The 101,767-nt window shown below is 34.8% G+C and overlaps 4 protein-coding genes and 2 long non-coding RNA genes across 7 annotated transcripts; 2 read left to right on the top strand and 4 right to left on the bottom strand.

Moving 5' to 3' along the window:
• Positions 1–2,901: 2,901 nt before the first annotated feature.
• On the bottom strand, positions 2,902–10,880 carry LOC129003870 (uncharacterized). The gene is made up of 2 exons (XR_008491652.1): positions 10,633–10,880; positions 2,902–3,174 (listed from the first exon to the last, which is right to left on the bottom strand). It is a non-coding gene; the product is annotated as an uncharacterized LOC129003870 (long non-coding RNA).
• A 5,962-nt stretch (positions 10,881–16,842) lies between these two features.
• On the bottom strand, positions 16,843–23,676 carry LOC129002888 (proline-rich protein 2-like). Its single transcript, XM_054430999.1, has 2 exons — positions 23,593–23,676; positions 16,843–18,154 (listed from the first exon to the last, which is right to left on the bottom strand). The coding sequence occupies exons 1-2, from the start codon at positions 23,621–23,623 to the stop codon at positions 16,911–16,913; spliced, it is 1,275 nt and encodes a 424-aa protein (XP_054286974.1). The 5' UTR covers positions 23,624–23,676; the 3' UTR covers positions 16,843–16,910.
• A 784-nt stretch (positions 23,677–24,460) lies between these two features.
• LOC129002632 (uncharacterized) lies at positions 24,461–26,863 on the top strand. The gene is made up of 2 exons (XR_008491590.1): positions 24,461–24,557; positions 26,541–26,863. It is a non-coding gene; the product is annotated as an uncharacterized LOC129002632 (long non-coding RNA).
• Positions 26,864–27,205: 342 nt separating this feature from the next.
• On the bottom strand, positions 27,206–41,901 carry LOC129002631 (coiled-coil domain-containing protein 34-like). 2 transcript variants are annotated; one of them, XM_054430581.1, is made up of 5 exons: positions 41,491–41,901; positions 34,763–34,984; positions 30,610–30,901; positions 27,766–27,918; positions 27,206–27,312 (listed from the first exon to the last, which is right to left on the bottom strand). In XM_054430581.1, the coding sequence occupies exons 1-5, from the start codon at positions 41,581–41,583 to the stop codon at positions 27,245–27,247; spliced, it is 828 nt and encodes a 275-aa protein (XP_054286556.1). In that variant the 5' UTR covers positions 41,584–41,901; the 3' UTR covers positions 27,206–27,244. The 2 variants fall into 2 exon arrangements, with proteins under 2 accessions (XP_054286556.1, XP_054286557.1); XM_054430582.1 differs by lacking the exons at positions 34,763–34,984; positions 41,491–41,901 and adding an exon at positions 31,445–31,624.
• A 2,723-nt stretch (positions 41,902–44,624) lies between these two features.
• LOC129002630 (S-adenosylmethionine-dependent nucleotide dehydratase RSAD2-like) lies at positions 44,625–55,847 on the top strand. The gene is made up of 7 exons (XM_054430580.1): positions 44,625–45,044; positions 46,467–46,628; positions 47,580–47,713; positions 49,125–49,217; positions 50,971–51,120; positions 54,142–54,174; positions 55,321–55,847. Exons 1-7 carry the CDS (start codon positions 44,792–44,794, stop codon positions 55,495–55,497), a joined length of 1,002 nt encoding a protein of 333 aa, XP_054286555.1. The 5' UTR covers positions 44,625–44,791; the 3' UTR covers positions 55,498–55,847.
• Positions 55,848–57,989: 2,142 nt separating this feature from the next.
• LOC129003258 (uncharacterized) lies at positions 57,990–82,190 on the bottom strand. Its single transcript, XM_054431551.1, has 13 exons — positions 81,968–82,190; positions 75,129–75,226; positions 74,233–74,391; positions 73,488–73,613; positions 72,404–72,637; positions 71,547–71,675; positions 70,626–70,755; positions 70,228–70,350; positions 62,860–62,949; positions 61,475–61,598; positions 60,545–60,763; positions 59,980–60,071; positions 57,990–58,572 (listed from the first exon to the last, which is right to left on the bottom strand). Exons 1-13 carry the CDS (start codon positions 82,184–82,186, stop codon positions 58,471–58,473), a joined length of 1,845 nt encoding a protein of 614 aa, XP_054287526.1. The 5' UTR covers positions 82,187–82,190; the 3' UTR covers positions 57,990–58,470.
• Positions 82,191–101,767: the final 19,577 nt, after the last annotated feature.

Here is a 101,767-nt window from a genome sequence, read left to right as displayed (position 1 = left end):
CCTCGTACGTGAAAATAGCTCTCACATACTCGGCTTGGCCTCGCATGTGAAATTGGGGTTCCCTGTGTTCGGCTTCGCCTCACACAAAAACTCGAGCGCGCGACGGAAAATGCCACTTTCGGTCCTAGTAATGAAATATACTATTTATAAATTGATGCCCCAACTTAACCTCAACTCTGAACAATTGAACTTTGAACAAGTGATCCTTCCAATTTGACACCCAACCAATCACCCGACAAAGTGGGCTTCCTTACACTGATTATAGTACAGAAAGCTATGACGAAATTTCGGGTTGAGAGACAAAATTATATTTTTAAGTACGTAATTGTCGTCTCACCTGAAATTCTGTCACACCTTAAATTTGTCCAGATAGCTTAGCCTACAATGAGATAGTCCAGGGCTCTAACGTATTCGTTATTTAATTATCGTTTTGAGTTTATATGAACCAGAATATTAATTACAACAATAATGCTTACAACGTTAAGCTTACCTTTAACAAGTGCTCATCATAGCCACTCAAAAAATATGTGAAGCTAAATTTAGAATTTTGAATAAACTATCATGAATGCGGATAACCTAATTAATTGGGAACTTGACCTAAACGTGATTCGTTCGTTATACTTGGTAATCACCAAAGTAAACGTGTCGGGAAAATTAGACTCGGTTGATCACCAGAGTCAATACGGGGTTTCTTAAATCTAATTTACGTAGGACGGTTCGGAGTAACGGAATAAGTTGTACGTAAACCGTTCTGGCAACTTAAATGATTTCCTAAGCTGGTTTAAGACAAAAGGTAGTGTGCTCGTACGTGAAAAAGCGTGCGGGGTGCGCGCAACTGCGGCACAATAAAATAAAAAAAATAATAAAATTTCTCTAAAAATGAGATTAAACAAAATAAATTCGGTAGCACACTAACCTGATGCCTTATGACTCTACCAGGAACGGGGGAAATCTTTAACTGACCAGAATGATAAAGTTAGATGTTACGTTAGACCGTTGGTTTTATCTCCAAACAACAAGTGTATTGACTGTTCGGTGGCGGGTGGACAACTCACCATGAGGTCTGCTCTTCTGGCCCTTCTTCACCATCGCCCCTGGTGGCGGGGTAGGTAACTAGCGTCCTCCCCTCTACGATGACGTAGGAACCCTACCCCTATGATGCCGCTGACAACGCGGGCGCGGCTTACCCCAAACGGTAAAGATTATAATATCTTAAAATGAAACTTTAAAAATCTGGTTTTTACCCCTTGGTGACCATGCGCGCGCAGTCGGTCCCACAAGCACGCGCAGCGAGCCATGAGAGCAGTAGTAGTGTGGTGTCGACCGCCTGGAGCTGTACATCTAGTCCGGATAAGTACCTAAGTTAGAATATGTCTAGATAGCTTCGTAGGGGTTGGGGAAGGGTGTAGGTTAGGGTAGATAGTAATTCAATTATGTAATTTATTAGGTTCTCCAATGGTCGTGGTCTGGCAATTAATATCACAAATTTAGAATTCACATTTGCTAAATCTAGTTACCTTTTTCACAAATTAGAATAAGTCCATATATATATATATTTCTCTGTTCATTATATTATAATTAGATACATTAAGAACATAAAAGCTGGCTGTGATAGGCAGCTAAGGTAATATTGTGCACTTTGACGAGTTAGATCAATTCCTTGCTATAGAGTTGGGTTAGGACAGGAAATGTGCGTGATTTGGCAGTGGTTAGAGGAAGATATATAGGGCCCAGGTATCTTCATTTACACTCAAACTACACCACATCATCACAATACGTTTGTGCTTGAAAATGAATAGGCTGTGGCAACACTTTAAGAGAGTTAAGGTTTAAGAAAGTTTGTTCTGAAAATAATGAAAAATTTTAGTTGTTTTACGTCTACAAAAGACCAAATACATAAACTGGAATGATTAATCAATCCTGCTGCAATTGTTTAACATTCCTAGCCCAAGGTCAAATTTGAAAAAAAAAGATTTTTTACGGATCGTAAAATACTGAACAAAAAAATCTATAACAAATAGTTTAGTTGTAGAAATTTGGTCACAAGTGCAGTAGCTACAGATTAATAAATAAACTGTATCAGCAATCTGACACATACTTCATCCCAGTAGCTGGTCAACAACCTTTATCATGGGTAAGCGATGAGAGTACCTATGATATTTAATAGGTAAAATCACTAAAGTTGCATATAACTTTTGAACCATAACTTTTCAAGGAATGGGGAGGTTGGACTATTTTGTTTGGAATTAATTAAAAGTACCATAACAGATGAATTTCAATAAAAAAATTATTTTTTTATCTTTTTTATGGGTTTTTATGGAAAAATAACATAAGTTATGATAACATTGGAATCGTAATTTTTACAGAAATGGGATTTCTACCAGTTTGTTCAGAATTTAAAGGGCTACAACATACTAAATTTTTATCAAACTGGTTCAAGCCATTTTCAAGAAAATTTGATTTTTCCGTTATTTTATGGGTTTTTTAGGAAAATTACCACTAAAAATCTAAATTTAAAAAAAGTGAAAAAAGCGCCTGGAGATATATCAACTCAAAATTCAGACTCAAAAACAATACTTTCTCCATATACTGTATAGAAGGAGAGTGTATAGTCTGGTACGGTATATCGAAAAAAAGAGAAAAAATTACACCAGAGTGCTTACATAGAAACAGATTATTCAACAAACTAGGAATAGCTACAAGGAAATGATTATTCGAACGTCAGAAAAAACTAAGATATGATTGTTGGTAATTTTTTTCTTATTTTCCTACTCTAACAACGTTTACACTTACATTTAAAAAACATTATATCTATGCCCTTAACCGTTAATTCCATTATTGACATTTTACTTGTTTCTCTATTTATAAACGAACCAACTTCGGTCAAATCAAAGCTTGCACTATTTAATAAAATTTTATTTTTGAACCATCACAGTTTGTACAAAAGTTTCCATGTTGACTTTTTGAGACTACAAATAAATAAATGAATTCAAACCAAAGAGTAAGAGAGTCAGTAAAAAGTGTCAGGCACAGGGTTTCGAGGGCCGGTGATACTGATGGGGCCTGGGTTAGGACCAGGGTTGAACATGCCGAAGTTGAAAGACGTGGGGTTGGGCCATGCCATGGCCCTCGGCAGAGGAACCCCTAGAGAGCTGCTCACCAGCAGGAAGACTCCTGCAATAGACAGTATTTCATGTTAACATAACATGTTCGTGGAGAACAGGAAAACTGGTCAAGAAGATATCTTCCGTGGACCTTTCAAAGAACAAAAATACTGACCATAGTAACATTCCACAGCTTTCAAAGCATTATTCATACAATAACTTAGCTACCAGCCACAGGGACCTGCACCATCACAACACCAGACTTCCAATCAAGCGAACACGAACGGGAAGAAAACCATCCTATATAAGGAGCTGTATACTTTTCCAGAGACCAATTCGACCCGCTTCAAAAACCAACTTTTAGACAGGCTGATGGAAAACCCCTTCTTAACAGAATAAGAGATTACAAAAATATGACGTGCTGGTTCTCTCAAACTGACAATTTCATTGTACTCTTTCCTTTTATACTGCATTTTACTGAATTTCTTGTGTTGTTTGACATTGTCTATAGCAATGTAATGTTGACAAAATGGCAATAAAGAGATTTTGGTTGATTCTGTGAAATGTAACAAACAAAAATGACTTGTGACGCTTGTCTATGTGAATCCTCTTATGACGTTTGTACTGTTCTCAACGTTGCAATAAAGAATATTGTCTATTCCCTGTCATCTATCACTACAGTCACAAACATTTACACGTTAGATGGGTACTTTTTTTAACTAATGAAAATTAATACAGTTTTATTGTAAAGTTATGTTCTGGTAAACTCTATATAGCCAATTTAGTGTATGAAGGCCATCAGTTAGCCTGGAAGCGGATTGGGTTGGTTTCTTACTTTAGGTGTTCTAAAAGGAAAAGATGCAGTTTCAGTTTCATAGTAGGACAGTTTTCCTTTTGTTGGTGTTCACTTTTGTGAATTGGAAGGGTTAAGTCAGATGCTTGTCTAGTGTTGTGTCGTTGTAGGTCTTATGTTGGGTTTGTTGTGAGGCTTTTGCTTGGAGAATGGTTTGGCGAATGTGATGTTTTTTGTTCTTTGAAAGGCCCACTTAAGCTCAATATGATAAATAGGTTACATACCTTATAAATCCAACAAACAGCTAATTTTTTATTGAAATTCGTCTACATGTTTTGGCTTGTATCAACCATTGTCAAAACATCGAAGTTCGATGGTGAAATCCTTGTCATTGTTTCCTACTAAAAGTACATACACATACACAGACGTGACGAAGACATTACGAAAACGAATAAAACTTTGAATAGGCCTATTACGTCTAATACGCGGGCAAGATGCGCACCGTTGACAAGGTCAGGCAGGGCCCAAAACTCAAAAGTTTTGACGAAATTAATACTTTCTCTATTTACCGTACCCTATTATGTATAGGGGGATAAAGTAAAATCGCAACCCCAACTAGTTTTGAGGTACAGTAAGCTTATGACATAAAAAAGTTCCCTTTGGCCTCTCTTTCTTTTTAACCATTGGTATTCAGAGTTAGATCACGTAGATCACCTGATTCCATGACCTAGGACATTAGTAGACTAGTTTGTGCCAGGCAACATCAATGGAGGGTTTTTATGGGATGAAAGTATGGATGGTCAAATATAGAAATTTGGAATCCAAATACAGGATGTTTAAAAAAGAGTAGTCTGATTTTACAGGTTTACTAGCAGAATACCCGTCCTTCGTACAGGGTTGGAGTATAAATATAAAATGCTTATTGCAGTAATAAAAGGCTTTGCGTTTGCAATGGGAGAGGACACGGATTAAGAAAATTTGGTTCTTTAAATTTACGGTATGCTATAGTATAGCACATCTACTATAGGCATAATGTTCTACCACTGCACCTAAACAATAGAAAAAAGTTCTCATTGTATATCACAGCTTTTTGTTGCTAGTTAGTTCACCATAGTTTACGGCACTCCCAGCAGTGTGCGCCAGAACCTATGGTAACCATGGTAACCGTAGCACGGCTGACAGTCTATATTTAATTCTTTTTGTCTATGATATCATAAAACTAACTTGTATAGTTGAAACAGCTGACAAAATTCTTTAATTCCTTTTAAATATGAATAAGGTTAACATGGGAAACTCCAGAGCCACTGGGGTGGAGACCATTACCATTTATCATTTCGTTTTGTCATGAGAGCAAGAAACTCCCTGACTGCTAACCCGGTACCTATAATTAAACATACCCGGGCCCCATGATGTAGGCCGAAGCTTTCGCACCGATCTTTGGTACACCATGGGAGGATGACTTAAGGTCATCAAGCTCACCGGCTGCCGAAGCAACCCTTCGGAAAGAGGGTTGCCCCTCAATCCTAACCAGGGATACCGGCTACTTGTTTAAGCGTCACTTCACCTGGGTTCCCCCAGGTACGGAACCCAGAAGGACCATAGTGAAATGCCCTGACGCATTTAGTGCAAGCAACACTCAGGACCTATCCAATCCCTGACAGGCAAAACCCGCCATCAAAGCCAGGAAGAAGGGGACCACCAGCAAGCTGATGGGGGGAACCCCAACCACCCATTTACACCACTACCCGATCGAGGCCTTACCCAGTTGCTGGGAAACCAGAGGTGACCAAGGCGATAGATCCCTGAACACCCCCAGCGGGCTTGAACCCAGCACCCGATCTACTTCATTTGCCCATCAAGCCCAACATCACTGCCAGGCCGTCAGGGTTTCCCAAAAGGAGGCAGGAATAGAAGTGGGTCCCACCCGGATGAACCTATCCACCAAAGGTGGCGACACCCTTTGCTCAATTGAGGTTCCAGGGAGAACCCCCCATACTCTAGATAACCATACCTTCCGGTCTCAGAGACAGGGATTAGCTGATGGAGTGCGCCCAGCCGTTGCCCTCACACTGCGGAAAGTTACGTTCCCCTAGAGTGTCCCCGTGAACTGACGGGTACTTGCCCGATTTCACCTCCAGGAAGGCTACTTCCAAAGTCGAGGATTTGCCACACTGAATGCCGGTCGCACATCAACAAGCGGGCCGGAGCCCAAAGGATCATAGCTACAGGCAGATGATAGATTGGTGGCGCACTTCCACCTCTTGCAGAGCTGAACACCCCCCATAACCTGGATGGGGAAATGTCACTGGGTACTCTCACTTTGGGTAAACCCAAAGAGGCTGGCTTGTCCAGTCGTCCATAACTATGACCTACTTGCAATGCCGATTCCGACACCGAGCAGTTACCTCCCCTTTGGGGGCTAACTCACCCAATTTTTCACCTCCCAGGACGAGGCTACTTCCAGAGCCGAGGATATGCCTCACAAAATGTCAGTCGTACACAACAGGCAGGACGAGCCCGAAGAACTCCAGTCACAACCACAGCTACAGGCAGGTGGGAGACCGAAGTCTCGCAGAGCTGAACACCCCTCCACCCTGAATGTTGGAAATGTCACTGGGTACTCTCACTTTGGGTACCACCCAAAGAGGCTGGCTTGTCCAGTCGTCCATAACTGTGGCCTACCTGAAGTGCCGGTTCAAACACCGGGCAATTACCTCCCCTCTGGAGGGCAAGAGCTAGGGTCCGCGTGGTCGCTAGGCCACGTACTGGGGTGGAGACCCCAGTTCCAACAAAACTACCCAGTTCCAACGCCATGTTGTTTCCAGTTCTGGGGTGGAGACCGAAAGAATTTTTCAGATAAGGGCCCTTTCACACGAGGCCACTGGTGGCGGCCACCGGTTACCGCCCGGGCAACTGCAGTGGATGGCTGGATGGTACAGGCAACTGACAAACCATCTCCACTATATCCACTGTACAATGGTAATGGTAGTTGCAAAAATGCTACCGAACAATGAACATCTTCTACTTCTTGCGTTGATAATAAAGAAAAGAAGGCGAAGACACATGCATACTATCCCAAATTGCCGGGTACTTTTCAATTTCGCAAGTAAGATCTTCAGGAATCACTTTGTCTACTATTATTTTGTTTAGTCTCTTATTCTGTTCTTCTTCTTTTGTCTTCTTCTTTTTCAGTAACGTCCTCTTTTTTTTCTTCTGATCCCACATTTTCACAAACAACAATTCAACACAAAGACACTCAACAACTACCACAGTGTGTTTGTTTCTACAGTCTGCACGTGAACTTGACAAAAAAAGTAGCTACGTGAGCATCCATGGTGGCGGCCACTGGTTGCTGCGTGTGAAAGCTCTCATTTAAAATAATGTCAAAGCTGTGGCGGGCAACCAGTGGCCTCGTTTGAAAGGGCCCTAAGAATATATCTATATGTTAATCGGGAATGTGAGCTATCACCATTCCAAATTTCAGCCCAATCCAACCAGTAGTTAAAGCGGGATTGAACTTCAAACAAACAAATAAACAAACAAACACACCAACTTTCAAATTTATAATATTATTAGTAATATCATATGGACATGAGATTAGATTTATATTAAAGGATAACAACTATATAAGTTTGTTTACATAGATTTGCTCAAAATGACCCCTTTAGAATAACAGAAATAATTTGTATAGATAATAAAAGGAATAAGGTGTAGCCTGAGCCTTTTCTTTGCTGAGAACACTGTTATGAGAGTTATAATAGCTATTTACCTTACAAGTGTAGTAAGAGGGTTTTTACATCACGCAGGTGAATGTTGTGCAACGAGCAGAAGCGAGTTGCATAATAACCTTAGTGATTTAAACACGCCCTTGCGTAACGTGTAACGTACAAGATTTTACCTAGCCCGACAATATACAGGATTTTACGAACAATATTTTTCATTATCCATTTCACTTATCTTCTAACAGTAACGTTCATTTACAAACAAAAGCTAGGTTAGAAAAATTCTTCAAAACATAACAATAAAATTCCAGCGTGCAGCTGATTTCTAGCGTTGAACGTCGTTGGCTCCATAGAGGTATATTTTTAAGTTAAGCACTCAATGCTATTTAAATGGGTTTCATTGCATCACCAAGTGAGTTTTTTTCAACTTTACATCACTCGAGAAGTAAAGAAGTTGTATACATCACGCTTGGGATAGGGACGTTAAACATGGCGGGTTAGGTAAACTATTTACCCAACCCGCCATGTTAAACTTCCCTATCCCAAGCGTGGTGTATACAACTTCCTTACTTCACGAGTGATGTAAAGTTGAAAAAACTCACTCGGTGAGGTTAACTTAAAAAATATACTTCTATGGAGTCAACGACGTTCAACGCTAGAAATCAGCTGTGTGCTTGAATTTTATTGTTATACAATATGCTTTGAAGAAATTTCCTAACCTAGCTTTTGTTTGTAAATGAACGTTACTGTTAGAAGATGAGTGAAATGGATAATGAAAAATATTGCTCATACCTCCTGTATATTGTCGGGTCAGGTAAAATCTTGTATGTTACACATTACGCAAGAGCATGTTTAAATCACTTAGGTGAATTATGCAACTCGCTTCCGCTCGTTGCACAAAATTCACCTGCGTGATGTAAAAACGCTCTTTTAGCGAATTTCCCATATAGGGAATAAGCTATTACCGTAGTACTCATGGTAAGACCTGGACCCGGGACCGATTTAATTTTTCATTTGGAGGTCCCAAGAGGCCAAAAAACACCATCCGTTCAAATTCATATATATATAAGTCCGTTAGTGCGATAACTCAAACAAAAATGATCCGATTTTGATGAAATTTGATACAAACGTGTAAACCTACGTTTATTCAGTTTGCGATCCAGCATAATCGGACCATGGGAACGGGAGTTTATGGGGTAAAAATGGGGCTTTCCCATTTTTGACCCTAAAAACAAAAAATTTTGCAATTTCTTTTTAAACCGTTTTGTAGAGCTTAAAAAAAAATTAGTATATTAAAGCGCTGTTGTATGCCTAACGGTCATGGAGAAAATTCAAAAATAGTGTAATTTAAAATTCCCATGTTATTCTTAAGGAGAAAATGAAAAATAAAAATTGTTGTAGTTTACTTTGTTTATGGATATATATTGATAAAATTTGGTAAATTTATTTATTTCATCCTATACTGTTGACATATGGTCAAAAACACTTTTTACCTTCCCCGTAGCAGCAAACCTAAGCACTCGTTAAATCTAATGTTATTTAAATAGGGAATAAATATGTCTTATTTTATGGAAATATTATAGTAAAAATGTATAATCAGACACGTTGAAATTTGCTTAGTCTGCAGGTTTGCTGCGGCGGGGGTATTTACACTTGTAATGTAAACAGCTATTATTCCCTCAGATGGAAACAGATTCTAATAACTTCATATACGGCAAGATGGTGCCTTACCACACTGGAGCCTTCATGTAAGAGTTTTTAAATTACCATTTGAGGTAGGCTTACTCAAAGATGGATTAGCCATACTGGACCTTACTGTTTGTGGTTTATTTTATTGGGGGTTGGTAAAAGACACTGTTTGTATACCTCCCCTTCCAACGACATTGGTTGAACTGAGGAGCCGTATTAAAACAGCCATCAAATCCATCAGTCAAATACAGGGAGCGGCAAAATTATCTGACGGTTTTCTCTGCCGTCCTGTTGAGCGAGTAAAAGATTGAGGGTGTCGGAAATAGGGGCATTCCAAAGCCTACGTGCGGACATTTTTATTAATCCAAAAGATGTAAGATCCAAAAATTCCAGCTCAAAATTTGAACAGCCACAGCAAGTAGCCCAAAAGCCCGAATGGGGTTTAGTTACATTGCTAAACAAGAATAAACCTACCTCGTACGTCATGGTTCATGATCTACCTTTTTATTAAGTTTCAGTCCAGTTAGTTTTGTAGTTTGGGTGTTCACCCTATCCTTAGCAGAAGTCGCCTATATTTTATAATATAAAAGATTAAATGTCAGCGATCTTAGCTCCTATAGCTGCTTAGTTTAAGATATATATCACCAATCTAACTGCAAAGTGCACTAGGTCTTAAGTGCATTGTTCTTTATTCTGCAAAATTTACAAATCATCACCAAGTAAAAACATAAAACAAGCTAAGTCCAGGTATTTTTTTTCTTTCAAATAACAAACAAAGATGGTCACACAAGCTGATAAGTAGGTTGATCTGAAGTCAGAGCTATGACATACTATGTACCGACAATCTAATTAATAAATCAAATACATTTATTAGCTCTTATAAATTTACCCAATTTCTATAAGCATTACATTTTGCTGAAGTTATATTAAATTTGACAGAAAATTTTACAAAATTCTTCTAACCTTGAGCATAGTGAAACTAATTTTTTTTTTTTAACATTCCATAATTTGGTTATGTATTTGTTTGCGTATGATCTGTTGACAAACTAGTTTGGTATCCATACTGTTGAAATCTAACCGCACAGTTTTGAAACTTTTTAACTAATCTATATTTTATACCAATTTGTTGTTTCAAAATTTTCAACAAACAATAAACTTAACATTGAAAACAATGTTTGACTTAAAATACTTGAATGCAACATCAAGTAAAATCCAAGAGCATAAAACACAGGGGAAATAAATCATAGAGTGTTCACATCTTATCTTGTAAGATGTCACCCATAAATTTTGCGAATGCAACAAAATAAAATTTGCAATCACTTACCAAGAAGCCCCAACAGAGCAAATCTCATCATGGCAAAGTGTAGCCCACTAGTTACAGATTTTTCCCACAAGTAGAGACAGTTTTATTGAATTAAATGTTGTAGAAATTTATAACAGCTCTTATCTTTGAGAGAAACTGTAAACAATTTCAGTCCAGGAAGTTTGTTATCAATTCTCATGGCCAAGTTACAGAACTGGGGCAAAGGCAGGACTAATCTGTTTCTTTTCGCACAGACTGTAAATTTTCAAGAATATGTATAGGGAATGTTTTTTCCATGATAAAAATGATGGTGTAAGGTTTGACCTAAGGGCATATCATTTTGCGTTTCCCCCTATAGTATCAAACGCATGTTAATTGTCTGCAGTGCTGTTGGTATCTCTTTAGACATTATGACACATCATGTTTAACAACTTACATGCGTGTTATATGGGCTAATTTTGAATTTTTGAGTTATAACATTTACTGTTGGTAATTCAAGCTCTCAATAATTCAAAACTTTCGATAATTCAAAATAAAAGCTCAGTCCACAGAGAACTTCTTTATATAGTTCAAAGTTTTACCATGCATTTTGATACACTAAGTATTTCTAAGTCCAAGCAGAGGACAGGCCAATTTGGAATACACAGTAATTTGGAGTTTTATTGGCAAAACACTCTATAATTTAAAGGGAGGGATTCCTTCCTGTGATAAAAGGAAACCTGCCATCGCACTAGTTTGTCTTAAATAGTGTCGTTGATGACGCAAGATATTTTGTAATTTAATCGAGTATCTAAATGATTTAGTAACTAATTAAATCAAAATCTGTTGTTTGATGTAAAGTAACCAAAATAAAGTAACATTCTGTAGTAATTAATGATTTGTAATTCAAATGATTTTTTCCCTTGATAAATATAACTTCTTGATAACTCAAATTTATTTGCTTTGCCCACCAAATTCAAATTATCAAATATTTCAAATAATAATATTTCAAATTATCGAGAGTCTACTGTATGTATGAATATTTTTAAAAATGATTTAAAAATTTTTTGGTGACATTATTGTAATATTACATATAGTATTATAAAGGGGACACCTGTTCTTCAAAGCTCAATTTTCTTCCTGTTGCAAAGCACAGATCAATTTTAATTCCATCATTGTAAGACCGACGGTTTATCTGAAATCAATACATTGGAAACCTTACGCAATTTACCCGATATTAAAATGTAGAAATAGAAGGAATAACCACAACGAGGAGTCCTATGTGAAAATTATGCATTATAATATAGTTCAAAACTTAATTCCAAGGTAAAAATAATATCGCAATTCCATTTTACTTTTCATATATCTACATCTACACCATAAAGACTGAACTTACCCACCTCAACAGAATGCATTTATAAAATAGTAGCCTGTTTCAAATCCATCTTCATAACCGGTTTTGTCTGTCTCTTGTTCACAATCTGACCATGAAATCATTTAACTGAAGAATCAGCTGTAGGATTACAATTCGTATTTAAACCTTCATAAAGAAAGTTAGTCAGCAACACTTAATCTTCAAAAGAGAACCCTAAAAATAAAAATAATGCTAAGGGAGCGAAGCTCTTAAGAAAATAATTTTTTTTCCCTTACTATTCATATCGCAGGTGTGCTAGATAGATCATAAGCTTTAGAATGACACCTCAGTCATTAAAATCAATTAAGTAAAGACAGCTGAAAAAGGGATGTTACAGAGAAAATCATATTGCATTGAGTATCCTTATATACAGGGTGTCCCGGAACTCTCCACCAATATTTTTGGGCATTTATCCTGGGTAAGAAACGTACCTAAATATCATATTTAAATTGTCCGGAAGTCCTTAGTTCTAGTCTCTCACAGCCGCCATTTTGTTTTTTTCAGTTACTAATTTTTTGTCTAAAGAATGGTTAAACATACGAAATGGAAACTTTGCAAAAACATTTATGCCAACTAGACAAAGCTACAAAAATATTATGAAAATTTTTCAAATTCATAAAACAAAATGGCGGTAATTTAAAATTTTCTTTCTTAAATAACTCAAAAGCCATTGATTTTACAAAAATTTTAAATGGCCGCCATTTTGTTTTATGAGTTTGAAAAATCGTGACAATTTTGGTAGCTTTGTCTAGTTGTCATAAATGTTTGTGCAAAGTTTCCATTTCGTATGTTTAACCATTCTTTAGAAAAAAATTAATAAGTGAAAAAAACAAAATGGCAGCTGTGTGAGTAACTAAGGACTTCCGGACAGTTTAAATATGATATTTAGTTATGTTTCTTACCCATGAGCAATGCCCTAAATTATTGGTAGAGAGTTCCGGGACACCCTGTATAATACGTGAAGGCGATTTCTACAAAACACTACTCCTCCGTTAATAATGGACGGATTTTTACAAACGATGTGTCAAAATTAATTATTTTTTGTGTAGACACCCCCTTTCATCAATTACGGAAATAAAAGTCCTCAGGCTTCGCCCCACAGGCCATCAAAGTTGGAGTTTCTCCCATAAGATTAACATGGGGGAATCGAAATATTTAATTTGAAACTTTGTCCCCACTAATTTGAGAGAACGGCTGGGCGTAGAAACTTGGTAGAGGTGTCCAAAGAAAGGTCTTGGTCTATAGATGAGTTATCAAAAGAAAAACGAAGTAAATTCTCTTTGGGCTCTGCCCAAGAAGCCTTTAAAGATCCCTCCACAAATTTGTTTACATTTTGGTCATGTGGATAATACTTTATAATCAAACAGCTGTTAATTTCTAAAATTGTATTTTAAACAACACACATTTGTTGAGAGTTGGTGAATTGTCCAAAAGAAGTATTTGCAATGTTATTTTCTGTTTTTAAATTGATTTTCTTCTATATCACGTCATGTTTTGCAATAACGGTCCATTACGAAATAACTGGAATATCCTTTTATCACAGTGACTCTTACAATTATTTCTTATTGAACTATCTAATATCTATTGACTTTATGTATGTATAAGGCTGAGACAACTAACTGTCATTCCCCATGTCAAGGAATTCCAGCTTTAACAGTAACCCCACAACCAATTTCTCAAAACTATGCTAGAGGGTTATTCATTGGCACAGAAGTACGATATGAACTGACGCGACAAGACGAAGGAAATATCAAACTTACACTGTAACGGTTGGACCTCCTTGAAGTTATAACGTGTCTTCTCAACAAACAGATATTTTTTCTCAAATAAAATCATAGATTAATCTGCTTTACACTGGTAAAATCGCGGATCATATAGAAATCACTACTAAAAAATTTAGCATTTTTTTAAACTAGAGCAGGTAAAGAGATTAACTACAAAATATCCACAAATACAATTTCAATACTTTTTATAGGTTCTTCCAGAAGAAGAGATACCAGTTAAGGGGAGCAGTGCGCGAATACCACTCCCATGTTATTCTTATGGGAAAACATGTGATTAGATAGGTACATTTATTTTTAAAACCGTTAGAGATATTGACTAAAATTTTTTTTATATTCATTCCTTAGATTGTTTTCTATGATTTCATGCTATATAAACAAGAAATTAGGTCTAGTTTTTAAAATATAAAATAAAAAAATTACAAATTTTTTATTGTGTTTTTTTTATAATAATTAACAATTTATTTTTTAAGTAAAATTAATGGTAACATTCTAAAAATGCATGAAACTATTCACCATGGTAACAGGAAGTATTGTGTAAAATTTGGGCATGATGAGTTAAGTACTTTTCTTTAGAATGGTACCTAAACTTATAAAAACTAACTTTCGGATATTCACATTTGAACCCTTGAAGGGCAGGCTCAGTAGAATCCAGAAGGGCCCTCTTTCAAAAATCCGGGAAAATTATTTTTATATACAATATTAGACTATGGGTACTCAAATTGTTCAGTTTTTTTTCCTAATTGCAAATATGCAGTTTGATTTAAGATTGGACTATTACAAGCTTAGTAAATCAGAAAAAACCGGGAAAATGGATAGTTTCCTTAATGTATCTTAATGCAGAATTAATGATTCCTTCTTATATAAAAAAAATATCCAAAGTATAAAGTGTTATATATTTTCTTAACAGCACAAAATACACAATATTTTGTCATCATTTATTAAAAATTTATTTTTTGGGCATTTTCGCACACTGCTCCAACAAACTAATAACAACAACTGTATTAAGCTTGTTTTTTCGAAAGTATTCTTTCAATATCAATAAATCGTAAATAAACTGCAATGCCAGTGAAAGTAGTATGGTTTTTGCGCGCGAAACAGAGTACAGACTTAAGTCACGGAAGGTCAACACAGCCTATCCACCCCTCCCCCTACCACCGCCACTTCACCTTTTACACCTCTGAAATAAATCGTTTTAACGTGAGCAATAAAATAGTTAATCAAATGTCATGCCTATTGTACTAAGCTTGTTTGTTTGTACGTATACTTTCATTATCGACGAATAAATGGTAACAGATAAACTACATGCCGGTAGCAGTGGTGGGGTGGGATATTTGCGGGCCAAACAGACGTGAGTCACAGGACGTTCCGCGTTCAACTGCCCATCGACACCCTCCTCCTCTACCCCGTCACCCACACTACGCTTGATCTGTCGTCTGGTGTTAATTATTGTGCCAGTGTGTTTTTATGATTTTTTGTATTCCGTGGTGTCTCATGAGTGTTATTTCATGTCGAAACAAAGTTAACTGATCGGGTTTTTCGTCCCGAAAAGAAAAATTTGATGGCGTCAGTTGGTGTTGCAATGGAACAACGAATTTAAGTGATTTAATTACTCGCCTTTCAAATAATTTTTTTTTAAATAGGCCAAGTCCCGTTGACATATTAATCAAAATATTCAGTGTTAAAGGATAGAGAAACATAACGTCAAATGTTATCATATAACGAAAAGCCTAGCCTAAGAACTTAAAAAATAAATGTAATCAAAACTAGTCCACATGCAATTAAAGCAAAAAGTTTAATTTCATAAGTACAAAATTGCATAAAATTGTATTAAGTATTAACACCAGATTTCACTTCCTAAACGCTTAAAAATAGTGTTTAGAGAAGTCATTTTTCTCAAATTTTCCCCCTTCCTTGCTGGGGGGAATTCCATACCATACCCAGACCCCCCGGGGGGCGGCGGTCGCCGATCTCGCCCAGGGCGGCAAAGTCCCTGGGGCCGTGCCTGTACAAAACGACATACATCATCAAACAAAAGATGTTAAATTTAATTTAAATCTGTATTAAACTGTATTAATTATTAACTTTAAATAGCTTGGCCATTAGAGATGCCTCTTTGCGCATGCGCTAGACAAAACTCCTGCCGCAGTAGTCTCAAAAAATCGTGGCAGACACTATGGCTATGGGTAAAAAGTGTGGTGTGACTTGGCACATTTAATAACATGGTGAGAGATTCTTCAAACTTTGCTCCCGCCGCGGGAGTGAACTCGGTGCTCAGTGTGACTTGCCATTAAGGGAAACCTTAATGTGTCTTTAATTGGCAATAATTGCAAACAAAATCAAATTTTAGTTATTATTGCTTGTTTCTATGTCATCACAACATTAATATTACTATTCAATCCATGATGGCGGCACTGTGGTTTTTATAGTCAGTAACAAAGCTACGCTACACAGATCATCTCACACCATCACTCATTCTTCACCCATATTTCGGTGAAATACGCACCTAGGTGGTATCATCATCTCATAATAATTGATAACAATTTATACTTCCCACGATCACAATGATATCATCCTCATTATCTGCCATACCAGGGGTATTATGAACACCTCTCGTGATTGCAGAGACATCACCATCATCACTTGCATTCGCCACATTTTCTGACAATTGGTACAAATTCCGTCCCAAGAAAATCCAAAATTTAATATATATAGTCCCTCCTAAAGATTGGGAGTATACAAATTTTCCCTTGATTTTCGCACCAGTTTATTCAATGATTACCTCCACGTACCAAGTACGCTGGTAATTCCCAATATAATTTTCTTTTGAAACAAGCAATATGCTTAAATGCCACTTGGTGAGAAGTTATGAAATAAGCGCTGCAATTATTCTGTCCGGCAATGAAGGTTAATGCTACCGGATCAGCCCGGTACAAAAGACACTTCACTTGACAAGGCTATGTCCAACCACGTTGTAAACAAGATGAACATATAACTTTTTAAAAAAAAGCTTAATTTCACTCCAAAATATGGAAGGTTTTGTATAAAAAACCCTGCTATCAATAAATATAAAGTTTAATGAATAAAAATAATTGTCTTTAAATTTAATGATATAATTTATAAAATTATAAGGTGAAAGCGCCGCTGAAGGGTGATGCGTAGGCGTTGGGGTATGCAGCGGCGTAGGCGTCAGCTGAGGCAGAGGCAGAAGGCTGGGCTCCAGGATAGGCACTGGGGAAGGGGCCAGCTGCAGGTAGGGGCTGAGCTGCAGGGTGAGCAGCAGCGTATGGGTCAGGGTTGGGTGAAGCGAATGGATGAGCCTCAGGGTTAGCGGCAGGGTGAGCGTAAGGTGACGGTTGAGGGTTGGCTGAGGGTTGAGCATAAGCAGTCGGGTATGCAGCAGGTGCTGGGTTTGCTGATGGGTAAGCAGCTGGGTGAGCCTCGGGGTTAGGGTAAGCTGAAGGATACGCATGTGGCTCAGGGTTGGCCACAGGCATGGGCTGTGCGTATGGGTATGGGTGAGCATCGGGGTTAGCTGAGGCATAAGGATGAGCTTCAGGGTTGGCTGCAGGCATGGGCTGAGCGTAAGGGAACGCATGAGGCTCAGGATTGGCAGATGGCAAAGGCTGAGCAAACGGATAAGGATGGGCATCTGGGTTAGCAACTGGCATGGGTTGTGCTGAAGGGTATGGGTGAGCGTCTGGGTTGGCAGCTGGGTGCGGGTAAGCCTCAGCATGAGCACCCGGGTTGGGTCCTTGGTGGGATGGGGCAGGACCAGCGTGAGGACCTGACTGGTGCTCCTGGTAGGCTAGAGGGTGGGCTGCGGGGCTGGGCCCTGAAGGTCCAGATGGTCCAGAAGGTCCGGAAGGTCCAGCATGAGGATTGGGATGAGGCTTGGTCTTGTGGCCTGGACGAGGCTTGGGGTGAGGTCTGGCGTCACCAAAAGGAGAAGGCTTGGCTTCGGGCTTAGCTTCTGGTTCCGGCTCAGCTTCAGGCTCTGCCTCAGGCTCTGGTTCAGGTTCTGGCTTAGCTTCAGGTTCTGGTTCTGGTTTGGCCTCAGGTTCGGGTTCAGGGGCTGGCATGGGCTCAGGTTCGGGTTCTGGTTTAGCCTCGGGTTCAGGCTCAGGTGCTGGCATAGGCTCTGGTTCGGGCTCAGGGAATGGCAGAGCAGCAGGGAGTGGCAGAGCCTCTGGGTATGCATCTGGGTCTGCTTCTGGGTTTGGCTCTGGGTAGGCATCTGCTGATGGTCCGCTCTTTAGCAGGCCAAAGGAGATGGGCCCGGACAGCGCAGCAGCACCGGGGTTTCCAAAGCTGAAAGACGGGCTTGGAGCCGGAGCTGACTGTGCTGTCTGACACAGCAGAAATATTCCTGAAAAATAAGCTTTATTTTAGGAAATTCTCATAACTAACAAATAACATCCATAAACATGGTTCATTTTCTGTTTACTTTTAAATTCCAAAGGTTTGGGAAGAATCATCCTCCCAAACCTCTAAAGAGAACAAACAGGGTAGTTAAGTAATTCAAGTGCTCATGTACCACAAGTGGTTGATGGTCTGTTTGATAAAAAGTAAGTTTTGAAGCATTTATTGGAGATTTATAAGAGAACCCAAACAATACAATGAATTCACTAATTGCACTTAATTAAATCAGTACCGTACCTTGTCCATTCTACAATTCTGTTTACTTTCTTATATACAATGATAGGGGTAAGGCACCCCACATGCACCACAGCATGGAAGGGCCTCAAGCTGAACAAAAAAAAAATTGTAACATGTTTCAATTCGGTGAGTTTTTAGCAAATACGCCTATGTGTACATCTCCTTTTTTATTTCTGTAAGAACTGTATTCACAGTGTTTATGAAATTTTAGTTTTGATCTGAAAAGTTAGTTTTTGTGAACGTTATTGCTGGTTGACAAATTGCTACCGCTGCCTATGGACAAAGCTATAAAATTTATTCCAATTTCAACTTTTCTGATTATGTTCTATTATAAACAATGGTATTGGATATTTTTTTCACACACTTTGAATGTTTATTGAAATATGATTGAAAAATAATTATTGAACCCAGTCTTCAGTGCTTCCGTCTTCCGTGACATCTCACGGAAACACCTACTGTCAATTATCAATTACCAATCATTGAGATGGGGATGCCACCTAGGTGCGTATTTTAAACCAAATATGAGTGAAGGATGAGTGTAGAATGGTGTGTGTGATGATCTGTATAGCTTTGTTACTGACTAAGATCAGCGGTTTCATCAGTCAGGATTATTTATTCAAAGCCCGATGATCAGGAACAGCTGGGCCCAGTTCCGAACCATCAAAAAGCTACTGACTTTTCTCGGGAATGAACCGGCGACCTTTTGATTACTAGACGAGCACTATAACCACTCAGCTACCCAGCCAGTTTAAGATCCTCTGTCCCAAAAGAGAAGGATTCTGAAGAAAAAAAACCAAAGTACAGTAAATTATGTGCAATTCAGCCTTGCAGTCTAAAAACATTGTGTACCGTCACTAAACCCTACGGACAGGAGCTGCCCATACTCCTTTACCAATCAGGTGGCTACCGAGCTCTACTGAACATCTCTGAAGAAAAACGATTCGTCAATTGTTTAGGTAAAACTGGAAGTTGAGTGGTGAGAGGGGGTGGGGGGGCAGCTCCAGGTTGTGATGTCTCGTCACAGTACTTATTACATTTAGGGTGACGAGCACCAAACAGGAGAAAGTCAAACTAATATAGTATATAACTAAAGTAGTAGGAAAATAGTGACTTCATTTGCTACATACACTATTTTAGTATTCTAACTTTAGGAGTGTTTTACGCCAGGAGTATTGTAGATTACTCTTCAGAGAAAATTTAAGGTTGGTGTGCACCAGTGTATAGTTGTGTACTAAACTAGTAAGTTAATGATAAATTTGTGCTAAAATATACTACTACCCCATAGTAGGTGTAAGTTATGGAGTATTTCGTTTTAAATAGGGTTAACCATGTATATTGTTTTCAGTAGATTATTTTTTTATGTTAACCATGGATTATGCTGAATAGGCCTACATAGACTATTTATTGAATGCACCAAATGCAGTACGGTTCGTGATAAGAGAGACCCTATTGAAATATTAATTACCTATTACTGTAATTTTTAATTAGTAAAACAAAAATAAACAAAAAAAGTAGAAACTAATTTATACATGAAATACTTTTTTAAAATACCACGTTTTTAAACGCCCTAAAAAGTAGAAAATAATTTTAAATATATGGAGAGAATAAATAATACTTGTAAGATTTAAAACAAAAAACGTGGGGCGCATGTAATAGATAATAATAAAGAGGGGTAGCTGTCGATTTGAAACAAATAAATTAACACAGTACATCGTGTATGTATGATTTACATCTATATTTCCTAATTGAGGTTAAAAATAGCTAATAATAATTCAATCTGTGAAGATAATCGTAAATTAGATATTGCATATGTGCCCTACGTTTATCGTTTTAGACCTTACAAGGATTTATTCTCTCCGCATATTTATAAATTAATATTTAAATATTAATTTTATAATCAAATTTATAAAAATAAATATAAAAAAGATAAAATTAAATGAAAATGAAATAATTAAACAAATTAACTATTTGAACACGGAGGTTTTAACAATAAAAACCAATTTTCAACACAAAACTCTTGAAGCTTAATACTAATTTGCACTAAACACAAATAAATATTGCAGTATTTCTATATTTTGAGGTAATGTACTGCGTGGGACTGCACAACTAACAGAGTATTCACAGAAACTACAGAAGTTTTAACTAAAGAAGCATCCTGTACTTGAGCTCTCCAAACAAATCTCCAGTAGTAAAATACTTCTGTAGTTGAATACTTCTTGTGTTTTAACTACAGAAGTTTCACTTACTAATGTAGTATATTTTACTGATTTGGTGCTCGTCACCCTTAGAATGCAACGTCCAGTTTCCTGTTACATTTTTATAATGCTGTCATATAATGTGTCATATGTATCACAAATTATGTAAACAGGAAAATAATAATAACATTGGGGGTTTGCTCAGACTTGAGACACCCTATAACATAGTTAATTTAGATGTAGTTAAACATGTTCAATTATCTTTAGGCTTCCGATGATCAATATTTTTGTAAAGAACTTGTAAACATTTTTATGTCAGTTTGAAAATACCTATTTGTAAAAAACCATGGATTTGTACGCAATGTCCACAACTTTACTTATGAAACTTGTTAGAGGCTTAGGATGTTGATAGTTCTGAGACAAACTGAAAGTTAAATTGATTAAATAGTTTTATTATATCTATAAACGTTTTAATTTATTGCGTTATTAAACATCATGAAACGTGAGCACTTTGCTCAACTGGATTTCACTGCTATGAAAGAAAAGCAATCCTAGTATTTGATTGATGGTTTACGTTTTTACTTTACTATGTATATAGGCAATTTTATTAACAATAAAAAGTAAACATTATATAACAAGCCTAAGGTGTGCAACTCCTTATATGCCTATTTTCATTTTATGATTCAAATCAATGTCGGTGAAGGGGGGGGGGGGCGCAACTACTCAGGCCCATAGCGCATCACACACTAACTGATGGCTGAAGACAATATATTGTAATCTTAGTTCTGTCCAGTTAATGCAGAGCGTGTGTTATTGTTTAGTATTTGTATCTTGTTATTTGAGTTAGTTCAGTCAAATAAAACAATCTAATTAAAAACAATAACTCTTTCTCTAGTTTTAAGTTTTTAACGTAACATATGCATGTATAAAGTACTTTAGTTAAGCCTTCAAAATATATCATCCTTATGGTTGGAAACACAAAATCATATTTAAATACTACAATAATTATAGATCAGAGTAAACACGCCTCTTGTAAATAGTTTTGAGTTTTTTAAACAATTCCCAATTAGACTTGTTATAAACGTGTACAAATTTATGTAATTGAGCACGCAATCACGCACACTGAACTTCTTAGTGGTTTTATCATAATGTAAATAAAGTAGCTGATGAAGTCTCAGGCTAGGTAAAGATCGTATATCTTTAGGTGTTGATAGAGTAGGTCTCTTCAACACTATTTGAAAAATGTTTGAAATGAATTTTGATTACCAACAAGGTTATAAAAAAACATTTACTTTTCTCTTAATTTTTATCTGAACCCAATTTAGCTGTATTAATTTTAGAAGAAACCCATAAATCAAATTTTACTTAAAATTTTAAACAAAAACATTTTTAAATTAAAAATTTTATGATGTTTGCATTTTGAATAATACAATAAAATAAATATTTACTAGTGTACATGTTGCTCGAAATCGAGCAATTACAAAGAAATAAAGTAGTTATTTAAAAACAAATGTAAATTAAAGTAGGAAATATTTAATTTCAACAAAATCATTAAAATGTACCCAATGCGTTTTGTTGAATTGAAATAGTATATTTCATTCCTAGGACCGAAAGTGGCATTTTCCGTTGCGCGCCCAAGTTTTTGTGTGAGGCGAAGCCGAACACAGGGAACCCCAATTTCAAGTGCGAGGCGAAGCCGAGGGCGGGAATAATGGAGCAAGTGCCGGATAATAACTTTCGGTACGAGTTATGAACGATATTTTTCATCACGACGCAAAAATACACAAACACAGAATAGCAGACCTCAGTAATATTAAAACAATTTGATTTCTCAATTAATTTGATTGAACATCAAAATAAAATAAAATCTTCTAAAAAGAAACCTACGTATATTTCTCAATAAATTTTGTTGTAAAGTTGTTTTTAAACAACTTTTAAAAATACATACAGCTGATTTAAATTATTAAATTAAACCGTAACAAAACAATAGCGCGCGTAGTAAATAAATGGAGAATTAATTGAGAGCGAGGGAAAATCAGCTTTCATTGATGTCAGTTGTTATCGAAAATAGTTACTTTCGTTAAGGAGTGATGAAAAATAAATTACAGCAATTAAATGATACAGCTGATCAAAATGTAAACAATTATGTTCTTCATAAGGAAAACATGGGAACTTTCAAAGCCACTGGGGCAGAGCCCAAGGGACTATTTCAAAAATGTAAGGCCATTTTGCAAATCTACGCCACACGCTCTTTCCAATGAGACGTCAACGGATAAAATCGGTTAAGAAATGGCGGAGGAGTTCAACCGGCAAAGTTTCATGTAGCGTATTAATTATATAGATTTATGTTTGAAATTTCTTGAAAAACTGTCTAATTGATATATGTTATAGTAATTAAATTTTATACATACATAAAAAATCTTGTAATGGAACAATCTAACTACAGTAGATTTTTACCCAGTAATATTTTTATAATAATCCTTTTCAATGAGAATAAATAAAATTGAAATTGCCATAAAAGTTTAATTATTATTTTATACAGGGTTGGTGAAAATTCATAGAACAGTTAAATATTTAAAAAAAAATAATGACAGAGCTCCAAAACTTGGTACAAACAAAGTCATAAACACATTTAAAAACGTTATTCAGGGATACGCAATACTATGGGAACCAACTACTAAGGGGGGAAAATCTTAAATGTTTTTGTTGATATCAACAACTAAATGGGGTGCATTGAATCAGCAGGAATAAGGAGATATGAATACAAATTGCACGTCTGGGATTTTATATTCATCAGTGACGTTGGCATTCATTCTTGATAAACATTTTGTTATCACATTGAGTTCTCCTGTCAATGGAATCTATTTGTTACAAAAACATGATCTTCCATCTTTTACTATAATCAAGATAATCATCCAAAAATATTAACCTAGGTCTAAGGTAGGACACTCACCAAATGCCACTAGTGGCACCATTTTCCCCATCTTCAATTCTACTGCAAACTGTATATTTTACCACTTGCAGTCTTGACTTATAGACTTTATCAATGAGTGTGTTTGTCTATATCATAAAGATGGCAGACAGATAATTTGTTAATGTATTCCCTACATAACTAAAATGTGTTTATAAATAAAATTGTTGTTAACATTTATTATTTTTTTATTAAAATATTTTGTTCATAAATTGTTTGTGAATATTAAAGTATTTTTAAAGAAAATTACTTGATCAAAACTTCAATTTTATTCTCTTAAAATTTGTGTTGTGATTGAACAAAAATATGGGGTTTTGAATGTTTTAAATAATAGTGTGATTAAATTAAACTAGATAATTTAGTTAAGATTTTTTACAATAACTGTGATCATAAAACTGTATTCGACTTGTTCCCCCTGTACCCCTGTAACAACCGTATTCTGCAAAAGGGTAAAGTTGATAAGGGTAGCTTCAATATTTTATTTCTCGGTTCTGGAATATGTTCAGTGACAAAATAACTTTTTTGTGTCATATATCACAAATACCAAACTTTTGAATGGATTTGATGAATATAAATTCAATAATATTGTAATTGTAATAAACAATTTGGTATTACAAGCACAAAAGGTAGAGTAATTACAATATATCATCAAGTATGGTGAGGTTATGGTAATAGGATGAATAGTAATCATAATACAAAACCATACTACAATTCCTGAACTTTTGCTTTTTAATTAAATTTTGCAATTACAGTCAATTGTTAAATGTTATGCAGTAAATGATTTTAACTTAAAAAACATATTTGAATTTAGTTGGGAGCTGTTCTAGAACAACTAACATTCACGGTTGCGCCCTTGCTCTGATAACGATAACAATTGATAAAAGGAAATAGAATATTTACAACCAAATGATTTAGAATGCAAGGAATATTCTTTGGTGTAATTTTTGGTAAGTGCAAAATTACTTATGGCTTTCTTTGTTTGCAAGTACCGTAGTGCTTTTTATATAAACTAGAGGTCGTCCAGTGGTCTAAAACTCGGCTAAAATATGTAATGTACAGTATTGTACTATTTACACCCCACTCAAAACATCTGATTGGAATTTCTTCCATTTGTTTTGATTTACTGTTTATATTTTGTTGTTTTTTTGTCACCAGCATGGCATCCCATAAGGTCTATCTTAATTTTATTTTAATTTCAAATAATTTTTTGTGCTTATTTTTGGGCCTATTTTAATTTATAAATTGATTCTGCACATCTACAGAAAAATATCTTTTCATCACTCCGTAACAAAAGTAACTATATTTTCGATGACAGCTGATATCAAAGAAAGTAGTCGTTTCCCAAGCTCTAATAATTTAGGGTGAGGGAAAATCAATCAGCTGATTTTCCCTCGCTCTCGATTAGTTCTCCATTTACTCACTACACACGCTAGTGTTTTGTTAGGTACTGTTATTTTAATGATTTGAATCAGCTGTATGTATTGTTAAAAGCTGTTTTATTCTTTTAATTTGATGTTTAAAAGTGATTTATTAAGAAATATACGTAGGTCTAGGTTTCCTTTAGAATATTTTCTATGATTTTATGCCTTAAAATTGTATTGAAAATTTATGTAGGTTTCCTTTTAGAAGATTTTATTTTATTTTGATTTTTAAACAAATTAATTGAGAAATAAGAGATGTAGATTTTCTAAACAGTATGACATAGCATAAATAGTTAATTTAATATGTTTTATTGGTAAATAAGGAGAGCTGTAGTTGCAAATTAAAACATTAATTTACAATGAATAAAAGAATTAAACTTTTGCTGTAGCTAAAAATTGTACTGATCATGGTTAAAACAATGAAATAACATGTGTTTTTTATTATCAATAACACTTATTGAAACAAAGGTGCAAACCACATTAGAACACTTAAGCTGGGTTTTCCTAGGCGCAGAAACATGATGTTGAGAGCAGAGTGTGGGGAAGTAATTTTCCGCTCCTCTAGTGGCGGTCTACTCCGCTTCTAGGATAACAGTAGCCTACCATTAAATTACCTAAGACAAGCAGAGTGAACTCCTTGCCTTGGAAAACCCATCTTTATACCAACACAAATTTTTCACTCATATCTTGATTAAAATATAGTCTACTATAATTTTGCTTTGTATATGGTGTTACAATAATGTATATGGTTCTTAACGTCTACGCAATCAGGGGTGATACTTCACTACGGCCATTTCGGAGATAACTTTGTGTTTTCGTGTATCCGTCCTGTTTTTATATGTCTTAATATTTATTCAACCCCTGACGCAATGCAAATGAAGACTTTTTGTGTTAAGTGTTAACAAGACTATAGTTTAGTGTACCACTACGCACCTGACGATGGAGTCATCTCTGAAACGGCCGTAGTGAAGTATCACCCCTGATTGCGTAGACGGTAAGAACCATATAGGTATATTATTATTTTATTTTCACGCAATCTGTTACACTCAAGAATATAATATTATGGTGTTTCAAGGTCATTTTTCATTTTTCTCTGTTTTGTCCAATGGTATTTTTAAGCTGTTTTGTAAGCTTCTTAGTATTTTGTTAACAATTTTATTCATCTTTATTCTTCAAATCCTACAATTTCAATTCCCAAAAGTAATACCTCCTAAAAATTGATAAATTCTTACAAAGACTTATTATGATTATGACCATATGAGATGGAGACGCCACCTTTGTGCGTATATTCATAAACTACAGTGAAGATACCCTGATATTACAAATGATCAAATATCTCTGAAACAAATCTACTTTTTTGCTTTTTAGCGATATATAACTGACATCCGTAAATAAGTTGCGTTTATGTAAGTAGTTCACGACTGGTTCTATTTTTGGTCAAAGGATGACATTGTATTTATGAAGTGGTAATTATTTTTAACAACACCTCAAGAAAGTGATATGTTTTAGGGGTATTGTTGATTTGCTATGAGACACTAACACTCTTCAGGGCAGGGGTGGAACAAGATTCCGTGGAAAAGTCCAACACAGAAACCGAAGAGGAAACTCGTCAAGTTTTACTGGAGGTTTAGAATAAACCTAGTTCATAAACTGTTCGAACAAAGCTCAAACTACCTTGATGTATTCAAGCTACGTCCCAATGAGCTGGTTGTCGGAATCATTGATGTGCTTTATGTTTCTTATCGAGTTACCACTGTCGATAATGGACATAAGTTTAGAATTGTTTAACTTCTTAAAGAGAAATTAAATAAATAAAAAAATTGTAAAAATATTATCTGAAGATTAAAAATAGTTTGTCTTTGAAAAGATTTTTATTTTATCAAATCTTTAGTAGGTAGGTTTTGAGAGAATACTTGCATAAAAAATGTGTTGATTGGAAGCAGCTTGAACGGTTTGGCAGTATTATTAGCAATGATTACAAACCCTATAAGAAGAGCAATGCCTTTGTTAAAAATTCTGTTTAGGAATATTTGAATTTCGGATTCTTTTTTAATAAAAAAATGGCTACAGCTGGTCCATATAGATGGGAAGTCTAGGTTGAACCATTGACTATTAGTCAAAGGTTGAACCAAAAGAATCATAAACTTTGATGTACAAAAATCATACAAATTAAAAATGTTATAAAATAAAATTTTATATTTTTCCAATTCAAATCATGCAGGTTCAGGGTTGACCCAGGGTTGAGGATTGTAGTAGCTCGGGGGGTTGGTGACTGTTAAACCTGCAACAGGCATTTGAAATTAACTAATAATGTTATCTAATAACTAATTAATTATTTTTTATATCTGTAATCATTTGTTTTGATTTTATAGTTTCATCTTTTACATTTCAAGATTCAGTGAACAATGTGAGTCTACTCTGCATTTGTGTATCATTTGTCTACCATTAAACTGTCACAAGCTATCCATTCAAAACATATTACCCGAGAAAAGATATTTTTTTATTTTACATTAAACTTTGGTTTATGATTTGGTAAAACTAAACCTGAAAATCTAACAGATAAAGAAATTTTAAGATACTAGAACGCCTCTCACATTTTTCAGGGTAAAATTATTTTTTACTGTCGGGTGAATTTAATTTGAACCTGTGTCTGTGCATAGTTTGATATACTCTTAAAGTAAACTCTGTTAATAGTTTCAAAACTTTAAAATGGTCATGATTGAAACTGACATACTTATCAAGCCAAGGTTGCTAGGGACAGGTCGAGGTTTGTACTTTGCCATCTTCATCCACTCTGAGACTTTTTCTCTGGACACTGTTTTCTTCAGTTCAACCTCACGTCGCTGATGCTCCTCATTTCGAAGTTGTCGTTCTTTCATTTCCTTGGCTAAAATGTAACAATGCATTGTATTGCAGTGAGTGTAACAACGGAGGACTTCCGTCCTACAGTCGATGGAGGACAGTGAAATAAGGTCTCCATCGAGCTCCCTTAGCGACAAAAAATCTTACACTAGTGCAATTTTAATGCACTACTGGCATCAGGCACCATTTTTCAAGCCCCTAAGCAACGACCTACACCTCACTCTCGTCATAGTAACTGAAAACGTTTTGAGACAAAATCAACACTACCGCCAAATATGAATCACGTTCAGTGATTAGACTTCTGTGGGAAGGGGACAAATCCCTTTTGAAATACCCTGCAAGGTGACAGATGTGTATGCAGAAGTGTTCAGACGTGCTTGAGGTGGCTTAGAGAGTTCACAGGATGATGTACACATTTGCACAATGAGGCTGGCAGCAGATGTTCATTAGTTTCCATCAAGGCAGGGATAAAAATGGAGGGAACTTTGTTTGCTGATCAGTGTGTTTAAAATCAGGGCTTATCATTGGCCTTGGTAGCCTTATAGGGGCGCAAGTCAGTTCAGCAACTCTTGTTAAGTCACATTGCAAACAGCCCTGACTCTGATTTTAATCACTGACTCAAATGAGTCTGATGAATAACTGCTAAATAAAACTGAAAACATTATAAACACAGTAAACATTTTAACAAAGACCTCCATAATCTCTTCGCCACTTACACTTATTTTCTACGAGTAAAAACTGTGCTCTGTGCTCCATCTACATTCCTGAAGTAAAGATACACTTCAATAGCAGCATTGACTATATATAGTCAATGATAGAGGTTAGGTTAGACCACAAAAATCTAATCATAGAACCAGATTCACGCTTGGCAGGAGTGTCAATTTGACTTTAACTTCAGATACTATGTCAAGAATATTCATCAGATAGGGTTGGGACCCGACTAGAATATTGCTGGAAGAAGTCAAATATGATAACACTGGTGTCAGATTTTAACTAGTTGCGGGTGGCCACAAGCTTGATACAGCAGTTTTTTTCTCTTTTATTTTTGCTAGGTACGAGTCTGGGATTGTTTTTCACATTACTTCAGACTAGACCTAGGGGTTGGGGCATTATCACTTAGATAAAATCCATTGGTGACTTGGCGGAAATCGAACCCGGGACCTCAGGGACTGAAGTCCCGCGCTCTAACCACTACGCCAGCTCGCTCCCCTACGATGCAGCAGTAAATTTACAGATAACAATAATAGTCCAAGGTCATCATTGGCAGGATTTGTTGGTTGACAGCACAGTGTCTGTTGATTTGCATTTTGCAATATAAATAGGTACTATTTCTTTTAACTTGAAAATAGCATTCTAGTATTTATACAGGGTGCGGCAAAGAAACCGATCTATTTTCTTCAGCGCACTGTTCAGCGACAGGCCGTCTGAGGGTGGTGGGAGTAGGCTCGTTGGATAGCCTATACGATGCCATTTCTTGTAATCATAGAGCAGTGGTTGTATGAGATACGTACGGTTGTTATCTAGTCGTTTTTAAAAGGTAGTAAATCAGTCATTGCAACTCAGTGGCAGTTCCGTGCTTTTATTTATTAGGTCGACATGAAGAGGTTCCATCAAGATTATCTGTATGGATATCACAATTAAACAGATTATTATTGTAATTAAGTGATGAAAATTAACCTCAAAATTTGTGTAGCTGAGCAGTCAGACATGTTCAGCAAGCCGCTGGTTTTCGGGCGGGCCTGCGAGGACTGTTTTCCACAGCAGCACGAACTCTATCAAATGTTAGTTGTCTGGCGTCCGATCTGACTTTGGGCAGCCTTTCAGCTTCCTTTTCAACGCAGAAGCCGTTGTTCTAAAACTAGTTACCCACCGCATTATTGAGATACGCAACGAAACTTCTCCATTTTGCCTTAATTGAAAGAATGCATGAAACTGCCGATACCGCTGAGTTGCAATGAATGAATCCAATACTTTTTAAAAACAACTCCATAACAACCGCACATAGCTCAAGCGACCACAGCTCTATGACTAAAAAAATGGCCTTGTGTAGGCTTCCCAATGAACCTACGCCCACCACTCTCAGACGACCTGTCGCTGAACAGGGCTCTGCAGAAAATTGATCGGTTTTTATGCCGCACCCTGTATTATTAATAAATGCAATGGGGATTCAAAGTTAAACCATGATAATTTCCTTTTTATATATGAACATTTTGAGATTCATCGGCTGAAAATGAAATGTTTATGTGAAACTTGATTTTATTTCATGATCTTAAAATTTTGAAATTAAAAAGTACTTTTGCTGGATACATCTGCACGTTTATTGAAAATACCTATTCAGTGTGGCAACAATTTGTTTTAGGAGGCCTCAGCTTCTCCCATAAACTCTCTTGTCATTGACAGTTGAACTCCTCGTAAGTTAATACAAGATGTTTGGACCACTCAACCAATCAGGCCCAATTACCTTTAGTAAATCCCTAAAACAATGCCTTTGAACTAAACACTCAAAAATAGTAGTTCTAAGTACATAATCCGTTTTATCCTGCTTATTTCTTGTTTTGAAGTATATTTTTTTACTAATGAGGCATTTGCAATACAATCGTCAAAAGTAAATAATTAATTTCAGCTATAAATGCATTATGAAGTAGTAAGTACATCTCAAAACTAACTTTGCCCTAAGTTATAAATAATAATATTTAATTGCTTAGTAATTATATACCTTTTCTCTCTTCATCTTTCTTGTGCTTCCAGATGGCATAGCTAATTTCCGCTGCCTCTCTTTTTACTTGTTTCTCTTCTAAGGCTATCTGTTTAATTTTTTCCTCCTGTTCCCGTTTTCTCAACCGTTCTAGTTTCTTAGTTTGCAACCAGTTTTGAAAAACCTCTTCCCGTATTTTTGTCCGTTCATTATCATTGAGGTCACCTGGTACGGAGGCAACAGATTTTGCGGAATTGCTATTGTTTTTGGGCTGGGATAAAACCAACGATCTTGATCTATTGATGGAATTAGGCTGAAATTTATGGGAAATTGTCATAATACATGTAGAAAATTAATTCTATGATTTCAGGTAGCAACATATTGTTATAACATTAAATTCTTCTGTTAAGTTTTATAATTCAAAATAATATACTAAAAATATGTTGGACTTTTAATTTTAGCATCACCTTACTTTTTACTTACTGATCTGACTTTTCATGTTCATACAAAGAAATGAGGTTTAAAATAAGGGTCAGGTATGCAAGACTTTGCTAAATTGCTGTGCTAATGGGTGGTTGTGTGAGATTTTTATGTCCTAGGACGCTAGTCACGAGCCCAGAATTGTTTTTCACATTACTTCAGGCTAGACCTAGGGGTTGCGGCATTATTACTTAGATAAAATCCATTGGTGATTTGGCGGAATTTGAACCTGGGACCTCAGGACAGTTTTGTTAACATCCATCCTAAACTCATCAGTTATGGAGCTTAACTAAAGCATAAAATATTCTTCAGGAAAACCACACTGGGTTGGAATTTAGAAACACTGGTAATTCTGATTATAACAATTGTGTCTTACCTGTTCAGACATTTTTTTTCTCAAATTTTGAATAACTCTTTTTGTAGTAATCAAATACTTGGTTATGTCATGTATGGTGCAAAACTACTAGTTTATTTTTGTAAATGTTGGTTTAGGTCTACACCCTGACCAAATAAAAATATGTGAAGTAAGAATTTTGGTTACTTGTTACCATGTAAACCTATTCATTTAAGATCTTATATTTTGTTTCAATACCTCAACCTATTCTTAGACCCAACCGACACTAATAATTGTGCATTTTAAAGGTTCAGTATTAGGTCTAGACTCCGGCTATTTCTAAGCATAGGTGCCCGAGGAGTGAATGAGTTAACAGGCTTAGAACCAGGCAACGTATTTCCCAGTCCCCTGTATCTGGTATAGATGCTATGGATATACTCAAGTTGGTAGCTACAAGTGCAAAATTAGATTTTCGTACCTGTGTCAGTCTTGAGGTTTTTAATGGCTGTGTTTAGTAATATAATAACTATCTAGTAATCTAAGGCCCTTTTTTACACCATTTTCATTGTTGTCAAGGTCTATTGTAACTTTGTTATTTGATGACCAATAAAGATTTATGATTTATGAAAAATACATGTAGCACCACAGATAGCAATCTGAACTCAAAACCATTTGATCGGTTAAATCTATAGATTTGGAGGTAGCTTAGAGCTATGTTGAGTAACTCCCATGTAAGGTGCCTAGATTTGGGAATGGTTAGCAACATCTCTTATGATTGCAACAATAGCCCTATTAATGCAATTTATGTAACGTCAATATTGTTTTTAGTGCCTAAATATTGCAGTATCGTAATACTTAAAATAAATTAGTAATTTGGAAACAAATGTTTAATTTACTAATAGATTTTGTTTAGAAACGATACATACAACACCTTTTAGTCACAATGATTATATGGTAAGCAGGTTTAAATCAATATATAAATATTTATGTTGTAACATCACATTTAATGGCAACTAAACACTAAACTTTGGTGAGCTTCATTTTCCGCTGAGTGTGTTTCTTAGCCGAGACAGTTTAACTTGAATGTGCAACAGGACAAGAAAAGCGTTTTTCTTGTACCATTCCATGTTGTAGTCGAGATGTGTTCGCCAGTTCTTGTCCAGGAATGCCTTGTAGAACACAGACATCTCATCCGCCGACATCTGTTCACTAGACTCTGATTGGTTGGAAGCCATGAACTCCTTTCTCTCCTGGTACAAACTCTTGTAAGATATCTTCATAGGTGATGTGCCATCTTAGTTGTTACATGCACCAGTATTGCAAGACTTCTTTGGAAGCACAATACAAACCGAACCATTAAATTTAGCAGATAGAAAAATTATTTGAAATTGATCACTACTAAATGAGTGTTGTGTCTTAAGTGACTGTTTCAATTATTAAGAGCCAGGGGCAAGCAAGGGTAAAGGGTAAGGGGTAAGCAAAGTACGCAGTAGCGTAGGGTGCCAAGCAAAAGGGAGCGCCTAAGTGCTCTCCAATGTTCAGTATTAAAGGAGACTAGAGGCATTGAATATATAAATGTTATAGCCTATATTCAATTATAGATGGTAATAGTTTATTTACATCACCCACTAGAACTGTTGTAGGAGTAAGGAATTGGGGTAAATTGTGTACATCTAAAGGTGAGAGACCATTACATATACTCCCGCTAGGGCCTACTTGATTTATTATTCTTCCCAAATAACAATAATCACAAATAATGTCCATTTGTTAAAATGGACTCGTCCGGCAGACATTTCTACGATTCAGAAACTCCTATGCTCTTTTATTTACTTATATTTTTCATTTAGCCATAAAAATTCCTTACTATAACATCAGTGTTTAGGGTACTTGCGGCCCTAGGCCTTAAATATGAGCGGCCTCATGATCGCAGCGAAATCATCACCATCTCCCTCAATAACAGGACATGATCATCATCATCCACAATCTCAAGAAATTAAGAACATCTCCCGTGTTTACGATAAATTATCAAATTCTGCAATCTCTACGATCACCGTGAAATCACAAAAATCTCCCACAATCACAGGGTTATCATCATTGCCATATGCGGTCGCTGCGAGATTGTGAACATCTTCCGTGATCACAGAACATTATCATTGCTACCCACGTGACAATTTCTGTGAAATCGCAAATGTATCCTACGATCACGATCTTGATTGTTGCCCGCAATCGTGTACATATCATGAACATATTTGCAAAAAGGGGGCCGCAGCAATTTTACAAAAATCTGGCACTACGTTTTTAATTAGGGGGGGGGGGAGTTGGCGGAATGTTGTTCGCTTACAATAGGAAAATGTCTAGAACTGGCTTTTAAGTCCTTAAACCGGTGTATTTCAAAAACATTTATTCAAATTATTCAAGGACATAATGATGAGTTTTTGGTTGTGGATAAAGGTTGGAAATTTTGGTAACCCGGCTTAGCACATATATTAAGCAAAATCAAGTAAAGTAATGGCAGGGTAAACTTAATGTGTAATATGTATAAATAAATTGTATCAGTATTCCGAAACAAACTTTCGGTTAAGGTTTGTCAAGTGTCAACAAACCTTAAATCATGGGCAAGTGGTAGTAACTATGATATTTTATGGGGAAAATCATTAAAGTTGCAATAACTTGTGAACTATCTTTTCTTTTTACAGCATTGGGGGTTGTAGGCCTGCTATTTTTATCAGACTTTCAAGGACCATAGCAAGCTACATTTGAAACAAAATCGGTAAAAGCAGTTTTTTTTTTCAATCCAACGTTTCTGTTATTTTATGGGAAACCTATATAAGTCGCAATAACTATTGAACAACAATTTTTACAGCAATGGGTGTTATACTGTTTTCTTTCCATTTAAAAGCTACACTAAATTTTAATCAAAACTGTTCAGACCGTTTTTGAGCAAACCTTATTTTACCGTTATTTTATGTGCTTTCTAGGTAAGCACTATTAAACATTTCTAAAAAATGAAAAAAAAAAAAACGCCTGGAGATACCATAGATTAGGACCTACGTACGAAATGGCATGAAAATATGACCACAGGTGTAGTCTGTAGCTCTGTACACATCCACACACACACACACAGACGCATCACTTCGAATACCACTTTTTAGGGTGCAAATAAACCCAAATTGGATATTTTGACAAAAACAATACTTTTACCATACTATGTTTAAGCTAGCTTATTGGGGGAGAAGAGAGTAAAAATAAATTAAGGCAAAAAGCTTGAGAAGTTTGTTTTCATTTTGAAAATTCTTCTGATAATCTTTCAACGGTACCTAATCTACATAAAAAATATTTTTAAAATATACATTTTCTAACCTTGACAAATTTTGAATTGTGTGACGCCCAAAAGTCTTGATTCCACTGTTGAACTTCCTGTCGCTTCAATCTTAACCTTTTTTCTATTGACGTCTCATTGGCCGGGATATGAAATTTTATTGGTCTCAAATTAGATACAGGGTCAGGAGGTCCGATCATGTCACATTTGGAGTCTTCTGTTATTGGTTTGGTTGATGAATGAGCGCTATTAAGTAAAAGGACCTGCAAAATAAAAAAGAAATGTACAAAAATTGTGGGTGATTAGTTAGTAGGCTATGTTCTTTTTTACACAGGGAGCTCTTGTATCTCTTGTGATCTTCTTAAATAGTCTAACACTTATTCCTTGAACAACTACAATGTCGGTACGGGAGAGAAATTTGGGTTAGTGGTTTTTAAATGGTAAGATAAATTAGATATTCACTTGCATGGAATGTTTGGACCTTCCACCACATAAAGGTAAAGAGCCAAATGGCATTTAAAAACATAAATAGGTAATAAAATATATGCTTCACATTAGAGCTAACATACATTTCACTGTAAACATGTTAGGATGCTAAATGATTGCTCTATCAATAGATGTTATTTTTATTACTCCGTACTGAAAGTAGTATTTTTTTCTTTTTTTTAAGTAGTTGTTTCCCAAGCTCTAATTTAGAACGAGGGAAAACCGATCAGCTGAATTTTCACAACTCTAAATTTACTTTCCCTAGCTCTCTATTAGTTCTTCATTTACTCACTACCCACGATAGTGTTTTGTTACAGTTTATTTTAATTTCATTTTGAGGTGTTGCCTTTCGAATTACTTAACAATATTAGGCCTATTCTAGAGGTTAAATACCTTTTTGTTGACACTGTAATCCTTGGTTGTCAGGATAGTGACCAGTTTTGACACTCAAGGTGTCATTGTTAAACCTTAAGCCGTGTTGTCGCTCCTAGTAGGTTGTCATAAAGTCTTTAAAACATATACACACAAACGAACATTGACTATTGTGTATTCGTTAAAATGTCCGTTCTTGTATATCTTTTAAAGACTTTATGACGACCTACTAGGAGCGACAACACGTCTTAAGGCTTGACCAAGGATTACAGTGGCAACAAAAAGATATTCAACCTGTAAAATAATTTATTTAATGATTTAAATCAGCTTTTTTCATCGTTGCTCAATCTGAATGTTTACAGAAAAAGGTATTAGCTTGTTTTCTGTGTTTTTACCATAGTGTGTGTTTGAAATTGCTCAAAATATGTCGTCTAACATTCCTGATGATTTGATGAAAAAAATGTAACGTGACTATATTTTCTCACTAGGAATATAGGCATACGCTATTCCGTAGTTATAGCAGGAAAGACGTCACCAACTCTCGCCAGCGGATCACTCAAGTCGGCGTGCTGGGAAGTTCCAGGGTTCGTAAATCGTAAATAAATAATTTAATAGCCTACCACAAGTACAAATTTGTATGCACAAAATGTAGTGTGAGGCACGTCGCACACTGAGTCCGCCTCTCTTTGCCGGGTTGGGCATACTTACAGTGTTTAGTCACAATATCCTTGCCTGCATAGGCTAAAATACGTGTTAGACAATATTTAGGAGTTTCCTTCCAGAGCAGCAACACATAATCTTACTAGGCATCGTAACCGACTAGATGTCCCTAGAGTTAGACTGTCAAGGACTCAGAAGGCCTTCAGTAATGGAGCCATAAAAATATAAGTACAATAAGTTGCCAAACTCCATCCTGCACCTTGACAAAAGGAAACTCTTTAAAATACTTACAGCGTATCTCTAAGACAAAGCCTACTACTGGCTGAAGGAGTAGGCCTACTTTGAAGACCTTCTATTAAATGCCTAGTACCTGAAGTATGGCAGTTTACAGCCTCAGTTTTAATTAGAATGTTAATTGTATGTTGTATATGTGTAAATAAGTGATTTATGTTTCAAATGATGCCATCAATCCCCCATGGGGTAAAAGATGAAGAACCCATAATAAAGTAATAAAGGAAGGTTTAAATAAAAAGATAAAGAAAGCTAATGACAAAGCACGTGTAACAAATATGCCCAATTTGATCTTTAGAATTATATACCCCCTTATTATGTGTAAACTATTTATATTGCATGATTTGTACTGACATGTCACATATTCATTGCTGATATTCAGCCTCTGTATTATGAATTTTTGTGATGAATAAATTGATTTAATTTGATTAGGCCTACCATCACCCATCAATAAAACTATCACAAAATTGTTAGTAAAAAGAAACAGTTTAGGAAAGTTTAGTAGCAAATTTCAGAATAGGCCTAGATATGAAAATAATTTGAACACTAGAGCCTAGTAAACTTAAGTTAAAGTAAAATTTAGACAAAGGCTATGTCAAGTAAACTTAAGCCTACATAAAATACTTAAGGTGAAATACCCCCGCTGCAGCAAACCTGCCGCCTAAGCAAATTTCCATTTGCCTGATATCATTTACAATTTTCTATTTAAATAACATTTAGGTTTTACGAGTAAGTTCTTAGGTTTGCTACTACACAAGGGGGCAGCTTATTATGAAATCAATTAATTTGCCAAGTTTTATCAAAATATATAAACAAGCAAACTAGCATTTAAATACATTATATTACATTTAAATACATTTTACAACACCTATCCTTCATAAGAATTTAACAAGGGGATTTTTAAAAAAAATAGGGTTTTCTCTGTAGCCAACAACCGTACAAAAACACTTGGATAATACTGAATTATTAGTTTTTTTACGCTCTTAAAGAAGGTCTAGAGAGAAATTGGGAAATTTAATGTTTTGAGGGTCAAAAATTAGAAAAACCAATTTTTACACCAATATACCCCGTTACTATGGTTCGATCATGCCGATTCTTAAACTCATTCAAGTTCATACCGCCTTACACCTTTAAACCAAATTTCATCAAAATCGGACAAAAATTACTCAAGTTATGTTTACGGACACAAATATTATATACATACTACTGGTATATAAAAATTTGAACGAATTGTGTTTTTGGCCTCCGGGGACATCAAAATGAAAAATTAAATGGGTCCCAGGCCTAGGTCTTACCGTGCCACCTACGGTAATCGCTAGCCTACTTCCCTATAAGGAAATTCGCTAAAAGCTGTATGTAAAAATTTAGGGTCTATCCATATCAAGTGATCCAACAGGGGTTGCTTGACCATTTTTAAAATAAATAATATTTTTATCCTAGATACCTTTATCAATTCTGGGCTCAAAAGTGATTTTAAAATTTTTTTATTTATTTTGTTACTCCTACGGCGGCCATTTTTGTTTTGCGGAACACGCAAATTTTTGCTCATGTAAGGGTTTGCGGTAACTTGCACAACTCGGTAACCATGAACACTAGAGTGATGAAACAAAAAGCATTTTAATCTGGAAGAAACAGCCTAAATATTATGTTCTGTACATATTTATTGAAATGTGTATCAAAAACAGTTTTAAAAACATCTCAACATTTCATAAGAAAACGGAAAAAGTTCAACTTTTGAAGGCGTATTACCATTGGAACGAATAAAATCTCAGACTTGATTTTTTTTGTGTGTGTAGCAACTCAGTAGAACTGTTTGTATTTCAAATATCAACCATGAGACTTAATTCCTTTAAAAGTTATCATTTTTCAAAAACTGAAATTTTTTGAAAAATTCAAATTTTGAGTCTCAATATCTTTGTTGGGACAAAGTTTAAAAATCTGAAATTTTTGCCAAAAACCCCTCTTATGGTTGTTATATTGCTGTATGAATTCATCTTTGAGATTTACTTTTAAGCTAAGTTACAGTATCAAGAAAATCGCAAAAACCCCATAAGCTCGGCCAACGCGGCTAGTACTGTAGGTAGCTTAAAAATTAATTTATAGGTGTAGGTAATTATTTTATTTAATGTAAACTTACCTAACTTACTTTAAACATGTATAGCCTTTTCTTGCAAATTTCTTGTCTTATGTGAAATTAAAAAAAACTTTTTATCAGATTATTTTCATTCCGGTTTACACCTTTTTTTTCAATAGGCCTAAATATTTTGAACTCATTTATTCATTATTTATTGAACCACTTTCATTTTAATAAAGAATATTAGAAATTTCACTTACAAAAGCTGTTTGAAAGACAAGTTCTTAAAGTATACAACTTTTTTTACTTGTTAGTGTTTTTTGTTCTACTTTGATCATGCTAATTAGGAAGTTTGGATGTTTCTTCATTCAGTTTGGGTTTGTCCTTCCAGTGGTTTTTGTCAGTTAAAAGAGATTTAATTTTCTCAAAACTTTGTTTATAGGCACCCAAGCTTGGTCTTTCTAATTTGTTTTAAAGGCGGTTGGTTGTTGGTCCTGCTGGATCTTTATTTTGATAACTGATGTCAATCACCTCTGCCACCCACCACTGTCATACACAAATGCAATAGAGTCTTTGGTATGAAGTGTAATTTTTACAGCTTTCAGTTGCTAGTGAGGTTACGAAGCACTTAACATTACTACTGTCTGGACGTCCGGTACAGGAATAAAACAATGGAAGCTTCTTGTTCCAGTAATCTTTAAACAGTTCTCAAATCGGTCCAGGAGTTTGTTGTTGTGGTGTTGAGTGATTTCTTCATCTGTTATAAAAATGAATTATTTTGTTAAGTAAAACTGTGTTTTGTGACTCATTTACGACTTCCTGTAGGTACTGGAGATTATATCAGTTCCCACAGAATATGAGTTATTTTTTTTCAAAATACCACAATTAACACTTTATTGATTTGTGTTATACAGGTTACGGTACATTAAATCTAAATGGAAAATAAATTTTAAGACCTCAATATAAATAGAATTAACTAAGTTTTATTTAAGTTAAATGATGAATAAAACTTAAAATTTAGCAGGATTTTATTTATTTTTCGTACCGTAGCGGTACATATATAGGCCTAATTTGTACTTTGGGTACAAAGTTTAAGTTAAAAATCTGTTTTGGATTTTTGAAATGTACATTAAGATAAGTTTACATTAAATAAAATAATTACCTACACCTATAAATTAATCTTTAAGCTACCTACAGTACTAGCCACGTTGGCCGAGCTTATGGGTTTTTTGTGATTTTCATGATACTGTAACTTAGCTTAAAAGTAAATCTCAAAGATGAATTTCATACAGCAGTATAACAACCATAAGAGGGGTTTTTGGTAAAACTTTCAGATTTTTAAACTTTGTCCCAACAAAGATATTGAGACTCAACATTTGAATTTTTCAAAAAATTTCAGTTTTTTAAAAATGATAACTTTTAAAGGAATTAAGTCTCATGGTTGATATTTGAAATACAAACAGTTCTACTGAGTTGCTACACACACAAAAAAATCCAGTCTGAGATTTTATTCGTTCCAATGGTAATACGCCTTCAAAAGTTGAAATTTTTCCGTTTTCTTATGAAATGTTGAGATGGGTTTAAAACTGTTTTTGATACACATTTCAATAAATATGTACTGAACATAATATTTAGGCTGTTTCTTCCAGATTAAAATTCTTTTTGTTTCATCACTCTAGTGTTCATGGTTACCGAGTTGTGCAAGTTAACGCAAACCCTTACATGAGCAAAAATTTGCGTGTTCCGCAAAACAAAAATGGCCGCCGTAGAAGTAACAAAAGAGATAAAAAAAAATTAAAATCACTTTTGAACCCAGAATTGATAGAGGTATCTAGGATAAAATTATTATTTATTTTAAAAATGGTCAAGCAACCAATTATTTTATTTCTGGATCACTTGATATGGATTGACCCTTTAGGCTAATAACGTAAGCTAATATTCAGGGCGAGGCAGGGAAGTATCCCTAATTTTAAAGGTAAGTTACATTGTATGACAACCAAAAAGTTAGAACCAAACTTTAAATTGGGATTAAAAGGTTACCTACATCTGGGAGTTTATTTTAATACAACTTTCCTTGGTTTTAAACATCATATCCTGCAAGTGGTGTCCCTGATCGTAAATGCACTGCTGTATTCTGGAACTTGAGTTCATCATAACTAACTCTGTGAAGCATTTGTTATGGTATTCAGCCAACTTCAAGGTAAATTGCATCCTTTAATAAATAAATAATAAATAAATAAAAATGCCTTTATTGATCAAGCGTTTCTCAGTACAACTGCTTCTCAGAACAACTCTCGTCATAACTCATAACTAACAAACAAATAAATAGAAACAATAACAAAACAGAACAAGACAATATCAATAACAACTAATCATAACAGTACAATTCCTTAATTTTGGCTCTGAAAGATGGCAAGGCATATTTTTTGAGGCCAGAGGGGAGGTCGTTGTACAGCTTTGGGCCGAAGTACGAGAAGCTTCTCCTTCCAAACTCAAGGCCTCACTCTTGGAAAGTGAAGCTGGAGACCTTCATGGCGGGTACTGCGCTGAGAGACCTCCTCCCGGAAAAAGAGCCTCTCAAGAAGGTACTGTGGCTCCTGTAGGACAAGAGCCTTGTGCACCATGCAGCACGTCATGGTGCAGCCTAAACCCATTCCCCTGGCACACCCCTACTACTCACAGTGCAATCTGAAAAGTAGGGATATTTCCCTGCCTCACCCTGTACAATGAATTAATATGTAATAGGACATGATTAGGTAGTATGATCTTGTAATGTAATAGCATAGATAAACCGTGTTGGTTAGTCTATGGTAATAGTAATTCGGTTAACATCAGTTAAAACAAATTCTCAGTCCATTTAACTTAGTAAAAATTGGATATTCTTACCTGTTGCTGATGATATTTGCCATGGATTGTTACATAGAAATTAGAGAAAGAACGGACATTTACTGGGGTTTTAACACTTCCAAGACTAGCCATTATTGATTGTTATTTACTTTCAGCTAAAATCTAAAATGCTATAAATAACAGAATTTAACGAAACATTGGTCATGTGATTTTTGTAAACCTGAGTGAGGTTAAAATGTGGTAATATATTATCAAATTGTATTTAGATTATAAAATGATTATAACTACAATTACTGTAGGGCATATTTTGGAATATTTAATAACTCCGTAAACTATGAAGAAGGTCAAATTAACGCGAGTAAGTTAATATTCTTAATTTTAATAAATCATAACAAATAACGACATTAAACTATTTGTCGTCTGATCTGCTCTCTATCGTTTTCGTTTATCGTAATCGTATGTATCGTAATCGTATCTCTGTAATCTGTATTCTCATTCTGTAGTCTGTGGCTGGTCCGCTCTTCTTTGGTAGGGCGGTAGGCACGATTTTTATTTCAGCTGCAGTTTTTGAATACGGACAAAATGAGAGTTTAAAAGTTAGAAATTAAAAAAAAAATTATTGTAGGCCTAAAACTAAAAAAATATATAATTAATTTTTTAATTAAACTGTCATAACCTAACCTAACTAACCAAACTTGCTGATAATGACAAAATTGAATAAAGGTTTACTGCTAGAAAAAATAGGTAGTTCTGTTCATAAAATAAAACTATAAATGCCTCAAATTAAATTTTATATTTTTTAATTATAAAATCAAACTGTCATAACCTAACAAAACTAACCAAACTTGCTGATAATGAAAAAAATGAATGAAGGTTTACTAATCGAAAAAATAGTTCTGTTCATAAAATAAAACTATAAATTGCTCAAATTCAATTTTATAAGGTTTTAATTATAAAATTTAACTGTTATAACCTAACAAAACTAACCAAACTTGCTGATGATGCAAAAATCATAAACAAAAAGTTTGTGCCCCCGACGGGTTTCGAACCTGGTACCATAAGTATAGCAGCCCGGTACGCTATCCATTAGACCACCGCCCGTTTCATTGCGCTAATGGTGTTCCCTCAGCCAATTGAATGCTCTAATTTTGTTCTTATTAAAATAACTGCAGCTGAAATAAAAATTGTGCGGCCGGCAGTCACGGCCGCCTTTAACCACAGGTGGCTATGCTTTAACCTTTAACTCCAGGCCTTCGAAGTGGCAACGTTGCAAGTGGTGTTGTAACAGCTGTTTTGTTTGGAAGCAGCTAAATGTTATTTGTGTGTGTATTTACGAAAGAATGACTACTAACTGAACTAGGACAATATTAACTCCGCTTAAAATGTACAGATATAGATTTTTAATTCATTTTGTTTCGGTTTTCAGTTCTGTATGTTTTATTTTCAATATTTTAATAAATTTATGTTCATAAATTTAAATCAATAAAGTGAGAATTAATGAGCTGATGCTGACGTCCCCTGTCTGCCATGTTATCTTATGGTATGTCTGTCACTAAACAAAACCACTTGCAGCGTTGCCAATTCTACCAGGCCGCGGCCTGTAGTTAAAAGTGGCCGTGCGGTAGTGCATATTAGCTGCTCTTCTCTCACTGCCACCTTGGTGGCCGTGTCTTCTCTGCTGCTGCTCTGCTGCAAGTTAAGCCTGGACTATTAACCATAGGTTAAACATACTCCCCTTGTAATGGTTTGTTTGATGCCTTAACTGAGTAAAACCATAGACTATAACCAACACAAGTAGACTTCTCATCCCATTGTAAATTTTGAAGCACGTTTTTTGTGTCTAGTGTACGTTACACAAAGGCGCTAGTGTCGATGAAACTTTGTTTCCATTATTTTAGGGTTAATTTCTTGATTTGTGCTTTACTGGGTTTGGTTATATAACTAGGGGACAAGTTATTGTTTATGATTAGATCGTATTATTTGGTTAAACGAGGTTTTAAATGGCTGTAATAACGGGAAACAAATTGTAAACAAAACACGACCTCTACATAAACCGTACATGAACTAACAATAAAATTGTCTTCAGCTGTTCCATAAGGATGAGAAATCTACTAAGGGAGTATGGTAAAACCAAAGAAACTCGAGTATCGAGAAGCTGAGAAGTTATAGAGCTTACTTGAGTATTTACTTGAATGCTTGGATCCTACATCGGTGAGATTATATAAAGATACCCCCGCCACTGCAAACCTCCACACTAAGCGAATTTCTATTTGCCTTATTTGATGTTCAATTAAATCTATTGAAATAACATTCGGCTTAACAAGTGCCTAGGTTTGCTGCTACAGGGACGCTAATCAAGTGTATTTTAGTAAAATATGGGTAGCTTAGTATATAGAGACATTATTGAACATCAACACAATAATGAGTCTGAAATGAATATGATACACACAGCAAAATAAACTTTAAATAGTAGGAAGAGTAAAAGACTCGCCTTAATCTATAAAGACTATTTTAACTTTTGTTCTGTGGCAAGAAACCTTTTATTTCATTCAAGATACTTCATAATATTGTCGTTAATCGTTATCTGTGCATAATGCTCTTTTTAAATAATAATTTCAAGATGGTTTGAATTTCTGTTTATGTCTAACCATTGATAAAAGATGGCTTTATCTAACCAGTTTTATCCATATAGACCAACCAAAAAGAGGGAGTATGTTTAATCTATGGTCTACACTACAAAAAATCATATTCATTTATATATTTACCGTTTATAATTCTGTGTATATTTTGTGGTTGTTGAACAGTCTTTTATAATAAAGCGTATGTATAAATTCATACTCAAGAAGATAATTTCGCTTTCTCGACGCTTTAACAACAGAAAACATACTACTATAACCCTTTAACATAATTATAATATGCCAAAATCGTCTGACTTTTTCTAGCATTTTTTCTTCAGATTGGCAAAATCGCTTTTGGCGCGAAAAATTTAAAACGGCCTTTTAACTTCTTATTTTGGCATACCTGACGTTGTGACGTAGTCTGTGTGTACTGGTATCTTTGTGGTAAGTAAAGAAGAAGAAGAAAATCTCTGTACTTCCCGTCCCCAGTTTCAAGCTCGAAAAATATGCAGATGATTCATTTTGCAATTGCAATAAGTGCTGTGTTGAGGCAGAAGTACCAATACAGTATTGCACAATCCCTGCTTTGCCACCAAGGAGGAATGTTTTGACTCTGTATTCAATTTGATCTTAAGTTATGATTATTTGTAACATAACTTCTTAGGCCTATTTACAATTTATTAAAAAGTGTTTTTTGTGATAGGGAGTAGGAATAAGTGAAAATGTTTGTTGAACTTTGGCACTTTATGGTTCAGGTTTATATTTTTCTTTTGAAGTGGTTTAAACACTACTATGAACCTGTGGATATTAAAAATGCAGAAACTGGTAGTCAAAACATGGTTCCTAAAAGTGTTAACTATCATTTTACAAGACAGTGCAATTACCAGTGTGGATTTTGTTTTCACACTGCTAAAAATTCGGTTGTTTTGCCTGTGGAGAAAGCCAAACATGGACTGAAGCTGTTAAAAGATGCAGGTAATAAGTTATAACCAATTTAACATTTAATTACCGTTTAAAAGTTTTAAGTTACTTCCCTAGCCATATCTTACTTATAAACTGGAACCTAGGCTAATTCTAAACACCTTATCAAAATACAGCAAACCTGCGTAGGCCTACTAAGTAAATTCCCTTTGTCTGATTGTAAAAAAATAACATTTCCTTAACCATATCAGATTTATTCCCCATTTGAATAAAATTAAGTTTAACGAGTAAGTTACGACTAGGCTACTAACTTAACTTAGAAGGTTGAAGTGTGTGTACCATACTTAACTTATTAGGCGTTTAATCAGTGTAAATTTAACAAAACCGTAACTTAAAATGTACCTACCTACTCAAAACAACGATTCAATACTTAAATAACTTAAACCAAATTAGTAGAGTCCCGCAAACTCGGCGTACAGTAATGTGGACTGGAAGGGTGCCGAGTTTGTGAAATGCCAGGTTGGGGATCTCAGGGTTAAAATAAGGAGAATACAATTTTTAAGATTTTTTACCTCCTGTTTAGCGAATTCCCCATATAGGGAATAAGCTATTACCGTAGTACTCATGGTAAGACCTGGACCCGGGACCAATTTACTTTTTCGTTCTGAGGTCCTAGAGGCCAAAAACATCATCCGTTCAAATTCATATATATATAATATATGTGTCCGTTAGCGCGATAACGAGCAAAAATCAATCGATTTTGATGAAATTTGGTACAAACGTCGAAACGTGTAAACCTACGTTTATTCGAAGGAGTTTGCGAACCAGCATGATCGGACTGTGGGAAGAGGGGTTTATAGGGGGTTTAATGGGGTAAAAATTGGTTTTTCCCATTTTTAGCCCTAAAAACATCAAATTCAGCAACTTCTTTCCAAACCATTTTGTAGAGCTTAAAAAACAAATGATTTAGTATAGGCCTATTTGAGCGTTATTATGCGCCTGATGGCTACGGAGAAAATTCAAAAATTATAAATTTAAAATTCCCATGCTATTCTTATGGAGAAAATTGTAAACTGTTGTAGTTTGCTTGTTTATGAGCATATTTTGATCAAATTTGGAAAATGCATTCATTTCATACTAAACTATTAAAATTTTACAAAAAACAATTTTTTACCACCCTCCCTGTTGCAGCAAACCTAAGTACTTGTTAAACTAATGGTATTTAAATAGGGAATAAATGTAATATTTTTAAGGAGACATTTTAGTGTAAATCCAATCAGGCTCTAATTAGAACCAGCAAGCTACAAATTAACAGACCTGATTTTGACACATTTTGCTAAGTTTAACTTGATTATGTTTTTGGTTTTAGAGATAGCCTTAATTTTGGTGTTTACTTACATAGTTTACTCAAATGGAGTAAACATTTCTACCAAATCTAAGCTAGTTAAAGGCTATATTATGTTTTTTCTCTCTTAGGAATGGAAAAGGTCAACTTCTCCGGCGGAGAACCATTTATTCACAAAAATGGGGAATTTCTTGGTACTCTAGTGAAATACTGCAAAGTAGACCTAAAGTTGCCCAGTGTATCCATTGTGAGCAATGGTAGCCTTATAAGGGAGGCATGGTTTAAGAAATATGGTAAGTTTTTCTCATCCTAATTTTACTCAAACAAATGTTAATTACCCGTGTCGGGTGTTAGTGATCTGACCCATACACCCAAATAGATTATATGAATGCCATAACTTATTTGTTTTTTTCCACGCTTCTCAGTTTTTGTGCTATTAGAATTATTTTATAGAGGATATTTTACACATCATAATTATTAGAATATATATTTTAGTGTATATTTACAGTTAAAAGTCATAGCTTTTCCCGGGAGAAGATATAGAGATGGGTTTTCTCACCTAAGCTATTTATTTCTCTATTAAGAAAATCTGTTGTTTTGTGGATAATTGGTGGTGGTTCCAAGGAGGGGGGGGGGCTACAGGTGCTAAAATTCACCCCAATGGGCCCTGGAATAATCAATTTAAACATAAATTTTGTCCTAAAATTGTAACTGTGGTTTTCTGGATACAGTTTTCCAGATGTTAAAAATGGCTGTAACGGCTTTAAAAATGCCAAATTTCCCAGCGGAGGAGCCCCAAACCCAGTTCTTTTCTTGGGGGGGTGTCAAACCCCTAGGTTGCCCCCCCCCTTGACAGGGTTCTTAAACCTATCCAGTGGTGGGTTGAAGGACTGGGTCCGAAAACTCGCTACTGGATAGGTTGAGCTTAAGATTTTTAGATTTTTAAGATTTTCGGATTAAAGAGGTTCTACTGTATTTATCTTGCTACAGTACAAACAGGCAGTTTGATCAATTCAAAACTGATCCGTGCTTCAAAACTTTCATATCAATTAATAATTTTAAATTTATTTAAATATAGTTGCTACTACACTGGTTTGGGATTGCCCTCAAGTTTACTTAAAGACTATTTCCTAATTTTTCCAAAGCCAACAAGCACTGTTTCCTTTTTCATTTAATTTTTTTAGGAACAATAATAGTAAATGTGGTTTAAACATCAGTGACATTCGTCTTATTGCATTTTGTAGGATTATACTTGGATATTTTGGCAATTTCTTGTGATTCTTTTGATGAAGAGACAAATAAGAAGATTGGTCGTGGACAAGGGCGAAACCACGTACAAAAGTTAAAGCAAATAAGAGACTGGTGCGAAAAGTATAAGGTAAATGTTCCAATATGAACCTTATGCATCTGTGAGTATGTAAGTATTTAGGCGTAGTAAAAAATGTGGTATTGTCCTACCCAAACCGGATGTGACAAATTTAAACAACACGGATGTGACAAAGTCGAACTTTAGCAAAAAGATTAGGGCTAGACCTTTCTAGGAAAATAATACAAACATTATTTTTGGACGTCCACCACCCTTAATGACACAATGGTGTCAATACTGTCAATCTGTTTTTTGGTCAGAATCCCTACCTATCTCGGTTTTAGGTTTTACTCAGAGCATGCGAGTCTCTATGTTCTGCTGTCTATGCGTTGATGGTGCGCATTTGCAGCTATCAAAGCTGTGATGTCATCGGCGTACCCAAGTAAGACGGTTTCCTCAGGCATTTTAGATCTTTGGAAGCTGTTGTAGGCAATGTTCTACATGTAGAAGTCCAGGTTAAGTATGGAACCTTGAGCGGCATCAGAAGTGACACTTATTGTTTGCAGAGTCAAAAAACATCATCGAGAATAACGGTTCCGCCTCCTCATTTAATCATTTCAGTTTACTATCAATAAATTGGTTACATATTTTTTGTTATAATGATGAACTCATATTCATATTCAAACATCTTTATTCGTTAATCATGTACATTGGTGGTACAGAATACTCATGTACATCATGTACATTGGTGGTAAAAATACTATTTCTATTTATGGGAGGTGGAAAATTCATCAAAAGAACATAATGCTAGATTTATTATATGCTCTTTTAGAATTTTATTGAATCTAGATAGGTTTTCTTTTTTTATGAATTCAAGGACAAATTTTAGAAAATCGTTACCAGCATATGAGGGTTTTTATTCCAAACATTTTTATTTGTGAGACTGGACAAACTCCCTTCTCCTAAAATTATAAGAATGCGCTGAATTTATTACTTGCTCAGATTCATTTTTGTTTAGCAATAAGAATTGTTTCATAAATAAATTGCCCATAAACTGTAAAAATTTGTAATTTCTTAAAATGTTCTTTTGCCGAATCATCTCGTTTAAGCTTAAGCATAATTCTGATAGCTTCTTTTTGTCGCTTCAGATCAGAATGCTATCCATATTTAATATTTTTGTTGACCCATATAATGCTAAACCGAATGAAATATGGGAGTGAATGTGTGCAAAATATATACTTTTTAGTGTTTTCAAATTACAATAATTACATAATTACATACGTACCTAAAAGTTTTTAACTACAAACTTATTTTAACTTATTAAGACTCATATATACTTAGAACAGAAGAATGGTTTATTTTTACATAATCATTTTTAAATAAAAATAATGACATTTAAGAAGATATATATGCATACTGGTACTGTTATTCATATTTTAAATATAACATGTTTTAATTTGTTGTTCTTACTTGTGATTGCCAGGTAATGTTTAAAATCAACACCGTTGTGAACACTTACAATGTTGACGAATATATGGGAGAATGTATTGCTATTCTGCGGCCAGTACGATGGAAGGTAATGTGCTTGTTTGTATCTTAAATTTATAAACTATCTAATTCAGCCGTTCATGTGAACATGGAAGGTAATTAATTGTAGTTTATAGAATGTGACGGATCGTTTGGAATAAACCTTTTAAAAACAATTTTAAAATAATACTAATTAAATAATATCAGTAACAAATCCAAAGAACCATTGGGATGCCAACATTTTCTTTGCTTCATACCAATCAACACAATAATGATAATTTGACAAGTCCAAAGCACTCACTGCGGTTAATCTACCTATATACAGTGTATAAAGCTAATATAAGTATCACATACTTTTGAGAAACTCTTAAGCTGTACACCTATCAACCGCTTACTGGAAGTTTTACTTTTATGAAGTCTTACTTATGAGTCGAAGTCTTAATGTGAAACTTTCTTTAAAAAAATATCAGTTTTTCGATAAGCCCTTTCCTAAGGGCACATACCTCAATCATAGACTAATCAACACAAGTAGACTTCTCATCCCATTGCAAAATTTGAAGCTCGTTTTTCGTGTCTAGTTCATGTACGGTGACACTACGTGCGCTAGTGTCGGCAAAATTTAGTTTCTATTGTTTTAGGGTTATTTTATTGATTTGTGCTTTACTGTTTGGTTATATAATTAGGGGACGAGTTATTGTTGATGATTAGGTACTAGAAACTATCTTCCCAGTGATATGAGGAACAATGTTTACTGCATTATCAAGACATGTGTAACCTTTCCATTATCATTTAAGTCATCAATTTTCAAAATGCCCTGCTATTCAGATTTTTATTTGTAAAAATGCTATTTATGATAATTTGACCAGAAGAATAAGAATACTCTATTTTCATTAAACATTATATCAAAGCTGTAAAAAAATGTAACAGTGGTCTAGGAGTCATTGACATTAGTGAAATACTTTAATACTTTTAACTGAAATGGCGATCAAACGAAGGTAGGTATTTTAAGCCAAGTATGAATGGAGATGAGTGACAAGAACATAGAGTATTGAGTGTGAAACAATGTAACTCCAGCACTAAATCGAAAATATTGATTTTAAACTTGTTATCTTTATTGCATATTAATTTGAGACCATTTTTGCTCGAGAGGCATCTATTATCTTATCAAACCCACTAAAACATTAAAAGCCAAGTTGTATGTCTGATTGAGTTATAAATATTGAGATAAAAAGTAATGTAAGTGTAGGATAAAAGGTGTAGGCTATCGGCGGTGATAAGTTGAAGAACTAGAGTGTTATTAATGTGAACGAACATGATTCATAGAAGGTGGATTATAACATAACCACCATACTCAATTGATGATTAAATTAAACTTTACAAAGGCTTCACAGAATTAGTTGTTTGGTTTTGAAGCTATGATAAAATGGTGCAATATAAGTTGGGGAAAAGGTTCCTTGCATTTGCCCATCCACATAGACTACAGATCTGTGCGTGGAACATATCCAGCAAAGCAAGAGGTGAACCGGTACAGTACGTAGGTGAACTGTACTGTTAAAATGTTTGGGACAGTTACCAGGATCCAAACCCACGACATCGCTGCCTTTGGCCCGAAGTCCATGAACACTCTCAGCTTGTAAAGAGTGGCTGAGCTGAACTCTTACAAAATGTAATAATATTTTCCCCCACCCCTCCCCTACTAACTGCAAATAAACTTCCACACAATAAATAGCTTAAAATAAATTCCAGAAACTGTTTGACTCTACTTCACTCAGACAGGTTATCGACATAGAATGTTTCTTCAGGTGTTTCAGTGTTTGTTGCTGGAAGGAGAGAATGCTGGACCTGAAGCTCTGCGGAATGCGGAAAAGTTTGTCATTAGCAGTGAAGAGTTTGAAGAGTTTCTTGAGCGGCATAGTCACCTGCCTTGTTTAGTGCCTGAAAGCAATGCTAAGGTAAGTTTCAAAGGTTAAAGTGATGAAATAGTGCCCAAACAGAATATGTGTTTAGATATGAACATTTGGCTAAAGGGAACCATAATATTCTATTCAATAGCTTTTAGTGGAGTGAGTTCTCCAGTACAGAGGAAGTTTTCGCCAAAGAGACCTATTCTTTTATGTTTTCTAGGTTTTTGCGAATTTAAGTAGATATTACCGTACGGAGCACAGTAAGACCTAGACCAGGATCGAAATAATTTTTAATTTTTGATGTCCTCAGAGGCCAAAACACTATCTGTTAAAATTTGTATACAATATATGTATATATGTGTCTTTGAAAAAGTGCACCGAAATAAGTAAATCCACGAGCGAATGACATGACGTGCCATCCACCTTCCCCCCCCCACTACAATAGCGGTGTTTTGACCGTCTTAGCGTCTAATGGCCCTGAGCTACGAGGGTGTAAAGTTAGGCGCGTCATGTTTCAAGAGGATGAAGAACAGGCCAGCGATTGACTGATTGGTTTTGAACAGGACATTTTCAATTTGAAATAATTGTAACTAATTTTTGAAATTGGTCTATAACTATTTAGGCCTACCTATATTTGGATTATTAGAAATTTTGATGCTATATGAACTTTATAAGGTACATAAAAGAGCGTTTCTAGTAAGAAGTAAGACACGGAATGCCAGTCCACGTGTTTACTGGTGTTACAATTAGCCGCTCGTGTACTGGTGGGTTAAAGGTGTAGGGCGGTTTTGGTATTGGCTGACTCACATTTTGCATCTAAATGACAGTAATAGTTGTTCGTAATTAGTTTAATAGAAAGGAGACGTTTTAGGCCCTTTTTACAAAGTACCGTACCTATAGTATTATTTTACAATAAATTACATATTACGTAACAATTTATACTTATATCTTGGCACTCAATCTTCAGACTAAACTATATCTTTCTTCGAATAATATAGATCTGAAACGGTATGGATCATAAAAATAAACCAATTACGTCACTGGCCCGAATGGCAATACTAAATAACCGTTACAGCTGGTTTGGACTTTCAAAAATAAATTCAAAATATTGACGTAGGTTGTGCTTCATCTTATCAACAAAACATCCTCAAAGACCATTAAAGCTGGGTTTTCCTAGCCGGGGAAGCGGAGAGAGGAACGCGGAGAGCGGAAAAGAGATTAACATGGTGTTCCGCTCTGCTTCTAGGAAAACAGTAACATTAAATTACCTAAGACAAGTGGAGTCCGCTCTCCGCATTCCTCTCTCCGCTCTCTGCTTCTGCGCCTAGGCAAACCCGGCTTAAGAGGGAAACAAATATCTATATCTATAATAGAGGAACTATGTATGTATATATATGTGTATATACGTTATGGACTCCGAAACCGCTCGACAGATTGTAATGAAACTTTCAGGCATTATTAAGCATCTTTCAAGGATGGTTCGAGTGAAGTTTGGTGCAGATCCGTCAAAAGGGCTCTGCCCCAGAGGGGTTTAAGTGGGCCAATGTCAGACTTTTTGATCTAGAATGTTTACAAATAAATATAATTTAAAAGCAGATGTTTACTTTCACCAACTGTTTTGTACGTTTGAATAACTACAACATTCTGTATTAGCATTAGTGGCATTAGTCATGATTTGAAATAGTGCCACAGTGTTTCTACAGATTGCAGCACAGAAAACTATTTTACTTTTGAATAAGTCCAAATGTATTAAACCCCAATCACAGCACACCTGTGCACTTAACAACGTTTAAATTCTCCAATGTTAAATATTAAAACATAAAAACCTTTATAAAAGTACTGTATTATAAACAATAAAAGGGATGACTTTTTTAAATGTATGACAACAGCTAATTTGCAACCAAAAGGTGAGTGAGCGTAGCGAACGAACATCAACCTGGAGGCGAGTAAGCGTAGCGAACGAGCTAACCTGAAAACAAGTGAGCGCAGCGAACGATTTCCAACCTGAAGGTGAGTGAGCGTAGCGAACGAACTTCAACCAGGACGTGATTGAGCCATGCGAATACTTATGAAGTTAAGCGGGGCAAAGCCCGCGGGTACAGCTAGTACTATATTAAATGTATGGTAATGTTTGATGTTTTGGAAGAGGCCACTCAAGCAATTTCTGCTCAGGGCCCTCCGAACCTGGCTATGCCACTGGGAACGAAAACTTGATTTCCTATTCTTTACTAAGCTAGTAGTAATACTTTTAGGGATTTAAGTCAAGATTTTGTCTTTAAAACGTTGCAATAACTGAAAAACATTTTGAAATATTAGTTAACATTGAAGTTTTTTTTTATTTTGGTTCTTTGTTATTATAGAAGATCATCAAGAGGATTATCAATTCCAATTAAACTAACTATACAAATTTAAATTATAACTAACCTAACCTTAAAATTATAGTTTAAATACCTGATTCAGACAATCCAATTGTCAGTGGCGGCCCTAAAGATTGCGGGGCTCAAGGTGGAGTTCAATAGCGGGCTTTTCTTAATACCTGGAATACGGCTCTGCGGGGCCTCTGGAAAGGGTGGGGGCCCAGGCACCGCCTTGGTCGCCTTAATGTAGGGCTGCCTCTGCCAATTTTTAGTCTAGACTCAACTTCCGAATTACAAACACCGGTCTGTTCGTTGTGACTACTATTTTATTTTATTGGCCGTATGTGTGTGCATGCTATGTGTTTGTGTAAATGTTATGTGTTAAAAACTTTTGACCCTGACGACCTTCATGTGAACATCATATTATCCTTGTACACACCTGACGATGACCTCCTAGCAGGTCGAAACTATAGTTGTGGATACAAGTTGTTCTTCGCAATCCGGAGGCTATTTATATTACAATGAATAAAACATTATTAACCTCTCCTACTTATAACAAATTTTCTTGACAAAAATACCCACTTTGCCTTTGCAGACAAAGTTGAATAACTGGAGTTGGAGAAGATGAGTATTTGGTAACCAACTTAGCGTTAAATTTTAATTTGTAATTGTATTAAAGTATCACTAATTAACAAAACTCATTTTATTTCAGATGCAAAACAGTTATTTGATTTTGGATGAATTGGTGAGTACATCAAGCAGTTACTGACAGTACTGGCACTAACCACGATTGATCTGTAATTTGAACTGTTCTCTAGATATATAGTCAATTTTATTTTTTGTTGTTGTAGAAAAATACAAAATATAAACATTGCTTTGCTTTCAAATTATATAGTGACACATGTTCAATCCATCCTAAATAATATATTGCCTATATATTAGGAAGGCACCTTTTACAATGGGCAGAACTAGACATTCCATTTCCAAAGTTGAAGCGAGTTTTAGAATAAAAACCAGACGGAAAAAAATGAATAATTTGTATATTAGTTACTATAAGTTTTGATGGTTGGTGCAATTTTATGATTTTGGTTCTTTAATCCATGTTATCCACAGTTGCTTTTCTTAAATAGGTAGTGCAGGTTTAACCCACTGGGGAAGGAGTTAATGCACTGTCTGCAGTGCCCTCTGTCAGCAATTATTATATAATTTTACTGAATTTGTAGACTTTAACTCTAATTTTTATGGAAAGAAAACCTCAGGTAATAAATTAATAATTCTTTTGCCATTTTGTTCACAATAAAATTGTCTACAAAAAAAGTTTAATTGGATAATCTATATAAATAAAATTATAAAGTTATACAATTTAGAAAATAAAATAATAAAAATAGAAATAAGTTTTAAAAATAATTTTTTTTTAAAGTAAACTTTATTTACAAATTCCAAGATTAATCCAGACACCAAATGACACTACTATCATAAAGTTCAATTGACTCCCTACGTAGAAAAATTACAAGTTGTTTACTTTTATAAGTAATAACATAGGAAAAAGTTTTTTGTTTTACCTTACCACGGCTTATTTTGGGTGATATCTGGTTTCCATGGCAACACAACCTTTCATTCCCAAAAATATAATTAAATACGCAAAAAACGAAGCAAGATATTTATAAACATCATAAAAGTAAAAGTAAAAAAAAAAAATTAGCTAGGCTTGTGAGTCGGATTTTGGGCCTGCAGCGGCCAGACGAGTAACGCTCATTAGTCACTGCCAATGGGTTAAGGATAAGTCGTTACATGGGCATGTTTTTTATTGCAACAAAAATTTTTTTAACTCATGTAATCCCAATGTTATTGTTATATCTTAATATTTAATGCCAATATGTTTTCTTTTCAGATGCGGTTTTTGGACTGTAGAGATGGAGCTAAGAAACCGTCTAGGTCTCTCTTGGACGTTGGTGTCCACAACGCTCTGAATGCTAGTGGATTCGATGAAAAGATGTTCCGGAAGAGAGGAGGCGTATATGTTTGGAGCAAGAAAGATTTATTTAAAGACAGCGAAGAAATGTTTTAAAACAAATGTGTTATTGAAGCAAACTACATTTACCTGATAAGGTACCTGACTTGTGTTTTAGTTAACGACAGTACGATAATTATATTATTTTGTAAACACTATATACAGACTGAGGATAACTTGTACCTGAATTCGGCACAGGTTTTCTTAAGTTAAAATACTGTTTAAATATGAACAGAATAGATTTAGAATCTAAGAATTTTGAATTTTGTTACTTAATCTAGAGATACATAGGCCTACTCTCTACATATGTCTTACATGGTCTTATGTAATAAGAGTTACTCTTTCTATAAGTTATGAATTTGAAAATATGACTTTGTAAGAGTATATTTTGAGTGTAATTAGTCAATTACTTATAAGTGCTTCTAAACAGGATTACTCCTTATTTAGGATTACTTAAGTTTGGACTTATATTGATTTAGAATAATTAATTTTCTAATCTTTGATATTGTATTTTTCAACATTTCCCCAACTCTTCACTTTTAACGATTATATTTATATAATGGTTGTTAGTGGCGTAAAAAATTTTTACGGGCCCCCCTGCAAACTTATTTTTTGGGCCCCCCCTCTCATGAGTTATTTTTAGACCACAGATACAACATAATCAAACGCCCTCACCCTCCCCCAGAGGTTTTTTTGGACCACCGATACAATGATCAACTGATTAATCATAGAAAGAGTGGTAAATAAATTATGAAAAAAAATATTAAATTAAAAATTAAAGTATTAAATTATGGGTTATGTTCCATAAAAGGGTGTGTTAAGTATTTCAGTCGTGGTTTGATGAAAGTGTTACATCATTATATCAATATTAGTGTTTGTAAATAGTTTTGAAATCAAATTAAAAAAAACTTATTTTCCATCCGTCTATCAGAATGTTTATATCAAGGTGGTTAAACATTTTACATTTAATTTATCACACACGTTATCAATTTTTATTACCCTAATAATTAGACTATAATTTGTTAATTACAAGGCAAAAATGTGGTTCGAATTCCCCTATTAACCCCCTTAGGCCCCTTAGTTGCCTTTTGCTGTATTGGCTATTAATTAACATTCGCCTAAGGAATATGTAGGCCTTAGTCCCTTTCAAAACTAAAAGGTTGGGCTACTCATCCTACACTCATCTCCATTAATTCTTGGCTTAAAATACCTTCAGTGGTATGGTCGCCATTTCTATAAGTAAAGTATTAAAGTCAAACAACCAATTATTTAAGGGACGCGATGTGCATATTTTAACCCAAATATGACTGAAGGATGAGAAAGTATTAATTTATTAGGTTAGTTTAATATTTGGTTATAATTAACCCATACACTAAAAGCTGGTTAATTTAATAGATTGGCGTACTTTCATCACAGGCTAAAATAGCCAATTGCATTTTTTATTTTAGCTTTGCATGGATTTCAAGCGTCTTATTATGTTGTAAGCGTTTATCTTACAACAAATGTCTTTAGTATTGGTTAATTGTGAGGTAAAATAAGATATGGACTAACAAACACAGTCAGTAGACTAGCAAGTATATTGTATTTAACAAAATACAATCAATATTAGGACAAAACTAAAATGTAAAATAATACAATATTAAAAGCCCCAGCCAACGTTTGACTCCAGGCACCAAAGTAACAAAATGTTTGCAGACGACATAAGCAGTGTACGAAATCACCGAGAAGTAAAATATTTCTCGGTGACGAAAGTAAGATTGCATAATAATCAAAGACCCACGTTATAACACGTTAAATTTGTTACCATAGTTCGTTATCACTGAAGAAGCCTAACGAAATTTAACGATAACTGTTAACAACATATTATTAATAACATTAATGTTTATTACTTGTTCAATACAATTACTGAATAATAATACATTTATATAAGAATGAACTCCAATTTTCGACCCCACTCGTCTCACGGGCCTCCCTGCTCACCGTTTCCCGCTCACCGGTTCGCGGGCCCCCTCAGCTCCCGGGCCCCCCTGCATTGCGGGCCCTGCGGGCCCTTCTGTTACGCCACTGATGGTTGTTAATAACTAAATCACAAATACGTAAATAGGGGAAGAAATTAAGTAATTAATCATGTGTCACAAATGACAGTATTGATGAATCAATATAATCTCTAAGTTATCTATCTATGTTTTTAAAACACTCAACATGTGCAACTTATAATAACAAACAGCTTTTCGTTCCACCAGAATTAGAGTTCAGTATTTGAATTTCTTACATTTTTCTCTTCTTACAAACATTTAACAGTAACTTTCATTAAGCAACAAATCTGTGCAAAAAAAAAAAAAAAACACACACACACACATTCATCATGGGTAAACACTCAAACAAAACTTCAATATACTGTACAAATATATATTTTAAAACATAAATATTTTATTAGATATATAGAACTCCAAAATATTGTATACATGTATACCAATGACTAGAATAGAAATAAATATGTATAGTAAACATCACATTTAGCCTACACATTAACTTAATTTGTTGGAACTTATTTTGTTCATGAACACACTCACAGTAACGACAGTTTATTATATTATATCACTAATATTTAACTACATAGTTGTTTGATGCCTAAAACGCAACAAAATTATAAATTAGATCGTAAAGGAACTGTAAGTTAACAGAGGGTTGGTGTTATAAATAACATGACTAAGGTCTGGACTGTACCCTTACAAGAGACTTAAACATTAAAATATTATAACACTGTTTTAAATACCTAATGGAATCTTCAAACTATATGGAACTTTAAATAACCCTTTGTCATAAAGGGGTTAAAAAATACATAATATCTTCATCCTCTGTATTCTGTAACTTTCAAGGCAATTGGAGAAGCCGAGGAATATTTCCTTACAGTTTTTTCACGGCTACATTACACTTTAAAAATTTACATACTGCTAAAATCCACCCAGTAGCAGTAGCATTGTGATTTAAATCATGGAGGACATTATTATTTAAGATTCAATCAATATGTCAAACTTGATACGAATACTCCAGACAGAGTTTTTCCTTGTCACTAGAAGCCATCACTCCTTCTTTGCAAGTCAGCCAATAAGTATCCAGCACTCCTTTGCCCTGAAATCATTAAAAATAGTTATTTGTGTAACTAGTGAGCAAAGTGGCACATTGCTGCACACGAGGAGTGCGGAATTATCTCGAGTGCAGCAAAGGCCTTTTGCACTTGTGTTACACATTATATTTTTCCTACAGTCACTATAAAGCATATAAATAATTAGTCTTTCAAACACTATACAAAACTTTTTTAGGTTCAGCTGGCAACACAAATAGGTGCCCTAGAGAAAGTAGTCCCCGGTCCGTATCAATCCGCTATTTTTTCCTCGGCAAGCAATGTGCTCCGTGACTTGAGAAAATAGTTTTGTATATTTTTGTAATTTGCAGTGGTTTCCGGGCCTAAAAAAATGCTTTAAAGGTATTTTCTTGTTTATTAAGATCGTAGGAATGTTTTAAAAACGTTTAAAAGAAAAGTCCAGAATGTTCAGATATACCGAAAAGAGAACATAAACTATAAACACAAAATGACAAGTTAAATCGTAGTTATAATAGTCAATCAGCTGCTCATAGTATTATTTTTCTTTAAGTGTTGCCAACCTATTTCCAAGCTCACACGGATTACGTGCATAATAGAACCACGCTGTTTTGTGTTGTTACGTTGGAATCCTGATGTGCGCCAAAGTATAAACCATACGACAAAGTATAAATATGCAGCAATTAGCAGCTTTCTGTACTATAAACAGTACAAGGAAGAAAACTTTGCCGGGTGACTGTAGGAAAAGTAATTTTACCGCCTGAATGCAGAGCTCCTTCTCAGATCTGAAGGTTTCTCATTCTATTATGTAGAGGATAAATGACAAATTCACTATTTGTCATTCGACTTGATCAATGATGTTTCCTAACAACATATGGATGTCAAAGGTATCAGTATAAACAACACATGCCCATTACATTCATCAAGTGTATCGACAATAATTGCAATGCATCATTATTCACTAGGACAATTCATGTGCATTATCAATATCAAATCCCTCCCCCCACCACTGATCATCCCGTTCTCAGTAACCACTGCCTTCTCAACTACAGCCACAGCTGACAAAACAATGTGGGGGTTATCAGACACACAGTCGATTGTGAAATTATGACATGTTAGAAACAAAAAATACAATTATAATGACTTACGAGGTGAAATACAGCTAGTTACGGTACGTATATAGATTTCTAGTACAAATAACGTATGCTTTAAAAACATTAAAATACTAAAAGGCACACATCTTATAGACTCTAGAATAAGTGACTTAAAGTTACCTTGGTTCTGTTTTCATCATTCAAGTATTGTTTAGAAACAAACAAAACGGTTTAAGTCAATGGTGGTACCACTTTAATATGATTGAATTTGTCTCATTATCTAACAACCTTTGTCTACAACAGTCCTCTGTGACATGCTAAATGTAAATTCCTGAAACTTACTTTTATGTCTACATATCCTCTATGCTCAGTTCGGAAGCCCCCAACATCATCCAATGCCTTCTTCATTTCTAAACTGATGTGAATTTTCAGAGCTGAAAAATGGCATTTATAAAAATTACTAAAAGTCTACCAGTTAATCTAGTCCCGACCCACAGTTAAACTATTGTTGGATCCTGTTATCAAGAAAATATATTCATAAATGCCTAATGCCTAGAAAGACACACTGAAAATTAAATTGACTGAATCTCTTAGATTACACAATACTTTATCAACAACTTATGAGCAACAGATTTGTATATTTTCTCATAATTATTTAAATTAGTTTCATCACTGAAGTATGAGAAAGGTAACAAATTACTTTCAATTTTGGCTCAATATAGAACTATACATGAATTTCTATTCTAAAAATGGCAACAACTTTTTAGCCTGGAAACGGAATGTCTACTTATATCATATCCATTGTCAAAGGTTCTAGTTGAATAAAACAACTACTGCAGCTGTACTCTACAGATGATATGTTTACTTAAGCATCTAAAAGTCAATGGTTAAGCTCAAGAACACAAACCTTCCCCTGTGGATTCCATACGAGAAGCAGTGTTAACGGTGTCTCCGAAGAGACAATAGCGAGGCATCTTGCTGCCCACAATCCCCGCCACAACGGGCCCTGTGTGGATACCACTGCGGATCTGTAGATGCTCAGCGGGTCTGTGGGGCACAGGGAAGTGGAGGGAACCGGCCAAAAGGTCTAGTGCCATAGTCGCAATCTCCGACACATGGCGTTTGCCTAAAGAAAAATACCATACTATACCACAGAGTCGTCGAGGTGTGAGGGAAGCTGCTTATAGATGTATAAAGGGTTTAGGGTGAGCCGCTGATTTATAAAACCAACCTCTACAGTCTACACTCGATACTAATTTAAAATAAGCTATTATTTCAAATGCAGGCTGGCTTAAAAATATTGCAGCGTTGTGAACAAATTGAATGGTTTAAATTACCTGTCTGTCATAATCCTACTGTAGTCTATGGCGACCGGTTTCGAGATGAAAATATCATCATCAGGCAGATTATAAAAATGTTAATTCACTCAATTTGAAATCGTCGAAAACTAAAACTCGAACATAAAACTTAAAAATGAAAACACACAAAAACATAAAGTTTAACAGGAAATGTTTGGGCTGTGAATTTTTACAATGGCCGTTTGTTCACTGACGACCTCAACTTGAATGAAATGAAATTTTTCTAATCTACCCATCATGAGATTTTCATATCACAATCCGCTCGTCATAGATTACAGTAGGATCATACGGACGGTCAGGAAATATAAACTATTCAATTCAACAAGTGATCCTGGGCCACTTAAGCATAATGTTATCAAGTTATCACTTCTTTTACTATAGCCTACTGGTACTAAAACATTTTTCAATGCACTCGTTGAATTCAAATCTATATTCCTAGTATATAGATAAAAACACACGTTTAATCAAACAAAACCTACCATTTTTGACAGGTAGGCCAGAGGCGACCATGTAAGAGTCCCCAATGGTTTCAACTTTGTACACGTCGTAACACTCTATACGTTCATCAAACATGTTGTAGATTGAGTTGAGGAAGGTTACAACCTGTAACATAAAATAAAAGTCGTAGTTTATATAATTACAAAACAGAAGTACGGTGTTGACTGAGTTAACTTTTAATTCCTAATCATTGCTTTTTAGGTTTATCTCTGTTGATGAATAAGAGAAATTTTGTTTACCATGACGAGCACAGTAATGAGTAATTGTGATCGGATGAAGTGATGCTCGTATTGTGCTAAAGAAACATGTTTTGGAGGTAAATCCCCTTGAGTAATAAGATAATATAAACATCCAGGTAAATTGAGAAAAAATTTCTCCATACATCGTCATCAAGCATACGATCCGTACCGAGTAATTAAAAATACCGGTACTGATAAAATAATAATACAAATTTTAAATTCCATGGGCTAATTGACACGTATCGGCACTTGACCATGCCATAGTCTACACTTATAATCTGAAATCTAATCGCTTGAATTTCTATATTCAATTTTATTTTTGTATTGCAAAATAACTGGCTTTTGCAATTTATTGAATATTTACGCTTCAGTATAAAATAATATGCTATTACTAAAAAAAGAACTAAGACACAAATTCAAACATTACAACCAAATAATGGTAATTTTTTATGAGTAAATTGGCGCTTGTTGCAATGTTCTAGCTAAACCGGTTCTTGAGTTATAAGCAGTAAGCGGCACCCCTTGCCATATTCACCCCCTTCCCCGGGTATGTGTGTACCACGCTGGAGGGCGACAACATGTATTTTCATTTTAACTATAGTGCCTATAACAACAATCAAAAATAAAATTGCGTCAGACTTCGAGAGATGTGAACAAGCTCATCTTGAAAATGAACGACCATTTGACATAAAACCTCATTAGGACAGGACGACGTCTGTCAGGCCAGCTAGTATGATATACATTGCCAAAGTTTACTATCAGTTGAATTTGCTTAAAATTTTGGTGTAAGCAACAGAAACAAAACATTTAATGGATTTGGACCGCTTTCCCTTAAAATTGTTTGACTTGACTTCATTACAAAAATGCCAATTGCATAAATACGAACAAAAAAAATCAATAACAGACGGCAACACACTTTGCTGGTGGCTCAATTGCACTACTTTTATATTCATTCTAAAACTTGAAAAAACTTTAACATGAAGATGGAATGTGTCTAGATTATGTTCATATTCATACATTAAACAGTTCCAGAACTATCTTATTGTCAATATTCACTGTTATTTATAAGCTCAATAATGTTTTGATGCACATATTATCTAATCATATTTTTCATCTGTGCAATTTACCTCCAATGGTGTACTTTCTGCTGCTATTTTTGTGAAGCCGACAATATCACTGAAGTAAATAGTTACAGAGGCATAGTACTCAGCTGGTACCTATAACAGAAGTTTATGAAATCATACACAAGGTTTTGTCACAAAAGAATGCAACAAATTCAAGTTCAATGCTATTAAATAATGGTGTAAGCCTAATACATTAATAATTTATTTGGTAACCATTTTGTGAAAATGACTGATGAAGTTATGATCGACGCTCATGTTTGACTGGACTTATGCTTAATATTTTATAAATCTGAACATCAGCTGTATTTTAATTGTATAATTTTGACAGTTGATTTATGTTTACTTTTTGTAAGTTTTCTAGAATAAAACAATGATGAAAATGTTACATTTAAAAAAGAATTGATTTTTTCTGTGATTTAGTTCGAAAGGTCTAATTTCCACAAAAGTTGAACCGTACAATGTTTAATTGTTTCTAAGTTTGATTTGTTTCGGTAATTAATCCTTTTACAGGAATTGAGAACAATTCTAATTTTATTACAACCAGAAGAATTGTAAAACATGGCGACCGTGACAGGACCAGAAATTATCGAAATAAATCGACTTAAGAAACAGAGAACGGTAATTCGGAGATCGTTTACAACTCTTTCGCAAAGTATCTTGGACAAATTGAATTCTAACGACCATGATTACCCTGAAATCGAAGCAAGTATGAAACTATTAGAGAAAAAGAACGACCAACTTAACGAACTCAATGATAAGCTACTGGAAAAACTTCTCGATTCAGACTGTCCGGAGGAGCAACTCACCGAAGAACTCAGCGGATCGGATGAGTATTTAAATAAGTTCTTTCTGATAAAAGCTAAATTTGACAGTTTGACTTTGAAATCTAATGAGGATGTAGCTTCAAGTTGTAGTAAATCATGTTCAAGTAAACCGAATACCTCAAAAGCTAGAATAAAACTTCCTAAAATCGAGTTTGTTAAATTTGATGGAAATTTGAAAAATTGGCTACACTTTTGGAGCCAATTCCAAAAGATTCATTTAGACTCTGAACTTAAAGATGAAGATAAATTTCAATATCTTATTCAAGCTACTGAACCCAAATCTAGGGCTAGGGAAATAGTCATTAGTTTTCCACCTATAGCTGACAATTACCCCAAAGTAATTGAATGTCTGAAGTCTAGGTTTGGGAGAGAAGACTTACAAACGGAAATCTATGTTAGGGAACTTTTGAAAATAACTTTTCAAAACTCTATTGAAAAGATTCCCATTTCAACTTTGTATGATAGGATTGAAACTCAACTTAGAGCTTTAGATACTTTGGGTGTAACTACTGAAAAGTGTGCAGCCTTACTGTACCCCTTAGTTGAGTCATGTCTCTCTGAGGAACGTCTTAGGGCATGGCAAAGATCACTTTTTAGTTCGGGGGATAAACCTATAGATCTTAAAACAAAGTTAGAATCCCTTGTTCTCTTTCTAAAAGGTGAAGTTGAATCAGAAGAAAGAATAAGATTAGCTATGGATGGCTTTGAATCTTGTCAGTCGGTAAGTCAGCATAGGAGCGGTTCTATTAGGAATAAATCAAATTTGACACAAAGTACGGGTAAATCAGTAGGAAGACCAAACTTAAATTCACCTAGTACAACTAATGACTCTAGAATTCCATCCGCTTCAGACTTAGTTAATGTACCGTCTAAATCAACTCTGAAATGTGTATTTTGTGAAGGTTCGCATGGTAGTGAGAATTGCTTTAGTGCTAGAAAACTCTCCTATGATGAAAAGTCAAATATTTTGAAGAAAAGGGGATTTTGCTATTTATGTTTGAAACCAAAACATCTAGCCAAATATTGCAAAGCCAAATTGAAATGCAACATTTGCGGTGGACGACATGTCCCTTTAATGTGTAGGCAGGGAGTTAAGCAAGATGACAGTGGCAATAAAGTCTCTGAAGCCCAAGTTGAAAATTCATTATCTGCTAATACCAGATCAGAGGTCTTATTGCAAACGCTAAGTGTATGCATCAAAAGCGATGATAAGGTTAAGTTCGTGCGAGCGCTAATTGACACAGGATCGCAGCGATCCTATATATCTCAGAATCTTGCAAAAGAAATGAAGTATAAAGCCATTCGAAAAGAGAGGCTACAACATTCACTGTTCGGTGGGGTTAGTAGTGAAGTTGAAGAACACACTTGTTATAGAGTCAGACTTAGTAACCCAGAGACCAACTACGCTTGCAATTTTGAAGTTCTAGATAAAATAAAAATATGCAATGCTTTACCCGTTGCGGGATTGGGAAATTGGATGAAGGAGTTACAGGAGTTAGGGGTAACAATTTCTGATACTCATTCAGGGCCTATTGATATTTTGATCGGTGCAGATGTCGCTGGAAAACTTTTAATGGATGCGCGAATAATTTTGAGTTCAGGTCTCGTTGCAGTAAGAACCTTGTTAGGATGGACCTTGTTAGGAAAGACTCCATCTACAGCAGTGGTATCTACAGAATCCCCTAACGTCATGACTACTCATACAATGTTGCTGAAGGACAAACCAATCTCACAGCTGTGGGAATTAGATGTCATTGGAATTGAAGATCCGAATTCAAGGAAGAACAAGATTGAAGAAGAAGTTGAAGCTACAGAGTTTTTCAACAAATCTGTTCAGATCAACGATGACGGACGTTATGAGGTGCCTTTACTTTGGAGAGAAGGGCATCCACCCTTGCCGACCAATGTCAACATAGCGGTCAAGAGACTTGAATCAACAGTGAAAAAACTCCAGGAAAAGAAAACATATGATGTTTATGATGCCACGTTCAAAGAATGGGAACAAGAAGGTATAATTGAAGAAGTCCCATACACCGCTGACTTTGGTAAGTTGGGACATTATTTGCCTCATCGGCCCGTCTACAAGGAAAACAGTACAACAAAGGTAAGACCTGTCTTTGATGCATCCGCTAAGGAGTATAATCAACCTTCATTGAATGACTGTCTCAGTAAGGGATCTAATTTGATTGAATTAATTCCTTCCATTCTGTTTCGCTTCAGATTAAAAGAAATAGGTGTCATTTCTGACATTAAGAAAGCTTTTTTGCAAATCAGTTTGTCTAAGTCCGATAGAGATTTCCTAAGATTTTTGTGGTATGATGATGATGGAAACCTCAAAATTTATAGACACAAAAGAGTAGTTTTTGGTGTGACCTGCAGTCCATTTTTACTGGCAGCTACTATTAACCATCATTTAAGTTTTGCTATAAGGGGAAATGGATATTCCAAGCCTTATGTCGAACAGCTCGTGCATAGTTTCTATGTCGACAATTGTGTAACAAGTGTGAGCTCTGAAAGTGAACTGAATGATTTCATTTCCCAAGCAACTAGTTTATTTTTAGATGGGAAATTTGAACTTAGAGGGTGGGAGTTTACTGACAAAACTCTCTCACCTACTACTCAACCTGTTGGTGTATTAGGTATGCTGTGGGACAAGAGAACTGACGTGCTTAAACTTAATGTTGATTTTCTCAAATCAGTTGACTTGCAAGTAGTTACAAAGCGTAAAATGCTTTCTATTACTCACAAAGTTTATGATGTTGTTGGGATTTCTTCCCCAGTAACACTGCTCCCTAAGATTCTATTGCAAAGGACTTGGTCCATGAAATTCAAATGGGATCAAGAGGTTTCAGATGACATAAGATGTGACTTTCTGAAATGGTTCAGAGATCTGGGATATTTAAGTGAGATTAACATCCCTCGTTTTTTCGCTGGGGAGGATGGTACTTTTAGTTTGCATATATTTTGTGACGCTAGTAAATTCGCATATGCTACTGTCGCATTTCTAAGGACTGAGGCCAATGGATCAGTCAATCTTCATTTCGTAGCAGCAAAGTCACGAGTAGCACCAGTGAAAGACCTATCAATCCCTCGACTGGAACTATTAGCAGCCACAATTGGAGCCAGAATTGGAAGGTCAATCTTCGATAGCCTTAATATCTCTGATTTAGAAACACATTTTTGGAGCGATTCAACCACAGTCATATCTTGGATTCAACGAGAAGACAATTGGGCTACTTTTGTTTGGAATAGATGTCAAGAAATAAGGTCATTATCTTGTAAAGACTCTTGGAGGTATGTACCTGGAAACCTAAACCCCGCTGATGTAGCTAGTAGAGGATGCTCGGCTAAGGGTCTAGTTGATTGTAAATGGTGGGAGGGCCCTCAGTGGCTAAGACAGCCTCCAGAAGAATGGCCAAAAGTTAAAATGATTTACAACGACGAAGAAATCCACAGTGAAAAGAAGAAAGGAATCGTATCAGTTTGTACGAATGCTGAAGAAACTAAGTCAGGCTGGTATTATAAATATTTCAGCAATTTTGAAAAGATCGTGCGTATGGTAGCATGGATAAATAGATTTTATAATAATTGCCGTAGAAGTGAAAACGTAAATGGTTCCTTAACCCTGGAAGAAATAGAAAAAGCTGAAGCCAATGTTTGGAAACTAGTCCAGAAAGAGAGTTTTTGTGGGCTGAAAGATGCTAAACTTGCAACTTTATGTCCTTTTGAAGATAAAAATGGTTTGATTCGTGTAAAGTCGAAGCTTACTGACAGAAAAGACCACGAAAACTTCAGGACACCAATAGTACTACCATCGAAACATCCTGTTGTGCAAATTTTAATACGCTCTAAGCATATCAAGGCTTGTCACGCAGGAGTTCAGTATTTATTAAGCATTTTGCGTGAAGACTATTGGATATTAAGTGGGCGAAAAACAGTAAAATCTGTAGTATCGTCTTGTGTGAAGTGTCTAAGATACAAAGGGAAAAGTCTACAAACTGGGCCCATTGGTCTTCCAGAAGACAGAGTAAAAGATGCTGCAGTATTTCAAATTAGTGGTGTCGATTTTGCAGGACCAATATATTTGCGAGATGGTCAGAAGGCTTGGATATGTCTTTTTACCTGTGCTGTTTATCGCGCAGTTCATTTAGAACTAGTTTCAAGTTTGTCAACTAAAGCATTTCTACAGGCTTTGAGAAGATTCATAGCTAGAAGAGGCAGACCCGCAATTGTATACAGCGACAATGCGACCAACTTTGTTGGCGCAAACAATGCCTTTACACAAGTTGACTGGGATAAAATCCAGGAATACAGTTCGGTCCAGCGAATTAAATGGAAATTCAACCCCCCTTCATCACCTTGGTGGGGTGGCTGGTGGGAGAGATTGATAGGAATGATGAAGCAACTTCTTCGAAAATGTTTGGGCAACTCAAGTTTAACTTATGAAGAATTCCAGACTATCCTTTGTGACTGTGAATCAGTTTTAAATGCACGTCCCCTCACATACATCTCTAACGAAGTGAATGACTTGATACCTTTGACTCCAGCAATGTTCTTGACTGACATTAAAGAAACTGGAACACCTGATGTGGACAAAATTAATCACGGAGAGTTGAACCGCAGGGTCCGGTACTGCCAAAAGTTAAAAGAAGATCTGAGAAAGAGATTTCGGAGCGAGTATTTGGGAGCACTAATGATGAAGTCGAAAAGGTCAACAAGGGACATACAAATTGGAGAAGTTGTCATTGTGGAGACGGACGACAAAAGACGTCTAAATTGGCCTTTGGCAGTTGTAAAAGAACTCATACCGGGTAGAGATGGTAAAATTCGTCTAGCAAAACTCAAGACGAATTCAGGAATAATTTTGCGAACTATCCAAAAAATTTACCCTCTTGAAATACAAAATTGTGAGAAAGAAGAGTTCCTGAAAAATGAAAAAATTAAGAACAAAACGAAGCAGGATAATCAAGTGATAGATAAGAAAACTGTGACTAGAAGTGGACGGATGGTTAAACAACCAAAACGGTATCTCCAATAAAAACCTTGTGTTGAGGAACAAGTTACCTTATGTTCCTCAAGGTGGGAGGATGTGAAAATGACTGATGAAGTTATGATCGACGCTCATGTTTGACTGGACTTATGCTTAATATTTTATAAATCTGAACATCAGCTGTATTTTAATTGTATAATTTTGACAGTTGATTTATGTTTACTTTTTGTAAGTTTTCTAGAATAAAACAATGATGAAAATGTTACATTTAAAAAAGAATTGATTTTTTCTGTGATTTAGTTCGAAAGGTCTAATTTCCACAAAAGTTGAACCGTACAATGTTTAATTGTTTCTAAGTTTGATTTGTTTCGGTAATTAATCCTTTTACAGGAATTGAGAACAATTCTAATTTTATTACAACCAGAAGAATTGTAAAACATTTCTTCTTTTCATATAACAGTACTGTAGCTTGTTCTATATAGATATTTCAAAGTTAGTCTCAGCCAATAGTATTAATTGGTATCATCACCGGGGATGGCGTTAAAGTGAATCTTTTTGACACGAGCTTTGCGGAGGTCGGAAAATGAGCGAGGGTTGAAAAGACTTTTTTTACCCGTGTGATGAACTATATTTTTATCATATTGCAACATTATTTAACAAACTAATTTAGAAAACAAAAATACTTCTTATGTAAAGATAACCTCTCTTCCAACTTTGTTTTCAATTTCGCCATAGACAAATATACTTAAATATAGACCAACAGGATTGCCGTGAAGTTATGTAGCACTTGCTACATAACTACACGGCACTCCTAGCGGTGGACGCCAGAACTTATGCTAACCACAGCACTATGCTGTATTTCTTTCTATATTTAATTCTATTTGTCTATGATTTTGCCAATGCAAATAAGCAACTGTTTAGTAAGTAATAAAATTATATCGTCTATTACTATTGTGTACATTATGCTACCGATATGTCAAACTATTGACAAGAATGCAACAATAGGCTATGACCGATGTAATTAATCGATACATAATTTCGAGATATGCGCTTGCTTTCGATACAATGACTGACTTTTACTTCTAGGTAGCCTACTAAAAAGGCTTTTTACTCCTTAGGAAGTAAAACAGCTACTTAAGACCACATTAATCAGAGGTGTAGTGGGGCGGGAGCACCATCTGTTTTTTTTTTTCAAGAATCCTATATTTATAAATCCTCAGTTTTTTTGAAAATGGTGAGCGTTCCTAATCTGTGAAATTCACAACTGCACCGCTGCCTTTAATCTATATATGCTGCAACACATGTTTCAGGAATAGCTGTTTTTGCTGCAGTATGAAAAAAAAAATTACAATGTATTTACATGTAAGTGTATTATAGGATTTGCTCATATTAGATAGTCAATAAAATCAAAAGTTTTTGAAGGAAATTACATTCTTGCCTAGCTGTTGTTTAAAGATAAACTAATCAGTCATCAAACATGTTCACTAAAGAAGAGGTTCTACCTTAAGAATTGTAAATACATTTAGTATTCCAATTCACAAACATTATAATATTTACCTGCTCATTCTGCTTCAGCTGCATGGCAACACTTGGAGGTAACATCTGGTAAAGAAGCATGTCGCTTTTTCTTTTCTCCTTTTTCAGTTCGCTTGCTTTTTCTTGTAGGTGACTCGCATACATCTGTGATAATCACCTCATTAACACTATTATTCTATACTGAATAACAAAATGTCCATAAATGTATGGTTGCGTATACCTGTTGTTGTGCTTGCGTAAAAAAAAAAATTGATTCACGGTTCAAAACTTATCCAACAGCTTGTGGCTTTTAATGATTCTGACTTATGAAACAGCCGACTAATTAGGTTATTATCAAATTTATTCAACTCTTATCCACATCTGTAAAATAGGGTACAATATACTCAAAATTTAGATTGAAAAAAACATCAATTAGTCACCTGAATTGTTGCCACAGCTTTCCGAACAAGTATGATGATTATTGGAGAAATGAGAAGAACCAGACCAAGAAGGAATATCCCCATCAGCTCCTTACTCTTGGCATCAATCAATGTGTTATTCACATACTCCCTAAAAAGTATAGTATGGTATAGTTTTAAAATTTCACAATATGAGTTAATGAATGGTCCTGACAAAAGAAACAACAGGTTTAGTTAGGTTTAAAAATAGGTTTAACAACAGGCTTACTTAAACTGATCAAAATTAATGAAAATGCACAAATAAGCACATAAACAGATATAATTTTCTTTGCTCTTTCAGAAAACACAACTACTTACAGTGTTATTGGGAATTTATTGCAAATAAGACTCAATATGGTATTTTCACATGCTCAAAATAGTGTATGTACGGTACTGTAGAAGAATACGTTGAATTTGAATATAAATCATTGTTTTTTTTTTGCAGAGAATGGTTTAAAAATAAGTTTCCAGGTGAGATTCCATTACCTAATGTATCAAATATTCATAGGCTTGTCAAAGATATAAAGAAAAGAAACCGGATCTGTAGAAAAAAATGTAGAATAACAATAATAGGTTATATGTAAATGACATTATATACCTAAATGTCCAGAATGTCCAATCCCGGACCATTGGATGCCAGATTACTGTATAACTGATGAACTACCAAGCCAGATTACTGTATAACTTATGAACTACCATGCCAGATTACTGTATAGTCAATCATGTCTGCAATATGTTTGGCTCATTGGTTTACTACGCTACCACTTAGTTTTTGGGTCCCGTAAGCGGTAATAATGAGGTTCTATCATCAATAAAGTTGTTAACATTTGAAATATATTTGATTGATACAAAGCTTTGATAAATTCTCTGGCGTTTCATGGTTGTGGAATCATTTGTCCTTACCTAATATCCTGTCGGATGTGTCCTTGCAGTTTCCGCAGCTCAGTAGCATAGTTTGCCATCAGATCAAAATAATCCTTTGCTTGTTCCACATTTGGCTTCATTGGTTCATTTCCTAGAATCTCTTGTCTCCTGGAACAATATGTCTTTGAAATATGCGCAATGCTTGTATTGGTATTAGATTCGTCTAAATTCAAAACTGAGTAAAAGATTTTATTTTACTCTACACACTCGGGAAGTAGGTGTTTTTATGATAAAAGCATAAAGTGAAAGCCTTGTGTTCTTTGTGAGGGATTTCATGCAAGTTGTTTTTTCGACCTCGTATGTATACATTAAATGATTTTTTACGAATTAATCAAGAATAACGAAGTGAAAAACACTATAGTTTTGGTATATCATGCTTTTGATTTTCATTAAGATATTGTTATTGGCTATTCCAAGTTCAAGAACTTGAAATTCAAATTAATTTCAATTCAAATTAATTCCTTTGTTCCCAATGTTCTTGCTCAAGAACACAGGAAGAAAAAAAAAATATTTCAAGATTTTGTCCTAAAAACTGATTTTTAAGGCTACATATTAAATAAGACATTTCTATTGTCCATACCCTTCTCTCTGCTTTTGATTCTACAATTTTGTTAAAAAGGAGAAGCTGGTTCTCTTTTGACAGTTATCACATTCAGTTTTCCTTTATTTAAATTATTCATGAACACAGCCATTCAATTAACACATATTAATCCAAATTCTTAACTGATTTCCAAACTGAACTCGATTTTAATATTTTGGTATAGTTTATTCCATTAAAATAACCAGCAAACTCTAGGTATGGTTGATTATTACAGTAATCAACATCTTATCAATACCTGGAGTCGATATCCTTCATCATTGTTCTGTTCAGATTGAAGTAGACATGTCGCAGTTGAGGTACATAATGGAATGTTGCGTTGAGAACATCTTGTCCAATGAAGGAGTGTTTTACAAATTTGATGTAGCTTTTTCCGTGTAAGTTTCCTGCACCAAAGTAGTTAATGCCGTAGACCATTGAGATACCAAAGTTTTCTATACTTCTCAAAAGGTTCTTGAATGCGATCAGTAACCTGTAAAATGTCAATGGATAGGTATTAATAGTTAGCTTACTTCCTTAAATATGAAGGGGGATCACAAATGAAACAGGTAAGGGTCAGAGCTCCCCGTTGGTTTTAGTCCGGAGTCCTCAAATCCTTTAAATCTATATGACTTAGATGTGTTCACGCTTCTCTGGTTAGCTTCAAATTTGGCAGGGAATGCTCCCCTTATGAAATATCTTGCAAAGCTTTGTCAGAAAACAAAAACAAGATACTACATAACCTCTTTTATTAGCATTGGTACCTAAGTGAAAATGTTATCAGTTTTTATATGAAATGAGTCTAACTGTCCAATATTAATTAAAGATTTTCAAGACTTTTTACATTTGAATTTAATCTTAATTCTTACACAAGAGAGTGTTTCATTGCAATTTATTCACTCCGACACCAGCCTATAACTAATTCACTCAACTTTGACATGCGCTCTGGTGTGTTAATGACAAATATAATCAATTAATAAAAACACTATCAGTAAGGAAAAAGGCTAAACTGAAGGATAAAAATAAATGTACAAATTAGTGGAAAAGCCATTACCAATCAATCCTCATGATGTGCATCAAGGCTGACCAACAATTACAACAGCACATAAGCTTGATTAATTATTTATCTATTTCTAAAATTCATGGTCTTTACTCTTAGCCACTTTGTTATTGAACTTGCAGAGTGATTTCTCCATGGTGCAAGGTCCAATTCACTTTTTTAGAGGTTTTTCTAATGTAGGTACAAATACATATAGCTAGACAACTTTACACACTTTGGACCTTTCAAACTTTTATATTTTTCCATTAACGCACACAATTTAAATGCACATTAGAATACTTACCTCCAGACACCACTGTTGTCAGTTTCCTTGATCTGAGCTGTGAGGTGACTCAACAGTGCTGCATTGACAGTGTTGTACCATCTCAGTACGTCCTTCATCTGACTTTCTTCTGGACTGATTTTCTCTCTGGAAAGTGGGAAAACACTAAAGTTATCTTTAATCTTTAACTATTGATATAGCAATACTTGTAGTACTCAAATGATAATCTCTCTGATACTTAGAGCTAGTGCTATGTATGCTATCATACATTTTTTTTCTGAATTACACTAATTATTCATCAACTGAGAAAGCATGTGAGCATTTGACTAATGTTTACTACCAGACTAATAATATATGTCTCCAAAAAGTTCAGAAGATATTATACTCCAACGTTATATCAATAACCAAACCATGTATTATTAAAACAGACTATAACTAGAGAAATTATAAATAATGCATTTATCTCATCCATTTATTTTAACTGCACACCTGCTACCAATAACCTCACTAACGATTCCTTCGACTGCAACCACTAATGTAGGGCATTGTAGTACTAAAGTTACAATTAAAGATTTAACTTATTCCTTAACTTCGGATCCATAACTTTGATGACTACTAAACAAAAATGATTTGGTGAAAAAGACTAGGATAATCCGTTTCACACAATTACAAAACGGTTTCTTATCAAAAGAAAGAGAAGGTAAAGTTTGAACAAAACTACAAGAATAATTTTCAAAGTCAGAACTTAAAATGTACCTAAATTTACAAAGTTAAAGAGTCGGGTGACCTGAAGCTCTTGATCTCCTCCTGGCATTTCTCCTTGGTCATGGGCTGTAGTCCTGTGTCTTCTAGGCTGACTGGAGGCCAAGCTGTCATGTCTGTCAATGCTTGGTCTGTAGCTCTAAACCTCTGAGTCAAGTTGGACCTTATATTACATCACATCAACTTTATTGAAGAGAAAAATTAAACATTTATATTACCGGTACCAGTATAAAGAATGAAAAGGGATATTTTGTCTAGGTCTAAAAACAATGTTTTGTAGTACATGTTTAGCTATTCTGTATTGTATTTTGATGGCAACTATTATACACAGCAGCCAATGAGTTTGCTATTTATACAACTAGATATTCCATTCCTAAGTTAAAGTTGTCACCAGTCTTCTTATCAAAATCATCGTAGTTGATGTGAGCCCCTCCATCGACAAATTGTGCTGATATAAATTACTGGTTTCTGTTGAATACGCAAACTTTTTTACCAAGTCAAACTGGGCCGATATTTTGTGAGCTGTAACAACTTTTTATGACCCACCTCAACCAAGTCAGCAACCAAAAATAAGATAGAAAATAGGGCTTTTGAAACCGTGACTGGGTCACAGAACTGCTAATTTTTAATTTAAAAAATAGCAGCAGCTGGTCCAGGTAAATGGGGTGTCTACTTCAGTATCCTTGGCAATGGTACCTTTTGAAACTTTAGACTAATATTTTGGTGAGTCACAAAATTTAAAACCTATTTGAAACAGTAGTCTACTTAAAGCAACAAGAGGTTAAAGTCAACTAATTCTTGAAAATAAAAATTTTTGCTTTTCTTTGGTCTTTTAATATGTGGAAGAGAGAACACAAACAAATATTTTTAGAAATAGTAGGTACAATATTATTTCATTACCTGAGAGTGCTTCCGTTGGTGAATATGAAGAATGCTACTTCAGATCTTTCTACCTGTAGACTCGTCACGACTTTGCCTAGCTCTGTAGCTATTGTCACCTGTAAACCATGGTTTGGTCAGTCATAATAATATTTTGTCATACTACTGCAAAAATTGCAGTTTTTAGCGAATTTCCCATACAGGGAATAAGCTATTACCGTAGTACTCATGGTAAGACCTGGACCCGGGACCGATTTTTTTTTCGTTTTGAGGTCCCTAGAGGCCAAAAACACCATCCGTTCAAATTCATATAATATATATATATATATGTGTCCGTTAGCGCGATAACTCGAGCAAAAATGATCCGATTTTGATGAAATTTGGTACAAACGTGTAAACCTACGTTTATTCAAACGAGTTCGCGAACCTGCATGATCGGACCATGGGAAGGGGGTTCATGGGGGCTTTTATGGGGTAAAAATGGGTTTTTCCCATTTTTGACCCAAAAAACATAAAATTTTGCAATTTCTTTCTAAAATATTTTGTAGAGCTTAAAAAAACAAATAATTTAGTATATTGAAGCGTTATAATGCGCCTAATGGTTACGGAGAAAATTCCAAAAAATTGTAAATTTAAAATTCCCATGTTATTCTTATGGAGAATAAGTTAACTGTTGTAGTTTGCTTGTTTATTAACATATTTTGCCCAAATTTGTAAAATGTTTTTATTTCTTACTAATTATTAACATTTTACATAAAAAACACTTTTACCCTCCCTGTTGCAGCAAACCTAAGTATGTTTTAAACTGATTCTATTTAAATAGGGAATAAATGTGATATTTTTAAGGAGACATTTTAGTGTAAATCCATTCAGGGAAATGGAAATTCGCTTAGTCTGCAGGTTTGCTGCGGCGGGGGTATTAATATATGCGTTGTGGATCTAAAGTAGCTCTTTTTTACTCCCTATGGAGTAAAAGGCCTTTTTAGCACCTAGAGAGCAAAATTCAGCTGTTGTAAACTCAGTTATTGCAAACTTTGATCGTAAAAAATCGCATGTATTAAAAAAAAAATCTATCGATTTCATCGTTTGTAGCATATTATTGCCTTCTTGTCATTAGTTCGACATATTGATAAAATAATGTACACTACTGTAACACAGTTGTAAATAGACAAAATAATTGATTCACTTACTACATAGCTGTTTGTTTGTATTTGCAAAATTAAAAATAAGCTGGAAGTTTAGTTACATTAAAAGTGTTTTCGTTTTCTAACTCAGTTTGCAAACAATTTTGCAATATAATGAAAAATATAGTTAATTGCACGGGCAACTAGGGCAAGAAGTGTCTTTTTAGCCCTCACTCATTTGCCGAATTGAGTTCTCGGGTGGAAAAGAGTCACTTTATGCCCAAGTGATGAAATACTATTTTTAGCTAAAAGGCATTGATTTTAGAAATAAATTGTCTCCCCTTAAACACATCAACTGCCTATCAACTTGAAAGTGATGCTCCATCAGAAGTTAGAACTGTGTCATTGTGTTATGGGCTGAGTGGTGGGTGAGGAGTGGTATAAACGGAAGCGCCCCAGTGTGACTATGTGTTTATGTGTCAGAGTTTGACAGCTGGTAATAGGGTGGACATTGGTTGGGTGGTGTAGAGGGTGGCTTGACCACATCATTGCCTCCAACTAAATGATTGTACGATGAAATACTTGCCTACATTATGTAGGTAGTTGCTAAAGCCGAACTAAATAAAATAGTTGTAAATTAGATACTGTAGTTTTCATTTCATGTTAACATTTCTAAGGCAAATTTATAGAAAAAGCGTTAGTATAAAAAATATATACCTTATCAATACATAGATAGGTAACCAACAGGTTATAAAGGATCAACGTTCAATCATGTAAAAGATTAACTACATTAATTTGTTACGGTTCAAAATTTAAACTTTTTTTGACCATTGGGCTTTTATAAATTGATCATAAGGAAACATTTAATAATTGGTCAGTAATAAAACTGCACAGATCTTTCATTTTCTTACACTGCATCCTGAAGCTTGTGTCCCTGACCTTAGCACTTAGCAGGGTGTTTACAGGGTGTTTTTAACGCGCAACCCAAATTAAAAGTGCTGTGAGACACATTTTAATGACAAAACAACTTTATATTTTTGGGGTTCCCAGTTTTCATTACTTTATTGTCGATCAGCTTATATGCGTTGTTGCATAGTTATCTATGATGTTTAGTGTTATTGATTGGGAATTTATTGCAAATAAGACACAACATGGCGTTTTTCCCATCTCCAAGAGTTAAAAAGTACTATACAAGTATCATATAAGTTCAATACGATGAAAGTAAATGATTGGGTTTATACCAAGATATGTTTGAAATAAAGTTTCCAGTTGTGTACCCAGTAGGCCTATACCATAGATAAAACATACTCCGCCAGTACCTAATAAATCACAATTATTGATACATAAAAATTTAAGGAAACCGAACCCGAATTCAAGGAAAACTTAAATCTTTAGATTTAATTGAAAATCAAATCATGCAAATAGAACTTCACCTAGTCCGCAGTTTTGCTGCGACGGAAGTATTTTGGTTTACCACGAATTCGGTTTCCTTAAAGTTGTACAAGTCAATAATAGTACAATTTTAAGGAAAATGAATCAGCAGTAAAATAAATGACAAACTGTTGGAAAGAAAGCTAAAACTACAACCGATTAAAACAATCGATTAATCGATACATACTTTCGGTAAATCGGTTACAACCAAAGTTTACAAATAATTTTCAAAAGCTGATTCTTACTCCTTAAGAAGTAAAAGGAGCTTTTATGCCTTTAGACATTATACCCGAAACGGTCCTTTTTGCCGCTGTATGACGAAATAGTATATTACGTTACTAGTCCTGAAAATAAGTGTTTACCAGACGAGTGTGGTCGTTCCCGTGCGAGACGAAGTCGAGTACGGGATTACCATACGAGTCCGGTACACACATTTTGGACGAGTTACGTACGATAGTTTACGCCATACTACTTAATTCGTACAAATCCTTATATATTTCCACCAACTAAAGGACTAAACATCACTAGTCATTACCTCTAAGAGAACCAAATCATTGCCACGCAAATACGGTATAATCAGCTGAATGGTGTCCGGTAAAACTCATTGCAGAACAGTATTACGCAATGAAACCCCATTTGAATAAGCTGGCTGCAAACAGCTGTTTTCTGGACTAAATCCTTGCGTGGGAAGTTCGTAAAAATAATGTAGTGTGGCGTAAAAGCTATTACTTATCTTAACCTACATGGAACAGTTTCACGGTAAAGGACGGTTTGTTAATAAATAAAGGACAAACTTACAAACACGTCAAGAATTTTATATACAGTAATAGATATGTTAAATATATTTCAAATATTTTTTCATTGTTTTCAAAATATTTTTTTATCTATTTTTATAATATTGAGCACTATTAAAAAAATACTGTTTGAAAAATAAAAATACATGCAGTATAACATATTTGAAATCATTTTAAAAGGTTATCAAAATATTTACCTAAATTTTAATAATATTTTAAGATTTAAAATCAAATATTTTAAACACGTTTTTGCGCTACTGTAAGGATTCATCGTTTCAGTTTCACCATGCAATAAATAAACGTATGCCTTAATTTTTTTCATCGACTTTAGCATACTCTCCGTAGTGAACAGTTTCACAAAATACCCTATTAGGGGTTTTAACCATCAATACGTGTCTGTAAAACACAATCAGCATTTGTGAAATGCATAGCAAATGTAAACATTGCATATTTTGTACTGTTTCAATAAAAACCAATTCAAAATATAACACGGTATCTTCGAAACGCCCAAGGCAGAGCCGTGATGGGTTTATTTAATGACCGAATATATGAAAGAACATCTTTTATGGCATATAGAAGAATCCCATTGATACATATACAAACCGGATGTACAGTTTGGTATTTATAAATCCAATATATAAACAAACTTGACCATATAAATAGTTATTGGTGACATGATAAAAACTACTTCTAAGTATTTCTATAACATTTCTTTCCTGTAATCCTTTTATTACCCACCATTGGCAGATCTTGCATTATTAGTCCAGTGAGAGGTAAGGGAGTAACGGAGACCATTGTTGGACAAAATCAGATAGCCAACTAGTCCCTCGACCCCAACCTTTGGGGAATTGGGGACTTAAAATTTAGAGAATGACATTAAACTTATTATCCTAGAAACAAACATTTTTTACGTCAAATCGATTTGTTTCATCACGTTACTTATTTGCAAATATTAAACATTTTATCTTATTGTAAAAAAAATCATAAAGATTCGCGTGCAAATTAGTTTAGCCAAATTTTGATTAGTTTTTACATTGCAGTAGGAAATGTACCCCCTAACTTTGCTTCAAATGTGCGTCTTATTTGACCGAGTTAATTTCAAGAACTAACCTGTCATGGTATTTAAATAGGCTGTGAGGGCCAGTGAAACCTTTTTTGTTATGGATTATAATTTTGGCTTACGACATAACTTTTGTGGATATTCTTACTACTATTGTTTCTTGACAGTATTTAAACATAGGCCTATACGCAAAGGTTCCTTATATCATTAAAACAGAATTAATTAAATACCGGTACTAAAAATATGAACAGCTCAATAAATTTTGTATTGTTGTAGGACGTTACGAAAAGAAGGAAACATTTTACTGCAATCAGGAGGCGAAGATAAAAAACCAGCATCATTAGGGAAAACAAAGAAAAATGTAGGATCAGGATTGGATTATCCATTCGCAACAAAACTAATCCATGACAACTAGCGTTTATTGAAGATTTTCAAATATTTAAAAACTTGAAAAGTTTTATAACTTTTCGAAAACCATCCCTTAGCATTTTTCATAGTTCACTACCCCCAAAAATATCAACTCATAAACGACACATTGACAAATAAGGAAAAGGTGAATTCTATAATCATCTTTTAACATTTAATGTTTAATGTAAAGGTCAAGCCAAACGTACTATAGGTTAATCTTTTGAAATATAATACGATATAAATATAATTGCAGTGATCTGTCGGTGGCACAAATGGTAGTAACTGCTGCCATTACTGTGGGAGGGAAGGGAGTTGTGTGGGTGAACGTGATTAGAATTGATGAGAAAGAAACGTGAACCACCATTCCAACCTATATTCATCATAACTTGATACCTTTAAGTGTCATCAATCCAAATACTATTACACTTAAATACAACAGTCATTGTACGCTTGGGGAAATTTCCATAAGGTTTTTCAAATTTTGTAGAAAGAATAAGTAAACGTTTTATAAATTTTTAAAAGGTATACGGAAACAGGTTGAAGTTTTCATGATTATTTTGGAGTCATTATTTACATTATTTATTTGGGTTCATTGGATGTAAATTGCAATTTTGACAGATTCAGGAAACTGCTATTACTATCTTGTCATAAAACATAAACCTTGGGAAAATTCTTATTTTATTAACAATTGAGATTATTGTGTTTTAAGCTCCTCCATTTATAAAAAGTAGCAAATTAATGTTATTAACGTTGAATATAATTATCTTGAACTGTAAGTAACTATTGAATATTTTCAATGAGTTAGGTGAAATAAGGCTTGTTAACATTTCTATATATCCGTAGCTATAACGATATCCCAGTTATAGATTTTTACGCCCTTTTAATACACAGTTGGTAAGTTACATTCTTTTGATGGATTGGAAAATTTATGTATCGAAATCAAGACGGATTAACCTGTTGCTTGAGGTTTACCATAATAATTTTAGCTTACTTATGAGACATTTAAATTTTTCAGGTAACCAAAACAGCAAAATTACACGAATCCTTATGAAATGTTCAATAATTAGGAGTCCATAAAAAATTTCCATAATATACATTGAAACTTTGAAAGCCAACGGGGTAGAGCCACAATTTTTCGATAATTCTATAAGGACCGACAAAATATTTGAAAATAAAGGACTTCTTCAAATATTATGGATATCATTTGAAAAATATAAAATAAAAATTCCGTATTATAAAGATACAAATGAAGGAAAAAGATTCTCCGCTTTGAGCCACAAAGGGTTATAAACATTGTTTGAACTTAAGATTAGTTGGCAGTTGGCACGTGAGGGGAGACTGCCACGTTTGCAAACTTGGTGAAGAGATGAAATACAAGGCGATAAAACCTTCCCTCGCAACGCACACCTCAGGTGATTTTGGCGGGAGTCCGGTCCAGACGTGTCAATTATTGCACAACCGAGGAAAGGTACGATTAAATTAAATTTCAAGTAAAAAGCTCAACAACTGTTGTATCATCAAATGTTGGAGTTTTTTTTAACAATAAGACAAACTGCCTAGGCTACAGCTTTTGCATACAGGGTGTTTTTTTTTACTTCTTTATTTATAAAAACAATTTTAAAAAGCAAGTCACCTATTGTGGCATATTAAATGAAAGGGCATGATAAAATTAAATTACCTACAAAACACTCTTCTGCATTTTCCAAAAATTACACTCCTCCACCTTCAAAAAATCCCTACTTCTAAAATAGGTTGCCATTCTTTTTATTTTTCACGCTCTTAACGTGCGTGATATGTTACAAGGGGTACCTTGCAATTTAAAATTTTTAAGTTAAAGGGAGGGGGAGAAAGGGGGTGAATGGGAACTTAACGTTGAATTTATAACAATTCTGGCCTCTACGTCAATAGATGATTCCCGCAAACTGCATATTTCTATCTATTGCAGTTCCTACATAAATAAGAAGCAAAACACCCTGTTATAAGGGAGGTATTCTTGGGTATACAAAAGTCAATACTACTTATGTCTATGGTACCACATCTTGCCTGCATCTCTACAGCTGACACCTCCTCGTGGTAGACCAGCACGTCCTGGAGGTAGTAGATAGTCTGACATATCAGTGCCAGGATGGGGATGAATGGCAGGATCAACATCTGCAGCTCCTGGAAGCGTCGGCCGTTCTTGTACGCAGGGTTGGCAGCTCTGTCGGGGCAACACTGGCTGCTGACCCCCACGTTGGATACAGCACTGTCCTCGGACACCATGGAATCTTGGTCCTTGTCCTTCATCCTTGGCAGTATCTGGAAAGAATATTTTGTTATCAGGGTCACATGCACTCATGTCATTTAAATACTTCATCCAGACTGATCTTTATCTTTTGCTACTTCCTCTTTTAATGTCCGACTTCTAGGGCTAGTGCAATCCAAAGTGCCTACTTCACGGAATCTTCTTTTAGTTACTTCATGTATGTAAACTGGAGTGACTAATATAATAACCCTGTGGCAAAATGTGTAATGTACTTAGATTTAAAATCTCACGTGAATAACAATATTTAACAGAAGTTGAATTACTTTATCTTTTAAAAGAAGAAGTTCTCATACCTAGTTTAGGTAAGAAAAGATAAACACAAAAATTGTAAATAATCTTAATCGAGTCTGAAATAAAACAAATATAAAGCTAAATTGATATTTCGCTAGTTTAAAAAATGTTCTAATTAAAAATAGATCACTTACATAAATTTATAATCGATTGAAATGACAGTTACATAAATAACTACCATATTTATAAATCATGTGTGTGAATGTGAAAAATAGTAGTTGTGTTTTTATTAGCCTTTAAATGTTTCGTTATAACTATAGACACCAGTAATTGACAATGTTTACTCCGTCTGTACAGTATAGTGACTAGTGAGTCAACTCCACTTTCCACTTACCACTTTCTGCAAGAAAGGACCACGGGTTCTGAGATCACATAAAGAAACAAGGATTTTCATTTAAACTTTACAGAACACGTTGATGGACATTTTACTTTTAACAGTTGCCAGAACGGAGGTAATATTGTCTTTAGGTGTTTCTTTTCCATTAAATAGGCTGTAAACAAAAACTGGTACTGTATACCGTAGTTTTATTTATCTGACGCATTTAAGAAAACATTATTGGACCAGTTTTTTTTTTTTTTTTTTTTTTTATTAAAGTTGGTATATATGGCTTCTTAGATAATGTTATGTACGTTGTAAACTTTGTTAAGACAAATAGTTAAATACAATTACGTAAGTGTATTGGACTTTTGATACACTGACAAACCAAAATTACTTTGTCATACTTGTGTCTTACTTTGTCGTACTTTGTGTACTTGTTGTGACAAAAATACTCTGCAAGTATTCAAGACGTTGGCAATGATTGAAATTTATTCCTCGCTTAAACATGCACAAACTACTCAATGTTTTGCCTTGATCAACTTTTCCGATAGTAAATGTAACAAATTGTTCCTAAAAAGAATTTTGATGAACATAAAAAAGAAAAGTTTCAATATGTGTAAGATTACACGTATGTACCAGGCCCAGCAGATTAGAGGTCAGTGTAATGTCATTAGTTGGATTAAAGGGCCTGACGTGACGCCGATGACGTCATACACCCAGCTGCTTCTTTGCGAGACGTGCACTTTTACCGAGACCTACTTTAGTCTAATCAAGCCTGGTGTTTCCGAGAAACATCCATAGACGTTGCCGAGGGAATAAAAGCGTGTAAAGGGGGTTTTTGTTGTAACCAAACAGTTATTGACACATGACGTGTGCATATCTATTGACTCTATACTTCGAAAGAGTGTAATCAATCAATTTTAGATCGCAAATTATGTCACATTCTAAAATAATAGCAAAATAAAAAATTTACTTTTTGTTATAAAACGATTAGTTTTAAGATAATTTAAACAACATTTTTATTGTAGAAGATAATTAAGAGAAAATTTTGTGATTGAACCATCATCTTGATTACAGGAGGCCTAATAATTACAGCAAATTAAATTTGCCCGAAGGGACTGTATGATAAAAAAACCAACTCTTCAGTTTAAAAAGTGATGTTTTATGTGCTTTTACACATAGGCTACGTAATCTCATGATAAAGATACTTAATTAAAATTAATGACAATTCGGACGTAAGGAATTCACAAGCAGTTTTAGATCATTATTTTAATAGAAAATCCAAAGAGCTACTTTTCACGATTCAGGTCAAGTAAATAACCTTTACTTCTGCGTAGGATCTGCGTCTCTGAATATTCCAGAACGTGTCAAGGAATTATAAAGCGACAAAATCCAAATGTAATGCCAAGTGCAGGTTTTACCGTTGTGTAGATGAAATAAATTAGTTTTTACATGACCTGGTGTGAAAGGTTGACTTAAGTTTACGTACTAGGTCGTGCTAACGAAACTTCAAACGTTACACTAAAGTTTATCTTGATTTCTTATTGAGCAAACAGTCAATTCAATTAAGAGTTTTGAAGCGTTTAAGAAATAATGGAATGCCTCAAAACGATCATGTTTGCGAGAGATAACGTTTACATAATTCATGAAATGTGTCACAAGTGTCAAAACAAGGCCGCAAACATGGACTACATAACACAACTGGCAGACTGAGTGGGCTATGATAGACAAAATGGTTCGCTGTATGTATGTATACTGTGCAAATCATATGAACATACTACAAGATCTCCCTGAAATGTTTATGTTCAGAAAAATAACGGTAAAGAAATCGATGGATAGAAATTCCATGTAGGCTTTGAATTAGTTTATTACGACATTTCTATCAAAATAACAACTTAATTAATTGTCTGATCTTTTAATTCAACACAACAACTCATTTAAACTAGTGTACCTGTTGCTCGAAATCGAGCAATTGTCAAGTACCGGTATTATACAGAAGTTATTTGAAAACTACAGTAATAACAGTCATAATTTTCAATGAGTTAAAAGACCCGACTAAAACCTTATGTAACTAATTGAAGTACTCACGCTATTTAATAGTGCTTTGAAATAATAAACGCTTCTTCTAAAAATATTTGAGCATTTTTTGGTCCCGGCCTTATTTTTTAGTGTTTTATACAAATGTTTCCCGACTTAAAGCTGTTACCAGTAAACATTTCTTGCATGTATTTATTTGATCTGACTTGAGGTAGGTTTACTTTACTACTGTGACAACATGATGTGTATATTCTTCATGATTTTTTTACTTCCAAAATAAATTGCTTAGCATAACTGGCAAAAATGATTCATCTCCCCAAGTGATTGCGTACCTGGATTCCTTACTGTGAGACTAGGCCTCTCCTCTACTCTTCTCATAAGTATAAGATTTCCTAATAATTGTCTCTTCCTCCTGTTTTCAATATTTCTCCTTTAAACTCAAGGAATTGTCTGTTCTTCCAACAAAACTGATTGACTGTTTAGATCTTACTAATATTATAAATCTGAAAGTTTGTGAGTTTGTGTGTATGTTTGTGTGTATGTTTGTGTGTGTGTTTGTGTGTGTGTTGCTCAATCACGCATAAACTACTGGACGGATTGGGCTGAAATTTGGCATGATGATAGCTCACATTCCCGATTAACATTAAAACATATTCTTATCTCAAAAAACCCTTTCGGGCTCCGCCCCAGTGGCTCTGTAGTTCCCCATGTTAATCTTATGATTTATCATATTTAAAAGGAATTAATGAATCTTAACAGCTGTTTCAATTAAACAAGTTGGTTCTGTTCTATGATGTTCAATAGCATAAAAGTTAAAAGGATTACCAACAGGGTGCAGCACTATTAATTTTTTTAAATATATGACAACAGCTAATTTCTAACCAAAAGGTGAGTGAGCGTAGCGAACGAACTTCAACCTGGAGGCGAGTTAGCGTAGCGAACGAGCTAACCTGAAGGCAAGTGAGCGCAGCGAACGAGCTCCAACCTAAAGGTGAGTGAGCGTAGCGAACGAACTTTAACCAGGACGTGAATGAGCCATGCGAATACTTATGAAGTTAAACGGGGCGAAGCCCGCGGGTACAGCTAGTTTGTCTATAACCTCCTAAATATTACAAACATCAATATTTACTTCCAAAACCTGGTGAGTTTCTTTTTATATACAGCTGTTTTTGTTTTTAAATTAGTTTTCAATGTAAATGTTATGGGAAAATGTGACCTTTGAGAGCGTCTCGTGCCCTTAAGGGTAAGAGTTTTTAAATTCTAAAAACTTTATGCAAAACTACGAATTATTTTATACCTCAAACGTTCAAATCAGTCCAGAAATAACGGAGGAGTTTTGTTCACAAAAAATAGCCCTCACGTATTAGTATGAGAGAAGATTATCGTAAGTTACTTGAAAACAGTACATTTAACAGTATAATATTATCATATTTGTATTATTTGGAGCCCTTAAAGTCTGTAGCAATATTACTATATTGTTTTCTTAGACGCATATTCTTCCAGTCTTTACGTATAGTGATTTCTTGGTACTAATAGTTATGTTCATACCATAACAACGTTTCTGAAAATTACATATTCATTGGTCGTACCCTAGAAAAATCTTGGGAAAAGTATTATTATCAATTATTATATTCATATTTCCGTCTGATGAACGTTAAACGAATTAACTCCAAGTTAAAATCCATGCAACGATCTTGATCATAAGGACTTTTGAAAATGTCGCGAATAGAAAGTGTAGATGAACAGGATCCTCACTCGGGATCCCGCGTCACTCCCGTCCCGGTCCTGTCATCCCGCTCGGGTGATAGGTTCCCGAGGGATAGCTTCTCAAATATCGGGATGTCCACACCACAAATTGGCCACTCAAACTGCAAACTGTCTTCTCTTGATCAGTCACAGAAAATTTCACTAAAATTTCAAGTACTAGGTTAAAGGTGATATTTAGGTGCTACTGATTTTTGTATAGGTTTATGAGTAAATTATAACGAGACATATTATACAATTTGATTTACTTCCCAAATTCATCTATTGATTTATTTTTTATAAACTAATAAGGACTAATTGGGATCTAAAATTGCGATAATGCTATTGTACAGGGTGTCCAAAATGCCCCGGGTCTGTTATATATTTTTCGATATATTTAAAATAGAAATAAAAAACTTGGCACAAAGTTACTGGACACAATTTTCTTTCCGTAGTTATAATGACACAGCAAAGAACGAATATAACAAAATAATACCCCACCGCAGCAAACCTTTAGACAAAGCGAATTTCCATTTGCCTGATTGGATTTACACTAAAATGCCTCCTTAAAAATATCACATTTATTCCCTATTTAAATATAATTAGTTTAACGATTACTTAGGCTTGCTGCAACAGGGAGGGTAAAAAGGTGTTTTTTGTAGTAAAATGTTAATAGTTTAGTAAGAAATAAATGTATTTTCCAAATTCGATCAAAATATGTTCCCCCCTTGTTATTTTGTTCAACCAACACACTTAAATGGCAACTCATAAGGCCAACGTTAAATTTTTAAATTTTAACATTTTCAAATGTGTAGCGAAATGCGAATTTTTTCGAGATAGGTGGTCACCAATCATGTTTTTAGGGCTATAAGTCCTTAATTCCAAAATTTAGTCAAAATCCTTCCGCTGGATTTCGAGATATCTGACAGACAGATAAACATTGCCTACATAGCTCGTATTAGATTACAGGATAGGTTTTTGTTAATAATTATTTTTCAGTATAATGTAAATTCAGAAGAATCTACAAAACTAAAGTTTTCTGTTCATAGAGAATGGACATAAGGAAAAACAGATACGATACAAAAGTAGTACTTTGAATCCCCGTTCTATAAGAATAAATTATGTCGTAACAGAATTATTAAAAATTCCACGCAGGCACATCCATTTTGGAAAATAATGTCAAGTGACAATATTTCATTGTTGGGTTCATTCCCGTGTCACCTGGCGTAATGAATGAAATCTTAAAACTTATTATTATTATTTCAATCAAAGATGAAGCTTCAATATTTTCAACGCAAATTAAATCACAATGAAAGCGAACAAATTCTTAGTGGATCAATAGTTGGAAAATATTTCTGTAGGCCTAGTACAAAACTAACACGAGTGATTAGGGTTTTGTCTTGCGGTAAACTTAAAATTTTATATTTCAGTGAGATAAACCCCCTAGTAAAGTTGCTTTGGGAGGTAAACAATCAAACTTTGGCCTTCAGACTGTTCTCTTGATCTGATTTCCAAAGTTTAGCGTGTTCTTAAAGTTACAATCGCTGAACGTTTACTATCTTTATCTTTACACTAGATTAAGTTTGAATCCGACGAAACATCAATATTTAGGGAGACCAGCGCTGTCGACCATATTGTCTTGATAAAGTAATATTTGATACTCGTTGTTTTAGGGGTTTGTATGAAAATAATAACTACAGTATTGACAAAAACACGTAACAATTAATAAACGGTGTTAGCATTCTGATACATACTTTCTCCCATTTGCTTGTCAACAACCCTAATCATGGGTGGTGGGAGTAACTACGACTTTTTATATGAAAAATCTTAAAAGTTGCAATCACTTCCGAGCTTGTAATAAGCCACAATTTTGTTCAGAGTAAAAATGACTATAACCTTTGACTCAATAGTCAATACTATAACGTAACTATAACTAAATTTAAGTCATAAACAGCCGAGTAGTTTTTACATTTTTTCCGTTATTTTATGGGAAGATAGTTATTAAAAATCAAAACTAAAAAAATGAAAAAAAAACACCTAGAGTGTACCATGAATTATTGTGAATACCCACGTACAGAATTTTATTAAAACCGGACCATAGTGGTCTGTAGCTCTGTACACATCCGCACATACAGATAAACACACAGAAATCACTTTAGAAACAATTTTTTTGGAGGGGGGGGGGTTCAGGGAGACCCAAAACGAATACATCCTATATTTACACAAAACTTAAACTGAACATTTTAAACGAAAACTAATAATTTATCCATTTACCATGTATAAGGTAAGAAAGTAGAATTACACATAAAAACCGATGTCCTTTAATTTTAATTCAAGACTAGCCTGGGTGTCTATTGGTAAAAGCGCGGGACATTTTGCCGTGGAGTGAGGGTAAAGTTCCAGAGAGCTGAAGCCATATTGAGGCGGATATAGGACTATGTCCTCTTCAGCCTAGGAGACACAGGATCAAATATTGACAGACACCAAAGGCTTTTGATAGTGTACAAAGAATTCTTTGCCACGGCCCGTTGGTTAAGAGCTTCCTTGAGCTCATATGCACCTACGCAATGGTCTTATGCCACTCTTAGTGCACCTATGTCCATAAAAGAACAAATCTCTTAGGCAAGGACAGCATACTTTGTTTTAGTAAACGCCATCCACTAAGATACAAAAAAAATAATATTAATTATAAACCAAATTAACAATCTTCCAAGAATTATTTTGTATGTCCCAAAAACCTTCTGGCTGTACATAGGTTTGATTTTAAACTGTCTTTGTACTGTACCAGAATGCTTTAATAGTTAAGTTCAAAATTGAGATGATTACCAACTACCATTATACTAATTATTACAATTAATTACTAGATGTTTACCGCCCGGGTTACAAAGAGGGCAATACGACACCGGGGACGCATTAAACTTACATGTACAGTAATATTCTCATCTCAAAAATATAAAAAAAGATTATAGACTCTATAGGATATTTATTGACAATAGTTTCAATATACTCACATCTTGTTCTATACTTTAAAATATTTAATAATCTATACTATTCTGTAATTCAAATTTACATCAAAAGTTTTTACTGTTGAATATTCCGAGAATCTACAAATTATCACTAACTAGAAAACTATAAAAAGTTATTTTAACAAAAACCTGAATGATGTTGTTTATTCAAATTCAACTTAAAGACTAACAAATCATCTGTTAATAAACCATAAGTTAATATTAAACACAGACTGTTAGAAACATGATTAGAGATATTACTAAATCTCAACACTTTCCCTCATGTTTATAACTGTTTCAATAAAGTTTATTTCAATCCCATAGCTTCACACACGGTCTTCAGTCGTGGTCTGTGCTGTGGTTTTGTCATACAGTCTGCTAACTGAAATTCTGCTGGCATATGCTGAACGGCCAGTTTGCCTTCTGAAACCATTTCTCTCACAAAGAAGTGTCTAGTCTGAATATGTTTCGTTCTTCTAGATTCTCAGGGTTTTCAGCTAGGCGTATTGCTGCTATGTTGTCTATATTCAGGATTGGCAACTGCTTTAGATTTATCATATCCTTTAGCAATCTAACAAGCCAAATTATTTTCCTACAAGCTTCACTTGCAGCAACAATTTCAGCTTCTGTACTTGAAATAGCTACAGATGATTGTTTCTGACTGAACCATGTTATAGCTCCTCCACTATACATGCAAACAACCCCAGTTGTCGAACGTTTACTGCTTGTCCCCAGCATGATCAGCATCACTGTAACATTCTAGCAGTCCAGATTTATGATTTGCTTTATATTCCAAAGAACAATTCATTGTACCTTTCAAATATCTTAGTATCCTTTTAACTTTAATCCAGTCTTCATGAAGGGTTCTCTAATGACTGTGATGCTTTCCCCACAGCAAAAGCAATATCAGGACGAGTTCCGGTCACCAGATACATACATGCTCCAACACATTCTCTGTAGGGGAATTATTTAGATTTCACTTTTTCTTCAAGGTCTACTTTCCCTACTGTTGTGATAGGGGTCATTGCTGGTTTACAGTCTTCCATGCCGAATCGTTTCAGAATTCTTTTGGTATATCCCTCCTGGTTAATTCTTATAGATCCACCTTCTTCTTGCTTTATTTCTAGCCCAAGAAAGTAAGATGCCGGTTTTTATACTATTTTAAACTCTTGTTTCAAGTCTTTCATGAAGTCTTCGAGCATTTCAGGATCCGTTGATGCAACCAGCCCATCGTCCACATAGAGTGCAAGCAGAAGCTTCTTTACACTTCTTTACAAACGGCATACTCTTCCTGAACCATCATCGTATCCCTCCGGCTGCTTCATATATACTGTCTCTTCTAGGTCTCCATAAAGGAAGGCTGTAGAAACATCAAACTGTTTCAGTGACATTTTCTCATTAGCTGCAGTACTTAACAGTGCTCTTACTGTTCCTAGTCTAGCCACGGGACTAAATGTCTAGAAATAGTCCACTCCTTTCTGTTGTGAGTACCCCTTGATCACCAGCCTTGCTTTGAACCTATCGACTGAACCATCAGGATTAGTTTTAACCTTATATACCCACTTGCAAGGTATACATTTCTTACCATCAGGTAACTTTTCCAATACCCAAGTTTTATTAGTGCTTAGCGAATCCATTTCATCATCCATTGCTCTTTTCCAATTTTCATTTTCTTGAGATTGTATTGCCTCATAGTAATTTTGCGGTTCATGTATGTCACTCATATGACACATCGCAAACATTACATAGTCTTCCAGTCTCTTGGGAGCTTTGATGTCTTCACGCTTTCGCAACTCGTATTTCGGACTTTCTTCTCTTTCTGATTCTTCCTCAGAATCCAGTCCAACGATATTTTCCCCAGTTCCTACTTCTTTTGAAGTATTTTCTTCTTGAGGTTTTGATGGTTCATGGTTTGGTAACTGTAACAAGGGTCTCTGAAACAAGAGTTCTTCATGAAAAATTACATCTCTTGATCTAATCAAAGAGTTATTTTCCTTACACCAAATTCGATATCCATCGTTATCATCATAACCAATTAAGATCCCTTTTACTGACTTCTTTTCCATCTTTTTCCGTTCAGGTTTAGGAACATGTGCATAACAATTGCATCCTATGATCCTTAGATTCTTTATCACTGGCTTCTTTCTTGACCACAGCTCAATAGGAGATATCTCTTTTACACTTGATGGACCAGTTCGGTTTAAAATGTAGGCCGCTGTGTTGACCATTTCAGCCCATAACATTTCTGGTATTGTCTCATGGGCGTGTACATTGCTCGTGCAGTCTCGACCAATGTCCGGTTGTCTCGCTCACTACAGCCATTTTGCTCAGGCGTGTATGGCATTGTTAACCTATGCTTAATTCCATGATGCTGTAATATTTGTCTCACAATACCACTATCAAACTCACCACCGTTGTCACTTAATATTTCCTTTACAATCACACCTGTAGTCTTACTTTCAGCCAAAAACTGCTTAAGTTTCTCTGGTACTTCTGACTTCTGCTTCATGAAATACACCTGTCTGTACCTAGAGAAATCATCTTTAAACAGTACAAAGTATCGATAACCCGATACTGAACTTACAAATGGACCACAGACATCTGTGTGAATCAGCTCACCAGGCTTAGTCGCTCGTTCTCGAGTACCAAACTTCAACCTGTGACTTTTACCAAAAATACATCCTTCACACAACTCACTGTCCAGTTTCAGCTTTACTCCAAGTTCTCGTTCAATTGTAGCTTTAACATGACGTTTATTTTGGTGTCCTAAACGTTCATGATAGATCTGCAACAAGTTCTCATCTGAAGTTAGTTTGTTGACTTGAATGGAGTTCAGTGGTTTGATTGCTCTCAATGCTAGCTTGTACAAACCTCCTCTCCTGGTGCGTGAACCAAACAGTTTTACCTCACCATCAACTTTCAAAAAACAACTTTCAGTTCTTGAAATGAACTCACTCTTGAGATGCAAATCTTGAGTGGCAAGCACAGAAAATAGGTTTTTCTTAATACTAGGTACATACCAGACATCAAGAAGTTTATGTTTCATCCACTTTCCATTTACTGCTGCTTCCACCTCTACAGTACCTTTCCCTAGAGCACAGATTGACTCTCCATTTGCTGTATTCATCACTCGACTGCCTACAAAGGGCTCAAAGGTCTGAAATAAATCTTCTTTAAAAGTTACGTGATTAGTTGCTCCGTTATCTACATACCAGCAATTTTCATCAGAGCCTTCAGTAAAATTTACTTCACTGAATGTCATGAAACCCATGTTCTTCCCAGAATCTCCTCCCTCTGATTTGCTAAAGTTAGATATCTGATTGGAAGGTTTGGCTGGCCTACCATCAGCTTTCCACTTATTACATTGCCTAACTTTATGACCTGATTGCTTACAATAATGGCAAACTAAGCTTTTCTTTTGTTTACTGTCCTTTACTCCTGAATTTTTACTCAAGGCATGGTCATTAATCTTTCTTCCAGATTTTACCACCAAAGCCTCACTACAGTTTTGCACATTTCTGGCATTCAATGCTTTTTCATAAGCACAAAGCTGTGTAGTAAGTGTCAATAGTTCTCTCAGATTCCCCCATTAACATCCAACTAGACTTAAATGAGAAAAACTCCTCCGGTAAAGTGTCTAGAATTTTGCAAATTAGAAATAATTCAGGTAAGAGGTAAGTCACAGTTACTTTGAGTGTCTTTACTAATTTCTAGCTTTAGGCCATTCCATAGGTTTTTGAGCTTTGACAAATGGCTGGATATGTCATCAGTGGAATCTCTTTTGTAGCTAAAGAATTCCAAACAAATATTGTAAGCTTTGTCCTCTGAGACACCATCGTACAGCTTATGAAGTTCTAGCCATACTTCCCTAGCCTTTGAAAAACGCATAACTTTTTGTAAAGTTTCCTCCGTCATGTTTGTTGTCATAACTATCAGTGCCATGCTGTCAGCCTTGGTAAAATTAGCTACATCTAAATCATACCTAGCTTTCTCCTCTACTGTTGCTCCTGGATTCAGCTTCTTGGGCATTTGCAGATTCCCCTCCACAACATCCAACGCTTTTGGTATGCTTCTTAGAAGTATGCATATTTTATAATTCCAAGTTGACCAATTTTTGCCATCAAAAAGTCCTACTTGCAATTTGGTAAACTCCATTATTTATATTTACTAACAAATAATCTTGAAGAGATTTACAAACAACACAAATATTTAATTTTGACTTTTGCAAAATAAATTAACATTGACACAAGACAAACATGAAATTAGTTAGTGAATTCGAACCACGGGCTTCTGCTACCATGTTGAATATTCCGAGAATCTACAAATTATCACTAACTAGAAAACTATAAAAAGTTATTTTAACAAAAACTTGAATGATGTTGTTTATTCAAATTCAACTTAAAGACAAACAAATCATCTGTTAATAAACCATAAGTTAATATTAAACACAGACTGTTAGAAACATGATTAGAGATATTACTAAATCTCAACAATTACTTTATTCTCCCTCATACATAACTCATCACATACTTTAATAATTTCCCTTTCAAGTACTGAAATCGGCGAGGTAAATAAGTCGTTTCCTAACAAAGAACCCTCAAGAACATGTCAAGGGTGGAATGTTAGCTTTGATGTGAAGGTAGTAAGGTGTGTATTTTATATCTCAAAGAATCTGTGTTTTAGCGAGAAACTTCGTCAGTTCAAATGAAAATAAAATGAATGTATTTTTTCCAAAGTAAAGTAGTCTTTTAGAACTTTGTATAGAATCAGTTTGTGATACGATCCATTAAAGTATATCACCACTATAAACATTGTTACGGAGGCTTTACAGGTAATATTCATAAAAGAACAGTATTACCTACGTTTTAGAGTTTCGTAAATCTTTCTGTGCTTGAGTACGGTTTTATGAGGTCTAATGTTGGACATCGTTACCGTTTACACAAGGAATTTTGTATTGTATTTACAACAATAAGCGTATTATTCCTGTAGATTAATCAATTTCAGGTTAGTTAATCCTATCCTATAAACGCATGTACGAGCAAACTTTTTGTCCGAGGATATTAGATTTTTTTTTAAATGGGGTATTTGGTCACGAAAAATCGATTGGAGTTGGTCACAAGGCTGAGAAAAATCCAGTTTTCGTCATACAGCCCTTGAAAGTTCCCATGTGTATCATCAATACCTTTTTAAAAGGTTTATTGCGGACATTTTCCATCACGAATGCAATACACAACTACCACTGTTTTTTTTTCTTTTTACATTCGTGATGGAAAATGTCCACAATAAACCTTTGAACAACATTAACTCACCATCACCAACAATGAACTTCAAACAAAGAATACCTTTTTGTAGCTGTAGTTAACAAAAACAGCTGATTCGGGCAGTTTTTAATGTCATAATTTGATTTGACGTGTCAACAAAAATAAATGTATTGGTTAGTTTGGAATAAACATTTTAAAGAATTTGTAAAAACCTGAATTCATAGAATTTAAGAAAACAAGAATATTTTGGGTTCTTTTAAACATAGCTTCTTTATTAAATAAGATCATAGGCTTTTATGGATACAACAAGCTTCATACTGTTGTCCCTTCGTACGAACACTATAAGTACCGTACGTAAGTACCGTAACGGTACTCCTTCTCTTTACTACGAAAAAGAGTTTCAATAAAACAATGTTTCAATGAACAATTTTAATACTTTTTCCATGAAAATAGTAAGTAGGTAATGTGTGGGAATAAAAGTAGAAAATAATTTCCTGAAGAATAAATAAACACAGGTTATTGGTGTATGGCAACAATTAGAACATCATTTAAAATACCACCGGTGATTTTCCATAATTAAAATTACGTGAAAGAAAATTTTAGGTATGTATTTTCCTATCTACTTAAGAGTTCGTTTTGATGTTCACTTTTTGTTTCTCGTAACTTAAAGAAATTTTAAACAATTTTAATATTTTTAGGCCTACCTAGTAAAATTATCAATTTGTAAACAATTAGTTGTCCTTTGCCATTATAACCAAATAGCAGAGCACACGTTGTAAAGTGAGCCCCCGTCTAAGAAAGAAACATTTAATCACCATCAATGTCCATTAGGCACAGTGGTCATCAAAATACACATAAAGCATGCTTTAGATTTTAATATAGCTTAAATAACTAGTTTTTTTAATTCTTTAAAAAAAATTATGGTTTAGTGCTATTTTTATATAATTTTTTTGTGATGTTGAAAATTAAATAATGGGAACTTACCGATGCTCGAGAAATTGTTGGGGAATAGAGCGCGAGTTTGTGGCAAACTTGGCAAGTTCGGAAGCAACTGAAGGGTCGGTGAGAACTTGTATCCCCCGCGCATGGTTACCCCCAATACCTACCCTGTCAAAGACCTCCCCCCTCCCCCCCCCCCTACTCTCGCTAATTATTACAAACGGTCAGTGAGATAACCCCAACTCAATCTTCTGTCGATAGCCTGCCCAAGTTTTACCTTCGAGTTTACATTTGTCCATCGCTTCGCTGAATGCAAATAAAGTTATTTATTTGTTTCCTTTCGGTTTTATAGACGATTAAAATAGTTTAAATATAGAAAATAAGCTGGTAATTTACTACCAGTGGTATAGGTAGGTATAGCGATTATATTCTCCAATCTAAAACAAACCTTCAAAACTAAATAAAGTATCGCCATCGATTAAAGAATATCACGTGTCTAGTAATCGTGATCGATAACATCACCATAGAATTAGAATGAAGTACCACTTCAGATTTACAGGTTTAAGAAACATTTTTGAAATTCATTTTAATCAACTTTGAGGCAATGTGAAATGAAAAAGCTAATTTAACGCACAAATTGAAAAATCTATGAAGAGAAGCCAATCTATATAAATAAAATTACAGTTAATAATATTTATAAGCTTAACATGACAATTCTGTAATCCCGGAGGTGTCCATTAAACTAAATTTATATACATATTTCTATGGATCAATATCGAAACGGGCAAAATGTAGTAACCCTCCTACAAGGATAGGTTCCTTAAAGGACAAATTTTCTTTACTTATTTTACTCCAATAATATTATATTGGCATCAGTAGTCATACTATTGGAAAACATCTGTGGAAAGCGTGTAGTAATTTTGATTCATACTAAAGTAAATTCTTTTAATTGTCTTGATCACGCATGGCTGTGTTTCCTACAATCTTAAAATAACAAAAATTTAATTTTACAAAACAATTTTTTTGGTGAACACACTCACAGAAAGGAAATGAAAAATAAGCTACACGCAAAATTAGACTCCCAGAACATATTCCCTGATCCCCTCAATTCAATAGCCACCTTAGTGGTGCACTATTTATCAATATTATGTTTTATTATGTTTTTTATATTATAGGGAGTAAAGTGTCTCTTTTCGACTCGAGCTCAAGGTTTAGGTTCGGAAAATAAACAAGGGTTGAGAAGACAATTTTGCCCCTGTAGCTATATTTTTTGTCTTATTGCAACTACTAGCAAAACATGTTAGCAAACGAAAATGCTTTTCATGTAAAGATAGCCTCTCAAAACGACTGTCAATTTGTTATCTATTTTGCTTATGCAAATAAGCAGTTTTTTAGTGAGTAATTCAATTATGTCGTCTGTTACGATTGTGTTGGTGTACATTACACTATCGGTATGTCGAATTTACAAGAATGCAACAATAGGTTGCAACGAATTAAGTAAATCGATAGATAATTCCGATACATGGGATTGCTGACAATCAAAACGGCTGACTTTTACTCCCAAGGGACTAAAAAGGCTTTTCATTCTCTAGGGAGTTTAAAGCTACATTAGACCCACAATGCATGTATTAAAGATGGCTGTTGCAGTATGACGAAAACATATTAAACTAGTCTCTCCCACCAAGCTTTATGACCAATAGGCTCTAAAATCTAGAATAAAATCTCTTAAAACTTTTCCTTGAAGTATGATCAGGAGCAAATTACATCTTAGAATCACAAAACGGACACCTCAGTTATTTAAACACACACTTAATTCAAAAGAGTTGGCGATTGATTAACTATAAAGTAATGGACATTAATTGTGGAAATCAAAAGGAGGAATCAAATAATTATGCATTATAAGTTACAAAAAATAACGCAGTTCACAAACTGTGAAGACAATATTCCAGTTTTGTGTGACGTAAATATTTGACCCAACTGCTATCTGTATCAGTCGTGCAAACATTTTAGTCTTGCTTGGAATGCTCATTCATCTGGAAGACTTTAACAATCGAATATCGAGATTCGAGAATCGTTTTCTCGGGTTTATTTGAATGTCACGTATTTTCAAGTACGTACGTGCTGGATTAAACCTACGTTTGAGCTATTTTACCAATCAACAACCATCCAGATTCTGATTATATACTATTTCTTATTGCTACCATTTAACGGTTGTGCAACCAATTTTATTCATAATCTGTTTTACGTCATGGTTTCAAATATACTAAAAATTGTTATCCATCTATCTATCTATCTATAAATTAATAGGCAAGCATGTTTCTTTAAAACCTGTTTTCTCAGCTCGTGTGCATCGCAGGGAAAATCTACGCATATTGTTAGAAAGATGTTTACCTGTAGATGTGCAGAATCCCTTTATTAACAGCGTTGGTGAAAATGGAAAATAGAGAAAATACATTACATATTTTCGGTCGAGTTTTCGACCTCTGGACGACCACTAGTACATAGTAAATTATTGATTGTTTATACAGTGGAACCTCGATAACAGGCGCCCTTAGTAATATAATTTTCAAACACCCGTGATTTTGTATTAGGTACCCTTAACTACCTTGAATCTCGATAGCAAGTCTTATTTGATAATAGAGACTTGTTATCAAGGTTCAACTGTATCATGCATTATGGTGACGTTCAAATAATGTTATCCATCCCGATATATTTTATTATTTGCTTACGTTTTAAGGACTGTTCACACCGGCGTAGCCAGACGTATTAATACTTTTTCGAAATACGTAGCTGACGTAGCTCTTAATGTAATTCATAGAGAGTGTTCACACCTCTACTTGTTGTATTTCATACCCTTTACTTTTTATTCATCATATTTATAGAACAGATTATAAAGTAAACGAATAAAAAAATAGTTTAAAAATTTAACTTTTAAAGAGCTGTAAAATATACAGTCACAGAAAGGCAAAATGTTTTATTTTCTAAATTTAATTTAGATTTTGCAAAGTAAGTTAGTACCTAACAACACACAGACATCACTTCAAAAACAACTTTTTTGTGTCCAAGGGGACCCAAAACGGATATATCCACTCAAAACTCAAACTCAAAAGTTTTGACGAAAACAATACTTTCTCCATAATCTATGGTATAGGGGGAGAAAGTAATAAAGAGTTTATATTACTCCTTTACTCATTACTATATATTTTTATACAAAATATATTTTAATCTAGGAGACAAATATGAATACAAATGGTTATAAAACTACATTAACCACTGGCAAAACTTTCAATTACCAAATGCCAGTTCTTCGTCAAAATCTAAGTCATTGGGCTTTGGAAAGGGAGTTAAAAAGCGGAAGTGAAGAAGAGGAAGGGGGGGGGGGGTGTGAAATGTGAGACCACTGTAGTTTTCCACGGCTTGGGCAGGATTAATCCTAGCTTAACACCTCGGAGCTACTAACCTACCCAAGTGAAAATATCCGCCATAATTTATAAAAAATATTACATCTTATGACTGTCTCATAACTCGGAGTTTAACTGATTAGAGCTGTCCTTTGTATACTCTACTACAAAGTATAAAACCTTAATAAACTTTTAAATGAAATATTACATTGTTTAAAAATTATAAAACGGTTCTTGTTGAGCGGGGCAGGCGAAGTGACCAAAGCTCCTTTAAATAAGGATAAAAATAATTTAAAAATTTTCCACTAAAATACTCAGGACAAGACCTTTAAAATGAGGTATAACTCGACCCCCCTTTACATTTGACATTTTCCCAAAAACGACCCCCACCCCCAAAAATCTGCCCTTTTGGGTGCTTTTTTGGTTAAGAAAATAGTTTTGCTGAATTCCTTGGGGACGAAATAGGGGGTTCCAGTTGCAGATAGGTTTCTATTTGCTTTCATATTAGAGCTATAGAAGCCGGCTGGGTGGTCTGGGACACTCTGTATACAAACTGGGACATGCAACAAATAGTAGGCCTAAAGACAAAATTTTATATTATTACTGTATTAACATTTTGTTGTTACTTAAACTTTTGACGACCTTTTCAAAGTGCCAGTTTTATTAATGTTCTTGTGCAAGATCTGAAGATGAGGATTTAGTCGAAGCGCGTCATCCATCATAAGGATCATACATAATCACTCTGGCAGTATTATTCAGGTAATTTTATCCATTTTAGCGAATTTCCCATAAAGGGAATAAGCTATTACCGTAGTACTCACGGTAAGACCTGGACCCGGGACCGGTTTTTTTTTCGTTTTGAGGTCCCTAGAGGCCAAAAACACCATCCATTCAAATTCATATATATATAGATGTGTCCGTTAGCGACTCGAGAAAAATGATCCGATTTTGATGAAATTTGGTACAAACGTGTAAACCTACGTTTATTTGAACGAGTTCGCGAACCAGCATGATCGGACCATGGGAACGGGGGTTTATGGGGGCTTTTATGGGGTAAAAATGGGTTTTTCCCATTTTTGACCCAAAAAACATAAAATTTTGCAATTTCTTTCTAAACTATTTTGTAGAGCTTAAAAAAAACAAATTATTTAGTATATTGAAGCGTTATAATGTGCCTAATGGTTACGGAGAAAATTCCAAAAAATTGTAAATTTAAAATTCCCATGTTATTCTTATGGAGAATAAGTAAACTGTTGTAGTTTGCTTGTTTATAAACATATTTTGCCCAAATTTGGAAAATGTTTTTATTTCTTACTAACTATTAACATTTTACATAAAAAACACTTTTACCCTCCCTGTTGCAGCAAACCTAAGTATGTGTAAAACTGATTCTATTTAAATAGGGAATAAATGTGATATTTTTAAGGAGACATTTTAGTGTAAATCCATTCAGGGAAATGGAAATTCGCTTAGTCTGCAGGTTTGCTGCGGCGGGGCTATTATAGTTTGTTCAGTGATTCAGAGATAAAAAAAAACTTAAGTTACACGAGATTTTACTGTATTAGGCCTAAACTATTCATTATAAAATATTTTTTGACTACACGTTCTGTTATTTTAGATTAGGAATAGCGAGTTTAAGGAATTTATAGTGTTCAAAATAGGGCTCGGAAATAGGAGCTTTTGCCCCTACAAGCCACTAGTTTGACTTAAGTTATTCCAAAAATAGGCATTCCATTTATATGATTTATGTGAAACAAATAATACTATTTGGCTTTGGATACTGCAAATAGGCATTCCACTTGTGATCGAATATACTGTTGACTTTAGATGCTGCAAGTAGACATCGCGCATTGATGTGAATTAGGTGGAATTAGATGCAGGATTGACTTTGTATACTGCAAGTATAGACATTCCATTTATGTGAACCACGGCAGGGGTACCATTGACCGTTCGATACTGATACTGGCATTCCATTTATGTGATAGAATATACTGACTATCGAATATGATGACTTTGGATACTGCAAGTAGACATCTCATTTATGCCAACCAGATGTACCATTGACTTTGGTACGTACTAAAAGTAATCTACACATGCCGTTGGCGTGAAACAGATGTAGGATTTACTTTGGATAATTCAAGTAGACATTCCATTTCTGTAAACCAGATGTACTATTGAATTTAGATACTGCAAATAGACATTGTATTTATGAGAACCAGATTAACCATTGACTTTGGATCCTGCAAGTAGATCTCTCATTTACAAGAAACATATGCAGCATTGACTTGAGATAGTGCAAGTAGACATCACATTGACGTGAACCAGATGGTACCATCGATCTCTATTATACTACATAGAGATCGATGGATGGTACAGGCGGATGAATCATTGTCATTGGAAAAGTATTGGAAAGTATGTTACCTCTGCTCAATATTGTTTCAAGCCCATAAAGTACATTTGCATAATCAAAACAAATTTCCTAAAAAATGAATAACATGTTTTAAACCTGAGATGTTGTCACTTAAGTTTAGTGAACTGTGTG

This window comes from Macrosteles quadrilineatus, unplaced genomic scaffold, assembly GCF_028750875.1.
Source record: "Macrosteles quadrilineatus isolate MER2022 unplaced genomic scaffold, UCM_ALF_1.0 Scaffold_9__3_contigs__length_116548681, whole genome shotgun sequence".
NCBI classification, from domain to species: domain Eukaryota; kingdom Metazoa; phylum Arthropoda; class Insecta; order Hemiptera; family Cicadellidae; genus Macrosteles; species Macrosteles quadrilineatus.
Note: the sequence above shows the minus strand (reverse complement) of the source record. Positions and strands in the feature narration are given on the sequence as shown.

What these genes read in the sequence shown, in the direction of transcription:
- LOC129002888 (XM_054430999.1), bottom strand. Translation starts at nt 23,623, where the DNA reads ATGGGGAAAATGGTGCCACTAGTGGCATTTG. An exon ending in GGTGCCACTAGTGGCATTTG is followed by an intron (nt 18,155 to 23,592) that starts GTGAGTGTCCTA and finishes CTTATTTTTCAG; the next exon opens with GAATATTTCTGCTGTGTCAG.
- LOC129002631 (XM_054430581.1), bottom strand. Translation starts at nt 41,583, where the DNA reads ATGGCTAGTCTTGGAAGTGTTAAAACCCCAGTAAATGTCCGTTCTTTC. An exon ending in GAAAGATGAAGAGAGAAAAG is followed by an intron (nt 27,919 to 30,609) that starts GTATATAATTAC and finishes GTTACATTTTAG; the next exon opens with CCAAGGAAATGAAAGAACGA. An exon ending in TAGCAACCTTGGCTTGATAA is followed by an intron (nt 27,313 to 27,765) that starts GTATGTCAGTTT and finishes TGCCTGTTGCAG; the next exon opens with GTTTAACAGTCACCAACCCC.
- LOC129002630 (XM_054430580.1), top strand. Translation starts at nt 44,792, where the DNA reads ATGTTTGTTGAACTTTGGCACTTTATGGTTCAGGTTTATATTTTTCTT. An exon ending in ACTGGTGCGAAAAGTATAAG is followed by an intron (nt 47,714 to 49,124) that starts GTAAATGTTCCA and finishes TGTGATTGCCAG; the next exon opens with GTAATGTTTAAAATCAACAC. An exon ending in TGCCTGAAAGCAATGCTAAG is followed by an intron (nt 51,121 to 54,141) that starts GTAAGTTTCAAA and finishes ATTTTATTTCAG; the next exon opens with ATGCAAAACAGTTATTTGAT.
- LOC129003258 (XM_054431551.1), bottom strand. Translation starts at nt 82,186, where the DNA reads ATGGTGTCCGAGGACAGTGCTGTATCCAACGTGGGGGTCAGCAGCCAG. An exon ending in TCACCCGACTCTTTAACTTT is followed by an intron (nt 73,614 to 74,232) that starts GTAAATTTAGGT and finishes CCCACTTTCCAG; the next exon opens with AGAGAAAATCAGTCCAGAAG. An exon ending in ATGAAGGATATCGACTCCAG is followed by an intron (nt 71,676 to 72,403) that starts GTATTGATAAGA and finishes ATATTGTTCCAG; the next exon opens with GAGACAAGAGATTCTAGGAA.